The sequence below is a fragment of the Lithobates pipiens genome, unplaced genomic scaffold, assembly GCF_037356315.1.
Source record: "Lithobates pipiens isolate NorthernLeopardFrog02 unplaced genomic scaffold, aLitPip1_a1.2 Scaffold_23, whole genome shotgun sequence".
In the NCBI taxonomy this organism is placed as follows: Eukaryota; Metazoa; Chordata; class Amphibia; order Anura; family Ranidae; genus Lithobates; species Lithobates pipiens.
In genome coordinates, this window is record NW_027507785.1 from 64,970,432 (window position 1) to 65,114,610 (window position 144,179).

General features: G+C 45.6%; 1 protein-coding gene across 1 annotated transcript; it reads left to right on the plus strand.

Moving 5' to 3' along the window:
* Positions 1-23,763: 23,763 nt before the first annotated feature.
* On the plus strand, positions 23,764-72,968 carry LOC143927607 (uncharacterized). The gene is made up of 7 exons (XM_077451770.1): positions 23,764-23,923; positions 29,256-29,303; positions 31,803-31,853; positions 36,686-37,897; positions 46,953-47,128; positions 56,348-56,721; positions 72,692-72,968. The coding sequence occupies exons 1-7, from the start codon at positions 23,854-23,856 to the stop codon at positions 72,951-72,953; spliced, it is 2,193 nt and encodes a 730-aa protein (XP_077307896.1). The 5' UTR covers positions 23,764-23,853; the 3' UTR covers positions 72,954-72,968.
* The last annotated feature ends 71,211 nt before the right edge of the window (positions 72,969-144,179 follow it).

Here is a 144,179-nt window from a genome sequence, read left to right on the forward strand (position 1 = left end):
GAATAAAAATAACAAACTTATTAACCAAAAAAATAGCACACTTACAGTTAAGATTCTTGTAGATCAGCGTGGGAAGTAGAGGGCACCAGAATGGAAACATAACAAGGCTGTACTGAAGTGGTGACGGATCCTGATTTTCTGGCCGGCATCACAGGTACCCACTCTGGAAACTGTCAGAAGTTTGCCAATAGACAGCGTCCTCCGCCCCTGCCTGCTGCCTTGTGGTAACTTCTAGGTGGAAAGGGGGTCATAACATGTTTTGAAGTACAACCCTTCTTTCTCAAGCCCTGACCCTATGGATGACAGAAGGCTTTAAAAAGGATCAGATTGGCTGGGGGAGTTTATTCGATATTGTGTATGGTCAGCAATCTCATTTAACGGAACAGCAATAGCTAGATACAGTCTACATCACCAGACAAGATAAACATTAATGGTAATCACCCCAGTGGGGGGCAGAAATTGATTTAAATCTTTATGCTGGCTCAGAATTAGAAGAGGGGAGATGGAACCGCAACTTCTATAGAAGAGGAAAAAAGAATCCCAATAATCGCAGAAAATTCTCAGTCACCACATCCCAAATAGATAGAAATTGTTTTTTCTCCTTTCTGTACAATTTCTATAGAATTAACCCCTTATGTGCTATGGATCTATCTGTGCACTAGCAGCAGTAAAGTGCATATATACATACATGAATAAAGAATTATATTAAAAAATTATCATGCAAGCCATCAAATTCAGAAGTGAATTTGAATTAAAGTAGTGCATTTTGAAATATCCCTATAGTGATTCATATTTCTTAATCTGATCGAAACACAAACTATATTTTCTCATGATGTCTATTTTAGCCTATTGTATAATTATATTGACAAGTAAAAATAATTGACTCAATAAAAAAGCAATAAAAACAGTAAATCCATAACAAAGATTTAAAGAATTTAAAAAAACTGATCCACTATACAATTTAAAAAGAGACTCCAAAAGGACTTGTATAAAACAAAATATATCCTATAGTATTGTGGATACTATGTAACATATTCATTATCATGTGTTTGTTACAATGTAATATTAACCCAAAACGGGCTATAAGGATAGGGGCTATACACAGCTGTTGTCCACTGGGGACATAGTTAGAGGATAGTAGCATGGACCTCTACTTCCTCATTTAACCCCTTGGGGGGAAGGGTATCCAGAGCGAAGATTCAGAATAGCTCTCTATGACATAATTTCTGGACCCTGCCTTTGGCCAATTATGGCTCTGTTTACTTACGGCGCATGCGGGTCATAGTGCATGCTTGGCCAATCATTGGCCAGCAAAGCACTTTGATGATGCAATGCATTATGGACCCTGACACGCCACTCAAATTTAACGCGAGCGGCCCAAAATGTTCTTTGTTGAACGATGGAACAGACAATGTTCGAGTCGAACTCATGTTTGACTCAAACAGTCAGCCCATCCCTAGCTGTTAAGAACCACTGGCTTAGACCATTTTCAGATAACTCAAAAGCCTCTATGGCTACACATTCTCACTGTAACCACATATCTGAGATTAATATACAGGTCAGATCAGAGATAGGATGGGTTTGATATACAGTATATTGTAGAGGGGTAATAACATTGGAGGAATAGATTTTATTATCGTTAGCACTGTTACTGGATTGCACTGGTACTTACTAGTGTCTCATTTACAAGCCAGTAAATGAGACATGGCTGCTAACAGTAGCCTTTGTTTGCATTCAGTGATACTATGGTTGGGCAAAGTTACCATGTAGTACAGAGCCATTGTCATTGGCCCTGCACCTTTTACTGTGTCCAGCGCGATCACAGAACTGTTTGCAAAAAGATGTGCAGTTCTCAGATAACGTATCAGTATGAAGGGCCAACATCAGGGGATGATGGCCCATGCACACATAAGGGGCCAAGCCATCCCGAAAAGGACTGTTTCACAATATGTATACAAGGCTTCTATTTTATGGAAGGATTTATAACTAGCAATGAAATGGATTAAGGATCATTAAATTGTAAAGGTTGGGCAACAACAGTGCAATGACGTTATCATGCCCGAAGGTCCATTTGTCCAAAGTGGCTCAATGAATTAGAAAATGCACAAATCATCACAGCACACTACAAGTCTCAGCTTTCAATATCCAATAGCAATGGCACCAATAAGTTCCAATCGGGCCATAAGAGAAAACAAAGGAGTAGTAAGATCCTGCAGCTTCCAGAGAGGGATCCTGGATAACCCAATGCAGCTCAAAAGACAAGAAGACCGGAGTGCAGGATTCACATCAGAATAAAAGTAACCAACTTATTAACCAAAAAAATAGCACACTTACAGTTAAGATTCTTGTAGATCAGGATGGGAAGTAGATCTAAGTCTGCTAATAGACAGCGTCCTCTGCCCCTGCCTGATGGATAGGGGAGGTGACACCTGTGTGCCCTCTATGGACGTTCCACCACTGTTTTTTTATCATAGATTTTATGCCTACAGGCCTCAGTGATAAAAATACAGCCTTGTTGATGACAATTTGATCTGTATTTTTAATACATGCTAAGAACATAATTGAGGCATGAGAAATTATTTATCACTGTTTATTCCGAGAGTCTTGATCTTCTGTGTTCCCTGCAGGGCTCAGTGGTTCCTCCTGGAGACCTCCTTATCACCACACTGTCCTGTAATGATGTGGAGGTCAACAGGAAGAACAAGTGAGAGCTGTGGGGGACAATCAACACTCCCTGAATCTCCCAACAGACTTTGGGGGCATTCAGTGGCATTTAGGGTATGGTGACCAGACATCCCCGGTTTCCGGGAACAGTCCCTGGATTGAGGACACTGTCCCCGGACAAAGTCTGTCCCCAGTTTTGTCCCTGGATTGTATTTGAACAGGGGCTGGGGCAATTTCAATAACAGTCGGTGCAGAATAAATAAAAAAAATCTGAATTACACAACCCTGCTCCACCACTCCTACTAGCTTGGGGGGTGTATTTTTTCCATGACATTTGTATTGTCTGACACTTCTACCCTTCCATATCTCCAAACCCTTCCCCCCCATTAACCAGACCAGACTGAGTTTGGAGTAAATGGCCAACGGCCTTGATTTATTAACCAAAATGTATAAATAACAAATATATAAACTTTTATAAATAACTTTTAATAATAACACCTTGTAAACTTTCCCTTTAACACTGGAACATGGGTCCTTAGCATATCAAGGACCCTACTGGTCACTGCACCATCTATTTTACCTCTTGACCTCCAGACGGTATCCCCTGTCTCGGAGGCTAAACCCAAACCAAGCAGTGACCCACCCCTTTTCTCCTCCGGTTACCCCCTTGTAACCAGGAAGTACATCAACCACCATCCCCATCCCCCTGGATGGGTACAACCTAATTACCACTAAACTGACCCCCCAAACAACCAGCACACCCCTACACCAACCTCCTACCAAACCCCAGGGGAGGGTGGGTGGGAATCGCTTCCTCCTCCGCTCCACGAGTGGCCTAGCTTCCGCTCGGCTTCCCGCTGTACGCCTAGGCTCCGCCCCCTGCTGCCCCGCCTCCCGACTTCTTAAAGCGGCCCCTTGTAATATGTTAAAAGCGGCGACAGTGCATGCAAACGAAATGTCATGCTGTCCCTCCGCTTAGCAGCCTACGGCTGCTGCTCCGTGCCTCTCTTGACATTTGTATTGTCTGACACTTCTACCCTTCCATATCTCCAAACCCTTCCCCCCCATTAACCAGACCAGACTGAGTTTGGAGTAAATGGCCAACGGCCTTGATTTATTAACCAAAATGTATAAATAACAAATATATAAACTTTTATAAATAACTTTTAATAATAACACCTTGTAAACTTTCCCTTTAACACTGGAACATGGGTCCTTAGCATATCAAGGACCCTACTGGTCACTGCACCATCTATTTTACCTCTTGACCTCCAGACGGTATCCCCTGTCTCGGAGGCTAAACCCAAACCAAGCAGTGACCCACCCCTTTTCTCCTCCGGTTACCCCCTTGTAACCAGGAAGTACATCAACCACCATCCCCATCCCCCTGGATGGGTACAACCTAATTACCACTAAACTGACCCCCCAAACAACCAGCCACAGCTCGAAAGGTGGTAAAGCCTTACCCTTTCGAGCACCGCCACACACACAGTCCCCTCTGAATCCCCTCCTGCAGGCCCAACGCCCACAAGTCCGTCCCCACCTCATTTAAATGAACCCCGTCACTTCTCAAGTATCGCCAGGTCTCACACTCCAACTCCCGATGCCTGATGGCCAACCCCCCGGTCCTGCCGAAAAACCTGCTGACCTCTTTGTTGACCTTGACCCGGGCCCTATCCACCTTCTTGTCTGACTGCGCCCACCTCCATGACATCCTGCCCACCATGTCCGACCATATCAAGACCATGCCTGGGTAGGCAGCCTTCAACCGAAGGCTGTCGCACTTGATATCCCGTATGAGGTCCCTCATGGACCTGACCCCCATGTCATTGCCCCCCACATGGAGGATCAACACGTCAGGCGGCCGGTCCAAGCGGGCAAACCTGTGGACTTCCCCCAGCACCCTGTTCCATCGCATACCAGGGACCCCAATCCATCGAACCTGGGCTTCTTGTCTGGGAATCCCAAGCTGTCTCCCGTTAGGACGAACATCAGCTCTCTTCGCTCCCCAGAACACATATGAATGTCCCAGAATCCAGACCAAAGCCACCTCCGATCCTGTAAATAAAACCCAGTAAATACATAACAACCAACAACAGATGTGCTATGTCGAGTATGTCCCCCCCTGTTCCACCCCCCCCCCCCGCCTGATCCGGCCTAAACCAACAGCTGTGGCCGAACATACAGCCTAAACCTCCCAGATTCCCACCGTCCTATTCTCTTCACCGCCTCCGCACTGAGCCCGGCCCTGGCCGCCTCCGTAGCCGCCCCTATTCGAAAAGAGTGCGACGAAAAACGGCCCCGGTCAAACCCCGCTGCCGTGACGCACTTCTGCAATATGGCATTAAACTGAAACTTGGACAAAAAGGTACCATCCGCATGTATAAAAAAGGGGCCCGCCACCCGTGGCCGGACGCCCAGGAAAGCCGCCACCGTCCCCACCGGACATATGTCCCTCTCCGCAATGGGGGCCACTTCCACCAGTACCCCACTCCCCTCCTGATCCGTCTTTGACTTGCGCAACCAAATTCTGACCCCCTCCTGACCCCATTCCACATCGCACGCCTCCAACCCCCCGACCCGATACTTGGCCGGGCAGAACAGCTCCCCTATCCTGAAAGCCCCAAAAAACATCAAAGAAAAAGCCACCCTAAAGAGGCACTGTTCGTAATAGGACCCGCACACCGCCTCCACCACCTTGCACAGACCCCGAAGCATCTGAAAGGAAACCGGGCACCGCCCGTCCCTCCGTCTATGCTCCCTTCGATACCCCTTTACCGCCTGTCGCAGCCAAAACTCCTTAGTAAAATCCGGACTCCCTTCCCATTTAAACAAGAAGGCCAACCCAGCCAGCTTCCTGTCTATGGATGCCGCCGAAACCCCCCTGTCCATATCCCTGCAAAGAAAGTAAAATACAGCTTGAGCCATGCCCGCCTCACCCGGGGCCATGCCGATCGCCGCAAGACATTCCAACCACTCCTGCCAAACCTTTGAATATGCCCTCCATGTTGCCTTACACACCGACCTCTCAATCAACCGCGCTGCAATTCCACTGCTATGTTCCACATCCAAGCCGGGCATGCGACCCCGTGACGCTCTGCCTCCGGTGCCAGCCCCCGAAACCTGTCCCACTGAAAACGAGACAGAGCGTCAGCCAAATTGTTCTCCACTCCCGGCAGATGCACAGCATAGATGAACGCATTAACCTGCAAACAACGCAAAACCAAGTGGCGTACTAGCCTGACCACCGGCCCAGAGGCCGCCGTCAGCCGATTAACCACATGCACCACCCCCAAGTTGTCGCAATTGAAGCGTACCTTCAAATTCCGAAAAGACTCCCCCCAAATCTCCAAGGCCACCACAATGGGAAACAGTTCAAGCAACACCAGGTTCTTCAGGAGCCCGGCATCCGCCCACTCCGCAGGCCACGGTGCTGCACACCACTGGCCCTTAAAGTAAGCGCCGAAACCCGACGACCCCGCCGCGTCAGTGAACAACTCCAGATCCCAATTGCTGATGGGACCCGACATCCACATTGCACGCCCGTTGAAGGAGGCCAAGAAGGCCTGCCACACCCCAAGATCGTCCTTGTGCTCCTGTTTTAGAGTCACGAAATGAGTCGGTGACCGGACCCCCGCCGTGGCCGAGGCCAACCGGCGGCTGAAAACCCGCCCCATCGGAACAATCCGACACGCGAAGTTGAGCTTGCCCAATAAAGATTGCAACTGCCGTAATTGCAGCTTGCGAACCCCAATTGCCGCCCGCACTTCCTCCTGCAAAGCCTCCAGTTTGTCCCGCGGCAACCTGCATTCCATCCTGTCAGAGTCGATCACGATCCCTAAAAACGTAATGCAGGCCGTGGGCCCTTCCGTCTTCCCCGGCGCTAGAGGGACCCCAAAGCGGCCCGCCAAGTGTTGTAGCGTCCCCAAGAGGACGGCGCAAACGTTCGATCCGGCCGGGCCTATACACAAGAAATCATCCAAATAATGAATGACTGAGTTGATCCCCGACACGTCCCGCACGGACCACTCCAAGAAAGAACTGAACTGTGCAAACAATGCGCAGGAAATGGAGCAACCCATGGGCAGGCAACGGTCGACGTAGAACCCCCCCTTCCAACAGCACCCGAGAAGCCAAAAGCTATCCGGATGCACTGGCAAGAGCCGGAAGGCCGATTCGACATCCGCCTTAGCCATTAAGGCCCCCCGTCCGTACCTCCGCACCCAGGACACCGCCGCGTCGAAGGACGTGTACGTCACTGCACAGTCCTCCGGCGAGATGGCGTCGTTAACTGAGCCTCCTTTCGGAAAGGACAGGTGATGAATCAACCGGAACTTGTTGGGCTCTTTCTTGGGGACTACCCCCAGCGGTGATACCACCAACCGGGGGAGGGGCAAATCCGTAAACGGGCCGGCCATGCGGCCCAATGCCACCTCTTTGTTCAACTTGTCCGTCACCACCTCCGGGTGCTCCAGCGCGGACTTCAAATTATTGGCCACTGGAGGAGGGGCAGCCAACGAACTGGGGATCCTAAAACCGACCGTAAAACCCTCCTCTAGCACCCGTGCCCCCCCCCCGATCTGGATATCTATTGAGGAAAGGCCGCATCTTTTCCACCCGCACCGGGGTCGTCCCTCTTCGGGACAGCATCTCCCGCGCGTCCCTTCCCTTTTTTAAAACATCTGGTGAGGGGGTGGGACCCACCGCAACCCGAGCACGAATGCTTGAAGCGGCAGGTGGGTCCAAATTTGCAGGTGCCCTCGTTGAACTGCCAGCAGTAACCCCAGCGCTTCTCGGTCGGCTGTCCGGGGATAGCTGAACCTCCGACCCCGTGTTGAAAAAACGGGTTGGGAGCCCTCGCCGCCGTCATCAACTTCATCCACAGGCTGATGTCCTTGTGGTCCCAGCGAAGCGAGGGTCTGACCGCCATCCGTTGTCGGAACTGTTCGTCATACCTGAGCCATGCTACCCCACCGTACGTCCTATGCGCCTCACTGATAGCCTCCAGATACACGAACAACGCAGAGCAATGCTCCGGTGCCTTCTCTCCCACGACGCTCGCCAGAATGGCAAACGCCTGTAGCCAATTAGAAAATGTCCGCGGAATCAACCGATACCTCCGCTTCTCCTCGTCCTCCTTCTTCCGCTCCTCCGGCTTCAACCGGTCAAGGTTGAACTTTTCCAGAGGAAGCAGGGTAAAGATCTCGATGTACTCACCCTTCCAGATCTTCTCCTTCACCTCCTGCTTCAAGTGCGCCCCCAAGGGTCCCTCGAAGCAGACGTACACCTCGCTCTTAGCCGCGTCCGCCAACCTGACCCGGTCCGCGCTCTGATCCCCAGCCTTCGGCGAAACCCCTTCAGCGGCGGGGGCCGCCTGTGCTGCCCCCCCCGCTGCTGGGACCCCCAGAGCCACCGCCGGCGCGGACTCCGCGTCAGAAGAGACCGCCCCGGCGGTCGCCGAGGCGGCCGCCGGTGCCCACGCCTGGGCCGGCCCTCCCTCCAATCCCCCCTCAAATTTCTGAACCAGTGCCTTCAGGCCCGCCAACAACCCCCCTAGGCCCTCCTGCTGCCGTCCCGCTGCCGGCTCCCCGGGTTTTGACGCACCTGCCACTCTCGCAGACCCACTACCGGCCGCCGGCGCACCCCGTCCACCCCCCTGCCCCAACAAGTCAAGCAACAGTGTAGATATGGAAAAAGAAGAGTCACACTCACCGGGCTGCCCAGGACTGGGCCCTGCAGCCGCCGCTCCGGGACCCATCGCCGACTCCGCGTCACGGACCTCACCGCCATCGGACTCCGACAGTTCCCCTTCCGATCGGTCGCTGGCCACTGCCGTCTCCGGTCTGTAAGAAGGATACCCCGATGGGCCCGCTCCGCCATCCGGGGTTCTGCGATGCACTTCTCTAGGGGCCCGGCCCGCCCGACCGCCCGCTCCACCCACGGCGCTAGCTGAAGGGCTCCTGCAACGCACAGCTCGCCGGCTCCTCGTCCCCTGCCCCACGGCCAGGCTGCGTCCATCTTCCAGGCTGCCACCGGAAAGCCCTCCTTCTCCCCTGGGACTGGGGGCCGCCACGCCGGGCCGTACCCCCACCCGCTGTCCAGCCGAACGCTGGGGACCGACCTCTCTCTCCCCCCCGGCCTGGCCCATGCATCTACGTCGAGCAGGGGGCGCTGAATCCAGGGGCGATCCCCCTTGCCTCCCAGCCACGCTCCCCAGACCCCTCCTCCTGGCCCTGCTCCTGGCCGAGTACCTGCTGCTCCCTTCCCCCGATGGGGTGGAGGTCGCCGGCCCAGTCCTCCGCTGTGGATCCCGCTCGCCGCCATCCTCGTTCACTGCAGACGTGGGCACCCCCCGCGGGGGCCCCACGCGGCCCGCTCCGGGACTGTACCGCTCGGGCGGCCTGGAACGCCGCGCCCGGGGTGTCACTGGCGTCCCCCCGTCCGTCGCCGACTCCCGCTCTGCCGCCAAGGCCGCCACTTGCCCCTGTAGCCATGCGGCGCCCTCCTGTGCTATAGCAGCCCTGAGCTGGGCCATCAACTCCGCGGACGCCATCTTGGATTAGCTGAGGAGCGGCGAGGGTACGTCCAATCGCTTCCTCCTCCGCTCCACGAGTGGCCTAGCTTCCGCTCGGCTTCCCGCTGTACGCCTAGGCTCCGCCCCCTGCTGCCCCGCCTCCCGACTTCTTAAAGCGGCCCCTTGTAATATGTTAAAAGCGGCGACAGTGCATGCAAACGAAATGTCATGCTGTCCCTCCGCTTAGCAGCCTACGGCTGCTGCTCCGTGCCTCTCTTTATCTGTGCCCCTTTCTGATGACCATGTTCTGGTCGGAGTGGAGGGAATATTTCTTCAGTTTCAGGTGCATGCCCATTCAGCTCTACTCGCATGTTTTTCGGCCTTGGCTCAAGTCCCGGCCAGCCACCTGCCTGCTTATCTCCTGGCCTTCCCTGGCGGAGTGATCTACCTCCGCTCCCCACCCAGTAGTAGCCGGGGCCGGAGATGAGACTTGAGAGGCTGTGAGGCGGGTGGCAATGGGCAGAGAAAGGATGCTGAGCTCAGCTAACGGTGTCCAGCAGCAGGAATAGAGGGGAAGTGGATCTGAACATGGGGCTGCCAGTGCCTTCAAGGCTTCAACACATCTGCTTTGGGGGTGGAGTGCACAAGGGAATGATGAGTTGCTTTGAGCCACGAAAAAATAAAAATAACGAAGGGCAGGCATGACAAGGTGAACAAGGGGACAGGGTATGTAAAGAAATGAGAGGGCGTACCTGATTGGGGGGTGGCTCAAAAGAGAGAAGGGGCTATGTGCATTTAAGGAGAGGTGGTCCCACCCTGGCATCCAGAGGATCTCATCACACAGGTAGCAACCCATCCTTCCTGTTTTTCTTTAGGTCAGTTCTCTCAGTAGGATCTGTGGCTCTAGGATCTTGGGGCAGCTGGAAGATGTTGGTCTTTGCTGGAATAGGTTAATGGGTGCACTGCGGTTAGTGGGTTGTCTCCATTTATTGTCTGGTCTCCAGTAATGGGATTTAATGGTACAGGCTAGGATGGAGTATGGGGTTCTTTTGGACCCCTTTATTCCTCTCACGGCCACTGATGCAGAAGTATTTTTTCCTCCTACTGACACAAGTACAGCAGCACTTTTTTGCTCATGCTGATGCCAGGGCATTTCTTCCTTCACCACTGTAAGCCAGATATTTCCCACCACTATTAAATTATTCAATTCTCTGTCCTGTGCTACAACCACTGGCACTAGTTTGGAGCATGCCACAACCACTAAATATGTTTTGGTGCACTATGCTGGTTACTGCCAGGACTTTTTTTCAGGGAATAGGTGCAGGAATTCCTTTCACCTTTTGTCTCCACCCCATCTACCTCCCAGTACCGTCCCTTTTAGAGAGTACAGAACCAAGTGTCCTTTTATGGTGCTAAATAATTTGGAATAGAATGGAATTAGTTACTGATAACAAGAAAATCAGTAAAACAGATCCTCCCCAGCTGGAAACAATAGACCCCACTCCAGCAACAATAGATCCCCCACACAACAATAGACTCCCCCAGCAACAATGGACTCCACCCCCACAACAATAGATCACCTGAAGCAACAATAGACCCCACACAACAATAGACCCCACCCCAGCAACAATAAAACCCCCCACACAGCAATAATGGACTGCCCACAACAAAATACCACACCCAGCAACACAAAATATTTTCCAGCAAAATTAGACCTCTTCCCCAGCAGCAACAAAATATCTCCCAGCAGCCAGCAAAAATAGGCCTTGTCCTCTACATCAGATCCCTACCAGCAATATAAGACACCCCCAGCAAAAATATATCCCAACTAGCAACAATAGAACCTCACAAAAAACAGATCCTCCTCCAGTAACTATAGATCCCCCAGCAGCCAGCATGAATAGACCCTCCAGCACACCCCAGTACCCCTTGCTATTACATGCATTCAGTGCTGGAGGTACAGGAACTGCATTCCCCTGCGTACCCACTGAAAAAAAGCCCTGGTTACTACTATTCTCCCCACTACCTTTCCACCTTACTCCAGCCTCTGTCCCACCCTCATTCTCTGTCCCATTGATTTTCCAGGTATGGTGACCACCACCAATGAAGTACTGAAGTTTGGCGCCATTCCACGAGTGTGTAAAATTTTAAAGTGTGACATTTTAGGTATCTATTTACTTGACATAACATTATCTGTCATATTATAGGAAAAAAATGGAGCTAACATTACTGTTTTTTATTTATTTTTTAATTCATGAAACAGTTTCTTTAAAAAAAAAAAAGTTGGAAAAATCGTTGCGAAAATACCACGTGACATAAAAAGTTGCAACGACCGCCATTTTATTCCCTAGGGTATCTGCTAGAAAAACATAATGTTTGGGGTTCTGAGAAAATATTCTAGAAAAAAAATGATGCTTTTTACATGTAGGAGCGAAGTGACAGAATTGGCCCGGATGGGAAGTGGTTAAAACGCTGTTGTGATTTCAATGTTTTACCAACTTATCTAAATATGCACCTTTAAAAGAATACCTAGTGATCATACAATGAGTGTCCTTGTTCACACAACTCTGTTATAGAGTGCACCTCTAGTAGTAACTACAAACACCTATAGCAGCACATGTTGCACAGGCACGGTCTGCCAATGTCACTATCAGGAAGTCGGCCCAGAGTGCAGCAGTGAAGTGAGTGCACATTGAAAGAGGCTGGAGTTGCTTAGCAGTACTGAGATGCAAAACATTAAAGTGGGGTTCCACCCTAAAGTTGAACTTCTGCTGATCGGAACCCTCCCCCCCTCCGGTGTCACAATTGGCACCTTTCAGGGGGGAGGGGCGTGCAGATACCTGTCAAAGACAGGTATTTACACCCACTTCCGGGCATAGACTCCCGTGGGAGTCTATGTCTCTTCCTTTCCCTGCGCGCTGTCTGCTGGGACACACATGGGTCCCAGTGACAGCGCGGACCATTCCTATTGCGCGACTCGCGCATGCGCAGTAGGGAACCGGGAAGTGAAGCCGATTCGCTTCACTTCCTGATTCCCTCACCTAGAATGGTGGCGGCAGCAGCCGAGAGCCGAGCGATCGATCGGCCTCGGCATCGCTGGACCCCGGGACAGGTGAGTGTCCATTTATTAAAAGTCAGCAGCTGTAGTATTTATAGCTGCTGGCTTTTAATATTTTTTCCCCAGTTCTTTAATTATAATACACAAATCTTTAGTTAATTATATGTAATCCTTTTTAGGAAGGATTTGAATCTACGAATTTCTTAAAAATGTCTTACAGATTAAAAAAAAAATTTAACTTCAGTTTATGAAAATTTAGACTCACAGTAAATAAACAAAACTGAACATAAACTTTATAGCTTGTCTGTAAGGTGGAAACTTAAGCATCATTCTCCAGCCAAGATATTCAAAGTTCATTTTAAAAGCTGTCAAGATATTTGATTAGATTAAATTTCTATTTCCTTATTCAACCCAGAAAGCTAATAGTACGTCTTTGTATGTGTATCTGGTGTATGGACAGTTATTTAATTGAATGTTATAAGGCTTTGCATTAGCTTACAAAGGGTTCTAAAGTATTCTTAGGAAGACACTCATTTTTACAAACATTAAAAGCACACAGGTATGATGAAGTGATTAAAAACCCCACCTTGTTTTCCTTCCTTGGAAAAGAAGACCTAAATGCTGGTGGGAATTATATAACTGGACTATAATAATGGCTTAAAGAGGAAGTAAACCCTGATGGGTTTACTTCCTCTTTTTTTCCCTGCAAAGGTAAAGCATAATGGACTACTATGCATCGCATAGTAGCTCATTATGTGTCACTTACCTGACACAGGAGCCAGCGAAGTCGCCGCTGATCCCTGTAGTCCGCCGCGTCCATCTTGCTGGTGGCGTCTCGCAGCTCCGACCAATGACAGCGGCGAAGCCGCGATGACGTCACTCCCGCGCATGCGCACGGGAGTCGCGCCTCGCAGCTCCGCCGCTGTCATACGGCGAGGCCGCGATGACGTCACTCCCGCGCATGCGCACGGGAGTCGACAAATTTGGCAAATCCATTCTTGGACTTGCCGCATTTAGTGCGCATGCGCGCCGCTGTCTACGGCGCATGCGCCGTAGACAGCGGTGCCCATTTTCGGGCAAATATCTCCTAAACCATATAGGTTTAGGAGATATTACTTGGACCTACAGGTAAGCCTTAATCTAGGCTTACCTGTAGGTCAAAGTTGTTTGGAAGGGTTTACTTCCATTTTAACCACTTAAGGACCAGGCCTCTTTTTCAGACTTGGTGTTTTCATGTTTAAAACAGTTTATTTTGCTAGAAAATTACTTAGAACCCCCAAACATTTTATATTGGTTTTTTTTCTAACACCCTAGAGAATAAAATGGTGGTCATTGAAATACTTTTTTTCACACCGTATTTGCGCAGCGGTCTTACAAGCGCACTTTTTTTGGAAAAAATTCACTTTTTTGAATAAAAAAATAAGACAACAGTAAAATTAGCCCATTTTTTTTTTTTATATTGTGAAAGATAATGGTACGCCAAGTAAATTGATTCCCAACATGTCATGCTTCAAAATTGCGCCCGCTCGTGGAATGGCGTCAAACATTTAGCCTCAAAAATCTCCATAAGCGACATTTAAAAAATTCTACAGGTTGCATTTTTTGCGTTACAGAGGAGGTCTAGGGCTAGAATTATTGCTCTCGCTCTACCGATCGCGGCGATACCTCACATGTGTGGTTTGACCACCGATTTTCATATGCGGGCGCTACTCACGTATGCGCTCGCTTCTGTGCGCAAGCTCGTCGTGACGGGGTGTTTTAAAAAAAAAAAATTTTTTCTTATTTATTTTAATTGATTTTATTTTTACACTGTTTAAAAAAAATAATTAAAAAAAATGGATCACTTTTATTCCTATTACAAGGAATGTAAACATCCCTTGTAATAGAAAAAAGCATGACAGGTCCTCTTAAATATGAGATCTGGGGTCAAAAAGTCCTCAGATCTCATATTTGGGCTAAAATGCAAAAAAAACAAAACAAAACAAAACTGACATTTAAAAAAAATATACCTTTAAGAGGTATGGGCGGAAGTGACGTTTTGACGTCGCTTCCGCCCTCCTATGGTATAGAGACGAGTGGGGGCCATTTTAGCCTCACTTGTCTCTATGCCCAGCTAGGAAGAGGACCCGATCGCCTCCGCCGCTACCGACGACTCCGGTAAGTGGTGGAAGGTGCGGGAGGGCGGCGGGAGGGGGGTGGCACCTCTCCCGCCCCCGATAGCGGTGATCTCGCGGCGAATCCGCTGCAGAGACCACCGTTATCGTACAGCCAACCGCCGCCTGAAGAGATGGATATCTCGGTTGTGGCAGCAGCTGCTGCCGTTACCGAGATATCCCTCTTCAAAAATAGGACGTACATCGTCGTGCGGCGGTCGGCAAACAGATGGAAGAATCAGGATTACGCCAGGGTAAATCGGAAGGTTAGGATTAGGCTACTGGAGATGGTGACAAATGGATTAGGTTTTGGTAGCTAAAAGGGTAAGCAAGGTCAGATGGTAAATTATGATTGGGCTTGGACAGGTGGGTTAAAATTAGAACAGGACAGATATAAAGGTTAGGATTAGGTTAGAGCAGCTAGAAAGATTGGGATTAGACTAGAGTAGATAAAAGTTTAGGCTAGGGCAGATTGAAGGGTATAATTAGGTTTGTGTAAATGGAAAGTTAGGAATAGTCTAGGGGTAGATAGGAGGGTTAGGATTAGAATAGGGCAGGTGGCAGGGCTAGGATTACACTAGGACAGTTCTACCCTAAACTGATAGGTTAGGGTAGAATGGAAAGTCTAAGGAAGTTAGGTGGGTTAGGATTAACATAGAGCAAATGGGAGAGTAGCATTAGGCTAGGACAAAAAAGAGGGTAGGGTTTGGCTGGGGTAGATGGAAAGGTTATTGTTGTTGCATGGAGATTAGGGTTATATCTAGGGATGCACTTGACATCATGTACTCGCCGATACCAATTACCAATACCAAACGCCTACGAAGAGGGGTGGTTTTGGAGGTGGCGGGGGTTGTTGTTTGGGAGCCGGGTGATGGCAGGGTGGGAGGGGAGGGGTAAGTAAGGGCAAGGTAGTTGAGGGTGGGGTAAAATAGGGATTGTGGGCTGGGAGAGTTTAGATGGAAAAGGCTGTGATCGCTGGGGGGGGGGGGGGCATGGGGATAGGAGGGTTATTGGGAGACATGGGGGCAGAGGTGACAGCTGGTAGAGGGAAGGAGGAGACAACAGGCAAAAGTGACTGCTGGCATGGTACAGGAGACAGTCAAAGACTGCAGGCATGGTACAGGAGACAGTCAGGGACTAAAAGCATGGTATAGGAGACAGCTAGAGACTGCAGGCATCATGTAGCAAGTAAGCAATGCTTGTGGGCTGTTAGGATGGGCGGGCCTGCACCTAACGATGCCAATGGGAGGAGGAGGCGGGGAAGGTACTGTCCGGAGGGGAGGGCACTGTAAATGCCACTGAATGCCCCCAAAGTCTGTTGGGAGATTCAGGGAGTGTCACTCTTGTTTGTACCCCACAGCTCTCACTTGTTCTTCCTGTTGACCTCCACATCATTACAGGACAGTGTGGTGATAAGGAGGTCTCCAGGAGGAACCCCTGAACCCTGCAGGGAACACATAAGATCAAGACTCCCAGAATAAACAGTGATAAATAATTCCTCATGCCTCAATTATGTTCTTAGCATGTATTAAAAATACAGATCAAATTGTCATGAACAGGGCTGTATTTTTATCACTGAGGCCTGTAGGCATAAAATGTATGATAAAAACCAGTGGCGGCCCGCAGGCAGGGGCGGAGGACGCTGTCTATTGGCAGACTTAGATCTACTTCCCACGTTGATCTACAAGAATCTTAACTGTAAGTGTGCTATTTTTTGGTTAATAAGTTGGTTACATTTATTCTGATGTGAATCCTGCACTCCCGTCTTCTTGTCTTTTGCATTGGGTTATCCAGGATCCCTCTCTGGAAGCTGCAGGATCTTACTACTCCTTTGTTTTCTCTTATGGCCCGATTGGAACTTATTGGTGCCATTTCTATTGGATATTGAAAGCTGGGACGTGTAGTGTGCTGTGATGATTTGTGCATTTTCTAATTCATTAAGCCATTTTGGACAAATGGACCTTCGGGCATTATAATGTCATTGCCCAGTTGTTGCAATACCTTTACAACTTAATGATCCTTAATTCATTTCATTGCTAGTTATAAGTCCACCATTAAAATAGAAGCTTGTATATGAATGTAGGCAAGACACGCTTGTCTTTGCTTGTATACATATTGTGAAACAACCCTTTTCAGGATGGCTTGGCCCCTTACGTGTGTATGGGCCATCCTCCCCTGATGGTGGTCCTGCATACTAATACGTTATCTGAGAACTGCACATCATTTTGCAAACAGTTCTGTGATCGTGTTGGACACAGCAAAAGGTGCAGGGCCAATGACAATGGTTGACAATGGTTCTGTACTACATGCACTACACTAACTTTGCCCAACCATAGTATCACTGAATGTAAACAAAAGCTACTGTTAGCAGCCATGCCTCATTTACTGGTAATTGAGACACTAGTGAGTACCAGTGCAATCCAGTAACAGTGCCAACGATAATAAAATCTATCCCTCCATTGTTATTACCCCTCTACAGTATATTGTATATCGAAGCCATCCTATCTCTGATCTGACCTGTATATTAATCTCAGATATGTGGGTACAGTGAGAATGTGTAGCCCTAGAGGCTTTTGGGTGATCTGAGAATGGCCTAAACCAGTGGTTTTTAACCACTAGGGATGGGCTGACTGTTTGAGCCAAACATCAGTTCGACTCGAACATCGGCTGTTCGATCGCTCAACGAAAATCGAACATTATGGGCCGTTCGTATCAAATTTGAGCAGCGTGTCACGCCCCATAATGCACTGCGTCATCACAGTGCTTTGCTGGCCGATGATTGGCCAAGCATGCACTTTGACACGCATGCTTTGGCCACTCACAGCAAACAAAGCCATAATTGGCCAAAGGCAGGGTACCTTTGGCCAATTATGGCTCAGGGGGTTAAGTACATGCCCCCCACACTATATAAGGCCGCCTGCACGTCGGCCCTGTGTAGTGTGTTGCTGGCGTTATAGAGAGATAGAGAGAGAGAGTGTGTGTGATTTCATTTACTTTGAGCAGGCAGTTTATTCAGTTAGCTAGATCTCCTTGCAGACCGTTCCTGCTGTACTATTTCTAATCTACTTCAGACAGGCAGTTGATCCAGTTTAGCTAGATCTCACTGCAGACGGTTCCTGCTCTACTGTTTCTAATCTACTTCAGGCAGGCAGTTTATTCAGTTAGCTGCAGTGTATTTCATATATATATATATATATATATATATATATATATATATATATATATATATATATATATACAGTCAGACTGCTATATATACATTATCTTACAAAAGTGAGTACACCCCTCACATTTTTGAAAATATTTTATTATAGCTTTTCATGTGACAATACTGAAGAAATAACACTTTGCTACAATGTAAAGTAGTGAGTGTATAGCTTGAATAACAGTGTAAATTTGACCGAATGTGCAGAAACTGATTCAAATCCTTTAGATCCAGGATAGGTCTGAAATCTCCATTTGGTTTTGGAACAGTGAAGAGATTTGAGTAAAACCCTGAACCCTGTTCTTTTGGGTCCACTTCCACTATTACCCCCTGGGATAGTAAGTGATCTAAGGCCAAAAGTAGCGTTCTTCGCTTTGCTGGATCCTTGGGGACCCTTGACCTTAGGAAACGAGATGGTGGAATCTCCTGGAACTCTAGCTTGTAGCCCAGAGATATTGAGGAGGTTTCCCATTTGTCCTGAATCTCTTCCCGCCAGGCTTCTGCAAACTGCAGGAGCCTTCCCACCACTTGGCCGAGTGGGGGCACCCCTTCACAAGGAAGCTATCTGGCTCTGCTTGGCAGGCTTTTGCACCCAATTCTTTTTCTGCCCCTGGGCGTGAGCTTGGGCCTTTCCTCTAGAGGGAGGTTGGGAAGGCCGTCGCCACTGCTTCGAGCTTGATGCTCCGGGAGAAAGAGAACACCTAAATGATGGAGGTTTGTTCTTTTTGATTGGTAAGAGAGTAGATTTACCCCCTGTAATCTTTTGGGCAAATTTATCCAAGTCCTCCCCAAATAAGCGTTCCCCATTAAACGGGAACCCACTCAAATATTTTTTACACGACAGCTCAGCTGCCCAATTTTTGAGTCACAGGGACCTTCACATGTGTACCAACAGGAGAGACAAACGAGATGTTTGTTGGACAGAATCCAAAATCGTATCAATCATGAATCTGAGGAAGTTCTGCATAATTCTCCACTTCCTCACTGGGAAGGAGGCTAAGCATTTGCTTAACTTGTTCCTTGAGGAACTGACACAACACCACAGTTGCGACTGTAGGTTGCACTACAGCGCCAGCCTTGGAAAAGGAGGCTTTCAATAAAGTTTGCAGCTTCTTATCAGTTGGATCTTTAAATACCTGAGCATTATCCAAAGGACAGGTCAGGTTTTTATTCACACAAGAAACAGCCGATGGACAGCCAAGAAATGGGACCCCCCATTTCTTGGTGAAACTTTCCTCCAGAGGATAAAGCATTGAAAACCTTTTAGGAAGAGAAAACAGTTTATCGGGATGCCCCCAATCCTTGTACAACAATTTATCCATTAAGGGAGAAATTGGAACGGAAAAAGCAGTCTGTGGGATTCTCCTGACCCCCCAGGGATGAAACAGAGGATGTAGTGGCCTCAGCAGCGGGCATTCTGAAAGTGGTACACACCAATTCAGTGTAATATTGGACCTGCTTCTTGAGTGCCTGAGAGGAGGAGACTCTTTCCTCTTCCTCTGATTCATCCGACTGCTCTTGATCCCCATGCCATGATAGGGATCATTCCTCATTGTCAGAGGTGTCATCTGAAAGAGGAATTGCAGCAGAGGGAGGGGATCTATCACTTTTTTTGCTATCTTTTAGGGAAGCTGAAATAAAATTCATAATTCTCCCTTCAAAACCCTCCAATGTAGCCTTACAGGAGTCTTCTGTGACATACGCTGGGGCTGAAACATTAGGAGAGGCTGCAAAACCTGACAGGGGCACTGACTCATCCTGCGAGGCTGGCTCCAGTCTTGCAGGGGGAATGGTAACCTACAGGCATCTTTAGGACCCCTAGACCTAGGCGGTGATTTTCCAGTGCCCTTGTTACCTCCCCCTGAGACCCTCTTACGAGGAAACATAGTCCCAAGCTACAAAGCAGAGGTACTCTTACAAGGTGCAATCACTGTTGTGCTACAAGTCTCACCATATACCTATATGCTTAAACTGCACAACCTGATGCTGAGTAGATGTCTTAGGATTGCCTGGATGCTTACTGCCCACAGCTCTGTGTCCATCCAATTACAGATCCCTGGCACTCTGGGCTTTTTAAATTTGCCGCTTTGGCGCTTGCGCAGTGGAGCGCCGTGCACGGCCCTGCAACCACCCCCCCCCCCCGTTTTGCCTTAGGAGCGCACCCTTGTGCGTGCACGAGGACTATCAGCATCCAAGAGGAAGGAAGAGGACCACCTGATGAGCTGCGCGGGACCCCCCCAGACTACGTGGGACCTCTTTTTTAGCCCTTTTTGTGGCAGAGCCTGCAGCGGAGGATGTGAGCCGTCCGGAAATTGGATTCACTGAGCGTATATCCTGGAAAGGCATGTAAGTATACACCAGGCTGCTCTTTACTCCCTCTAGTGGCGGAAAACAGGTAAGACATACAACTACTCACATGAAGAAATCCATAATATACAATTTATATAGGATTAACTTCTTTTACCTGTCCCCGCCGCAGGAACTGCTGAAAACAGACAGTTTCCAATCTTCATCCATCATGGCGGGCAGAGTTGTGCCAACCTTCAGGGTTTTTTGGGTTCCTTCTCAGAGGAACATCTTACCTGGACCTTGTAAAAGACTCTGCCAGAAACTTTCGTGCCACTGTTTTAATAGTACACTAAGTCTGGTTTTCCCAGAGCCCAGTCTTCCAAAGGAGAGGACTTACAGGCAAAACCCTGTTTCTTCGGATGACGAAGCCCGGGTACCATATCATCTTGGGAGTCAAATATCGGCCCGTGATATGGATCCGGTTAGCATAGCCCTTAGACCCCTGCAGGGACCTGCATAGAGCTTTCTTCATAGCACATGTTTTACGTGACCAACCACCTTAGACACTGGCGAAAAAACTGAGGTGCCTCCCATATGGGAGGGGTTATATAGGGGAGGAATTCTCCTTAATTGGGGTTAGCCAGTGTCCAATCAAGGTGCCTATATAACCCACTATGTAATGAAGCTTCTGTGTCCCGTGATGTATGATCAAGAAATATATATACAGGCTTGTATATATATATATATATATATATATATATATATAGTCTAGCCAAGCCTATACCTGATACCTGACAGTGGGCCATTACTGACATACGAGTTCAAAGACACTTTTAGGCAGGTGACTCAGTGAGGTAGCTCATTAAATATATATCCACTGCATTGTAGTCCATCCAAGCCTATACATGACAGTGGGCCATTCTTGGAGTACTTGTTCACAGACACTTTCAGGCAGGTGACTCAGTGAGCTGCAGATCATTTAATATATATATATATATATATATATACAGGCTTGTGTATACAGTATATAGTCTATCCAAGCCTATACCTGACTATAGACAATTCCTGGTGTAATGTTTTTAGTTAACTTCAAGCTTTGTTTTGCTAATCTAATTGTACAGTAGGTCTGGAAGGCCACAAAGGAGGGCAGACACTCACAGGCCACTAAAAGAGGGCAAGCAGGCTCTGTGGCTACAGCCAACAGTGCTGGTCCTGGACACGGTGCATCCTCAGCACGTGGCCGTGGGCCACGCTTATCCTTTTTTTCAGCAGCTGGCCGTGTTGAGTCACAACATGCAGAAGAGTTGGTAGAGTGGATAACCAAGCCGTCCTCATCCTCCTCATCCTCTGTCACCCAGGCTCAGGGTACTTTGTCTGCCAATGCAGCTGCCAAAGCAGCCTCTTCCATCGGCTCAATGTCATCAGTCACTCCTTCCCTAGCCCCACCATCATGCCCTGAGGAGTCCCCCAAACTGTTCGACCACAGTGTAGGGTACATGCTGCAGGAGGATGCGCAGCGTTTTGAAGGCTCTGATGATGGTACCCAAGTTGAGGATGAAGGCATTATCGTGAGCCCAGAGAGAGAGGGTGCCCAAGAAGGACAAGAAACTGGCAGTTATGTTCCCCCATCTGCAGTATACTGGCAGGTTTGCTCCAGTGACAAGGAGGGAAGGGATGGTGAGGTCACTGACTCTACGTGGGTGCCAGATAGAAGAGAGGAGGAGGAGGAGGCACATCTCCAATGAGGCAGGATGCCCTCCAGGGGCCAGCTTAAGGGCAGGCAACTGACTCCGCATGTGCAGGGCGCTGCTGACTCCACACGTTTTTCCAAAAGTTCTTTGGTGTGGGCCTTTTATGAGACGTGTGCAGCAGATTGTCTGAAGCGTATCAAGCAAGGCCAAAACAGCAGCTGGGGCACCACATGCTTGATCAGACATATGCCGAGCTCCCATGCAGTCCGTTGGCAACAGTACTTAAAAGACCCACACCAAAGAACAAGGCAGACCTCCCCTTGCTCCTCATCAGCTGGGATCTCCAACCCCACTATAACTTCAGTCCTCTCAGAGACCTACACTGAGAGGAATGAAGGTGTAGAATTAGCTGTCCCAAGCACTTCCGGGCAATCTGCTAGTGGTACACCAACATGCAATTGTTGTAGGCAAATTTCCCTACCCCAGTTGCTAAACCGGCAAAAGAAAATCGGTCCCAGCCATTAACATGCTAAGTGACTGAATTCTAGTTTGGCTAAATTGCTAGCACTCCAACTGCTGCCTTTTCAGCTGGTAGACTCTGCCCCCTTTCAAGAATTTGTGGAATGTGCGGTACCTCAGTGGCAGGTTCATAAACGCCAATTTTTTTCTCGGAAGGCCATTCCGGCTCTCTACCGACATGTGGAAGGCAATGTCTTGGCCTCGTTGGACAGGGTGATCAGCGGTAAGGTGCATATTACCACTGACTCATGGTCCAGTAAGCATGGACAGGGACGTTACTCTTTCATGGTGCACTGGGTAACCCTGCTGGCAGCTGGGCAGGATGCAAGACAGGGTGCAGTATTGTTGGAGCTTGTTCCGCCACCACGCCTCCAAAATTTTGTAGTGCTGATTCTGCCACACCTCTCTCCTCCACCCCCCCATCTTCTTCTTCCTCTATGGCCTCTTCCTGCGCAGATTTGTCCTTGGAACCAGCGGTGCTCCATAGGCGTTCTAGGGGCTATGCAAGCACTCAGGTAAATAGATGACATGCAGTTCTTGAGTTGGTCTTCTTAGGGGATAGGAGCCACACTGGGGCAGAGATTCTGGCAGCTCTGCAGGGGCAGGTTCAGAGGTGGTTGGCGTCATGCCAGCTTCAGCCAGGAATGGTAGTTTGCGACAATGGCACCAACCTCCTCTCCGCCCTCTGACAGGGACACTTCACCCATGTTCCCTGTTTGGCTCAGGTCCTTAATTTGGTGGTGCAGCGGTCCTTGTGCAGGTACCCAGGCTTACAGGATCTCCTGAGGCAGGCCAAGAAAGTCTGTGGGCATTTCCGTCAGTCATATAATGCCAGTGCTTGGTTGGTTGTCCTCCAGAAGGAATGCAACCTGCCCAAGAACCGCCACATCTGTGACATGCCCACCAGGTGGAGCTCAACGTTGGCAATGCTCCAGTGGCTGCACAAGCAGCAGAGGGCCATCAATGTGTACCTGTGAGACTATGGCACCAGGACAGTGTCAGGGGAGCTTGGCTTTTTTTGCCATGCCAGTGGCTCATGATCAAGGATGAAGGATGATTGTGCATTTTCTAATTCATTAAGCCATTTTGGACAAATGGATCTTTGGGCATTATAATGTCATTGCACAGTTGTTGCCCAACCTTTACAACTTAATGATCCTTAATCCATTACATTGCTAGTTATAAGTCCACCATTAAAATAGAAGCTTGTATTGGGTCATCCAGGCGGCATTGGGTCATCCAGGATCCTCTCTGGAAGCTGCAGGATCTTACTACTCCATGACCTTTGGTTTCTCTTATGGCCGATTGGAACTTATTAGTGCCATTGATATTGAATATTGAAAGCTGGGACTTGTAGCGCGCTGTGGTGGTTTGTGCATTTTCTAATTCATTAAGCCATTTTGGACAAATGGACCTTCAGACATAATAACGTAATTGCACTGTTGTTGCCCAACCTTTACAGACAATTAATTCTACACAGGAGGCAGTGCTAAATAAATGTTTACTATTGAATTACTATTGGCAGGAACTTAATGATCCTTAATCCATTTCCTTGCTAGTTATAAACCTTCCCATAGAATATAAGCCTTGTATTCATATTGTGAAACACCCTAGCCAAAGCTTTTGGCCCTGGTACCTTATAAACTTTTTAACCACATCAATATTAATTACTGGGAATACATTTTTCCAGTGAAGGTGTTGTGCAATTGATAGCCCTTATATAAGTTGATGTTGAAGGCTTTGGCAGGCAAGTGGTCAAGATGAACAATTACTTTGGTTTCATGCTGCTCCTTTGCTGTGGATGGCATCTGTCTCTCGCAGCCACCACAAGTGAGTATAACTAGCAAAAGTATATTCATACGTTGAATAGGATAAATGTTAATTGGGGGGGGGGGGGGGGTTGCTACACTATGATAATCAGATGGGGTGTACAATGGTATCTAGACATAGTGTGAAAAAGGAAATGTAGCCACAGTGGGGAGATGGGTTGTGCAAGGGGGTGTAGGCACAGTAGTAGAGAATAAGAGGGGGTGTGCAGGCATGGTGGTGAGAAGGGATGTGCAAGCAGAGTGTTGACATGGGATATACAGGAGAGTGCAGGCATGGTGGTGGCATGGGATTTGCAGGGTGATGCAGGCGAGGGGGTAAGAGAGAGTGTGCAGGCATGGTGGTGACATAAAGTATGCAGGGGAAATGCAGATATGGCGATAACATGAGGTATGAAGGGAAAGGAAGGAGGGAGCTGGTATTGTGGTCACCAAACCTAAAAACCTTTTAAAAATCCATATATCATATATAAACGGTGTTCAAATCACATGTGAGGTATCACCGCGATCGTCAGAGTGAGAGCAATAATTATAGCCCTAGATCTCCTCTGTACCTCTAACCTGATAACCGGAATATTCGCCTATTGAGATTTTTAGGTACTGTGGTTTGTCGTCATTCCACAAGTGCATGCAATTATAAAGTGTTTGGTATCTATTTACTCGGCGTAACATTATCTTTCACATTATGCAAAAAAATTAGGCTAATTTTACTGTTTCGTTTTTTTTTAATTCATGAAAGTGTCCCTTTTCCCAAAAAGTTGCGTTCAAAACACCGCTGCACAAATACCGTGTGACATAAAATATTGCAACAATCGCCATTTTATTCTCTAGAATAGGGATGAGCTTCATGTTCGAGTCGAACATACGTTCGACTCGAACATCGGCTGTTCGTCCGTTCGGCGAAGTCCGAACATTTTGGTCCGTTCGCACCAAATTCGTGTGGCGCTCACGGCCCACAATGCACTGCGATGGCGCAGTGCATTGCTGGCTCATGATTGGCCAAGCATGTACTGTGACCCCGCATGCTTGGCCAATCACAGCGCAAGCAGCGAGGAGAGCCATGATTGGCCACAGGCAGGATGCCTGTGGCCAATCATAGCTCAGGCTGTGTAGTGCACGCCCCACACTATATAAGGCCGCCAGCGCAGCGGCCTTGTGTAGTGTGTTGGCGTCTGAAGCAGTGGGTGTTCTGTGTTCCTTCAACACAGTACACACCGATCGTTTTCAGCCGATTTTCGATCTTGCTGTTGTGTAGTGGTTGTTGTCTGCGTGCCCTGACCGCAGTATACACCGCTATATTCACCTCACCTATATAGCTAGTGATCTATCATTTATAATAGAGCTTGCAGTCAGTAGTGTTAGGAGCTTGTGCGTGCTGTCTGCGTGCTCTGTACCCAGTACATACCGCTATATCCACCTACATAGCTGTTCTCTATTTGAACCCACTTGCCATCTGAGTTATTGGAAGTTGTGTGTGCCTCCAGAACAGCACAGTATACATCTGTATATGTCCCTTTATCTCTGGTGTTCTATAATAAAGGCATCTGCAGGAGTTAGTGGGTGTTCTGTGTACCTTCAACACTGTACACACCGATCGTTTTCGGACGATTTTCGATCTTGCTGTTGTGTAGTGGTTGTTGTCTGCGTGCCCTGACCGCAGTATACACCGCTATATTCAACTCACCTATATAGCTAGTGTATTGCTCCGTCGAAATTTAGCTGTCCGAATTTCCGCCAGCCAAAAATTGATAGCAGGTTCTCAATTTTCCCAATGTAATAACTTTCTATCGGTTATTCTGATCGTGTGTATGCAATTCCGACATGCCAAAAATCACGCTTGCTCAGATTCAACTACGAGACAGAAGCTGTTGGCTACTGGCTATTGAACTTCCTTTTTCTAGTCACGTTGTATGTGTTGTACGTTGCAGGTTGCAGTGTCGTGGCACCAGCACCAGTGCCTAAAGCCCAATTTTTCTGCCCCTGTTTAACAGGGGCGTTTAATTACAATTTTTGATGCAATGCTTTGCAGCAGGGCTAATTCCTGCAATAAAACTAGAGTATATGGGAGAGGTTGCAGTGTGGTGGCACCAGCACCAGTGCCTAAGGCCCAATTTTTCTGCCCCTGTTTAACAGGGGCGTTTAATTACAATTTTTGATGCAATGCTTTGCAGCAGGGCTAATTCCTGCAATAAAACTAGAGTATATGGGAGAGGTTGCAGTGTCGTGGCACCAGTACCAGTGCCTAAGGCCCAATTTTTCTGCCCCTGTTTAACAGGGACATGTAATTACAATTCTTGATATAATATTTTACAGGAGGGCCCGTTCCTGTGCCCACCCAGAGCAACGGTGAGGACTTATAGTGTTGTGGCACCAGCACCACAACCACCAAAGGTCAATTTTTCTACCACTGTTCAACAATGGCATGTAATTACAATTCTTGATATAATCGTTCACAGCAGGGCGCTCCAGCGCCCACCAAGAGTCACTTTGAGGGCTTACAATGTTGTGGCAAAACCAACACCTTGTTCCGCCATTTCTGCAGAGCATATAGGGCAGGCCCCTACTTTCAAACATCCAACTTACAAACGTTTCCTACTTGCAAACGGAAGGAGACAACAGCAAGTGAGATGAAAAAAGATGGACGACAAAACAAATTATACAGGGGTGATAACCCTTCCCTATGTTTTCCAAAAAGCTTAAAAATAGTTTTTTTGACTGGAGCTACACTTTAAAAATGTACCAGTTGAAAATTACAAACAGATTCAACTTAACACAACAAACCTACACAGTCCCTGTCTTGTTTGCACCGCCTGTATACTGCTGTTCTGAGTATATAGGGCCTGGGGGCCACACGCATTTCCTTTTTTTAAATATGGGTACGGGGTTCCCCTTAATATGCGTACAAGACCCAAATAGGCTTGTAATGGGCAGGGCCATTTGCCATTTTTCTCAATGATTTTCAATCATATTGCAGGAACCAGATATAACATTAAAACCGCAAGCAGTTTTAAATGGTGTTATTTCCGTTTAATGTCATTTTGTGCAGGGACTGTTCTAAACACGGGAAACACGTGGCACTTCACAGGCATCCTACAGACACCCCCCAGGCACCATATTTAAAGGAATATTGCACTTTTTTTTTTCACTTTAATCGTCATTAAAATCAGTGCTCCCGCCAAAACGGCCATTTTCAAAAACATTTTAGGCATTGACCCATGTCCCCTGGGGCAGGAGCCAGGTCCCCAAACCCTTTTTAGGACAGTAACTTGCATATTAGCCGTTAAAATTAGCAGTTTTAATTTCGAACGTTCGAGTGCCATAGACTTCAATGGGGTTCTAACGTTCGTACGAATTTGGGGTCCATTCGAAAGTTCTGGTGCGAACCGAACCGGGGGGTGTTCGGCTCATCCCTACTCTAGAGTCTCTGCTAAAATATATATATATATATATATATATATATATATATATATATATATATATGTATATATATCATGTTTGGGGGTTCAAAGTAATTTTCTAGCAAAAAATATGTATTTTAACTTGTAAACACCAAATGCCAAAAATAGACTTAGTCATGAAAGGGTTAATATGACTGAAACTACACTAAACTTACTTAACAAGATATAAACAAAAAATATATAACACCTCTAACTACTTGTCTTCTCATGACATTCTATACCAAGATACCTTATATGTCATACTGAAATTGGCTACACAAGAAACATCCAGCTATATTTTACTGAACATTTGATCAAGGTCATTCATACACACTATATTTATTATGACTAATCATAAAACCAAATATGTTTTACAAGCTTGCTGTGAATATAATAGAACACCTATAAGTGCCAAATTATGAATTTGAAATAATATTCTAACACAGGTTCCAGGTTTTGACAGGTACCCGCTCCCCACTTCTGCTCGGAACGCTTAAAGGATCTGAGTGGATGTTCTCCTCCCTCTTCCATCCTGTAGTCTTCTGGGACATGTCACAGGTCCAGAAGACCACGGGACTATTCACAATGCGTAGCATGGCTCGCACATGCGCAGTGCCACAAGCTGTCACAGCTGGGTGCCCACAGTTAAGATGCTGATGCCGAGGACCAAAGAGGGATGGAGAAAATGGCTTGGGTGAGCACGGCGCTGGATCTTGGGGCAGGTGAATGTCTATTTATTAAAAGTCAGTAGCTACAAGAATGTCTGGAGGTCCTCTTCAACCACTTGCCTACTGGGCACTTTTATCCCATTCCTGCCAAGGGCAATTTTCACCTTACAGCGCTGTCACACTTTGATTGACAACTGCGCGGTCATGCAACACTATACCCAAAATACACTTTTATTATTTTTTTTCACACAAATAGAGCTTTGGTTTGGTGGTATTTAATCACCACTGGCTTTTTATTTTTTTGATAAATAAACCAAAAAATACAGAAATTTTGGAGAAAAAAAATGTTTTTCACTATTATAAAATTTAGCAAAAAGACAATTTTTCTGCTTCACTGATGTGCGCTGATGAGGCTGGACTTATGGGCATTGATAGCACCAATAGGCATCGCGGACGGGTACTTTTGGGACTGCACTGACACTGATAATCACACGTTTCTACGAGTGTGAAGTTATACACAAAAAACCTTTCTATGTTTGCCTGCCTTGGAAAATAAAGTCTGAGATATCACTAGAACCTTAAAGAGGAAGTAAACCCTGATGGGTTTACTTCTTCTTTCATTCCCTGCAAAGGTAAAGCATAATGGACTACTATGCATCGCATAGTAGTCCATTATGTGTCACTTACCTGACACAGGAGCCAGCGAAGTCACCGCTGTCTCCTGTAGTCCGGCGCATCCATCTTCTCGTGGGTCTCGCCGCCCCGCCGCTGCCATTTGGCGAAGCCGCAATGATTTCACGCCCGCGCATGCGCACGGGAGCCGCCACTCGTGGCATATCACCATTGACCGCGGTGCGCTCAGTGCGCCTGCTCGCCGCTGTCTACGGCGCATGCGCCATAGACAGCGGTGCCTGTCTTTTCGGCAAATATCTCCTAAACCGTGTAGGTTTAGGAGATATTTCCTGGACCTACAGGTAAGCCTTAATCTAGGCTTACCTGTAGGTCAAAGTGTGTTGTAAGGGTTTACAACCACTTTAATTGCCAAGGAACCAGAGATCTGAAGGAGTCCAGACAGCGCAGTCTATGATTGGAAGAAAGATCTAGAAGAGATTACGGCCTAGTCAAAGGGTGAGATCCAGTGTATTTTGGGGTTATCCTGATCTAGACCTCACCATTCTTCCCATATTACCATGTGCAATAAACTTGTTCTATATGTTGTCATTTATTACAGTGAATGATGTCAACGATGCTGAGCAAACAACTGCAACTGAGATGCCAAGTAAGTGAATCTGGTACATTTCTAATGTAGCTGAAGATCAATATTCATATGCAAATACTGAAGATCAGTTTAAAGTGATTGTAAAGTCTCTAATAAACATATCATACTTACCTGCTCTGTGTAATGGTTTTGCACAGAGTAGCCCTGATCTTCTTCTTCTTGGGTCCCTCTTTGGCACTCCTGGCCCCTCTCCCCTGTTAAGTGCTCCCACAGTAAACGGCTTTCTATTCAGCTTTCTATTCAGACACAGAGCTGTGGCCCAGCCCGCCCCCTCTCTCTCCTCATTGGCTCACTGAATTTGATTGACAGCAGTGGGAGCCAATGACCCTGCACTGCCATCTCAGCCAATAAGGAGGGAGAGCCAAGACACTCCTGCAACATTCCTCGATGGAGACGGGGCTCAACTAAGTATTTGGGGAGTTGGGGGGGGCTGCTGCACACCCTGTTAAGTGGGCAGGTCATTCTTGGGGAGGGAATGTCTTCCCTGGAGAGGAAGGGCCAGACTCAGCAGAGTGGTTGAGCAGAAAGGCAGGAGGATTGGTTGGCGTCCTGGAAATGGAAGGAAAACATATCCCATCTTTAGCCAGGAAATTATCCACAACCATGCTGACATTGGCTTCTTCTTCTTCAACACCTGCATTCTCATTGGGCTCATGATTGAGGTAGGAGTATCCCCACCACCAGGGCAGGACTTAGGGTGGTGGGGGCCCCTGGGCTTGAGTCACTTTTGGGCCCTACCTTCTATACATTACCATATTTATCGGCGTATAACACGCACCCCAAGTTTAGGAGGGAAATTTAAGGAAAAAACGTACATTTAAATGGCCATCAATGCTGCCTTATCAGTGTCCATTTGCACCCTTGCCCGTCCATCTGCAGCCTTGTCCAATGTCATTGCAGCCTTGCCCCAGTGTCATTTGCAGCCTTGTCATTGCAGTCTTGACGTTTAAAAATGTCACTGGCAAGATACAGAGTCCTGTGTATCTTGGCGGCTCACAGGTCCTCTCGGCATCTCATGGGTCCCGAGCGGAGCCCAGAGTAGCCGAGTGTACTCGGCTTGGGTCACAATCACGTCCAGTCTCTGTTATGTCCATCACAGGGGGGAACTGGGCATGACTGTGAGTGTAGCCGAGCCGAGTACACTCAGCTATGTATCTCGGCGGGGCCCATGGGCTTGAGCCCAGTCAAGCCCAATGGTAAGTCCGGCCCTGCCCACCACCCACAGAAATTCCATTAACCCCCTCCCCAGCCTGCATTTTTCTGGAGGTGGGGTCTATGGGGTCCCACACAAGGTTCCCCACAGCCCAGTGTGGCATGTGTGCAGACTGCTGATGTGTCCATCCACATTCCTGGCTCCTGAGCCTCTTCATGCTGGAGAGCAGCATCTGCCAGCCTGAGTGTCAGCTCTTCTGCCTCTACTCACACATTGCTGACCTGGCACATCTTATCCTCATTCCTTTATTATACTATCACTGCCTCAATCCCAAGACATTACCCAGGGCAGTTATATAATGAACTCTCATTGTGTGTGTGTGTGTGTGTATATATATATATATATATATATATATATATATATATATATATATATATATATATATATATATGCCATCTTGTAAAATTGGGCACACAGCCAGACTGGGCTTGGGATGGAGGAGGAGAACACGGTATGGAGCAGATGGGACTGGAGTAAGAGGAGGTCACAGGGTGGAGACAATGGGACTTGAGGAGGACATGGGATGAAGGAGATGAGACCGGAACAGGACATGGGATGGAGGAGATGGGATTGGAGGAGGACATGGGATGGAGGAGATGGGATTGGAGGAGGAGAAGGACATGAGATGGAGAAAGAGGACATAAGATGGGAGGAGGAGGATGTTGGGTGGAGGAGATAGGATTGGAGGAGGAAGAGGACATGGTATGGAGGAGGAGGAAATGGGATGGGGGAGATGGGACTGGAGAAGAAGGAGGAGAAGGAGGACATGGGATGGAAGAGATGGGACTGAAGGAGGAGGAGGACATAAGATGGAAGAGATGGTATTGGAGGAGGAGATGGGACTAGAGGAAGAGGACATGGGATGGAGGATATATTAAGTTGTAAGAGTGTTAAAATAAAAGTGGGTGCACTGAAGGACATGGTGGGATGGCCAGTGAGCGGATTCAGTGGGACAGTGGGACAACCAGTGGGTGGGCCCTAGAGAATGTTGGTGGTCAGGACCAGGGGGGCCCAGGCCAAGAAGTGAGGGCAATTCCCTTCATCAGACAAAAAAATAATTACCCTTTTCACCTCTATCCAAAACTGAACAAAAAGATTTGGCTGGAGTTGGGATTTTAGTATATGTTTACATGTTTGACATGTGGTCTTTATAAGAAGCTTTACAAAAAAAAGCTAACATTTTAGTAGAACTAAAATTTTAGAAAATTGTTTGCTTCTGTCGATGACTTAAATGCAGACTATAGAATGACATTAAACGTTTTTTTGTTTTGTTTTTATCTCTACAGATACAACTTTTTCACTTCCTGTTGAAACCCGGAGATGTATTTCCAGACCAGGTTCAGTATTTTCCATCTTACCATAATAACAATAAAAATTGAGGTTGTGATGGGTCAGCACTAGTACTGTAATAAGGAAATCAGTCAACTACATTATTTTAAAAGAAAAATAAAACTATAAAAACAGATTTCACAAAACATTTCACATCACCACTTCACATTTCCTGAGTCCTCTTATCACCATACCCAATTTTTCTAAAATAATAAAGCTATAGCCCTCATGTATAGTTGGGTAATAACTGCCCAGTGGCACCACAGAGTGAAGAAGCCTAAATGGGAACACGTAGCTGTTTTTCAATAAAAGGACTAAACACTAGTAGATTTTCCAACAAAGTTTTGCACAAACATTCATATGAAAATTATTACCAATACATTAGATGATGTGGCAAACAAAAAGTGAATACATGAGTGCAAGCAAAATATATTAACTAAAAATATTACACAGCAGCGCAAATTAAAAACACCAGTAACAAAAAGTTCAGCTATTGTGAAATATTTTTAGTGTATATATTTTGCTTGCACTAATTTATTCACTTTTTTTTGTTGTTTGAAAGTAGCAGCAGTTATTATATATATATATTTTTGCTAAATAATCTTTCATAGTGTGGTGTTTTTGAGTTAAGTTACATTTGATAATATGAAAATGCCACTGGAAAATACTTAAAAATTAGATTTTGGAATGAATAGACTTTCCCGAACTAACACTTTTCTCATCATTAAGGTCAAAAACAAATGTCAGTTTGACCCAGCTAACGATTAGAAGATATTTAAATGAATGTTCTTAAAGCGGAGTTCCACCCAAAAATGGAACTTACGCTTTTCGGATTCCTCTTACCCTCTCCGGTGTCACATTTGGCAGCTTTCATGGGGGAGGGGGGAGCAGATGCCTGTCTAATACAGGTATTTTGCTCCCACTTCCGGACATAGATACCCGAGCCACCTGCAGGTATCTACACCACTTCCGGCACCTTCTCCGTCCCCCTCGCTGTCTAGTGGGAGACACACAGGTCCCAGAAGACAGCAGGAACCAGTGGGATCGTACAGCGCGAGTCACGCATGCGCAGTAGGGAACCAGAACCTTCCGGATCGATCAGCTTCAGGGGGCTGACATCGCGGGCGCCCTGGACAGGTAAGTGTCCTTATTTTAAAAGTCAGCAGCTGCAGTATTTGTAGCTGCTGACTTAAAAAAAAAAAAAAAATCGGCCGAACTCTGCTTTAAAACAAACATTTTCCAACAGAATTCTACTTGTGTATGGCCAGCTCTAGGTGGATTATAATTGGCTAATGGCTAGCACAGATTGGCGGTAGAGACAACAGTTTCCAAAAGCGTGACACCACCACCATAATCTGGATATGCTCTTACCAGAAGCTGTAGACCTTCTAATTAAAGAGAGGTCAAATGCACATATGGCCACATACCCTGGCCAGGGTGAACACAGTGCTCTCCCACCACTTCGGATAATGTGTAGCTTGTATTCTTTATCTTGCCATTACTCTGTTAGAGCCGCAATCAATATGAGAAAAAGAAGCTCCATATGGTGTAATATTGTACTATATAGTTTAATAGTAAAAAAGAATTGCACTTACATTTAAAAGGAACATAATTTGCAGATAAAAAACAGCCCGCCGCCGCATCCCGCTTCTGCATACCTTGCTAAAAATGCAACAAAAATGCATTCCCTTTAAATCCTATAGGACTCTTCACACCACTGTTCTGTGGGTGTGGTGAGTTTTGAAAAGCTATTTTCAAAACCCCACCAAAAATGCAGCTGACCATTGAAGTGAATGGAAAAGCATGGCAAAGATGCATTTAAAGGAAGGATGTGCTGGATGGAGCTAGAAGGAAGTGTAGCGGTAACGCCGTAGGGGCTGCTTAGTGATGTGGCCCACCTGTCACTCTGCCCAGCCCGACATTCACTTCTCAGTCACTTTAGAGACAACAGTCCATATGTTTGTTTTTGTTGTTTTTATCGAGGGGATAAACTTGGATGGGTAAGGGATTATATGGGATGCCCCATAGGCGTGCACACAGGGTGTGCCAGGTGTGCCTGGGCACACCCTAATCACCCCGTGTGGTGCAGATTCCAGCTGTTTCGACCCTTGGTATTTCACCAAAGCCCCATAATGGGGCTCCTAAAAAAATAATAATAAAATAAATAAAATTGTAAAAAATAATAAAAAAATAAAATAATGAAAATAAAAACTACTGACACCAGCCACTGGCTTACTGACACCAATCTCTGACACTGTCCATTGCTCTACTGACACATGTATATGTACACACATGCACACACACACGCATATGTGTTTGAGCTTTGGGGTGCACACCAATAAAATAGGCTGTAAAAATAAAATAGGCTGCACACACCTATAGGATGCCCAGTGGAACAATAAACTGGCAGATTGTATAGCAATAAATTGGGACAAAACTATTTACACTCTTTGTACATATTTATTTTCTAGACTCCTCATGCACATCTCTTGCTTGCAGACTATTGATCTCTCTCTCTTCCTCCTGTACAACTCTTTACTACAGGTGCAGCTAGCACATGTTTAGGCCTCAGTAATTGCCCTTTACAGGCCGGGCCCCTATAGTGTAGCAGAAAATATGGAATGTCTCTTTAGTGCTAGCTGTTCTAGCAGGTGGACTACTGCTCCCAGTCAGCCCTCTTCAGGCTCTGCCAGCCCTCCTGGCTGCAGCTGCCTGACTTCACTGCCCGTAACATCACAATTCACACTGCTGGCTCTGCACCCATCCCAGACTGCACACTCCCAGTCCTCTCAGGCATGCCTCCCCAGTCCTCCTGACTGTGCATTTCACTCACCAGCCCTCTTGGTTCCCTCCTGAAGACTTGCCCGGCAGTACTAGCTCCTGCTGTCCTCTCTGACTCCTCCTGTGCCTCCTGCCATGATCCTTCATGCTTTCTTGAAAGGATCCGTCCTGCACCCAAGTCCCAGGCTCAAGGTCACCCCCCAGACTGGGGAGCTCCCTCAAAGGCTCCAACAGCCTAGTACTCCAGTTCCACCGACAACTCCTCCCCAGCTGGGCTAACTCTAGGTATTTAAGGAGGCCTGCCAATCCAGATTGGGGATTGGTCAGGGCTCCTTAGAATACCCCAGGCAGCTCTACCTCACCTCTCCTCCTCTCCTTATAGAATCCTCTATAAGGAAGAGGGAGGTCTAAGCGAACCTGCCTGTGAGTCACCAGCTGCTAAACTCTGAGCCATTCTGAGCCACTCTCAGCCCACACAAATCAAAACAAACAGGCTAACTTCCAGCCAGGGCTGTCTACATTTTTCTACACTTACAAAAAATCTAATCTAGCACTTACCTAATGTAGAGGGTGCTACAGAAGGATATGCTGGAGCTGGAGAGAGTACAAAGAAGGGCAACGAAACTAATAAGGGAACTGGACGCCCTACATTACGAGGAACGACTACAAGCACTAAATTTATTCTCGTTGGAGAAGAGACGCTTGAGAGGGGACATAATAGCGATCTACAAATACCTCAATGGTGATCCCAGCATAGAAAAATAACTATTCAGTCTCAGGGAGTGTACAAGGACACGGGGCCACACAATGAAATTGGGGGAGAAGCGGTTTAACTTTAAATTGCGCAGGGGGTTTTCAATGTCAGGGCAATAAGGATGTGGAATTTTCTTCCACAATCGGTGGTGGCAGTGGGGAGTATGGATATTTTTAAAAGACTCTTGGATGTGTGTCTTAAAAAGCACAACGCACAGGGATATGGGTAATAATTATAGACACTGACACATGTGCACCTACACACATTGAACTGGATGGACTATTGCCTTTATTCAACCTTGCCTACTATGTAACTATGTAAATGCACTTGCTTTTTTGGTGTGTTTTTTTGAGTCACATGTCCATATTTCACATGTGCAGGGCACCTGGAAAACACACTGGAAATGCACAGGAACACAAACGCAATATTCCCAGAGCACACGTTCCTGCAGAATGGCTGTAGATGTAGACGGGTAATGCAGCAACCACTGGCTGGAAACCGAAGACAATCAGAGTGACAGTATGTCACCAGCGCAGTATGAATATCCAGAACTGGTCCATAGCTTTATTCAGTGATCACATCATAACATCTGAAACAACATTTTGGAGCCATGAAGGACCCCCTCACATACCTGATGAAGGGTTCCTGTAGGCTCAGAAATGTTGCTTCAGATGTTATGATATGATTGCTAAATAAAGCTTTGGACCCGTTCTGGATATTAATGGTGTGCTGGTGAAATACTTTTGCTTGAAAACACATCAAACATTTGTCAAAAATGGATATAAATTTTTACTGTGTTTTTGCTCCAGAGCAATGTGAAAGCAGCCTAGAAGGCAAAGGCATAAAACACAGAGAAGCCAGCATGCTCAATAGCAGTGAAAATATCATTAAAGTCATGCAATAAAGTACTTGGAACTGTAGCAAAAAAATTTAGTTTTACTACTAAAATGCAAGTCTACTTTACACTTTCCTTTTGTGAAATCCTTATGATTTGGTAGCTCTTGATCTGGTCACACACATGGGAATTTTGAATCAATTTCAACCACTTTCCATTGACTTGTCAATTGTGAAGTCAAAACTGAGCTTCAATACACCTTATTATAAGATTGAATTGCAAATAGCGGCACTTTTTGTGAAAGCGGACCATCCAAAACAGTTATTTTATGTCTTTGATTGCTTTGTAATTTTGAAAAAAAAAATTTATTGAAAGTTCAGTTGTTCTATCACATTTTTACATGTAAAAGGAAAGGGTCCAGGTTAACACTGAACCAAAATTCTCTAATATTTTTTTTTCCTCTTTTTAAGGAAATGGGCAAAGGAAGTTTGTAGCCGTGTCTATGTACAGTTATCATTCAAATCAAATAGCTGATCTGTATATTGTCACATGCGATAAAGCTGCAACGGTAACAGTCACAATTCCTTATTCAAGTTTTAGCAAGACGGTGTATGTTTCAAGGAACAGCAGTGCTGGGGTGACGTTGAGCTCCTCTATTATGGTGAGCGAAGCATACGTGACTAACAAGGCTGTGCTGGTGACTTCAGATGTTGAAGTGTCCGTCTTTCTATATCTCCATGCTTCTGGCAATGGTGATGCCATGGCTCTTCTTCCATTAGAAGACCTGGGGACTGAATATTTCATACCGTGTTCATCAACATCTGGATCATATAAAGAGTTTGCAGTGGCCAACGGTCTTCAAGAGAATGTTCAGTTGACTATAACAGTTTCAGGACAAATCACATATAATGGAGCGTATTACTATACTGGTTATAACATCTCCGTGACGCTTGGAAGGCAGCAAGTTATCCAGTTTACGAGCTCCAGTGACCTTACTGGAACCAGAATCCTGTCTACTGCTCCAGTTGCTGTTTTTAGTGGTCATAGTCAGTTTTATGGTTCCTCTGGAAGTTATGAACCAATCTTTGAACAGCTCCATCCCGTGCGGGATTGGGGAACATTTTTTGCCATCTTCCCATTGTTTAACCACACTCAAGACATTGTAGATATAATAGCTGCAGATCCAGGTACTGTGGTGAATGTCACAGATCTAGGGAAGACGACTCAGCGCACTCTACAGAGAGGATCCCATGTTCAACTCACTTTAAAAAATGAGATCACAGTGAAGTCTTCCAAACCCATCATGATCTCTTATGTCTTCCAAGATTCAAAGTCAAGGAACTTTGTGTCAGCCTACGACCCTTTTTTGACCACTGTTCCTCCATCGTTACTGGGATTAAATTACTACCAATTTTATACAAAAAATATCTACTACAGCTTCCTCATGATCATATCCCAAACTTCCTCTGTCTCTGGGTTCTACCTGGACCAGAAGCCCCTCAGCTCATACAGTTATTGGGTGAAAGAGTCTGGCGGATTCTGGGCCTGGGAGATCTCTTTGGGTAAAAGTGACGGAAGACATGAAATATACCACAAGTACTTCACGTTTACAATCTATGTTTATGGTGTTGAAAGTTATATGTCTTATGGATATTCAATGGGCCAGGAGCCCCCCCATCCAGGTAAGATATTTTTTTCTTTCCAGACTTTTTTCCAGGGACAACTATCCTCATGCACACCCCCACATACCACAAAAAAACAAAATGATAATAACAGTAAGGCAATTGTCACACACAGCTACTGGGTAACTTTGTATTTTTACCTTTTTATTTAATATGTATAATATAATATCTGAAAATTTGAGAATGTAAAGACTTTAAAAAATAAAACAAAACAAAAAAAATATCTTGATGTAAATGATCCTATCAATGTGACGTACAGTCAGTGCATGTAGGAAGACATTTGTGCTCATTACATTTGCAGATTTTGCTTTCTACTTTGCAATGCTACCCAATATTTGCGTTTTACTGCTGCCTCTGATAGTGCAGGCCTATGCATTAGGTGATTTATCATAATAATTAAAACAATGTGATTTCTTTGTGGCTAATATATTTTCTTGATCATACATCACGGGACACAGGAGCTTCATTACATAGTGGGTTATATAGGCACCTCTGGTGATTGGACACTGGTTGACCCTAATTAAAGAGAATTCCTCCCCTATATAACCCCTCCCATCCGGGAGGCACCTCAGTTTTTTCGCCAGTGTCTGGTTGATGGTCACGTAAAACTTAGCTCTATGGAGGTCCCTGCGAGGGCCGAAGGGCTACAACAAACCGGATCCATACCTCGGGCCGATATTTGACTCCCATGATGGTATGGTACCCGGGTCTCGTCTGCCGAAGAAAGGAGGTTTTGCCTGTAAGTCCTCTCCATTGGAAGACTGGGCTCTGGGAAAACCAGACTTGGGGTACTGTTTACTCAGAGCGCCCGTAAGTTTCTGGCAGAGCTTTCTACATGGCCCAGGTGGGAGGATCTTTTCGTAAGAGCCCCAGATATACCTGATGGTTGGCTAACAATACCCGCCGTGATGGGTGAAGGCTGGAATTGGTCTGATATCAACAATTCCTGCGGCGGGGACAGGTAAGGGAAGTCATCCTATATATTTAAATATATTAATGGATTTCTTCATTGTGAGTAGTTGTATGTCTTACCTGGTTTCCACCACTAGAGGGAGTAAGAGCAGCCTGATGCATACTTACATGCCTTTCAATACAAACACGCTCAGTGAAAGCCTGGTTCTCCAGCTACTCACGTCTCCTTACAGTTCCTGCCACAGTTAAAGATAAAAAGGGGTCCCACGCAGGTCAGGGGTCCCACGTTGCTCCCTTTGGGTTCTCCTTCCCCCCCCCGGATTCCGCGGTCCTCGTGCACGCGCGCGGGCGCGTGCACGCGCGCCGGGCGCGCTCCCGGCCTAATGGAGGAGGGGGGGTGTGGTTGCGAGGCGTGCATGTTAGTGTGCACGGCGCTGTACTGCGCAGGCGCCAGGCGGCAGTTTTAAAAAGCCCAGAGCGTCAGGGGACTGTAACTGGAGACACAGGAGCTGTGGGCTGTAAGCATCCATGGGGATTGGATCCAGGCAAACTTTAAGACACCTACTCAGCATCAGGTTGTGCAGTTTAAGCATATATTGATTTATTGTGAGACTTTAAGCGCAACAGTGATCGCATTTGTACTAGTACCTCTGCTTTGTAGCTTAGTACTATGTCTCCTCGTAAGAGGGTCTCAGGGGGAGGTAATAAGAGCACTGGCAAGTCACCGCCTAGGTCCAGGGGTTCCAAAAGTGCCTGTAAATTACCATCCCCCTCTGCAAGACTGGAGCCTGCCTCTCAAGACGAGTCGGTGCCGCTTTCAGGCTTTGCAGCCTCTCCTAATGTCGCAGCCCCGGTCTATGTCACTGAGGACTCCCTTAGGGCTACATTGGAGGGTTTTGAAGGGAGGATCATGAATTTTATTTCTGCTTCCCTAAAAGATAGCAGGAAAAGGGTAGATCCCCTCCCTCTGCTGAAATCCCTCTCTCAGATAGTTGTTCTGAAAATGAGGAGGGATCCCTATCTTTGGATAGGGATCATGAGCAGTCGGATGAGTCAGAGGAAGGGGAGATAGTCCCCTCCTCCCAGGCACTCAGAAAGCAGGTGCAGTATTATACTGAATTGGTGCGTACCACATTCAGAATGCCGGCTGCTGAAGTCGCTACATCCTCTGTCTCTTCCCTGGGAGTCAGGAAAGCCCCACAGACTGCTTGTTCCTTCCCAATTCATCCTTTAATGGATAAATTGATGTATGAGGATTGGGGACATCCCGATAAACTGTTTACTCCTCCCAAAAGGTTTTCTATGCATTATCCTGTGGAGGAAAGTTTCACCAAGAAATGGGGGGTCCCATCTGTCGATGCGGCTGTTTCTTGTGTGAATAAAAACCTAACTTGTCCTTTGGATAATGCGCAGGTATTTAAGGATCCAGCTGACAAAAGGCTGGAAACCTTATTAAAAGCCTCCTTTTCCATGGCTGGCGCTGTGGTGCAACCTACAGTCGCAGCCGTGGGGTTGTGTCAGTTCCTCAAGGAACAGGTTAAACAGATGTTTGGACTCCTTCCCAGTGAGGAAGTAGAGAATTATGCAGAATTGCCTCACATCTTGTGTTTCATAATTGATGCGATTTTGGATTCTGTCCAACAAGCATCGCGTTTGTCCCTCATGTTGGTTCACATGCGAAGGACCCTATGGCTAAAAAATTGGGCTGCTGAGATGTCATGCAAAAAGCATTTGACTGGGTTCCCGTTTAAAGGGGAGCGTTTGTTTGGGGAAGAATTAGATAAATTCGTCCAAAATATTTCAGGAGGTAAGTCTACTCTCCTTCCAGTCAAAAAGAGCAAACGTCCTTCATTCAGGCGTACTCTCTCTCCCGAAGCATCAAGCTCTAAACAGCGGCGACGGCCTTCCCAGCCCTCCTCTGCTAGAAAGCCTCAGGGCCGAGCCCAGGGACAGAAAAAGACTTGGGGGCGAAAGCCTGCCAAGCAGACCCCCAAGACCTCCTTGTGAAGGGGCGCCCCCGCTCGGCAGAGTGGGGGGAAGGCTCCTGCAGTTTGCAGGCGCCTGGCGGGAAGAGATTCAGGACAAGTGGGTGATCTCTTCGGTATCTCTGGGCTACAGGCTAGAGTTTCAGGAGATTCCACCTTATCGTTTCCTAAGGTCAAGGATCCCCAAGGATCCAGTAAAGCAGAAGCCGCTATTCCTGGCCTTAGATCAGTTACTATCCCAGGGTGTGATAGTAGAAGTGAGCCCGAAAGAGCAGGGTTCAGGTTTTTATTCAAATCTCTTCACCGTTCCAAAGCCAAACGGAAGTGTCAGACCTATCCTGGATCTGAGAGACCTAAACCGGTTTTTACATATCCAGACCTTCCGGATGCAGTCAATGCGCACTGTGGTCTCCTCCCTGCAAGGGGGAGAATTCATGGCATCAATAGATATCAAAGACGCATATCTCCATGTGCCAATATTTCCCGCACACCAGAAGTTTCTAAGGTTCGCGGTAGAGCGGCGCCATTTTCAATTTGTGGCCTTGCCGTTCGGGCTGGCTACGGCCCCTCGAGTCTTCACGAAGATTCTGGACCCTCTCTTAGCAATCTTAAGAGTTCAGGGCATAGCCGTCAGGGCTTACCTAGACGACTTGCTTCTCGTAGAGAGAACTGCAGCGTGCCTAAGTCGCAGCGTCACCAAGACGCTAGAACATCTAGAGCGCCTAGGTTGGATTATAAACCTAGAAAAGTCATCCTTGCAACCGACCACCAGGTTGGATTACCTGGGTTTGATTATCGACACCGCTCAAGGCAGGGTGTTTCTTCCAAGGCCAAAGGCCTTGGCCATTGGAGATCTGGTGCGCCTGATTCTGGGCAGAAGATCTTCCTCCATTCGGTTATGTATGAGACTTTTTGGAAAGATGGTCGCCTCATTCGAGGCCGTCCCATTCGCCCAGTTCCACTCAAGGCCTCTGCAAAGATGCATCCTTGCGGTTTGGAACAGGAAGCCCCAATCCCTGGATCTTCCTATGCGTTTATCCCCCGGGACACGCAAAAGTCTTGTCTGGTGGTTACAAACCAGGAATTTGCTGAAAGGCAAAACTTTTCTTCCCCTCTCATGGAAGATTGTCACAACGGATGCCAGCCTGACAGGCTGGGGAGCCGTATTAGAGGGAACGTGCTCGCAGGGGAAATGGTCTGCGACCGAAAGTCTGCTGCCCATAAATATCTTGGAGATTCGGGCAGTTTACATGGCACTCATAGAGTGGTCTTACAGACTGCGAGGTTTCCCAGTTCGGATTCAGTCCGACAATGCCACCGCAGTGGCTTACATGAATCACCAGGGCGGTACCAGAAGTCTGGTGGCCCAAAAGGAGGTGAATCGCATACTTGTCTGGGCAGAAGAGCATGTTCCGTGTCTTTCTGCAGTCTTCATCCCAGGAGTGGAGAATTGGCAGGCGGATTTTCTCCGCCGCCAGCAGTTATGCCCAGGAGAATGGGCTCTGCACCCCGACGTGTTTCAGAACATATGTCACAAGTGGGGCACTCCAGACGTGGATCTGTTTGCGTCCAGATTCAACAGGAAACTGGACAGGTTTGTGTCAAGGACAAGAGATGCGCTTGCCCAGGGGTCAGATGCTCTGACGGTTCCCTGGGATCAGTACAATCTGATCTATGCCTTCCCCCCGAGCCCGCTGCTATCGCGGTTCCTGGGAAGGGTCAAGAGGGAGTCGAAGTCGGTCCTTTTTGGTGGCCTCAGCTTGGCCCAGGCGACCATGGTTTGCAGAAATCATGAAGTTGGCAGTGGGCAGGCCATGGACCCTCCCTCTCCGGCCAGATCTGCTCTCACAGGGTCCAATCTACCATCCTGCTTTACGCAGTCTGAATTTGACGGTCTGGCTGCTGAGACCCACATTCTGAGAGACCGTGGCCTTTCGGGGCCAGTCCTTTCTACTCTGGTCAATGCCAGAAAGCCGGCCTCCAGGCGTATTTATTACAAGATCTGGAGGACATATGTTTCCTGGTGTGAACTCAGGAGATGGCATCCTAGAAAGTATGTCATTAACAGAATCTTGGCCTTTCTCCAGTCAGGCCTAGAAATGAATTTGGCCATAAGCACCATCAAGGTGCAGATTTCGGCCCTGTCAGTATTTTTTCAAAAACCTCTTGCATCACACTCCCTAGTACGGGCTTTTATCCAGGGGGCTATGCGGATAAAACCGCCAGTTAAACCTCCGGTATGCCCATGGGATCTGAATTTGGTTCTCTCGGCCTTACAGGGCCAACCATTTGAACCTTTGCATCTGGCTTCTTTAGCTCTCTTGACTAAAAAGCTGGTCTTCTTAGTAGCCATATCCACGGCTAGAAGAGTATCAGAATTGGCAGCTCTTTCCAGTAAAGAGCCGTATTTAATTATCCACAAGGACCGGGTGGTTATGCGTCCCAGCGGGTCCTTTCTACCTAAGGTGGTTTCGGGTTTCCATCTGAATCAGGATATAATCCTACCATCCTTTTTTCCGAATCCTCAGTCCATAGAGGAAGAATCTTTACACACTTTAGATGTGGTTAGAGCAATCAGTCTTTATCTTCAAGCAACTGCTCAGATAAGGAAAACTGACTGTCTATTTATTCTGCCGGAAGGCCCTAGAAGGGGTCAGGCAGCGTCAAAGTCCACTCTCTCAAGGTGGATCAGACAAGTTATTTCTCAGGCCTATAGCTTAAAGGGGAAGATTCCTCCTTTTCAGGTGAAAGCGCACTCTACTAGGGCTGTCAGTGCCTCTTGGGCAGTGCATCACCAGGCCTCCCTGGCTCAGATCTGTAAGGCTGCGACTTGGTCATCAGTCCACACATTCACCAGATTCTATCAGGTGGATGTCAGAGGGCAAGAGGATATCGCCTTCGGGCGCAGTGTACTGCAGGCTGCAGTTTAGGTCCTCAGGTCCCTGGCGGTCTATTTTTATGATCTGTGTCTCCCTCCCCTCAACCTGAGCATTGCTATGGGACATCCCACTATGTAATGAAGCTCCTGTGTCCCGTGATGTATGATCAAGAAAATGGGATTTTTATATACAGCTTACCTGTAAAATCCTTTTCTTGAGAGTACATTACGGGACACAGGGCTCCCGCCCCTCTTGGGTTTTACGTGGTTTCTTATTGCTTTGCTACAAAACTGAGGTGCCTCCCGGATGGGAGGGGTTATATAGGGGAGGAATTCTCTTTAATTAGGGTCAACCAATGTCCAATCACCAGAGGTGCCTATATAACCCACTATGTAATGAAGCTCCTGTGTCCCGTGATGTACTCTCAAGAAAAGGATTTTACAGGTAAGCTGTATATAAAAATCCCATTATCTCACCAGCTATGAATCAGTCATTGTAGTGGATAATCAATCATGCCTTGTGGTTTGTTTACAACTTTCTATAGTTAAAGCCCAATCATGGGTTCTGACCACCACCCCCAATTGACCAACATCCCTCATGTATGTTACTTTTTTTATATACTTACATTCTACAGATGTCTTATGAATTGTTAAAGCGGTGTTCCAGCCGCAAATGTTTTTTAATTAAAAGTCAGCAGCTACAAACACTGTAGCTGCTGACTTTTAATAAAGGCACTTACCTGTCCAGGGAGCCTGCAATGTCGCCCTCCCCATCAGCTCGAGTGCAGACGCCACCACTGTAACTAAGGGAAACCGGCAGTGGAGCCTTCACCGTCGGTTTCCTACTGCGCATGCGCGAGTTGTGCGGCACTTTCTGAATGGCCCGTTGTCTTCTGGGACATACACAGATCGCAGAAGGCAGCGGGGTGAAGGAGAAAATGATGCCCTGGGCCGCGGCCCAGGTGGGACAGGAGTACACCCAGTACTTCACATAAGGTAAGTAAAAAAAAAATTCTTTATCCAAAAACTAGTGGTGGAGGGATCATCATTCCTTTAAGAACAAGTTGTAAAATCGGGTGGAACTCCGCTTTAAGTAACATGCAGGGTCTCTTTCCTTTTTATATTTTCAAAGGCACTATGTGGCCTCCAATGTGAAATAATGACGCCAGCGCCGTTTATTTTCCTTGCACGTGATTGGGTATTCTGTGGCGCTTTGTCTCATTTACTAAACTCTGGAACAACTACTCTTGCAGAGTGCAATTGCACTTTGCAAAGTGCACAGTCTATATGACTATTTGCCTTTAGTAAATCAACCCCTTAGTGTCCGATTTGTCTGCTGTTATGTCGCAGCCCTGCTGGAAATTGCTGATCGCTGCCATAAAAAAATCCCCTAGTTTGTAGACTTGATAACTTTTGCACAAACCAATTAATATATGCTTATTGGGATTTTGTTACCAAAAGTATGTAGCGGAATATATATTGGCCTAAACTGATGAATAAATGTGATTTTTTTATTTTATTTATTGGGTATGTTTTATAGCAAAAAATATTGTTATTTTCTTTTCAAAATTGTCTATTTTTGTTGATGGCGCAAAAAATAAAAACCGCAAAAGTGATCAAATACCACCAAAAGAAAGCAGTGTGTGTGGGAAAAAAAAAAAAAAAATTTTGTTTGGGTACACTGTCGCATGAACGCGCAATAGTCAGTTAAATTAACCCAGTGCCGTATTGCAAAAAATGGCCTGGTCCTGAATGGGGTAAAGCCTTCTGGGGTTGAAGTGGTTAATCACCTCTGGGTTTTTTATTTTTTGCTAAATAAACAAAAAATAGGTTTTCTTCCTTTCTGTTATAACATTTTGCAAATAAATAATCTTTTTCCATAAATTTAGGCCAAAATGTATTCTGCTAAATTCCTTCGGTGAATTATTTATTTATTTTTTAAATATTTCTTTTCTTTTTTTGTTTTATTTTTTTACATTTTTTTATTTTTTTACATACAGTGACCAGAGTAATACAGTGTTGCCATAGTAACACTGCACTAGTCTGGGGAATGCGATCAGGATTTTTTTAATATATTTTACACACTATGATTGCTTATAACTGACTTTTACAGTTGTAAGCAACCATTTTTTTCTGAATGAAAACTATTCATCCAGTGTTTACTATTGTTATTAGTAATTGGCCACAGCTAATCACATGGTACACATAGACATGTGCATTTCGTTTCGTTCCGAAACGAAATTCGGACAAATTTTCATTATTCGGACATTCGGATGCATCAGAATTAACTAATTACAACCGAATTCGGACGAAATTTGAATCAAATTCGAAAAATGAAATTTTGTGGCCCGAATTTGGGGCCACGTATCTTGGGGCCACTTATAGCTAAAAAACCCAAATTAGGTATGGAAACACAGTAGACCTAGCACTACAACATCTCCAAATTTGAGGTTTCTAGCACCAAGTGACCCCGAGATACATGGCCCTAAATTCGGGTCGCAAAATATTTTCAAATGTGGTTGAAATAATTTCGAATCATGTTGAAATCATTTCGAATCCGGTAGAAATATTTTCGAATTTGGTTGAAATATTTTCGAATGTGACCGGTTTTTTGAGTTCGGTAGAAAACTAAACGAAATCCCAAAACGAATTTAATGAATTTAACGAATATAACTAAACAAAATTAATTAATTAACTAATTAAAACTAAACGAAACACATTTTTTCCTTTTGCACATGTCTAGGTACACATGAATTTTGATTGGCCCGGTCTTGTGATGTGATCAATGGTATACAATGAAAGGCATGAATTTCATTGTGTACAATTCGATAAGGTTGGGCTGTAGTTAACATTATTCTGCCAATATCCCAGATATACTGGACAAAAACTACAGAAAAACACCCCTTTGGGACTTTATAGGCACACATCAAATAGAATATATATAAAAGGTGAATGACAATTTTTATTTGAAATAAGGCATAAAAAGGACCAAGGGTCCTGATAAAATAGTGACAAAATTCTACAAACATAATAGCATACTGTATTCCTATGAATGAAGAACTCCTGACTTCGAAGGAAAATTGCCTAGTGATGTTTGATTTTTGTCAGCATTCACACAAAACAAATGCACATGCAGTTTCACAAGATGGACAGCTTTGAGATTTTTTTTTATAATTATCCCCCATACTGTAGTTGCAAAAATACCTAGGTCTAAATGAACAGACTATTTTATCACAATGTATTGTAATGTATATATATATATATATTTTTTTCTTTCCAGCATCACTACAATGTCTCTCACGTGGAGCTGAGTACAGCCTCCCATATCATTTAATGGCTGCAGCCAACCTTAAAGTACTCGATATTCACCTGGAAGATCCTCAGTGCCAAGGAGACCTGGAAGGGAGTGCAGTACTTTTAAAAATACCATTTACTCAATGTGGATCCACTCTTCAGGTGAGAGTTTGAACCCCCGCAATAACTGAAATATGCGCATAGTGAGGGAAGCTAACGAAAGACACATCCGCGTCTATATGAGGCAGTGCAACCAGCGCCATTGCTAAACAAAAGCTGTGAGCAGATATCATATATGTCAGACTACATCAGTTGTGTATTGTATAGATGGAGTTCTCTATATGCTTTATCTTTACATGAGTCACATACATAGGGCATACTGCAAAGTGCACATACACAATATTATCAAAAGTATTGGGACACCTGTCTTTACATGCACATGAACTTTATTATCTATTTTTTTCATAAAAGTTTTATTAGGAATAAAAGAAGCACATATCTTTTAGAACCAATAGAAGCAGTACATAAATGAAAGCATATATTGTAACCTCTACATACGGTATTGAAGAGAACATAAGATCATAAAAGTATAGAACATTGTATGGTGAATCTTGTCAAGAATGAGCAGCAGGTCCATCGTTAGCTGGAAAGGCACATCAATTTAATCATATGGGGGAGTCATATCTCTCTCTTCTACCCTTCTGCTGCTCTGCTCCTGGTCCCTGGGCCCTCTTCTTCCAGTATCTTTGCTATGCACGTCGGGACCCTTCGAGGTAAGACCGCTCTATATTAAGATTCCTCTCAACTCATATAAGGGGTACACAGGTGATTGTAAGTATCTTTGGGAGATGGATGGGGATGAACTGTTTAGCGAGTGGATCCCATATTCCACAGCTTTGGGATGGCGATTTAGTATTATTTTAGAGAACCATGTCCATCAGTGGGTGAAATAAATTAGGATGTTGAGGAACTAATGGGTATACTTGCGTATTTACAAATAGAACTAGTTCCCCCACAAGCGGGGTTTTTAGGCAGCAAGAGACAGTAATAGAAGCCAATAGAAGTAGTATAAAAGGTATTTTAATAATAATAATTGGTAAAAACAAACATGAGCTTCACCTGAACACTTGAATAACAGACAAAATCATGTATATAAAGTACATATGATGTCACATGGAAGTAAAATAACAGACACAACTATGTTACACTGTATGAGTAGATAACAGTGAGAGCATAAGGCTAACGCGTTTCGACCCCAGAGGGGGTCTTCTTCAGAGACGGTGGTCTGTTAAAAGAAAAACAAGATTACACTGAATAAATAAATCCGGTGTTATACATATTAGGGATACCCAATATCAATTTAAAAATGGTTTACCCAATAATGTACTTCCAGGTAGGTAAGATGGATTGTAGTGCTTCAGAAAAAAGGTTCTCCCATAAGGCAATGTCTCAGTTTCCTTTACACATCTTGAGTGGTACTTGGTCCGTATGTATTGCCAAGGTGCCAGATGGAAGAAGAGGCAGCGTCACACACCCACTGGCGTGACTCACGGGAGGTCACACTAATGCCTTGCCCCCCAGAAGAGGAAACTCCGGGGGGGTAGGTGCGAGTGAGGGTACACCGAAGATATGGCGGGTCACACCTGCAGCAAAATCCCAACAATGGCAAAAGATTAATTAATTAAATAATTGAAAGCAAGGATTATTTAATGTTGGAGACATGGAGTGCATACATAATATGGGGATAATGATATCATATCCCCGTTATGTATGCCAAAGGTTGTGCACATGTACACATATACATATACACACTTGCACCCCCAATTGTCCAAATGTCCATATAACATGCTTTCTAAAACCCGGACAAAGAGAAAAAGAAGAGGGGGGAAAGGAACCACGCCTGGGAGTCCAAGGAGCCTAAGAAAGAGGGGAACGAAGGAAAAAATGGCCTGGGATGAGTGGGTGTGCAAATGTGTGTCAGTGTGTGAGCTCTAATACACAGAAAAAAGGGGGGACGGGAGAAAAAGAAAATAGGGAAGAAAAAGAGGAATAAAGGTGATGGGAAGTGGGCTGTGTGAAAGCGGTGTGAGTATGCGCTTAAACAGGGAAAGAAAAAGTGCGCAAAGGAATGGTGAAAAAGTGAAAACATGAGTAAATAATAATATATGCGGGTCATATAACAAACAAACAAAAAGACACCACATGTGAAAGTGTGCAAAAACAAGATGCGCTAAACTAGGTGACAGTGGTAAGGGACATGATCAATAAGAGTGTCAAGTGCATAATGATATATACATGTAAGAAAAGTGTGTAAATGTGGTGTGTGAGAAAATACCACACCGGTGTATTAGCATCATTGGAATAGCCAGGCAGGTGGTGAGGTTATTACCTGAATTGTAAGACCTAATAGGAAACTGTTCCAGAAGGTAAAGATGAGGGATGGCGACTTAGGCGTTAATCCACAAGTGGTAACTGGCGCAGTCCCTACAACGTATTTCCTGACGTCCGATCTGTAAATTAGTTTAGATCAGTCCTCATATTAAACAGCCAGTAAAAAGGGCTTGTTTTGGTACAGTATATCGCCAAATGTAGGTCAAGTACAAAGGGGAAATGAGTGCTCACCTAACCACGGGTACAGGTTTCTTTCCTCCTGGATGAATATACACCTCCTATGAATGAAGGTTCGTATATAAAGCCTGGAGATTGGCTGCAGGTGCAAACGCCCATCAATCAGTCGGCGTATCCAAACGTGTTGGCTGCCTGAATAGGATCAGCCTCGTGTGGCCGCCCCGGCGTCCTGGAAGGCCGGAAACCGGCCCCGAAATTTCGTCACTTCCGTCGCAAAAACGTGGCGTCACAACGTCGCGCACGTCCGTTCGATCGGACGGACGCGCGCGAAGTATATATCACGCACGTTCGCCCAAACGAGCGGACGCGCCCGAGGTATGCGCCCGGAAGTGTCCGAGGATGCCACCGGCAAGGGAATATATGTCCACCATCCCTCCACAAGGGGGGAGGGGGAACCAATGGAGAGGCCTGTCCGTAAATTACAGGCAGAAACCCCTCCTGCCCTTGCCGGGGAGTCAGAGCAGGGGGCAGACACATTAGCCCCCACTCCCCTCTGTAACTCGGCAAAGGACCGTTGGAGATTTCGAGGAAAGAGAGACATATTCTCACCGGAAGGAAAAAAGTTGTTATAAAATAAAAATAAAAATTAAGCGATGTCAAAAAGCCGAGACTAGCCAGGTACCCCCTAAGCACCCACCCGGGATCTTCAAAAGGATAGGGAAAAAAAAAAAAAAAAAAAAAAAAAAAGGAGGTTGTGCTCGTGAAGGGGAAGAAGATCCAAGGGTGGGGGAAAAAGAGAGGTAGATGGCAGGTCGGGGCATACCATCACAAAAAGCCAAGTGGAATTCACCAATCAAGTTGTATAATTCTATAATACTCTTCAAAGTTTAATGGCATCTATTGTCATGTAAATATAAGTCTCTATCAAGAGCCTGAGCGGAGCAAATATTAAGAACACAAATAAATCCAAGGACCTGTCTAAACCTAATGAACCAACTAAACAGGTGCAAAAATCACGGGGAAAGTTTAAAAGGAACCGTAGCAACAAAGATTCCCCTGAAGGTAACACTAAAAAACGCATTACCGATAACACCCCAACAGGGAGACCCGAGAACGGTCGGGATCTGCATACAGATGCACAGGAGGCATTTGCATTTGGGGAAGTTCCATGCAAATACCCCGACGATATAGGCACTTCCACATGTGACAATGGGTCACGCAGTGGGAGAGAAAGGGATGCCCCGATATTCCAAGGGGAACCTAATCGTAATATCGAGGCTATTTGTAACAATGGGACATCTAATGGACATGCTAGGGACATTGTAGCACCCAGCCTAGAACTATGTCAGAGCTCTTTAAACTCGAAACGGGGATTTCCCTCACCCCATCCAAACAAGGGAACAGGAAATTTGGACGCATTTGTCACACGGATTCAGGTGAATCACTCAGTGTGATTAATCTTTCGTCCTATGCACTATCTACGGTTGAAAGTGATGTTCTGGCACGCGGCCTGACATTTTGCCCACAGGCAAACCTAGACCCCTTTGGGGCTATTATTGATATCCAACTATTTGCACGCAGGCTCCTACTAAAAAGCCTACATGCAAAAAGTATCACCGACATCGATGTCACCGACTGGTCAAGGTTTAGTATGAGGGAATTTAAGGCCCTAAGGGACTTAACACTCCTATACGAAGAAAACAACACAGTGGACCTTATAGACCAAATAGACTTGGAAGCGCTACTCGAGAAAAAGCCTCCCTTGCTTTGCAGTGGGGGCCTCACCTCTCCCCTACCCGGGCCTCTCCTTTTTCCCCTCATCATTACATCTCAGGCTCTTTTTCTGTATCCGCCAACAGATTATTCTGGATTGTTTTGTATATGCAATGTATCCTTATATCAATAATTACCCAGAAAAACCATGTGTTTAACTGTCATGCGTTTCAATTGATGTATATTTTACTATAGTTTGCATATTTGCTCCGCTCAGGCTCTTGATAGAGACTTATATTTACATGACAATAGATGCCATTAAACTTTGAAGAGTATTATAGAATTATACAACTTGATTGGTGAATTCCACTTGGCTTTTTGTGATGGTATGCCCCGACCTGCCATCTACCTCTCTTTTTCCCCCACCCTTGGATCTTCTTCCCCTTCACGAGCACAACCTCCTTTTTTTTTTTTTTTCCCTATCCTTTTGAAGATCCCGGGTGGGTGCTTAGGGGGTACCTGGCTAGTCTCGGCTTTTTGACATCGCTTAATTTTTATTTTTATTTTATAACAACTTTTTTCCTTCCGGTGAGAATATGTCTCTCTTTCCTCGAAATCTCCAACGGTCCTTTGCCGAGTTACAGAGGGGAGTGGGGGCTAATGTGTCTGCCCCCTGCTCTGACTCCCCGGCAAGGGCAGGAGGGGTTTCTGCCTGTAATTTACGGACAGGCCTCTCCATTGGTTCCCCCTCCCCCCTTGTGGAGGGATGGTGGACATATATTCCCTTGCCGGTGGCATCCTCGGACACTTCCGGGCGCATACCTCGGGCGCGTCCGCTCGTTTGGGCGAACGTGCGTGATATATACTTTGCGCGCGTCCGTCCGATCGAACGGACGTGCGCGACGTTGTGACGCCACGTTTTTGCGACGGAAGTGACGAAATTTCGGGGCCGGTTTCCGGCCTTCCAGGACGCCGGGGCGGCCACACGAGGCTGATCCTATTCAGGCAGCCAACACGTTTGGATACGCCGACTGATTGATGGGCGTTTGCACCTGCAGCCAATCTCCAGGCTTTATATACGAACCTTCATTCATAGGAGGTGTATATTCATCCAGGAGGAAAGAAACCTGTACCCGTGGTTAGGTGAGCACTCATTTCCCCTTTGTACTTGACCTACATTTGGCGATATACTGTACCAAAACAAGCCCTTTTTACTGGCTGTTTAATATGAGGACTGATCTAAACTAATTTACAGATCGGACGTCAGGAAATACGTTGTAGGGACTGCGCCAGTTACCACTTGTGGATTAACGCCTAAGTCGCCATCCCTCATCTTTACCTTCTGGAACAGTTTCCTATTAGGTCTTACAATTCAGGTAATAACCTCACCACCTGCCTGGCTATTCCAATGATGCTAATACACCGGTGTGGTATTTTCTCACACACCACATTTACACACTTTTCTTACATGTATATATCATTATGCACTTGACACTCTTATTGATCATGTCCCTTACCACTGTCACCTAGTTTAGCGCATCTTGTTTTTGCACACTTTCACATGTGGTGTCTTTTTGTTTGTTTGTTATATGACCCGCATATATTATTATTTACTCATGTTTTCACTTTTTCACCATTCCTTTGCGCACTTTTTCTTTCCCTGTTTAAGCGCATACTCACACCGCTTTCACACAGCCCACTTCCCATCACCTTTATTCCTCTTTTTCTTCCCTATTTTCTTTTTCTCCCGTCCCCCCTTTTTTCTGTGTATTAGAGCTCACACACTGACACACATTTGCACACCCACTCATCCCAGGCCATTTTTTCCTTCGTTCCCCTCTTTCTTAGGCTCCTTGGACTCCCAGGCGTGGTTCCTTTCCCCCCTCTTCTTTTTCTCTTTGTCCGGGTTTTAGAAAGCATGTTATATGGACATTTGGACAATTGGGGGTGCAAGTGTGTATATGTATATGTGTACATGTGCACAACCTTTGGCATACATAACGGGGATATGATATCATTATCCCCATATTATGTATGCACTCCATGTCTCCAACATTAAATAATCCTTGCTTTCAATTATTTAATTAATTAATCTTTTGCCATTGTTGGGATTTTGCTGCAGGTGTGACCCGCCATATCTTCGGTGTACCCTCACTCGCACCTACCCCCCCCGGAGTTTCCTCTTCTGGGGGGCAAGGCATTAGTGTGACCTCCCGTGAGTCACGCCAGTGGGTGTGTGACGCTGCCTCTTCTTCCATCTGGCACCTTGGCAATACATACGGACCAAGTACCACTCAAGATGTGTAAAGGAAACTGAGACATTGCCTTATGGGAGAACCTTTTTTCTGAAGCACTACAATCCATCTTACCTACCTGGAAGTACATTATTGGGTAAACCATTTTTAAATTGATATTGGGTATCCCTAATATGTATAACACCGGATTTATTTATTCAGTGTAATCTTGTTTTTCTTTTAACAGACCACCGTCTCTGAAGAAGACCCCCTCTGGGGTCGAAACGCGTTAGCCTTATGCTCTCACTGTTATCTACTCATACAGTGTAACATAGTTGTGTCTGTTATTTTACTTCCATGTGACATCATATGTACTTTATATACATGATTTTGTCTGTTATTCAAGTGTTCAGGTGAAGCTCATGTTTGTTTTTACCAATTATTATTATTAAAATACCTTTTATACTACTTCTATTGGCTTCTATTACTGTCTCTTGCTGCCTAAAAACCCCGCTTGTGGGGGAACTAGTTCTATTTGTATCTACTTGGGGTGAGCAGCACCCTCCTAGCTTCTTATAGCACTGTGTTCTCATTTGATTACTTGCGTATTTATGGTGAGCGAGTTGATGCTGAGATTTAGGGCGGGGTTGGCGTAGGCCAAAAGGAGTAGGGGAACCTGAAATGTGGTAAAAAAAAGAACCGGTATGCATTCATATAACGTAATGTAGTCAGTATTAAAAGTGAGGTCCAGAGGCGGCTCTCTAATTAGGCAAATAAGGCGGTCGCCTAAGGCCTCGCACTCACAGGGGCCTCGTGACAGCCTGATTGAAGAGCTCTGCTGACAACAATGCCACTGTGGCATTAAGCTCAGACCAGCAACGGTTTAACATTGTCTGTGAGATAGAGAGCAGAGACACCAGTACTGAGATAGAGAGCACTGACACCAGCACCGAGAGTACTGACACCAGCACCGAGAGCACTGACACTAGCATTTTAAAGCTCTTAATATATGTAATTTATACAAATTTTTTTTTTTTTTATCGCTTGAATTATTTTTCCCATTATGGGCATGAGTGGGGCCTCATGTCTAGGTTTTGCCTAAGGCCTCAAAAAGCCTAGAGCCGCCTCTGGTGAGGTCATTGTATGTCAGAGGGGATATTTGATAGACAAGAGATAGAGAGAGAATGGGGAGGTGGGGAAGAGGTTATAGTGGGAAAGGTAGGAGGAAAGGGAAGGGGTGAGGGGCCATCTCTCACTCCCTCCAATGAATTACATGGGGAGAGAGGCTGCTGGTTGTCTCTATTTTAGGCAGTGGAAGTGATAGGTTAGGCGTTTATAGGAAATGGAGATCTTTAAACCATAGGAGCCATATAGGTATTTATTGACTTCAGATCACTATGAGGTCCCATTAAGGGCTTGGGGTGGCGGATTGCTTAGTTTGCTTAATTCTGCAGTGGTTTGGAAGTGGATCCAACAGGCCCATTTGGTAGAAAATTTGGTGGGGGTGTCTCGGGCTATGCTAATCAAGCGTTCCATCTCCGTTATTTTATTTATCTTTGCTAACTATTCTTTGATTGAGGGAGGTTGGGGGGAGCCCCAATGAAATGGAACACATTGTTTTGTGGCATTGACCATGTGCATTGCTAGTGATTTTAAATATATGCTATGTGGGAGAGTGGAGTGATGTAGGAGGAATTGGGCTGGGAAATAGTCTAGATTCTAGGTAGTTACTTGGGTAATGATGCGATGTACTTCTGACCAGAAGTTTTGCATAAGTGGGCATGACCACCAGATATGTAGCAGTGTCCCACGATCAGATTGACATCTCCAGCAAGTGTCTGGGGGGTATGGGCAGAATTTGGGTTATACACCACCGCGCTTGGATTTTATAGCCATTTTCTTGGGTGGAGAAATTTATAGAGCCCTTGTGGATGTTTAGATGTATTTGTTCCCAGTCTTTTGTTGATAGAGATATGGAAAGGTCCCTTTCCCAAGCTGCACAGGCTAATCTGTGGTTAGAGGGGGTATCTTCGAATAGGAGGGCATGTGTTGTTGAAATCAGGTGGTGTTGAGGGCTTCTCATCAGACAAAGAGTTTCAAAGGATGTGAGTGCTCTTGAGACAGAAAATTTTCTGTCTAAGGAGGGGATTTAATGAGATAAAAGCATATAGGTCCGGGTGGGGGGGGGGGGGGGGTAGTGGAGGGTTCATCCCTGTTGGAAAGTAGGTTTTCGTGAGATAAAAACATACCTTACAAAAAGAAATGGTCCATTAAGACATTGTCGTGGGGACAGTTTTCCTTTAAGAAGTGGGAGTGCATGCCTGGGGGGGGGTTCAAGTTAAGACGGTGAGGGGTTAGGGGACCAGGAATAGATAAAACGGTAGTGGATTTGCACACTGTATGCTGCTAAAACAACGTATGGTGGGTTCAATTACAGGGTGTGTGTGGATTTAGGTGGGGGTGCGAAAGGTTTATTGTATTGTACAGAGTAATGGCTAATAGTTTTAGCTGGTACTGAAATTCCAAGTTATACTATGTCAGTAGTATCCAAAATATCCACTGTATCCCAGCCAGTGTTCAGTCTATAACAAAATAAAAAGTGGAATTTTTAGGTCCATTATTTTTCCATTTCAGATTATATTATTTAGGAATATGGAACTGTTTATATGTTTTACATTTATTTTAAATTGGTCTATTGTAGTCTTACAAAACTCTCTTATGTCAAGGGGCATTTTACAGTTGGATTAATCTCATATTGTAGTAGACCAATGCTTTATAAATCGACCACTTAGTCAGTCTAAAGTGTACACCCAATAAGTTGTTTTGTTTATTTTTCATTCTTTCTTCTTTTTCTTTTTTTTTACAGCACGATGAGAATGGGAAGTCATACTATAAAAACACCATTTATGGAACCATCCCCAACACCAACGTTCATCGTATTGAGGTCCCAGTGAAGTGCGAATTGGACAGCAACCAGACCATCAACTTCAACCTGTTGCCGCAAATTGCTAGTTCTGTTTCTAGAGGAGGCCACTTCAACGTCTCACTGAAACTCTACAAGAGCGACAGCTTCACTGATCCAATTACAGAGTTCCCAGTTGAAGTTGACCTTCACAGTATCCTTTATGTGGAGTTGGTGGTTGAGTCACATGACAAGGATCTGCAGATACTTGCTGAACATGTCCGATCATCTCCATTATTAAATGGGACAGAGAAATCCTACAACATCATCCAGCATGGGTGAGAAATACATACTATTTAAGATAGGAAAGGTACAGGTTACAGCCTAGTTTAAGGACTGGGGTACCTGGGGCCCAAATGAGGAAACTAAATTGAGGGCCCACTCTGGGGAAGTTGGTGTGGTTAGTAAAAGGTTGGTACGGTTAATAGGTATAGGTTGTCAACAGATTTATTCTTAACATTCTGCAATAAAATAAGGACAGTTAAAAAAAAAAAAAAGTCATCAGTAAGGTTGTGTATCAGTCTTCCAACAGCCGAACCTACCCTATTACTGTGGCTACTTCCAAAAGACTGCTATGGCGCAAGATGTAAATGACAAAACGATGGCCAGACAGTCATCTTAGTAGTCCATATGAATTTATTGTTGATACAATTGCGACACGCTGAAGAATAATGTACCCAACACATTTTGGGGGTCAGAAACTACCTTTTCATCAGGACTGAAACCAGATCTATCAATAATCACTATAAATATGAAAAAAGTCCATCATGGTCATAAATAGCTGAAAGAAGAGTATTACCACTCAGAAAATCCAGAAACTGCAGTGCTAAAAAGGAAAAATCAATAATCAAGATAGATAAGAAAAAAATCATTATGGTCCTAAATAGTCAAAAAAAAAAAAAGAGTATTACTACTCATAAAATCCATCACAAATACAGAATAAATTAGTACCCTTACAGTTGCCAGTATAGGTACATTTAGTTTGGCTCCCATGAAGACAGAGGAGCATGGGTTAATTGAGTTTAGGAGAGAGACTATGCAGTGCTTCACGAGCTGTGGTTCTGTTACCCCCCCCCCCCCTGTCTTCTAGAACTCACTGGAAACTTCCAGAACATAGTCGGCGGCAGGACTGAGGCCGCAGTCTAACTATATATGCAGTTTCCACCAATCCCTGGGAGGCAGACCTAGAAGATGGGGAAGCAGCCCATAAATATTCTGAAGTCTGGCAGTCTGAGAGCAGGGTCCTGGGTCCAGCCGTCTGGTGGTGACCCCTGTGCTGGGATTAGGAGTGAGAGAAGAGGAAAGAGAGAGAGAGAGAAGAAGCTCCAGGACATCACTTGATAGAGAAAACCCAGAACTCAAGGGTTTCCAATAACATGTTTACTGCTGAACCACATTAAAAAAGATGTATTTAATATTCAAGCCTATAGTTTTAGCCATAGGCAGGGGAGCAAACAAATATATTACATGGTTATACGTTCAAAATAATTGCTCTGCCCAAGCTGAGAGCCTCATAGTACAATTTATACATTCTGAAGGGGGTAGCATCTTACATGGGACTCTTTGGTGATATTCATTGATAAACATATGGTCATTTAACATATACATGCAGGGGCGGACTGACAACTCATGGGACCCACGGGCAATAGGAGATTATGGGACTCCCAGGCAATCAGATATTATGGGGGCCACACAGTATACACACACACAGTATACAATCACACAGTATACACATACATGTACACGCAGTATACACAGACATGTTTCTATTGGCTGAGAAGGTACTGGAGAGGGGGGGCAGCTATAATCTCAGGATTTTTAGACCAAAAGGATGTCGGTAAGGCACATTTCAGAGACAGATGTAAAAAAAAAAAACACAGATTTTTACATACTGTCCCTGGTTTTACTGAGGCTGGCAATCCTGATGGGGCCCCCTAGTGGCCTGGGGCCCTCGGGCAGTGCCCGAGTGGCCAAATGGTCAGTCCGCCCCTGTATACATGTGACTTCCCCAGCTCCGTGGGCAAGCCAGAGATAGACATTATCACAGCTGAAGGCGTGAATGTCATTTGACCACAACCAAAACAGCTGTTACGTAATATGACTGTTGATATATTTGTACCAAGTATATCTGCTTAGTCAGAAACACATGTTTTGATACTTATAACTAAATATATAACGAAATATTTGATAAATAAATGGCTAATTCATTTACCCTATCACACTCATCTACAGCCTCAGCTAGGCTTAGCTGCAGACTTCAAGCTAGAAGCAGCCTGTTGTCAGCGGTTTAGACATTAATGGCTGTGTGTTGAGTTATTTTGAGGGGACATCAAATTTACACTGTTATACAAGCTGTACACTCACTACTTTACATTATAGCAAAGTGTCATTTACAAAAATGGGAGGGGTGTACTCACTTTTGTGAGATACTGTGCATATATAAAACCACTTGCTGACTGACCTATAGTACTTGTACTGCTACAGAGAGGCAGCTGTGGGCAGAGTCATGTAAATATACATGTGATTCTGCATTTCCACAGGGGCACACTGCTGGTGGGCTGCTTCTGCTGTTTTTTTTTTTGTTTTTTTGTTTTTTTTATAAAAAACACGTAGCAGAATACATATTGGCTAAAAAATTGATAAAGAAATTAGACTTTGTTACCTTTTTTTTATTGGATTTGATTTATAGCAGAAAGTAAAAAATATATACAGTGGTGTGAAAAAGTCTTTGCCCCCTTCCTCATTTCCTGTTCCTTTCCATGTTTGTCACACTTAAGTGTTTCGGAACATCAAACCAATTTAAACAATAGTCAAGGACAACACAAGTAAACACAAAATGCAATTTGTAAATGAAGGTGTTTATTATTAAAGGTGAAAAAAAATCCAAACCATCATGGCCCTGTGTGAAAAAGTGATTGCCCCCTAAACCTAATAACTGGTTGGGCCACCTTTAGCAGCAACAACTGCAACCAAGCGTTTGCGATAACGTGCAATGAGGCTTTTACAGCGTCCTGGAGGAATTTTGGCCCACTCATCTTTGCAGAATTGTCCTAATTCAGTTACATTAGAGGGTTTTCGAGCATGAACAGCCTTTTTACGGTCATACCACAACATCTCAATAGGATTCAGGTCAGGACTTTGGCTAGGCCACTCCAAAGTCTTCATTTTGTTTTTCTTCAGCCATTCGGTGGTGGACTTGCTGGTGTGTTTAGGATCATTGTCCTGCTACAGAACCCAAGTTGGTTTCAGCTTGAGTACACGAACAGATGGTCGGACATTCTCCTTCAGGATCTCTTGGTAGACAGCAGAATTCATAGTTCCTTTTATCACGGCAAGTCTTCCAGGTCCTGAAGCAGCAAAACAGCCCCAGACCATCACACTACCACCACCATATTTTACTGTTGGTATAATGTTCTTTTTATGAAATGCAGTGTTCCTTCTACGCCAGATATACTTGGACACACACCTTCCAAAGAGTTCCACTTTTGTCTCATCGGTAGTGATGGACGAACTTCCGACGGGACGTTTCGCGAACGCGAAACGCGAACGGACACAAACGTTCGCGAAAACGACCGTTCGCCGCGGGCTCCATTGACTTCAATGGGAGGCGAATTTCGCAAACCTTTAGGTCGAATTTGCGGCCACGGGGTAATTATTAGGGGGTAGCACGTAGTCCCACCACCTGGACAATAGCATAATACATGTATGAGGTGAATTTGGGATCGATAACTACAAGCATTTTTTTTTTATTTGGGAAATTGTTCTGACAATTCAGGACTATGGAGCTAATGAAGGCAATGGAGGAGAGGGAAGGTCAGGGACCAGGGTAGGCAAACAAGAGGGTGCAGGAGATACAGAGCACTGACAGCAGCACCGTAATACAGAGCACTGACATCAGCACCGTGACATACAGCGCTGACAGCAGCTCCGTGACATACAGCGCTGACAGCAGCTCCGTGACATACAGCGCTGACAGCAGCTCCGTGACATACAGCGCTGACAGCAGCTCCGTGACATACAGCGCTGACAGCAGCTCCGTGACATACAGCGCTGACAGCAGCACCGTGACATACAGCGCTGACAGCAGCTCCGTGACATACAGCGCTGACAGCAGCTCCGTGACATACAGCGCTGACAGCAGCTCCGTGACATACAGCACTGACAGCAGCTCCGTGACATACAGCGCTGACAGCAGCTCCGTGACATACAGCGCTGACAGCAGCACCGTGACATACAGCGCTGACAGCAGCTCCGTGACATACAGCGCTGACAGCAGCTCCGTGACATACAGCGCTGACAGCAGCTCCGTGACATACAGCGCTGACAGCAGCTCCGTGACATACAGCGCTGACAGCAGCTCCGTGACATACAGCGCTGACAGCAGCTCCGTGACATACAGCGCTGACAGCAGCTCCGTGACATACAGCGCTGACAGCAGCTCCGTGACATACAGCGCTGACAGCAGCTCCGTGACATACAGCGCTGACAGCAGCTCCGTGACATACAGCGCTGACAGCAGCTCCGTGACATACAGCGCTGACAGCAGCACCGTAAGCAGCCCCAGGAGGAAGTCAGCACAGCACAGGGATGGTGTGATCCCCTCATAATAAGAACCCCCAGGAGGAAGTCAGCACAGCACAGGGATGGTGGGAGCCCCTCATAATAAGAACACCCAGGAGGAAGTCAGCACAGCACAGGGATGGTGGGAACCCCTCATAATAAGCAGCCCCAGTAGAAATATGACACCGCTCAACCTCTTCAAAGAGGAGGGTAGGGGCATATAGTACGGTGTGCTTTTTTGGGTCAGGGAAGTGAGCCAAATGAATTAAGAAGGTCTGTGTGCTTGATTCCAAAAATTGTTTATAGACATATACATGGTCTACTGATCACATGTGTTGAATTCCTCCGAGATCCATGCCTCATTCATTTTTAGAAATGTGAGGTAGTTAACACTGTGGTGAGCTAGGCGAGTACGCTTATCGGTCACAATCCCCCCTGCTGCGCTGAACGTCCTTTCGGACAGGACACTGGATGAGGGGCAAGCCAACAGTTCGATTGCAAATTGGGCAAGCTCTGGCCAGAGGTCAAGCCTGCCCACCCAGTAGTCTAGGGGTTCATCACTCCTCAGAGCGTCCACATCGGCCGTTAACCCAATGTAGTCGGACACCTGACGGTCTAGGCGTTCCCTGATGCTGGATCCGGATGACACCTGTCGATGGGTCGGCTGAAAGAATGACCTCATATCCGAAGTCACCAACACATCTTCAAACCGGCCTCTTCTTGCAGGCGCTGTTGGATTGGTACCCGCAAATCCTTCTCTGGGAGTGGGAATTGCTCCTCTGCCAGCGCACGCAAAAGCAGAATGCAGCATTTCTCGAAGCAAGGCCTGGAAGTGCTGCATTCTGACAGCCCTCTGCGACGGCGGTAACATTTCCGCCATTTTGTGTTTGTACCGGGGGTCTAAGTACGTTGCCACCCAGTACTGGTCCTTGACCCTCATGCTTTTTATACGGGGGTCCCTATTAAAACACTGGAGCATGAAGGCCCCCATTTGCACTAAAGTGGAAGCGGTGTGGTGGCCTGGCTCCTGCTCATCATCCAGGATAATGTCGTCCTCTTCATTCTCCTCTCCCCATCCTCGCACAACAGGGATCCCAGAAAGGTTTAAAGCATGCTCTTCTTGCTCCTGCTCATCCGCCCCGGCACCATCCTCCTCTGACTCCTCATCAGACTCCTGTTGTTGACTTGTCTCAGATAGAGTAGCCCCCCCTGGGAATTCATCCAGCATTGCGACTTCCTCATCTTCCCGCTCCTGCTCCTCCACAGCCTGATCAATGACACGACGCAATGCACGCTCCAGAAAGAAGGCATAAGGTACCATGTCACTGATGGCGCCATGGCTGCGACTGACCAGTTTGGTGATCTCCTCAAATGGCCGCAGAAGTCTGCATGTGTCGCGCATGAGCAGCCACTGGCGCGGTGAAAAAAAACCCAGCTCCCCAGAACCGTTTCTTTCGCAGAGTTCATACAGGTAGACGTTAACTGCACGTTTCTGCTGGAGCAGCCTATCAAGCATATAGAAGGTTGAGTTCCATCGCGTCGGGCAATCGCAAATAAGACGTCTGACCGGCAGATGGTGTCGCCGCTGAATGTCAGCAAGGCGAGCCATGGCCGTGTAAGATCTTCTGAAATGGGCCGAGATTTTCCTTGCCTGCCGCAAGATGTCCTGGACCCCAGGGTATTTGACAAGGAATCGCTGCACGACCAAGTTTAAGACGTGTGCCATGCACGGCACGTGCGTGATTTTGCCCTGTTTCAATGCGCTAAGCAGATTGGCACCGTTGTCACACACCACTTTACCAACTGTCAAATTGAGCGGTGTTAGCCACTCATCTGCCTGTGAACGCAAAGCTGAAAGGAGTGCCGGGCCAGTGTGGCTCTTTGCTTCCAGGCACAACAGACGCAGCACGGCATGGCAACGTCTCACCTGGCATGTGGAATAGGTTCTGGGGAGCTTGGGCGGTGCAGTGGAAGAGACGCTAGCAGCGGAAAAGGAGGAGGCAGCTGAGGAGGAGAGGGAGGAGGATGGAGTAGGAGGAGGAGAAGAAGAGTCAGGCCTGCATGCAATCCGTGGCGGTAAAACCAAATCTACACGGGTGCCACGGGTTACATGCTTGACGGCCGTCAGAAGGTTCACCCAGTGGGCAGTAAAACTGATATACCTTCCCTGCCCGTGTTTGCTAGACCACGTGTCTGTGGTCAGATGTATCTTGGCACCGACACTGTGTGCCAGAGATACATTCACTTGCCGCTGAACATGGCCATATAGCTCTGGGATGCCCTTCTCTGAGAAATACTTCCTTCCTGGGACCTTCCATTGTGGTGTTCCAATGGCCACAAATTTGCGAAAGGCCTCCGAGTCCACCAGTTTATATGGCAGTAGTTGGCGGGCTATGAGTTCTGACAAGCCAGCCGCCAACCGTTGGGCAAGAGGGTTATCCGGCGTCATCATTTTTTTACGCTCAAACATTAGGCCCACGGAAGCCTGCCTTTTTGCAGAAAAATGTGAGCTTGGCGTGATGGAAGGTGGAGTGGAGGACAATTGTGAGGAGAGAGGAGAAGGAGAAGTAGAAGACGAGGCTGGACGGTGAGAGCCTGCAGTGTGGCTTTGTGTGTTCCGTTGCTCCCACTGGGCTCGGTGATGGCTGCTCATGTGCCTTCTTAAGGCGGTCGTCCCTAGGTGAGTATTGGGCTTACCGCGACTAACGCGTTGACTGCAAAGATTGCAGATGGCAACGCTATTGTCAGCAGCGGACACGTTAAAAAAAGCCCACACTGCGGAGCCATGTGCCGGTGTCCTGGGAGCGCCAGATGTGACCGTACATGGTCGATGACTCGCTCCTGATACATTTGCAGTCTGCTTTGTCCCTGCTGTGCAATGTAAGTCATTGCTGCTTCTCCTCCCTATCTGCTGGTCCATATCTCCCTCTGAACTCCCCTCCTCTTCCTCTCTTGTGGGCACCCACGTGACATCACTAGACACGTCATCATCAACGTCACCTTCCCCACCGCTATAAGTAGAGTAGGCAGCAACACCGGGGACCAACCTCCTCCTTGGGCTGATCTGGGTACTGGCGTCAGACTGCTGAGTAGCGCTTGTTGCTACCTCCTCTTCCTGATCCAATACCAAGAGTGGCTGCGCATCAGAAATGTCCTCTTGATATGGATCGGAAAATAATTCCAGTGACTCAAGCGGAAGGTATGTGGTGGTGGTGGTGGTGGTCGTGTTGTTGGTGGTAGTGTCTTTGGGGGTGCACATAGCAGAGAGTGAAGAAGAGGGTGCAGATCGAGAGGATGAGGAGGGTGCAGAAGAGTAAGGCTGAGCGAGCCACTCAACCAAGTCTGGTGCATCCTTTAAAGTAATTGAACGCACCTTCTGCAACTTCCCACTTTGGCTCAAGCCTGTTGCTCCTGCCCTACCCCTACCACCCCTGCGGAAGGGCCTGCCTCTTCCTCTGCATGTCATTTTTTAAATGACCCTGTGACAAAACTCTTAGTCCCTATACCGCTGAAGGACTGCTGCAGTATAGGTGAGCGGTCAGCAGTGGTGCACGTCAACCCTATCTATTGTGGACCTATAGCGGTCCTTACAGAACAGCAGACTGTACCGCACTCAAGCCTATGTACCGTAGCACCCTATACCAAGTTACCAGTCCTTATAAGAACTTTTGTGGACCAAGCAGGTTGTGTATTAGTGTTTAGCAGACTGTACGTCAGTCCCTATACCGCTGAAGGACTGCTGCAGTATAGGGCAGCGGTCAGCAGTGGTGCACGTCAACCCTATCTATTGTGGACCGATAGCGGTCCTTACAGAACAGCAGACTGTACCGCACTCAAGCCTATGTACCGTAGCACCCTATACCAAGTTACCAGTCCTTATAAGAACTTTTGTGGACCAAGCAGGTTGTGTATTAGTGTTTAGCAGACTGTACGTCAGTCCCTATACCGCTGAAGGACTGCTGCAGTATAGGGCAGCGGTCAGCAGTGGTGCACGTCAACCCTATCTATTGTGGACCGATAGCGGTCCTTACAGAACAGCAGACTGTACCGCACTCAAGCCTATGTACCGTAGCACCCTATACCAAGTTACCAGTCCTTATAAGAACTTTTGTGGAACAAGCAGGTTGTGTGTTAGTGATTAGCAGACTGTACGTCAGTCCCTATACCGCTGAAGGACTGCTGCAGTATAGGTGAGCGGTCAGCAGTGGTGCACGTCAACCCTATCTATTGTGGACCGATAGCGGTCCTTACAGAACAGCAGACTGTACCGCACTCAAGCCTATGTACCGTAGCACCCTATACCAAGTTACCAGTCCTTATAAGAACTTTTGTGGAACAAGCAGGTTGTGTGTTAGTGATTAGCAGACTGTACGTCAGTCCCTATACCGCTGAAGGACTGCTGCAGTATAGGTGAGCGGTCAGCAGTGGTGCACGTCAACCCTATCTATTGTGGACCGATAGCGGTCCTTACAGAACAGCAGACTGTACCGCACTCAAGCCTATGTACCGTAGCACCCTATACCAAGTTACCAGTCCTTATAAGAACTTTTGTGGACCAAGCAGGTTGTGTATTAGTGTTTAGCAGACTGTACGTCAGTCCCTATACCGCTGAAGGACTGCTGCAGTATAGGGCAGCGGTCAGCAGTGGTGCACGTCAACCCTATCTATTGTGGACCGATAGCGGTCCTTACAGAACAGCAGACTGTACCGCACTCAAGCCTATGTACCGTAGCACCCTATACCAAGTTACCAGTCCTTATAAGAACTTTTGTGGAACAAGCAGGTTGTGTGTTAGTGATTAGCAGACTGTACGTCAGTCCCTATACCGCTGAAGGACTGCTGCAGTATAGGGCAGCGGTCAGCAGTGGTGCACGTCAACCCTATCTATTGTGGACCGATAGCGGTCCTTACAGAACAGCAGACTGTACCGCACTCAAGCCTATGTACCGTAGCACCCTATACCAAGTTACCAGTCCTTATAAGAACTTTTGTGGAACAAGCAGGTTGTGTGTTAGTGATTAGCAGACTGTACGTCAGTCCCTATACCGCTGAAGGACTGCTGCAGTATAGGTGAGCGGTCAGCAGTGGTGCACGTCAACCCTATCTATTGTGGACCGATAGCGGTCCTTACAGAACAGCAGACTGTACCGCACTCAAGCCTATGTACCGTAGCACCCTATACCAAGTTACCAGTCCTTATAAGAACTTTTGTGGACCAAGCAGGTTGTGTATTAGTGTTTAGCAGACTGTACGTCAGTCCCTATACCGCTGAAGGACTGCTGCAGTATAGGGCAGCGGTCAGCAGTGGTGCACGTCAACCCTATCTATTGTGGACCGATAGCGGTCCTTACAGAACAGCAGACTGTACCGCACTCAAGCCTATGTACCGTAGCACCCTATACCAAGTTACCAGTCCTTATAAGAACTTTTGTGGACCAAGCAGGTTGTGTATTAGTGTTTAGCAGACTGTACGTCAGTCCCTATACCGCTGAAGGACTGCTGCAGTATAGGGCAGCGGTCAGCAGTGGTGCACGTCAACCCTATCTATTGTGGACCGATAGCGGTCCTTACAGAACAGCAGACTGTACCGCACTCAAGCCTATGTACCGTAGCACCCTATACCAAGTTACCAGTCCTTATAAGAACTTTTGTGGACCAAGCAGGTTGTGTATTAGTGTTTAGCAGACTGTACGTCAGTCCCTATACCGCTGAAGGACTGCTGCAGTATAGGGCAGCGGTCAGCAGTGGTGCACGTCAACCCTATCTATTGTGGACCGATAGCGGTCCTTACAGAACAGCAGACTGTACCGCACTCAAGCCTATGTACCGTAGCACCCTATACCAAGTTACCAGTCCTTATAAGAACTTTTGTGGAACAAGCAGGTTGTGTGTTAGTGATTAGCAGACTGTACGTCAGTCCCTATACCGCTGAAGGACTGCTGCAGTATAGGTGAGCGGTCAGCAGTGGTGCACGTCAACCCTATCTATTGTGGACCGATAGCGGTCCTTACAGAACAGCAGACTGTACCGCACTCAAGCCTATGTACCGTAGCACCCTATACCAAGTTACCAGTCCTTATAAGAACTTTTGTGGACCAAGCAGGTTGTGTATTAGTGTTTAGCAGACTGTACGTCAGTCCCTATACCGCTGAAGGACTGCTGCAGTATAGGGCAGCGGTCAGCAGTGGTGCACGTCAACCCTATCTATTGTGGACCGATAGCGGTCCTTACAGAACAGCAGACTGTACCGCACTCAAGCCTATGTACCGTAGCACCCTATACCAAGTTACCAGTCCTTATAAGAACTTTTGTGGACCAAGCAGGTTGTGTGTTAGTGTTTAGCAGACTGTACGTCAGTCCCTATACCGCTGAAGGACTGCTGCAGTATAGGGCAGCGGTCAGCAGTGGTGCACGTCAACCCTATCTATTTTGGACCGATAGCGGTCCTTACAGAACAGCAGACTGTACCGCACTCAAGCCTATGTACCGTAGCACCCTATACCAAGTTACCAGTCCTTATAAGAACTTTTGTGGAACAAGCAGGTTGTGTGTTAGTGATTAGCAGACTGTACGTCAGTCCCTATACCGCTGAAGGACTGCTGCAGTATAGGTGAGCGGTCAGCAGTGGTGCACGTCAACCCTATCTATTGTGGACCGATAGCGGTCCTTACAGAACAGCAGACTGTACCGCACTCAAGCCTATGTACCGTAGCACCCTATACCAAGTTACCAGTCCTTATAAGAACTTTTGTGGACCAAGCAGGTTGTGTATTAGTGTTTAGCAGACTGTACGTCAGTCCCTATACCGCTGAAGGACTGCTGCAGTATAGGGCAGCGGTCAGCAGTGGTGCACGTCAACCCTATCTATTGTGGACCGATAGCGGTCCTTACAGAACAGCAGACTGTACCGCACTCAAGCCTATGTACCGTAGCACCCTATACCAAGTTACCAGTCCTTATAAGAACTTTTGTGGACCAAGCAGGTTGTGTATTAGTGTTTAGCAGACTGTACGTCAGTCCCTATACCGCTGAAGGACTGCTGCAGTATAGGGCAGCGGTCAGCAGTGGTGCACGTCAACCCTATCTATTGTGGACCGATAGCGGTCCTTACAGAACAGCAGACTGTACCGCACTCAAGCCTATGTACCGTAGCACCCTATACCAAGTTACCAGTCCTTATAAGAACTTTTGTGGAACAAGCAGGTTGTGTGTTAGTGATTAGCAGACTGTACGTCAGTCCCTATACCGCTGAAGGACTGCTGCAGTATAGGGCAGCGGTCAGCAGTGGTGCACGTCAACCCTATCTATTGTGGACCGATAGCGGTCCTTACAGAACAGCAGACTGTACCGCACTCAAGCCTATGTACCGTAGCACCCTATACCAAGTTACCAGTCCTTATAAGAACTTTTGTGGAACAAGTGAGTTGTGAATGTTTAGCAGACTGCAGCAGAAGGGCAGCAGTCAAGTATAATATCCTTTCTATATTTGGAAGAAAGAATATTATACATGTACAAGCCTATTACTGTACCACTGATACCAGTCCTGAAAAGAACCTTTGTGGAACTAATAATAACAGCAAGTCTTTAAAATTACCCTCACTGCCTGACAACACTGCTTCCTTCCTGTCCCTATACAAATTGGCAAAAAAAGAGAACGATTAGTGGTTACTGGAACAGCTCTTTTGTGGACCTTGATAGTAACAGCTAATGATGATGATGATGATGATGATGATGAAAGACTAATCTGGCTGTCCCTGTAGCATACACCGTCCTTTCCCTTTCTCTAAACTAACAAAAGACACTCAGGCTGCTGCAAGAATCAGCAGCACAGCAAACCTATCAACACCTAACACCTATACCAGTCCTGAAAAGAACTTTTGTGTACCAAATAGCTAGTGGTTTATCTCTCCCTACTCCACACAGGAACCTGTCCCTATCTTAACAGAAGAAAGAATGTAAAATGGCCACCGGATCGGGTGTATTTATAGGTTAGGGGGAATGTACAAGTGTCCATGTGCTGTCATGTCTCAATTGGCTGTCCTGTATCACATGATAAACGTGTCACCAAAGGTTAAAGTTCTTGTATACATTAAACACGTAAGTCCGCCGCGGCGAACGACGGAAAAAGGCGTTCGAACGTGCGGACCGCGAATGTCGGAAATTCGCCGCGAAACGACCGCCGGGCGAACCGTTCGGCCATCACTACTCATCGGTCCACAGAATGTTGTCCCAAAAGTCTTGGGGATCATCAAGATGTGTTGTGGAGAAATTGAGACGAGCTTTGATGTTCTTTTTGCTCAGCAGTGGTTTTCTCCTTGGAACTCTGCCATGCAGGCCATTTTTGCCTAGTCTTTTCCTGATGGTGGAGGCATGAACGCTGACCTTAACTGAGGCAAGTGAGGCCTGCAGTTCCTTGGACGTTATGGGGTCTTTTGTGACCTCTTGGATGAGTCGTCGCTGCGCTCTTGGGGTAATTTTGGGCGGCTCACCACTGTTCCATGTCTTCGCCATTTGTGGATAATGGCTCTCACTGTGGTTCGCTGGATTCCCAAAGCTTTGGAAATGGCTTTATAACCCTTTCCAGACTGATAGATCTCAATTACTTTCTTTCTCAATTGTTCCTGAATTTCTTTGGGTCTTGGCATGATGTGTAGCTTTTAAGGATCTTCTGGTGGACCTTACTGTGTCAAGCAGCTCCTATTTAAGTGATGCCTTGATTGTGTGGCAATAATCAGGCCTGGGTGTGGCTAGAGAAATTGAACTCAGGTGTGGACAACCACAGTTATAGTATGTTTTAACAAGGGGGGCAATCACTTTTTCACACAGGGCCATGATGGTTTGGATTTTTTTTCACCTTTAATAATAAACACCTTCATTTACAAATTGCATTTTGAGTTTACTTGTGTTGTCCTTGACTATTGTTTAAATTGGTTTGATGTTCCGAAACACTTAAGTGTGACAAACATGCAAAGGAACAGGAAATGAGGAAGGGGGCAAACACTTTTTCACACCACTGTATATATTTTTTTCAAAATTGTTGATCTTTTTTTGTTTATAGCACCAAAAATAAAAACAGAGAGGTAATAAAATACTACTAAAAGAAAACTCTATCTGTGGGGAAAAAAAATTACATCAATCTTATTTGGGTACAGAGTCTCACAACCACACAGTTGTCAGTTAAAGTAACTCAGTGCCGTATTGCAAAAAATGTCCGGGTCATGAACAATGGGTAAATCTTCTGGAGGTCAAGTATATATACAGTGCCTTGCGAAAGTATTCGGCCCCCTTGAACTTTTCAACCTTTTGCCACATTTCAGGCTTCAAACATAAAGATATACATTTTTTTTTTTTTTGTGAAGAATCACCAACAAGTGGGACACAATTGTGAAGTGGAACGAAATCCATTGGATTTTTGAAACTTTTTTAACTAATAAAAAAATGAAAAGTGGGGCGTGGAAAATTATTCGGCCCCCTTGCGTTAATACTTTGTAGAGTCACCTTTTGCTGCGATTACAGCTGCAAGTCGCTTGGGGTATGTCTCTATCAGTTTTGCACATCGAGAGACTGAAATTCTTGCCCATTCTTCCTTGCAAAACAGCTCGAGCTCAGTGAGGTTGGATGGAGAGCGTTTGTGAACAGCAGTTTTCAGCTCTTTCCACAGATTCTCGATTGGATTCAGGTCTGGACTTGGCCATTCTAACACCTGGATACTTTTATTTGTGAACCATTCCTTTATAGATTTTGCTGTATGTTTAGGATCATTGTCTTGTTGGAAGATAAATCTCCGTCCCAGTTTCAGGTCTTTTGCAGACTCCAACAGGTTTTCATCCAGAATGGTCCTGTATTTGGCTGCATCCATCTTCCCCTCTATTTTACCCATCTTCCCTGTCCCTGCTGAAGAAAAGCAGGCCCAAACCATGATGCTGCCACCACCATGTTTGACAGTGGGGATGGTGTGTTGAGGGTGATGAGCTGTGTTGCTTTTACGCCAAACATATCGTTTTGCATTGTGGGAAAAAAGTTCGATTTTGGTTTCATCTGACCAGAGCACCTTCTTCCACATGTTTGGTGTGTCTCCCAGGTGGCTTGTGGCAAACTTTAGACGAGACTTTTTATGGATATCTTTGAGAAATGGCTTTCTTCTTGCCACTCTTCCATAAAGGCCAGATTTGTGCAGTGTACGACTGATTGTTGTCCTATGGACAGACTCTCCCACCTCAGCTGTAGTTCTCTGCAGTTCATCCAGAGTGATCATGGGCCTCTTGGCTGCATCTCTGATCAGTCTTCTCCTTGTCTGAGCTGAAAGTTTAGAGGGACGGCCAGGTCTTGGTAGATTTTCAGTTGTCTGATACTCCTTCCATTTCAAAATGATCGCTTGCACAGTGCTCCTTGGGATGTTTAAAGCCTGCACTGCCTGGTGTGTTCCTTGGTCTTCATGATGCTCTCTGCGCTTTCAACAGAACCCTGAGACTATCACAGAGCAGGTGCATCTATACAGTGACTTGATTACACACAGGTGGATTCTATTTATCACCATCAGTCATTTAGGACAACATTGGATCATTCAGAGATCCTCGCTGAACTTCTGGAGTGAGTTTGCTGCACTGAAAGTAAAGGGGCCGAATAATTTTGCACACACCACTTTTCAGTTTATAATTTGCTAAAAAAAAGTTTAAAATATCCAATAGATTTTGTTCTACTTCACAATTGTGTCCCACTTGTTGGTGATTCTTCACAAAAAATAAAAATGTTATATCTTTATGTTTGAAGCCTGAAATGTGGCAAAATGTTGAAAAGTTCAAGGGGGCCGAATACTTTCGCAAGGCACTGTATATATATATTTCTTTTTTCGGTGAAAGGGTTAGATACTCTGTTGGATTTTATGTGCTGTCTATGACTCTCCGGGGCAGAATGTCTCTTCCTTTTTATCCATGTTAATCCAAGATAAGAGATTGGGGGAACTGGTATCACCAAGACAGATAGCCTTTGTACACACGGTCAGAGATTCTGACAGAATGTGTCCGATCGGACCGGTTTGTCGGATATTCCGACTGTGTGTGGTCTACATCGGACTGTTTCCGTCGGAGTATCCGACGGACCAAGTTTTCCAACTTGTTGGTAAAATTTTCAGACAAAATGCTCCGATCGGACATACTCCGATCATGTGTAGAGAATTCCGATCGAACAAAGTGCCACGCATGCTCAGATCAAATTCCTACACCAAAGCTATTGGCTACTAGCGTGAACGTAGTCCCGTCGTAATGAAATAACATAATCACGTCTGGATTTGGTTGTCGGCATCTCCGACCGTGTGTACAAGGGCAAAGAATGAAGAAGGAAAATAATCTGGGCTCAAACCAAAGGCCACCATGCACAGCCATTATGGCCCAAAAGGAAAGCAAAATGCAGTACAGCAAACAGTGATCTCTGCACTCCGAGAGGAAAAGTCTTGTATATGAATGGATAGACACATTTAAAGATGCTTTACTATTCTTAATCTTAGCCAACACATTCAGGTTTTTTAGCCGTCGCCTACAGCTATGAGTAAAACTTATTTTAAGTTCCTTTTTGAGCCAGTGCTCCTTTCCCAACGTCTATTTTCTTGGTTTGTTACCATTTTTCCATCTAAAATTTTATGAAAAGCCAAAAAATAATACATTTATATTTTCGTGATTTTTTTTTTTTCAGGTGTCTCCAGGATTCCACCTTGCAGACCTATCCGACTACAGACAGGCGATTGCAGAGATTCAGCTTCCACGTGTTCAAGTATAAAGATGTCCCGGGAGTTTATCTCTCCTGCGATGTTGTCATCTGCCACAATCGAACTTCTGCAAACCGCTGTGCTCAAGGCTGCCTTTCCTCAAGACAAAAGCGTCATATTCACAACTCAGATTCAGCCAGAGTGGCTGCGGGTCCCATCCTCCTCAGTAAGTTAAATCGATTTTCCTAATTCCTCTCCATATCTTTATTCTGTGTTGCCATAAAGCTGAACTCCTGTTGTGATTTTTTATTGCTTAGTTACATTGGTCCAGCTTGGACCCAGGGGTCAAGTCCTGGGGAAAAAAAGTGTGGGAAGTCACCCAAGATCCCCCCCACCTCAAAAATAAAAAGTGTGTGTATATATGTATGTATGTATGTGTATATATTAGGGGTTTAACGGATCGTCACCGATCCATGATCCGAATGGGTCACCCCGCTCGGAACGGCACGCGCCGCAATCTGTGGAGTGCTCCGCAGTCTCGGCCTTAGGAAATGACGGAGCGATCACTTGTAAACAAACCGGAGTTATGTCATGACACCGGTTCCTCTCTCTCCTCTCTGTACTGATCTGTACAGTGGACGGGGAGAAATCGGATGGAAGCAGCGCTGTGGGCACTACAGATCTACGGTTCTGTGACAGCCATCCCTCCATACCCTGCCAATACTCTGCAATACCCTGCCAATAGTCTGCAATGCCCTGCCAATATACCCTGCCATTCCCTGTCAATACCATGCCATACTCTGTCATACCCTGCCAATACCCTGCCAAACCCCGCCAATACCCTGCCAAACCATACCCAGCCGTACTCTGTAATACTCTGCGATACCCAGCTATACTCTGTAATACTCTGCGATACCCAGCCATGCTCTGCGATACCCAGCCATACTCTGTAATACTCTGCGATACCCAGCCATACTCTGTAATACCCAGCCATACTCTATAATACTCTTCGATACCCAGCAATACTCTGCGATACCCAGCCATGCTCAACCATACCCAGTCATACTCAGCCAATATTACAGTGGGGGAGATTGTGGATATTACAGTGGGGACTATATGGTGGTGGAATTTTCACAGATTTTTGCAAATTCAATTATTATTTGCTGATCCGAAAAATGATCCGATCCGTGACTCTGATCCAAGGAACGATCCGATCTGTGAGTTTTTTGATCCATTGCACCCATAGTATATATATATATATATATATATATATATATATATATATATATATATATATATATATATATATATATATATATATATATATATATATATATAGTATATAGTATATATAATCCACATTTTAGCAGAGACCCTAGAGAATAAAATGGCAATTGTTGCAATATTTTATGTCAGACAATATTTGCGCAGCGGTCTTTCAAACGCAATTTTTGGGAAATGAAGTTTTTCATGAATTAAAAAAACAAAAAAACAGTAAAGTTAGCCCAATTTTTTTGTATAATGTCAAAGATGATGTTACGTCGAGTAAATAGATACCTAACATGTCACACTTTGAAATTGCGCCCACTCGTGGAATGGCGACAATCTACGTTACCTAAAAATCTCCATAGGCGACGCTTTAAAAAAAATTAACAGTTACCAGGTTAGAGTTACAGAGGAGGTCTTTTGCTAGAATTATTGCTCTTGCTCTGCTGATCGCGGCGATACCTCACACGTGGGATTTGCATATGTGGGCGTAACTTATGCATGCGGTTTCTTTGCTGTGCGAGCTCGCGGGGACAGGGCCGCTTTAAAAAAAATAATACTTTTTTCTTATTTATTTTATTTTTATTTTTTACATGTCACTTAAAAAACTTTTACTGCTGTCACAAGGAATGTATACATCCTTTGTGACAGTAATAGGTAGTACTCTTTATGGAGGGGCCGGGGGTCTAAAAGACCCCAAATCCCTCCTTTTGCACTTTAAAGTATTTAGATCACAAAAAACGGTGATTCTGAATACTTTAATCCTTCTAAAATCAGGCGCCATTGTCAGCAGAGTAAACCGGAAGTGATGAAGTGACGTCGCTTCCGTGTTTTTACATAGGAGACTGGAACAAAACCATTTCCGGCTTTGTTCCAGTCTCAGCCTAGCCGGCGGAAGTGCCGGATCCTGGACCGGGTCTCCTGGTGGGATGTGAGGCCAGGGAGGAGCGGCAGGAAGGGGGGGGGACGTCTTCTCCCGCTCCTTTAGGATAACAGCCTAGCGGCTTTTAGCCGCAACGGTTGTTATCCCTAAAGAGCCGACCGCCAGCTCTAAAAAACTGTATCGGGGTGATGCCTGCAGATGCAGATATAACCCCTTAAATCCGAGGCCGCAAATGTGATTACGGTCAGTGCTAAGGGGATAAGAACCCAAATGTGGACAGCAATAAAAACCCTTTAACCCTTCACCCTTCACCCTGCTAAAGAATAAAATTGTTGGATTTACACCTTAAATTTATAATGTTCTCTCTTTCTGCAGGTAAAAGTAAGCCCCGTCAAGGAGTGCCACCCTCCATTTTCGTGGCCGCGGTCTGTGTCGTCGGGGTCATGGCAGTGATGGGCCTCGTGGTACAGAGACGTTACTATAAGAAGCAGCAATACATAAAGTTACACAACTGCTATGAGTGACCGGGCCCTGAAGGGGTCACTAAATCCTGGGATGGGACAAGGACTGCGCAGGAAGGGCAATGGGCAATGTGCCAATGTATGCATTTGCTTTTGTGTCTTCAGTGTCTTTTATAATTTGTTTGGAATTAATTATTTTCTGATCAGAATTTATTTATGAATTTTTCTCATTTCTAAGAGAATTTATTATTGCATTTGTCTAATCACAAACATGGACAATATATTCAAAATGGGACATTATGTGATTAAAGATTATGGACATAAAGATTTAAAAAAAAATAATACTAAAAATGTTGCTCTTTACAAATGGACTCTTATGATTTGCAACTGCCAAAATGTACCCTAGTTTGTTTACATTTTGTTTTTAGTCTATTGTTATCTCCAGCAGTATGAGACCCTGCAGTACCAGCAAGTGATCACTAGGAGGCTTACCGCCATCGGGATAATGGTCATGGTCAACATTTCACTTATAATTTTGTAAAAAAATCAAAGCATCATTGTAAGTTGATCATGCATCAGTAGATTGTAGTTATAAATGTAATGCAATTAAATGAAATTTAAATAAAAATAAATCATAAGCATGAAAATAACTTGTTGTCTGTGTACTAATAAATTATTACTAATAATATAGACCTTTTATAAACCTGATTCTGTGTGTCATTTAAAGGTTAACAGTATATAGTTTGGAGTTAATTTTATTCAGTTTAGTTTCAGATCAATGTTTTATATTATTTTACTTGTGTTTTGTTTTTTGGGTATTTTTATTTTTCCATCATTTGTCATACACCTAATTACACTCTTGGGGAGTATTCATAAAAATAATAGATTTAGGAAAAAATTTGCTGTTCATGCATCAAAACTGCATGTAAATTCACTCTGCAAAATGGGTCAAAATTGAATGCTCTAAAGCTCCATACACACTATTAGATTTTCTGCAGATTTTTGTCTTCAGATTTACCAAAACCATATAATATGAGGTCAAACCTTAAGATTTTCAATTTGTATACAATCAGGCCGGCCCTTGCACTATATGATTTTGGTAAATTTGAAGACAAAAATCTGCAGAAAATATGCCCCTTAAGGACAAATCCATGGAATTTTGTGTGAAGGGCGTTGGCTGTGAACTTGGTATGCATACAGATGGCTGAGCTTTTTCAGCTAACATACATGAAACAATGTGGTTTTTCAGCTCTTTAGTGCTAACCTTTGGGCAACTTCTGCTAATGTTGTGCTATGGTTAGCATTGATTCGGAGCATGCGTGTTTGTACTTTGGATTTTTTTCCAACTGACTTGTGTACACAGGATCGGATAATCCGACAGCACACATTTGTTGTGGGAAAATTCGAAAGCATACTATAAAACATTTCTTGTGGGAAATTCTGACAACAATTGTCCAATGGAGTGTGCAAACATTCGGATTTTCCAACAAAACACTGCCATCACACCTTTTGTTGTCGGAAAATCCGAGTGTGTGTACGAGGCTTAAGGCTAACTTTCTGAAGATCAAATGTGTGACTGAGGAAAATGTAGCAGTATAGCCACTAGATGGAGATGAGGAGCATACTTACCCACTTGACCTCCGGAAGGTTTCCTGACCAGGCCATTTTGTGCAATACGGCACTGCGTTACTTCAACTGACAACTGTGCAGTCATGCGATGCTGTACCCAAATAAAATACCTGCTCTTTTTTTCCCACAAATAGAGCTTTCTTTTGATGTTATTTGATTACCTCTGCATTTTTTTTTGCATTATAAACAAAAAGAAAATGACAGTTTAAAAAAAAAATATATATATATATATATATATATATATATATATATATATATATATATATATATATATATATATATATATATATATATATATATATATTATTATTATTTTTTATTTTTTTTTACTTCCTGCTCTAAAACCTATCCAATAAAAAAAATAAAAAAATCTAATTTATTCATCAATTTAGGTCAAAGTAAATTCCGCTACATATTTTTGGTAAAGAAAATTCCAACAAGCATATATTTATTTGGTTTGTGCAAAAGTTATAGCGTCTACAAACTATGGGATATATTTATGCATTTTTATTTATTTATTTTACTAGTTATGGCAGCAATCAGCAACTTATAGCGGGACTGCGATATTGCGGCAGACAAATCGAACACTAACTGCCAGTTTTTTGGTAACAAGTGACACCAACACAGCGATCAGTGCTAAAAATATGCACCGTCATTGTACTAATGAAACCGGCTGGGAAGGGGGTTAATATCAGGGGCGATCAAAGGGTTAACTGTGTGCCTAGACTGTCTTTCAGTGTAGTGGGGGAGGTGCTTTTACTAGGGGAAGGCATAGATCAATGTCACTGCTTTACAGAAACACAGGATCCATGCTTTCTGTACTGACAGAATGGTAATCTTCCTTGTTTACATAGGCAGACTACCATTCTGGCTGTGTCCCGAACAATCAGCGGGTGCCAACGAACATCGGGTCTGTGGGTCCCGCTGTGATTCGACACAGCAGGACCCATAGACCCGATGTCTGCCAACACAGGTGCCCGATACCTGGAAGTGCAGGATCACCAGGAGAGGCTCGTCCGTTAAAGGTGTGGGGGTACCGACCCCCCACCCATGCATCGGGCCCCCCCCCCCACCCATGCGCCGGGCCCCCATGTAGGACGCCGGATGTATGAATTCTAATTGGGGGGGGGGGGTTTGTGAAGCACGTGATTAGAGCCAGAGGATCTAATACACTTCAAAAAAGGGTGGGTTTGGGTCACAGTGCACTGCAAACCAAGCCCACCCAGTTGTGTGACAATAGCAAATGAATGTTCACTATTTTCACACTGATTCACACTGATTATCCTCCCGGCCAATCGGGAAGTGGGTCTGAGACCTGTTTCCAGATTGGCCGAAAAGAGAAGCGTTCCGGTTGGCCACTGAGGAGGGAGGAGGAGGGATGAGACAGAAGCCACTGTGATGCCCACGGAGTAGAGAAGGGGAAGCCGCTCTTGATGCCCGCTGCCTGTGATGTCGTTCAGGTGAAGCACTGCCTGCCATAGATGGGGTAAGTGCTCCGGACCCGATCGGCCGGACAGGGGGGCTGTAGGTGCAATGTTTGCCACTCCCCCCCAAAACAAATTATCACCAGCCACCACTTATGATCACGCATATATATACGTGATCCTGCGCAACACGGCCACCCTGTAGCAGTAAATTTTCTATAGGGTGGTCGGCAAGCGGTTCATTATGATGATAGTCAATGCCATCCAGTGCCCATAATGCAGTATTTTCTGCATTCATACATTCGATCTGCACACAATATAGCCTGAGAACATTTAATTTTGCCCTGTTTGCATAGAACTAGTTTAAATGGATGTACAGATATGTAAATTTTATATAAGTACATCCTTGGTGTTTAGAGGACTTCTTTCCGCTATGCTGTAACCTTGTCATGTACATCGCTGGTGGAGACCTCAAATGGCTATGCCAACACATATAATTGGCATAGCCCACCTTTGTCACTAGCAGCATATGTCCCAACTTTATAAGATGAGAAAGAGGGACAACTTTCTTCCGCAAAGTATGAAGGCTAAATGCATACCCCTGCCAAACCCTCATTTAGGCAGAGCCTCAAGATTTAATAAGTAAAACTGATTGGTTAAACCCAATTGATTTTCCATCACTAGTTGTCCTTTGCAAAGTCTTTCCAAAGAAAAGATGCAATCATTTTGAGCTTGGATAAAAATATACTATAACACATGTGGCTGTTAAATATCGAATTTTCAATGGAGTTCTAAAAATCAGACCAAAAATAGCCGGAACTAAGGAAAGTGGGGCAGAGAGATTTGGTTCCAAAAGAGGGACAGTCACTCAAACGAGAGACAGCTAGGTCCAGCTCAATGCTTTGCAGCCAAAACTGGAGCAAATGCATATAGCAACACTGAGATGCAAAAAAAATATATAAAAATAATATTTTATGAAAAAAAAAATGGTCAGTGTTTTAGCAATTTATATGTCATCCAACTAGGGTTTAGATCTACTTTAATATAGGGTTAATAGTAATAATGGTATTGTGAGTTTTCTAAAGAGTGAACAAACCAGAAGCTGTTTGCTTTCAGACTGTCTTTCTAAGACTGAAACTTACTATAGCCAATTCTTATAAACCTGCTGCTAATCTGCAACCGAAAATAAGGATTCATGGAAAAAAAACAGATGCTCAAGAATGAAGCCAATCTGGACTAGAACATGGGTATGATTACTGTCCCAACACTTAAAATTGCCATTGTTTTTTTAGAAATCCCACGGTACCACACAGCCTATCTAGCATCCACCCCCCCCCCCCCCCCAGTCACACAGAGGAGATAAATTAGGTGTCATGCTCAGCAGGCCATAGCAAATTGTGTGTGTGGAAACATGCAGAGTGCAGAGGTCAATAGTATGTAGCGCAGAGGTCAGAGATATGTAACACAGAGTGCAGGTTTCAAGGTTACAGAATGCAGATTGTAGGGGCCAAGTATATGGAACACACAGCGCACAAGGCTAAGTGAGCATAGCCACATATTTTCTATATTGTGACAGCAGGCGCATGGAAGAGATCCTGGGCCTGCTGTCACAGAAAGCACTCGGGGGGAGGGGGGGGTGGGTTGGGGCAGCTGTAACATGTTATAAAAGGTGAACTTATCCTTTAAACTACACCCAATATTCTGTCTAATGTACTCTGGTCCACTTTTTGCTGTCGCATACATAGTGTACCACAGACCATCCTCTTCACTTGAGTGCTCCTCATTCTCAAATTCTAAAGTTGGAAGGTATGCATATTCCTAACCCTTTCATCTGCCCTTGCCTAATCTTTACTCTCCCATCAACCCTAGCCTAATCCTAACCTTTCATCTACTTAAAATGAATCCTACCATCCCATCTGCCCTAGTTTTAATCATATTCCTAATCCAGCCTAATCCCCTAATTTTAATCCTAGCCTAACCATAAACTTCAACCTGCTCTAGTCTAATCCTAACCATTACAGCTACCGCTAAACAACCTAACGCTCCTGTCTTCCCCTATGTGAATCCAAACTTTTCTACCTGCCCTAGCCTAATCCTAAATGTACCACCTTACCTAACCTTTCATCTAATAAAGCCTAATCCTTCCCTTCCATCTGCATAAATCTAATACTAAATTTCCCTTTACCTAATTCTCCCATCTACCCTAACCTAATCCTAACCTTCTATCTACCCAAATCAAATTCTACCCTCCCATCTATCCTAGCTTAATCATACTCCTAGCCATTCCATCTATCCCAGCCTAATCCTAAACATTCATCTGCTAAATGGTTAACTTAATCCTAACCTTCTCATCTGCTCTAGCATAATCCTAATCTTCTATTTATCCAAAAACAATCTCACTCTCCTATCTGCCATAGTCCAACTTGTATCTACTCTAGCCTAATCCTAACCTTTCTGTCTGTGCTGGTTTAATCCCAACCATCCCATCTATCTCAGCCTAAATCTAACCTTCCCATTTGCCTTAATCTAATTCCAACCTTCTCATCTGGCCAGCCTATCTTTTCATCTGCCGAAATCTAAAGCCGCGTACACACGGGCGGACTGTATGGCCAACTTAGTCCGTCAGACAATCCGACGGACAGTCCGTCCTACTTTCGAATGAACGGACTTGACCACACACGGATGAACAACAGTCCGTCGAAAGCTTGCGCGATGACGTGTACAGCACGTACGACGGGACTAGAAATAGGAAGTCCAATACACAGCAATGCACCCTTTCGCCGTGTAAATCCTTTCTGAGCATGCGCCATACTTAGTCCGTCGAACTAGCCTACTCACGAGCGGACTGTCCGCTGACACCAAAGTTGGACGGACAATATTACGGAAATTCCGAAAGACTTAGCCCACCAGACTGCACGCTGAAAAAGTCCGCTGAAGCCCACACACGAGCGGACTGTCCGCTGAAATGTGTTTCGACGGACTAAGTTGGCCAGACAGTCCGCCCGTGTGTACGCGGCTTAATTCACCATCCAATCAACACTAGTCCAATCTTAGCTACCCTATCATTCCAAGTCTAATCCAAACCTTCTCATCTGCCTTAGCCTAATCCTAGGCTTTCATCTACCAAAACCTAATCCTATGATCAGATCTGCACTAGTCTAATCTATATATTTCCATTTACCCAAGCTTAACCCTGAACCTTCCATCTGCTTCAGCCTTATTGTGGCCCTAAAACCCACATGTGGCTCTTCTTTTCCAAGGAAAGAACAACATTTACATACAAGGTAGGATTTTGATCACTCCATCATACGCTAAGTGCCATATATGTAAATATTAGTCTCTGCCAAAGAATACTTCAGAACTCTTTATAAACGTATACAAAATATTTTTAATATTCAATCACATAATTGTTCATTTAGTAAATACACATACAAAGGCATGCGGAAATTGTGCTATTAGCTTTCTAGGTTGAATAAGGAAATAACACAATTTAACCTGATCAAATATCTAAAGAGCTTTAAAAAAAAATGAACTTTGAAATGTCTTATTGAGAGAAAAATGCAACAATGTCTATTGAAGGAATTTATTTTACAGGCATATAATAAAGTTTTGGTCCCTTTCATTTAATTATTTTTTTTTTTTTGAAATTAATATTTTCATAAACTGAAATTTGTCTTCTTCAATCCCTTAGGATAGGGTTCTCCAAACTTTCTAAACAAAGGGGCGGCTTATTGTCTTTCAGACTTTACTGGGGCCAGATGGTAGCCAGCGGGAGTGGAAATATTCCTGGCATCAGTAGAAATAAACATTACAACATTTGATTTGGTGTTAGGGCGAGGAGTAGTGCTTTAATTGTTGGTATCTACGGGAGGAATAGCGCCTCATTATTGTTGTCAGTGGGAGAAATGGTGCCCGTTGGCAGAATATTGTTTTGTATCAGTTGGAGGGGTGGTAAAATTCTATAGTTTAAATGTATTTTGCCACCCCCCCAACCACTGGTCGGAGGTCTCAAGGGTAACCCGCCCATGCTCCAAGGTGGGCCCATGTGGCCTCCCTTTCCTGTCACATACTGTTTTACACTTGGACGGGGGCAGGGGCATATACAGGAACTGATCCTCTCCATTTTCCTCTTTCAACCACTAAAAGTTGGCTTCTCCTCCTCTCCCTTCCACCAACATTCAGTGGCTGCAGGAGGAAAATGTTCATTATGCTATTCAAAATAAAATAAAAAAATTAAGTTCTGAATCATTTCATTGTGGCCCTTGACTGTTTACCAAATCACTTAAGTGGTCTTAGCTCTTCAAAGAGATGAGCACCCCTGGCTTAGATAATGTAGGTTGTTTGAAGGATCCGTAGGGGGCGGTGAAGGGGTTAAATGTGTTCCCTGGGAGGTGATTCTAACTGAAGGGGGAGAGACTAACCACAGGAAGTGACAGGTCATGGTTTCTAGCTAATAGGAACACATGATCTGTCACTCCTGTCAGAAACAGAACAGGGAAGTGTGTGTTTACACACGCTTGTCCCTGTTCTGTGTCTCCTGGTCACGATTGCTCTTGGCCGGCTGCCATCACGACCGCTGGTAACGAGTACTGGCACCCCCGCTATGCAGCGGGAGTGCGCTCGCGTCTGCTATCCGGACCCTGCGAGACCACGTACAGTAACGTGGTTTCGCGCAGGGGAGCCAACCTGCCGCAGTGAAATTGCGGCGGCTGGTCCGGAAGCGGTTAATAACTTGATCTGGTGTCTATTGCAAGGAATACACTGCTTGCAGAGTCAAGATTTTATTGAGTTTTGTGGCAGTGCCAGGCCTAGTACTGACCTAATCATATTGTAGACCAGCAACCAAAAGTGAACCTTTAGACAGCCCCCATACGTGAATAAATGTTCCAGGCAAGGTACACCTCCTAAAACAATTGGACCCATGTTAGGGAGAGAAAACTTTGGAGATTATGAAAGTTACAAGGTACCAACAGAACAAAAGTTTGTATTTGGCCTCATCAGATGAATTAGCGGGACTTTTTTAGACTGCCATCCATATGAACAATATTGTTAATTCTTGAGAGAGTATGGCAGCCTAATTGAAGCTTGGTGATCTATTCTTTATGTCTTCAGGTACTATTGTTTTTCAGTTTTTTCTGGTAGGAACGCCTTAGAATCATCAGGCCTGTCAACGACAATGTTCCTATTATGCCAACCAGAGCTATGAGCACATAGGTCAAGACTTTATGAGCAGAATGGCTTTTCCAGAGAGGGTCCCCTGTGGAAGAAGATAAGAAGTCATTTTAAATGTCTTTGTATCAATGACCATGGTCGTTTGGGGACCTTCTAATTTTAAAGTAATACAAAACAGGCTTGGCGAAAAACTGTACTGCTCTTCAAATGCATTAAGGTGCATTAAGGTGAAAACCCTCCTGTGATGCAGCACCCTCCCCCAGCCCCCCTTTTTACTTACCTGAACCCAGTCTTTCCAGCGATGGGACGAGCACACCAGCTCCAGCCGGTGCCTCGGTCCTGATTGGATAGATTGACAGCAGCGGGAGCCAATGTCAACCAAATCTAATGACTTGGGAGTTGGGGATGGGTCGGAGTCCTGTGCTGTCTGTGTCAATAGGCGCAGCAGCAGGAGAAGCGAGCGTGCCCACACAAGTGCCCTGAGGGAGAGCGGCTCTCCAACGGGGCAGGAGTGCCACTGAGGGACCCCAGAAGAGGATGATCAGGTCCAACTGCACAGAGGAGGTAAGTATGACATGTTTGTTTTTTTAAAAACAATATATCCTTTAATCCCCCCCCCACCCCCTTTACACTGTTTGAATCCAAAATTAAACGGGCATTGCAGCAGACACATTTTCTCAATGCAGGTGCCCAATCTCCAATAAAACCCACTAACTAGGCTGCAGGGTATTTCAGCAACAGCTACTGTGTCCTATGTGCTACACATAACTTTTAAAGAGCCGTTTCATCCAGATAAGAAAGAGCTACTGCAGAAACTGCCCCCCCATGGTCACTAAATCCTAGGATGCAGGATGCGGCTAACAGTATAAAGTACTATAAGTTGTTATGTTGCTCTCTGTGTGTAAAAGCATTGTTGTTTCAGTGCTGTTGGATACAACTGTAGCACTACCCCTGAAGGAGTGGCTTGGTAATTTTGGGTTCTCTGTTCTGTGCCTCGACTCCAAGAACAACCTAAACCGTTCTGACATGCTTGGTTGAATAAAAGTCACTGCAAGCACATATAAAGACACAAGTATGAATACCTTTAACCGGACTGTGGGTCACTACCAAAAAATAGACAAACACCGTTTTAGTGTTAGATGCATTTAATCTATTAATATAAGTTATAATAAATGGTGGTTTGAACATGAATAAATAGAGTTGGGCCAAACACCCCTCCGGTTCGGTTCATGCCAGAACTCTCAAACATCGCAAACGTTTGGACCCTAACAGCAAACCCTATTAAAGACTATGGGACCCGAACTTGAAAAGTCAAAAGTGCCCATTTTGAAGGCTTATAGGCAAGTTATTGGCCATAAAAAGGGTATGGGGGCCCGGCTACTGTCCTGGGGGACATGTATCAAAGCAAAAGATTTTTTTTTAAAAGATTGTTTTTACAGGAGCAGTGATTTTAATGATGCTTTAAGTGCAACAATAAAAAATTAAAATTCCTTTAAATATAGTGCCTTAGTCTGCCTGTAAAGTGGCAAATCTGTACCATGTATAGAACCTCTTGCAGCAAAACTGACATTTATAAAGAAATAAAATGACATTTAAATTGCTGGTAAAACAGTACTGTTGCCTGAAATACAAACATTTCAAGAAACGGCGTGCCCCCCCCCAATCCATACCAGGCGCTTTGGGTCTGATATGGATTTTAAGGGGAACCCCATGACAAAATTAAAAACAAAAATGGTGTGGGGTGGGGCCTCCCAAAATTCATACCAGATCCTTATCCGAGCATGCAGCCTGGCAGGTCAGAAAAAGGGAAGGGCAAGCGAGTGCCCCCTTCCTCCTGAACCATACCAGGCCATATACCCTCAAAAGTGCACTCCCAGCCCAAAGCACCTTGTTGATGGGAACAAGGGCCTCTTCCCGACAACCCTGGGCGGTGGTTGTGGGGGTCTGCAGGCAGGGGGCTTGTTGGATTCTGAAAACCCCCTCTAACAAGGGGGCTCCCAGATCCCTAAGTGAATGAGTAGTAGTGGTACGTTTTACCCCTACTCATTTACCAAAAAAAAAAGTGTCAAAAATAAAGACAAGAGGCAGTTTCTGACAATTCCTTTATGAAAAAAATCAAAAAACAATGTCCCCTGATGTAGATCCATCATCAATCATGACGCCCGCCACACCATCGGACCCCCAAAAAATAAATAAATAAACGCAGCGCCCACAACAAAGGCTAACCGCCGAATGCCTGCTCCGCCATTTGACAGCTCTTAAATAGGTAAAGCATGGGGCCACCTGGTGCTGTCACCTGGTGGCATCGTCCCCTTTGTAATGTCACTGACCGATGCATGATGGGTCGACTGGAAACAACATGCAAATCGGCACATCAGCAATAAAGGGTGCAAATAAACGTTAACTGTAATATGAATAACAATACTACACTAGATTAGAGTGCACTCTAACGGATTGGCTAGGGTATAGGGTAGTGTCTCTTGAGAGGTACCTCTTCTACTAAGCAAAAAGGGCAAAGGTCTCTGCATAGCAACTGTTAAGGGCAGTCTTTAGCCCTGACTCTTCAGCCGGCTAAACATTGGGGCCCAATAACCATTGGTGCACTTGGAAACCGTCAACAAGACTTGCAGGCAGTAACAGAGCTACTGTATAAATGGCTGTTTAAGTAGCTCTTTAAATGGTTTTAACCCCACTTGGTAATTTTCAGGCACTCACCTGTCTTCCTTAATGCTAAGTGGCCTCTGTATGTGTTTTATTTTTAAAAAATTATGTTCTATACCTTATAACCTAACACTGCTTGGCGCTCAGGTGACCGCTTGCCTTCCCTCTCTCATTCTGACAGCTACAGCGGACGGGGCTGAGAATCCCCCGCTGACATCAGTGGGGAGGAGGGGAGGAGAGGAATGGCGCTCTGAAATATAATATAGAACAGCATTTTTTAAATAAAACACATACACAGGGCACTTAGTATTAAGGAAGACAGGTAAGTGCCTGAAAATTACCAAGTTATTTCTGCAGAAGGGGAGGGGTGGGCACTGACACAGCTGACAGGCAGGGAGGGAGGGGAAGAGGAGGACAGAGGAGAGCTGCGGATGCTGGAGGCACGTAAACAGACCACGGTTTCAGGGCTCAACAGCCATGATAAACCATTGTCAGTTTACAGGGGGGAGTGGAGAACCAGGCAGGATCAGCCACGTATTTCAGGTGATACAAGGGGCCACATTATACAGCACAAGCGGTGTGCTATTATGCATACTTTAAAGGAAAAGGATCCATTTTTTTTTAAGGGTAAAAAACGCTCTAAGGGCTCAGTCTCTAGTGGCAGCAACAAGTAATGGCTGCAAGACACTCACCCCAGGCTCAGCGATATGGCAGCAGCAGTTTCTAGACTAGATGTCTGCTCACCCTGGTTTTCTGGGGCAACTCCGATCTGTATCACAGCAAAGTCTGTATCCTGGCAGTGGCTTCGTCTCTCCGTACTCAGGTCACAGTTCTGCCTCTGGTTCCCCAACCATGCGGTAATCTCTTAACAGTGGCTTAGTCTCTCTCTATTTAGAAAAGTCCCCACAGCATGGTCCCGTCAGCTTCTCTTTTTCTTTACGCAGCATTCCTCCAGACCTACATATCCTAGTGTCCACCACACAGCTGCATCATCAAGGGAAGTGGAGAAGGTGCACCTGCGCTCCAGTCCTCCTCTCTTTCTATGAGACTCTGCTGACTGCACTTCTCCCTCTATCACGGCACAATTGTGCCAATCGCCAGTGTAGCAACTGGCCAACTGCACATAAATGGGGGGGGGGGGGGGGCAGTTCAGCTGGCAGCTTACAGTGGAGGGGGGGGGGGTCTAGGAATCCTTACAGTTGGCTGGCACCCTTCTACACGGCTGGCCTGCTGTGTTCCTTATTGAATTAGATGAAAATATGTGCTGTATTATCCACCTATGCATGAGCAGCAAGGCATATGCAAGGGTTGCTCAGACTAGTGCAATGTGCACAGCACTGGTTTACTGGCTCCTACTGTTCACATTTATGCATGATGTCTGCTACACATTTATTCTGGCTGAATGAGCATTACTGCAGTGATGTGATGGCTCCACCATACACCTTCCACAGGCCAGTGCAGAGCAACATGAAAAGACCAAAGATGTAATCTCTTTTTTTCTCTGCATTTCATGGGCTTATTCACACTAGCCTACAAGATAAAATGTGTATGCACTGGTGTGCGTTGTGTAGAGGCAGAGATAGTGTGATGCATTGTAGCAACACATTGCAATATCTGTTTAATTTTTTTAACTTCATGTATTTTTTTATGCAAATCCTTATGGTGCCATGACATGTAGTTGTAGCACCCTCTACCTTAGGTAGATGCCAGATATTGCTTTTTTTGTAGAGCAGGTAAATTTAAGCAATTTAAGCAGGCCTAACCCTGCTTGTTTTGATCTGTGGGGCTGGGAGTGGCCTAGAGTAGGCTCACAGGCAGCATTAACTTCTTGGTTACCTCCTTCTGGCCTCAAGAAGATTCTAGAAGCAGAGGAGGGGAAGAGAGGTGGCATTGCCTGAGGTGTTTCAGAGAGCCCTGACCAATCCCCAACTAGGATTGGCAAGGGGCCGGCCTCTTTGGAATATCCAGGGTCAGCCTCGCTGGGAAGGAGTCGTTCGGGTGGAAGAACTGGAGATGGAGTGTTAGGCTGCTGGGGCCTTGCAGGAAGCCCCCCAGTCTGGGGAGGGGGAGGGAGTGGTGACCTTGGGCCAGGGGCTCAGAGCTGTGAAGGAACCACACACAATCCAAGGGGTGAACAGGAGCAGGAGAGGACAGCGGGGAACACTGCTGGGCAAGTCTACAAGAGGGATCCATCAGGTGTTGGTGAGTGACAGGCACAGTCGGGAGAGCTGGGAGAGGCATGCCGGAGCGGACTGGGCAGCAGTTTGCTGTGACTGTGATGTTGCTGGCATAGAAGTCGGGCAGCTGCAGCCAGGAGGGTTGTCAGGGCCTGCACAAGACTGACTGGGATCAGTAGTCCAACCTAATACAACTAGTACTAAAGACTTTCCTTTCACCATTGGTTGCTACACCAATGGGGCCCACAGTCCCTGTCAGCAAATGGCGGTTTCTAAGGTCTGACTGTGTTAGAATTGGGCCTACCATTTCCTAGCTGTGCCAGGAACCAAGTATTGTACAGGAGAGAAAGAGAAATAGTCTGCAAATAAGTGTTTTGCTGGAGGAGGCTGGAGCTATAGAAGATATAAAAAGAGGTCCCAACTGATCACTATATTGATTTCTGCTATTGATTTCGGGCCGCCATTAAGTCGTTTAATACAAGTTCTAAACCCTCAATAAAATAAAAAATAAAAAAACAAAGCTGATGGACTGTTCATTGCCTGGAGAGTGGCTGGAAGTGAATGCCAGGCTGGGCAGGGTGACAGGTGGAACTACTACATCCTGCAGGCCCCTACGGGGGGACCGGCTACATAGTGTTGTGAGTTGCACTGTTAAAAATGCAGCACATCTACATTTTTATGCAATGCACTGCAACCAATCTCAATGCAGTGTTGTGGTGCAGATGAACACATCTCAATGGAGATAGCATGAACAAGCCCTAAAGGTAGAAAATCTCAGATAAATGATAAAATAAGAAAGACAAAAAAATCTTACCGGAAGTAATAATAATGGGTCCTTGGGATAATCTAGCTGATTCCAGGTGCTCTGTAGAAGCGTGAACATCACGCCTGTGTCTTCCTCGGAGGCAGCCTTCAGTACATCAGTTTGGGGAAGTGCCAGTGTGACAGATGATGGTGTTACAGGACAGATACACTTCCATCAGGTTGTAAAATTGAAATACATGAAAACTGAATCGCTGGAACCTCTGGTCAGAGACGGGATGTTCCTGCAAGGTAGTGTCCTCGGGACATCTAGGAAGGTATTGGAGAAAATGGTAGATGAGTCTCCTTTCTGCAAAACATTTGATATCATTTGATAAATAGTATCACTGTTAAATGTGAAATGATTAAAGTGGGTCTAAAGGCAGAAGGTTTTTTAATTTAATGCATTCTATGCATTAAGATAAAAAACCTACTGTGTGCAGCTCCTACCCACGCCCTCAGCTTCTCTAATACTTACCTGAGCCCCATCTTGATCCAGCGATGTTGCACAAGAGCCTCGGCTGTCCAGACACTCTCCCTCATTGGCTGAGACACAGCAGTGGGCGCCATTGGCACCCGCTGCTGTAAATCGAAGTCAGTGAGTCAAGGAGGAGAGAGATGGGACAGGGCCGAGCCGCAGCTCCATGAATGGATACGCAGAGCTGCTTGCTGTGGGCGCACTCAACAGGAGGGAGGGGCCAGGAGTTCTGGCGAGGGACCGGAGAACAGGAGGATCAGACTGCTCTGTGCAAAAACATTACACAGAGCAGGTGTGTATAACATATTTGTTTTTTTTTTTTGTTTTTTTTTAAAGAGACTAATATCACTTTATAGCTGAATTCTAGTTGAATTAAAACAATCTATAGCCCAGAACATGTAAAAATAAGAAAGCAGATTTTATACTTACCATCTTTGCAGCATATTAAAGTTGTACTCTAGGTAGATATAAAATACACACGTTAATGAAGCTCTGTGTTTATTAACCGGTTACCAACCGGCGCACGCCGATGTAAGTCGGCAGAATGGCACGGACAGGCAAATGGGCGTACAGGTACGTCCCTTTAAATTTGCCGCCGTGCCATCGCTGGCCGGGACCTTCGTGAGTCGGGTCGCGGGTCCCATGGACTCGATCGCCGCAGGGATACCCGTGATCGTCTCATGGGGAGAAAGAACGGGGAAATGCTAATGTAAACAAGCATCTCCCCATTCTGCCTAGTGACAGTGTCACTGATCTCTGTTCCCTGTGATTGGGAGCAGAGATCAGTGATGTGTCACATGTAGCCACGCCCTCCCCCCACGCCCCAGGACACACTTAACCCTTACCCTGTCCCCGAGTGGTTAACCCCTTCACTGCCATTGTCATTTACACAGGAATCAATGCATTTGTATAGCACTGATTGCTTTATAAATGACAATGGTCCCAAAAATGTATCAAAAATGTCATACGTGTCCGCCATAATGTCCCAGTCATGATAAAAATCGCAGATCGCCGCCATTACTAGTAAAAAAAAAAAATTATTAATAAAAATGCCATAAAACTATGCTCTATTTTGTAAGCGCTATAAAATTTGCGCAAACCAATCAATAAACGCTTGTTGTGATTTTTTTTTTACCAAAAATATATAGAAGAATGCGTATCGGCCTAAACTGAGGAAAAAAATTTTTTTTATATATTTTTGGGGTATATTTATTATAGCAAAATGTAAAAAATAATGCGTTTTCTTCAAAATATTCGCTTTTTTTTTGTTTATAGCACAAAAAATAAAAACCGCAGGGGTGATCACATACCACCAAAAGAAAGCTCTATTTGTGGGAAAGAAAGGACGTCAATTTTGTTTGGGAGAGTCACGTCGCACGACTGTGCAATTGTCAGTTAAAGCAACGCAGTGCCGAATCGCAAAAAGTGCTCTGGTCAAGAAGGGGGTAAAATCTTCTGGGGCTGAAGTGGTAAATACGTCCTTAAATGTGTTTTCTTAAACACTGAGTTTAACCTGATATCCTCCTTTTTCAGTCTCTGTAGCGCAGAGCACAGATTAGGGGAGGGAGAAGCAGCACAAGGAGCGAGTCAGTTGTGCTGCAGTACGTGCATGCTAACAAGGAATATGCTGCTTTAACTACTGCAAAACTATGTGGGATAGATTTATTGGTGCACACAGAATCTAGCGCAGCTGTGCATGGTAGCCAATCAGTTTCTATCTTCAGACTGGTTTCTGTGCAGACTTGCACCAGACTTTGCATTCAATGAGAAAAAATGCAAGGCGTTCTATGGAAGGCGCTTATTCTGAGAGAGTGACCCCCTGTGGTTACTATGCAGAAGGGCAGCCTCTTGGCCCCACAGGTAGGACATATGCATAGTTACATTGGTTCAAACTGGACCAATGTAACTTAGCAAAAAAATCCACACCTGGAGTTCCGCTTTAAATTAATGGTCACGTTTTCATATTTTTCTAGAGGTATAAACAAACTATATTATCATGAACAAAAAATGTAGATAAAGTATGAGAGCACACTTACCCTTCTCGGATCACATTGTAATTCTCATCTGTTTCCTCCAATGATGGAGCAGCTTGGCAATTCTCTACAAATATCTGAACATCTTCACCCTCAGACTCCACTTGGAACTCCACATATATCCTGCTATGAAGGTCAACCTCGCAAGGAAATATCGTAATAGAGTCCGTGAAAGCTTCATTCTTATAGAACTGCAGGGAGACGTTATAGTCAAGCAAGAAAACCATGTCTGTTACTTGAGGGCAAAGGTTCCACCCAAGTGTCTTGTTGCTTTCCATTTCACACTTTAGCGGGAACTTAATACGATGTACTCCAGTTCTTGGAACTGTTCCATAGACAGTATTTATATAAACCGTCTTCCCATTTTCATTCTGTGTGTGCAAAGAACTAAAATAATAACCAAAAACCAAGTGGCACATGTGCAAAATATATATGAAGCATGGGTGTAGGGGGGTTCCCAACATAAGTTAGGCAAAAGTTGCTGTAATCAGTCTTTGCTTTGTTATATCAGGGTTCCCCAATTCAGAAATAATGATCTGATGATTGGTGGAAAAATAATCAAGCAGCGGGAGAGGTGGAGGCAACAGAGGTTATAAATTGGAAGAGGCAGAGAGATTCTTGCACGTCTGTTCCTCAGGTACAGCTTTCTCTCCAGCAAGGAGAACAATGAGTAGCACAGTAATGACATCACCAAATCTCACATCAAGTCTTAAAGGTAGCTGTGCCCTAAATGATCTAACAGGTCTAGGTGTAGCCAGGGGCTTGGCTACAAGAATATGGAGAACAAGTCAAGACATCAGCAGGAGTTGCAGCTGCAGCTGCTTTCACTTTTACTGCTATGCTGGATGTTGTGTTGCACTATTCCGTCCAGTCAGCAGGGGAAAAGCTATAGCCAGTGTTTCATCAGATTAGGCGACCCGTAAGAAGTGACGTTTCATCGCTGCTACACCCCGCACTCCTTCACAGTAAAGATACACTGAGAAGGGGGCAAGCAGTAAACTGAGTTAACAGTAAACTGAGTTTATATAGTGAAATACAGTATTTAGAACTCAGTTTGAGTGTTTAGATGTGGAATTTTAAAAACAGGCAAACTTCTGTTTGATTAGTAAACCTGTGAGATCAGAAGGTTTGCTTCTAAAATGCTTTTAAAATTCAACATCTATACATTCAGACAGAGTATTAAGTACTGTATTTTACTACATAAACTCAGTTTAAAGGGGAGGACCAGCTGAATTTTTTTTTAATAAGCGCTCTTACCTGTCCAGGGTGCCCGAGATGTCGGCCGCCCGAGGCCAACCCATCCTTCGACTTTCGGCTCTCGGGTCCCATTCTATCTAAGGGAAACAGGCAGTGGAGCCTTGCATTTTCTACTGTGCATGCGTGAGTCGCGAGAGCTTTGTGAATGGGGCGCGCTGTGTTCTGGGACACACACAGTTCCCAGAACACACCGCGCCCCATTACCCGGAAGACAATGCGAGGAGGAGAAGGCTGAAGATCACCGTAGAGTAGGAAGAGTAGGAAGAGGCAGATTAGCAACAGGCATTCCTGGTAAATTAAAAAAAAAATGTTTACATTTTTTTTAATCATATTTTTTGGAACATTTAACTTTAAGTGTTAAAAAAAGTGTAAAAATGCAAAACTCCGGGGGGTGGGTGTAACAAGATGTCCACTTGCCATCTTCTCAGTGTATCTTTACTGTGGAGGAGTGTAGCAAGATGGCGATGATGAAACGTCACTTCCGTTACACATTCTGACGGGTCGCCTAATCTGACAGAATACCAGGAAAGCCTATTGACTTCTAAGTAAGAGTGCTCTTTGTCAGTTCTGTGATGACTACAAAGCAACTAGAGAGTAATCACAAGGTAAGACAATACCAAAACTTATTGTTTCAAACAAGTTATCATTTGACGCAAAAACACAAGTGGTGCAACACATACAACTCTATATAACTTACCAGAACTTTGGATCCACATCTATTGAAAGGTACGTTAATTACCACAAATTGTCCTTTCTGAGTTCCTTGGCATGTGGGGTCCTCAAGGTGGACATCAGCCATGTTTAATTTGGCCTTCGCCATTAAGATGAGAGGCAGATGGAATTCAGCTCTATGTGAGTAACAGTTGAAAACTGCGTATAAGAGTATAAAATATCAGCATTATCTTTGCATCAAGAGCTGAAATATATTTGCCTATTTTATAACTCAGACTCCTTTTGCCATCCAATGTAACATCATTTTTCACTGTAAAGATAATTTTTGGACATTTCCCACCAAAAGACTAGTCACCACTATTACTTGTGTTCTCCCTGCAGCTAATATTTTCCCTATGGATGAATTATGCTTTGTTATGCACTGTGTCTGTGTGGAAGTCGCCATCGTGGTAGAGACAGGGCTTTTCTTACTCATTTCAGAGCTGCCCCCTTGATAATTTGTGATCTGATGGCTAATGGGGAAATATTGAGGGAGTGGTAGGATTAGGTAGAGAAAACACAGATCCATGGAATAAATATAGCAGAAGCAGGGAAATCCTTGTATTGCAGCTCCTCAGGTACAGCTTTGTCTCCAGCTAGGAGAACAGCAAGCGAAACAGTAATAACAACATTACATTTTGCAGCAAATCTGGTGAGACTAGCAGTCAGAGGCAAGCGTGGTTTACAAACATGATCTCACACTGAAGGTATATCGGTATGTACAGGAGTGCCTAGGCACAGGAAGTACTCTTTTTAATGAGGAATTAAAGAAATAAGGTAGATTTTCAGGGTACAACTTAGGCGCAATAAACATTTGCAGAAAAAAATATACTACACAGCATATTTAACCTCTTGCTTACTGGGCACTAAAACCCCCCTCCTGCCCAGACCAATTTTCAGCTTTCAGCTCTATCACACTTTGAATGACAATTGCGCGGTCATACTACATTGTACTCAAATAAAATTTTTATCATTTTTTTCACACAAATTAAGCTTTCTTTTGGGGGTATTTAATTACCATTTGGGTTTTTATTTTTTGCTAAACAAACAAGAAAAGACAGAAATTTTTGAAAAAAAAACAAAAACCTTTCATAGTTTGTTATAAGATTTTGCAAACGAGTAATTTTTCTCCTTCATTGATATTCGCTGATGAGGCTGCACTGATAGGCACTGATGGGCTGCACTGATGGGCATAGATAAGGCGACACTGATAGGCACATATAAAACAACACTGATGGCACTGATAAGATGGCACTGATGGGCACTGATAAGATGGCACTGATGGGCCTTGATGGGTGGCGCTGATGGGTGGCACTGATGAGTGGCACTGATGGGTGGCACTGATAGATGGCACTGATGGGCACTGGTAGGTGGCACTGATGGGCACTGGTAGGTGATATTGATAGGCAGCACTGCTAATGACGCACTGATTGGTGATTTGTAGACGGCACTGTGGGCACTGATAGGCAGCACTGTGGGCACTGATAGGTGGCAATGAGGGCACTGATAGGTGGTACTGAGGGCACTAATAGATGACACTGTGGGCACTGATGGGTGGTACTGTGGGCACTGATAGGGGGCGCTGGTGGGCACTGGTAGGTGATGCTCGTGAAACATCCACTATTGGGACCGAAGCCCCTCTCGCAGCTGCCGGTGATCAGCTTTTTTTTCCTTCTCACGCTATCAGTGGCTGACAGCTGATTACGTGGTAAGGGGTCGGGATTGACCCCTTTCTCTGATCGGTGACCAGGTGAGTCTCATAGATTCGCTGATCACAGAGTGCGCCGCAAGCCGCTTGAGCATACTTAGGGGAGCTTAGCCAATCCCCAGGCAGTGGCCCTGGCATGGGGCTGAGCAAGCCCTTAAATATGGATGAGTCTTGCTGGCAGAGGAGTTAGTGGAAGATGGAGTGCTGAGGAGATTGTCGGTGGCATAGGAGGGGTCTCTTAGGTCTAGGGGAGACCCCAGCTCCAGGCTGGGCTTGGCCTGGCTCAAAGGGACCCATTCAGCATAGCGATTTGACATGGAATTCTGCCTAAAATGCAGTGGGAGCAAGGAGAACAGTGTGAGTACATCAGCACACCCAGGGACATTCATGGCGAGAGACTGCCACATGTAGAAAGCTTTGTAAAAGGACAGCATTGTGCTTAACCTTTTTATTACTTTGCCCTGGGAGTTTTCAAGAGCAGCCAGGAGGGCTGGTAGTGCCTGCAAGCAGTGCAGCTGGGATCAATTTTACACAAGGAGAGTATACACCCCTGCATGCAGTTTGCCAAAAGTTTTATGCTACTTCCAAGAGGGCTGGGAACTCCTAGTCTGTAATGGACTTTTCCTTCTAAATCCACTAAGAACTGTGTGTGTATACAGGAGAGAAAACAGATATGGGATATTTTTTGTACAGATGAAGGATGTTGTCCCCTGTTGTTCTTGATTCACGTTGGGTGTTAAGGACCGCAGGAGATGAGTCTGACTTAGTGGAAGGGGACAGCTCTTACGGCTCTGGTTCCGGTCACACTGAAGTGGAAACAGGGAGACCGGAGCACAGCGGGGTAGGAGAGTCCAGCCAGGTGCAGCAGCAGGCACAGGATAGAAGAGGATCCTCTGGAGCAGGAACTTGTAGTAGCAGGAAGGCAACTTGAAGAAGACTGCAGACTGAGGAAACAGGGTGGCTGGATCTTCAGGGTACAAGGTACTGGTACAGGAACAAACGGAGACTGGCAGAAACGTCAGGGTACAGGCAGAGGTTCGGCAACAGGCAGGCAATCCAAGAGAGGTCAAACAGGCCGGGGTCAGAGCAGGAGAGGTCAACAAAGGTCAGACAGAGCCGGGTCAGGTATCAGGTAGGTAGTAACAAACAAGCAGGTTTCTTCAGGCACAAGCTGCAGACGAACAGCACGGTACGACCGTAACCGTGCCTTTAAAAAGGGCCACTGGCGCCAATAGCGCTAACGCGCACACGTACGTGTATACGCAGCGCGCACACCCGAACGGCGTGCACCCGCTCGTGCCTGACGACGCGCGTACCCACGACGACCTGCGGCACGAACGCGCATGCGCGAACGGACACCCGATCGCGCAGAACGAGCGGATTCCTGACATTGCCCCCCCACAAGGGGCAACCTCCGGGTGCCCCTAACAACTCTCTTCTCAGGATGTGCAGTAAAGAAGGCCCTAATTAGTCTATCTGCATGTAGATTGGCAGCAGGTTCCCAGGAATTATTTTCTGGACCATAACCTTTCCATTTAATTAGGAACTGACCTTGTCCATGACGTCTTCTAAAGTCCAGAATAGCTTCCACTTCGTATTCCTCATTGCCATCGATCAACACTGGATCAGGAGGGCCTGTACCTCTACCAGGAAAAGGATCAGGTACAGCAGGCTTAAGCAGAGCTACATGGAAGACCGGGTGAATTTTCATAGAAACGGGTAAAGACAGTTCATAAGAGACTTCATTGATCCTCCTTTTAACTGGAAATGGACCCAAAAACTTGGGTGCCAACTTCTTAGAGGGGCAGGCTAATTTCAAGTTAGAAGAGGAAAGCCATACCTGGTCACCGACTTGGAGGATCAGTTCTCCCCGTCTTCCCCGATCGAAGTTCCTTTTACTGTCCGCCTGGGCCTTGGTTATGGTTTCCTGGAGGACTTGGTTGTTCCGTTGTAGAAAAGACACGGTGTCCTGTACCGCTGGAACGTGGGACTCTGAAAGAATATCAGGAAGAAAAGACAGGTTAAAGCCAAAATTAGCAAAAAATGGGGATTGGCCGGTGGTAGCATGGCTGGCATTGTTGTAGGCGAATTCCGCCAAAGGTAAGAGGGAAACCCAATCGTCCTGAGCAAAGGATGAAAAGCACCTAATGTATTGTTCCAGGGTTTGATTGGTGCGTTCCGTTTGCCCGTTGGTCTGCGGGTGGTAGGCGGAGGACAGGGCCAGTTCTATTTTCAGGGCCTCACATAAGGCTCTCCAGAAACGAGAGGTGAATTGCACCCCTCTATCAGAAACAATGTTGGAAGGTACCCCGTGGAGCCTGACTACTTCCTTGATGAAAATGTGTGCTGTCTCAGATGCGGTGGGTGTCCCCTTTAGGGGTAGGAAGTGAGCCATCTTAGACAACCGGTCACAGATCACAAAGATGGCTGTACAGTTCTCGGAAGGGGGGAGTTCCACGATAAAATCCATCGTAATCATCCGCCAGGGGCGGTCGGGTACAGGAAGTGGTTTGAGCAGACCCCAGGCCCGGTTTCTGGGGACTTTATTCCGACTACATACAGGACAGGAATTTACATATTTCTTGCAATACTCCCTCATACCTGGCCACCAGAAGGAGCGCTGAACCAGCTCCAAGGTCTTACGGACCCCGAAGTGCCCAGCGAGGGGGTGATCGTGGAGGAGGCCCAAGACCCTTATTCGGACTTCTTCTGGAACAAAGATTTGGTTGTTCCTCCAAAGCAAACCTTCTCTGGAATTAAGCGTAACTCCTGGGGGATTAGTGGACACGAGGGAAGCTCTCTTTAACAGAGACAGGAGGTCCGGCTGTACAAGCAGAAAGGAGTTGGCAGGGAGGATGGTATCAGGGGGTGCAATGTCCTTGGAGCTGTCGAACATGCGGGAAAGTGCGTCTGGTTTTATATTTCTTGACCCGGGGCGGTAGGTGATATGGAAACTGAAACGGGAAAAGAAGAGGGCCCAGCGGGCCTGCCGGGGTTTTAGACGTTTTGCGGTACGGAGGTATTCGAGGTTTTTATGGTCTGTGTAAATAAGCACGGGATGCACCGCCCCCTCCAGGAGGTATCTCCACTCCTCTAAAGCAGATTTGATAGCGAGAAGCTCTCGATCCCCCACGTCGTAATTCCTTTCTGCAGGGGAAAGTTTGCGAGAAAAGAACCCCACGGGGTGCATCAGGTCATCTTTTCCTTGTCGTTGGGAGACCACCGCCCCTACAGCTACTTCAGAGGCATCTACCTCCAGGATAAAGGGTCTTGAAGGATCCGGGTGTCTGAGAATGGGGGCAGAAGTGAACAGATTCTTGAGTTTTTGGAAAGCAGCCTGCGCTTCGGGTCCCCAATGAAAGCGTACGTTTTGTTTAGTGATCTGAGTGATAGGGGCGATAATGGCCGAAAATCCCTTTATGAACCTCCTATAGAAGTTAGCAAATCCTACAAAGCGCTGGATTCCCTTCTTATCCGTGGGAGCTGGCCAATCGAGGACAGCGGAAACCTTTTGCGGGTCCATCTTGATGCCTGCTGGGGAAATTACTAGGCCGAGAAACTGGATACACTGCTGTTCAAATTTGCATTTTTCGGCCTTAGCGTAAAGTCCGTGTTGCCGGAGCCGGAGCAGTACCCTGCTGACGTGTCCACGATGCTGTTCTAGGGACCCGGAAAAGACTAAGATATCGTCCAGGTACACAATGACGAAGATGTCTAGAAAGTCTCGGAAAACATCATTAATTAGATGCTGGAAGGTGGCCGGGGCATTGCAAAGTCCGAAGGGCATTACCAGGTACTCGTAGTGCCCAAAACGAGACCGAAACGCTGTCTTCCACTCGTCCCCTGCTCGTATTCTGACCAAATTGTATGCTCCCCTCAAGTCTAGTTTAGTGAATATAGTGGCTGACCTTAATTTCTGAAAAAGTTCCGGGATTAGTGGTAAGGGGTAACGATTCTTAATCGTGATCCGATTTAACTCCCGGTAGTCCACACAGGGCCGAGGGGTCTGGTCCTTCTTTGTGACAAAAAATATTCCGGCCCCGGCAGGGGAAGTGGAATGGCGGATGAATCCCTTCTCAAGGTTTTCAGTAATGTAGACTTTTAGGGCTTCCTGCTCCTTCTCGGACAAGGGAAAGACACGCCCGAATGGGATCTCTGCCCCAGGAAGGAGCTCGATGGGGCAATCGTAGGGGCGATGTGGAGGAAGAGAGTCAGCCCCCCGCTTGCTAAAAACATCCAGGAACTCTTGGTAGGGTTCTGGAACTAACTGGCATAAGTCCTGGTCTGGATCCAGACAGAGGAGCGTTCTGGGTTGTACTGAAGCTCTGGGTAGGCAGTGGTCCTGACAGTAGGAGGAGAGGAAGCTCACTTCCCCCGAAGACCAGTTGATAGAGGGGTTATGGGCCTGAAGCCACGGAATGCCCAGGATCACGGGGAACAGGGGTGATGATATAACGTCCAAGGTTAGCAGTTCGGTATGTTGGCAGGATGTGGTAGTGGGTAGCGGAAAAGTCTCCTGGGTGACTCGGCCAGATTTAATTTGCGAACCGTCGGCCAGGAAGATAGAAAGTTCATGGGATTTCTTTCGCAGGGGGATGGAGTGCAGACTGGTGAATGCAGCATCGATGAAGCATCCGCAGGCTCCTGAATCAAGGATTGCGCTGACGTGAATCATTCCTCCCTGCAGCTGAAAAGAGAGCAGAAGAGCAACATGGAACGAGTTGGAAGGTAGAGTCACCGGTTTGTGAGACACAGAAGAAAGGAACTTACGAGTCTTGGCCGGGCAGTTAATCACGTAGTGTCCAGGGCCGCCGCAGTATAAACACAAGTTCAATTGTCGGCGGCGAGCTCGCTCTTCAGGGGACAGGGTAGGCCGGAGTAATCCGAGCTGCATTGGTTCCTCAGATGCTTGGGTGGCACTGGCTGGTCTCCCTTGAGAGGATGGGATGAAGAAGGGTGCTGAGGAAGGAGTTCTGGCGGACATCCAAGCTGGTCTTTGTGATTGGGTGGAGCGTTCTGCCCTACGCTCACGGAGCCTCCTGTCAATTCGAATGGCTGAATTGATTAGATCCTCCAAGGAATCTGGAGTTCCAACACGGGCCAGTTCGTCTTTAAGAGCCTCAGACAGGCCCAAGCGGAATTGATGTCTCAGGGCTGATTCATTCCATTGGGTATCTGCGCTCCAGCGTCTAAAGTCCGATACATAGTCCTCTGCCGATCTTCGGCCCTGCTGGAGCGCAGTTAGTGCAGATTCTGCGGTAGCGGACCGCTGGGGGTCCTCGTAGAGCTGGGCCATTCCCTCGAGAAAGGTAGCGAGGGTCTGGGTGAGAGGACTGTCGTTCTCCAGGAGGTGATGGGCCCAGGACTGGGGCTCTCCTTGCAGCAGGGAGATGACGAATCCCACTTTGGTAGCCTCCAGAGAAAAAGTCCTAGGCTGTAGGGCAAAGTAAAGCTGGCAGGCATTACGGAAGGCCCGGAACTTAGAGCGGTCCCCGGAAAACCTCTCCGGAATGGGAACCCTGGGTTCAGGAGGAAGCATCACCACGGCTGGTTGAATGGCAGACTGAACAGGAGGAGGCTGAGGAACAGTGGTTGGAGGACCGGAGATAGACAGGTGTTGCACGCGTTCCTCCAGCCTGGAGTAACCATCCTGAAGGGACTTCACCGCTTGGGTCAGGGCCGCAAGATGCGAGCAGATCTCCTTCATGGCGGAGGCCCCTTCCGCAGACTCAGACATAATGGCTGTTCGTACTGTTAAGGACCGCAGGAGATGAGTCTGACTTAGTGGAAGGGGACAGCTCTTACGGCTCTGGTTCCGGTCACACTGAAGTGGAAACAGGGAGACCGGAGCACAGCGGGGTAGGAGAGTCCAGCCAGGTGCAGCAGCAGGCACAGGATAGAAGAGGATCCTCTGGAGCAGGAACTTGTAGTAGCAGGAAGGCAACTTGAAGAAGACTGCAGACTGAGGAAACAGGGTGGCTGGATCTTCAGGGTACAAGGTACTGGTACAGGAACAAACGGAGACTGGCAGAAACGTCAGGGTACAGGCAGAGGTTCGGCAACAGGCAGGCAATCCAAGAGAGGTCAAACAGGCCGGGGTCAGAGCAGGAGAGGTCAACAAAGGTCAGACAGAGCCGGGTCAGGTATCAGGTAGGTAGTAACAAACAAGCAGGTTTCTTCAGGCACAAGCTGCAGACGAACAGCACGGTACGACCGTAACCGTGCCTTTAAAAAGGGCCACTGGCGCCAATAGCGCTAACGCGCACACGTACGTGTATACGCAGCGCGCACACCCGAACGGCGTGCACCCGCTCGTGCCTGACGACGCGCGTACCCACGACGACCTGCGGCACGAACGCGCATGCGCGAACGGACACCCGATCGCGCAGAACGAGCGGATTCCTGACATTGGGCATCCCATAAAGCCCTTCACTTATTGAAGTCGTTACCCCTAATAAAACATGAAAAAAACAAAAAGGGACAAAAAAGAGTTTGCATGCAAGCGGAGAAGCCTAGCTGTGCAGGAGTAGGAGAGCCAGTTACCAGCAGCCCCTCGTGGATAGTGCTACACTTATACTAGTAAAGAATAAACAATTGCACTAATAAGGCTACAATCACATGAAGTAAAGAATGTGCAATTTATTACCTGGATTCTTGGGTTGCAGCCCACTTGTTGTATATCCATAGGACATTTTTATATTCAAATCCATAAACATATATGCTGAATGGCAAGCTTTTGTGAAATATTTCATGTACTCCATGAACTTTGCCTAAAGAGACTTCCCAAATTCTGAATCCATTCATCTCTTTGGTGAAGAAGCTGTAATGACTCAAAGGCTTTTGGTCCAGGAAAAACTCTGCGGGTGAAGATGCCTGAGACACAATCATGAAATAATTGTCAAAGAAAGAGTGTGTTACAAATTTGTAGTGCTGACTTGTCATTTGGAGTGGTAGAACAGTTGTAAGAAACGGGTCATTTATGTCTTGAGAGAGATATGAAACCCAAACAGGTTTTGATGAATTTAGAAGAATGCTTTTGTCTACTGTAAGCTGGATGTGAGAACCTGGCTGAAGAGTGTACTCTTTCTGATTTACTTTCACTGTAGTATCTGTATACGCTGCCATTATATCGATGATATCTTTGGTGTGATTAGCGAGTGGAACCACAATAAAGGATTTCCCCCAGTCACTCACAGGATATAGCTGCTGAAACAGGACATCACACGCTGTACCTGGACCAGTATAACAGACATGGCCAGTGAAAACAGCCACTGGTGCTGAGGTCACGATTCTGGTGCCAGTTAAATCGGTGGAACTTTGAAACTGGATGACTTGATGGGGTGCAAGAGAAAAGGAAAAAGTGTCTCCAGTACTGTAGGACTTTCCGTTGTATGTGAGAGATCCTGAGACTGTAACATTTACCCATTCTATTCTGTTCACACCTGTGGCTACAGCAAACTGCTTTTTATCTCCTGATCCAGGGGTGAATATGAAATATTCTGTGCCCAGGTCTTCTACAGGGAGAATGGAACTGGCATCAGCAGTTAAGTTAGCAAAGTTGAACCCAAATACAGATATGTCAACATCTGATTTAACTGTCACAACTTTACCAGTTGCCAATCCATTACCAGTGACCATGTATTGGTTGTTCAAGGACAACATGGCGGAGTTATTACTTCCAACATATACTGTGTGATGGAATTTTGAGTTTTCGATAGTGACATCGATTTTGGCTGCTTCACTGTAAGCAACAAGATGGAGCTGAAATGTTGAAGCAGATTCTGGGAAATAATTTTCCATAAATACCACAATGAAGGTTTTCTGAGCTCCACCTGTAAAATGTATAAGACAGTTCCATAATAGATAGATTCCAGAAAATGATCTCTCATTATTTTATGAAAAATAAGTCAAATAAAAATTACCTCTCATTATTTTATGTAAAATAAGTAAAATAAAAAGTTTAAACCAACAGTACACAGATAAGATCCACTCAAAAGAAAAGAAAAAAATATATAAATTCCAAGAAAACGAAATAAGCTATACTAAACTACCCAAGTAGACCACCTACACTCCTCAAAAAAAAAAAACATATCCCACTAAACAAAAAGAAGATTTTTGTTCAAGGGCATTTCATAGTTGCATAATTACATATTTAGTCAGGTTGAAATAAGACACATAAGTCCATCTGGTTGAACCAATACAAAATAAATAAATCATATTATCCCATATACACAATCCTTCACCCACAGTTGATCCAGAAGAAGCCAAAAAAAACCCAGCAAAGCATGATCCAATTTGCTACTGTATGGAAGAAATTTCCTTCCTGATCCCCCGAGAGGCAATTCCATGGATCAACTTTACCTATAAATGTCAGTACCCAGTTATATCATATACATTTAGGAAAGAATCAAGGCCTTTCTTAAAGCAATCTACTGAGCTGGCCAGGACCAACTCTGGGGGGAGGCTATTCCACATTTTCACAGCTCTTACTGTGAAGAAACTTTTCGGTATTTGGAGATTAAATCTATTTTCACCTAGATGTAAAGAGTGCCCCCTTGTCCTCTGTGATGACCTTAAAGTGAATAACTCAACAACAAGTTCACTATATGGACCCTGTGACGGGAGGGCACATGGAACCCAGAATCCCTTGGAAAGGTTGGGAAACCCATGTTTCAGCTCCCCATACAACCAGGGCCGCTGATAAGCCAGTACAACTGACCCTGTTGTACCGGGCCCGGCTAGCAGGGGGGCCTGAACAATCTTAACAGCATTTAGAATAATAAAAGAAAAACTGCACAGGGCTGACCAAGGGAGGAGGAGAGCATCACCCCAGGAGCCTGGATATCACCAACGCTCAGATAACACGGGTCTATGGATAAGAGAAGAGCTGACATGTATTCCTATCAGCACCCGAGCCTCCCTCCCCCCTCCTCGGGAAGGACAGAACACCGGGAGCTCTCTTTAAGGCAAGATAACAGGTGACAGATTGCATTCTTCTCCTGTGATCAACATTGTTCTGCCTCTGTACAAATCTGTGCTGTAAACTTGCCCTGTACCTCAGCAGGACAGGTCTGGTGGAAGTGAAAGCTAAATTCATGAATATGTTAGGAAAATAATGGGACTTTTCAGGGACTACACACAGATGCATTTCACAAAATCATTCTTTTAATATATGTGTATGTTGAATATATTTATATAGCACCTGAAAAGTCCCATTATATAACTAACATATTCATAAAGTTGAGTATTAACAGCAAAGAAAGTGTATACATATATATAATACAGCCCATCTCCAGGAAATTAAATAAAGTCCAATCTTGCTGTGTGTGTGTGTGGGGGGGGGGGGGGGGGGAATAGACTCTTTCACTTACCTGTTTCCATGCTCCAGCCAGCTGCAGAGCCCTCTTCCTCCACCAAACCTCATCACATCGCAAGGGGGCTGAAGTGTGAGCAACTGAGCATAGTCAGTAAAACATACACAAGCGCTGTAGGGAACCATTCAACGCTGGAAGAAGCCAGCCAAAGCAAGAAATTGGGTAAAGCTGGGTACACACACATCAAAATTCAGTTTAGCAGTAATCGGCCAAATTTTGATCTATGTGTAGCCCTCCCTGTTAGAAGCCAATCATTATATCACCTTAGTATATTCATATGCCATCCCACATACTGACCCCTACCACCTTTGATCACTTCAAATCACTGAAGTGGTCATTGTGGTAAGAGTGTTCCTTTAATATCTCTCAGAGTTAACCTCTGTATACTGATTCCATTTCATTTGATCATCCTCTAGTTGTGTTAAATTTGTGGGGGGGGGGGGTGCTGTCTGTATACCCTAGCCTCTCGGTATAGGGGCGGGGCCAGGGATGGGGCTAAAGGGGGCCCCGTCGGGTAGGCTGTATGGGGCCCCATGATTTCTATCAGCAGCCCTGCATACAACTCTTATGTCTAAGTCACCCTGTGCCATCCTGGTACTGGGTGAGTGAGAAAATATATCTTGGATTACTTAAAATGTAAGTAAGTAATATTTATCCACAGTATCTCCCAGGATATATGTAAAGACTATTCTTAGGTTGTTAATTATGAACAATACACAATCCTTGAAAGAGCTGATTACATTGACCTCCGGAGACAGACTGTCTGGTCACCTAGGCTGCCTTAAGTGCTGGGGTAATTAACATGTTAATTATGTAATTGTATTTTAAAGCGGGAGTCCGCCGGGAGTTCCGCCATTTTTTATTTTTTTTTAAAAGCCAGCAGCTACAAATACTGCAGCTGCTCACTTACCCGCCCAGCGCGCCCGCGATGTCGGCACCCGAAGCCGATCTCTCGATTGTCTCTCGGGTGCTGCCGCCGCCATTTTGGGTATGGGAATCAGGAAGTGGAGCCTTTCGGCTTCATTTCCCTGGTTCCCTACTGCGCATGCGCGAGTCGCGCTGCGCAATAAGGATGGTCCCCACTGTCTCTGGGATCCGTGTGTTTCTTTCGGAAAGGGGCGTAGATTCTGCGGAAAGGGGCGTACCTTCTGCAGAATCTACGCCGGAAGTGGGTGCAGATACCTGTACTGTACAGGTATCTGCACCCCCCTCCCCCCTGAAAGGTGCCAATTGTGGCGCTGGAGGGGGGGAGGATTTCAATGAGCGGAAGGTCCACTTTAGGGTGGACCTCCGCTTTAAGTTGTTGCTATAGGGGAGAGGGGAGTATCCATGAGCAGCCCTCCTCATTATCTAACCCCTTGTGTTAAAAGTGTATAAAAAGGCTTATTCTGTCCAATAAAGGATTTAAGATTCTACAAGCTATTTTCGGCTAGACTTGTATTCAGCACAGCTATGAGAATATATCTCTCTGATAGTCAGATTGGAGGAAGCGGGATATGCTGACGGAAGCACTCAATCGGAGTGTGGGATCGGATCCGTCACAGACCCCTTATGTATTTATACATGTTGAGCATATCCCCCATTATTCTCCTCTTCTCAAGAGAGAATAAATTCATTTCCTCTAATCTTTCCTCATAGCAGCTTAAAAGTGTGAATCTCTGTTTCAGCAAAGTAGTGATATTGATCATCTCTCAGGAGAAATACATTTCACCAACATCACTTCCTACTCAGCCCAAAGGGCACCTTATTACAACCTATCTGTAACATGTTAAAGTAAAGTATACTGTATATTTATGTGAATTTATTTTTAAAATAGCTACTATAATAATAATTACTCTGCTTAAAATGGAGTTTCATCCAAAAGTGGAAGTTCCGCTTTAAGGACTCCTCAACCCCTTACATGCCACATTTGGCATGTCATTTTTTTTTTGGGGGGGGGGGGGTACCTAGGCGACTCGAGTGAAAGTTCTCCTCCCCCCCTCCCTCTCTGCAAAAGTCTGGGACATGTCAAAGGGCCCAGAAGATTGCCTGGCAATTGAGGAAGCACAGCGCGACTTGCACATGCGCAATGAGCACCACCCGGCTGTGAAGCCGCAAGCTGTCACAGCCAGGTGCCCGGGGAGAGGCCAGGAAGAGAGCCTAGGGTTCAGGAGGCCGCATCACTGGACTATAGGACAGGTGAGTGTGTGTTTATTAAAAGTGAGCAGCTCCACTTTTTGTAGCTACTGACTTTTAATAAACACAAAAATGAGTGGCACTCCGCTTTAACTGTCAACCCACTGTGTTCTTTTTCCATCTGTCTACCTCTTTGCAGGAGCTTGTAGAGCTCCTGTTCATGTCAGCTGCTGGTCTCATTCCAGCATCATGGTTTTGGCTATGATGCTTTCTGCCTGCCTGTCTGTCCACCTGCAAAATTTTTGATGTGGACAGTATTGGGGTGAGACCAAACCTGATTTAAACAAGCCAAGTCTTATGCTTGTGATAGCGTGTGTGATAGCTCTAGCTCCCTGTTTGCATGCCCTGTTCCTATGCCTGCTAGCTTGGATTCTCTTGCTGATGGGCACAAGTGGCTGCATTTGACGGCATAAGTGGCTGCATATGATGGGCACACGTGGCTGCAATTTTGATGGGCACACATGACTGCATTTGATGGGCACAAGTGGCTGCATATGATGGGCACAAGTGGATGTATATGATAGGCACAAGTGGCTGCATATGATGGGCACAAGTGGCTGCATTTTTGACAAATACAAGTGGCAGCATATGATGGGCACAAGTGAGTGCATTTGATGGAGCACAAGTGGTGGCATTTGATGGGGCACAAGTGGCTGCATATGACGGGCACAAGTGGCTGCATATAATGGGCAAAATTGGCTGTATATGATGGGCACAAGTGGCTGCATATGATGAGCACAAGTGGCTGAATTTGACAGGCACAAGTGGCTGCATTTGATGGGCACAAGTGGCTGCATATGATGGGCACAAGTGGCAGCATTTAATGGGGCACAAGTGGCGACATTTGATGGGGCACAAGTGGCTGCATATGATGGGTACAAGTGGCTGCATTTGATGGGCACAAGTGGCTTCATATGATGCACACAAATGGCTGCATTTGATGGGCACAAGTGGCTGCATTTGATGGGGCACAAGTGGCTGCATATGATGGGCACAAGTGGCTGCATATAATGGGCACAAGTGGCTGCATTTGACAGCCACAAGTGATGGGCACAAGTGGCGGGGATGAGGCACAATTGGTGCCATTTGATGGGGCACAAGTAGTTGCATATAATGGGTACAAATGGCTGAATTTGATGGGCATAAGTGGCTGCATTTGATGAGCACAAGTGGCTTCATATGATGGACACAAGTGGCTGCATAATATGGGCACAAGTGGCTGCATTTGATGGGCACAAGTGGCAGCATTTAATGGGGCACAAGTGGCGACATTTGATGGGGCACAAGTGGCTGCATATGATGGGTACAAGTGACTGCATTTGATGGGCACAAGTGGCTTCATATGATGGGCACAAATGGCTGCATTTGATGGGCACAAGTGGCTGCAAATGATGAGCACAAGTGGCTGCAGATTATGAGCACAAGTGGAAGCATTTGATGGGGCACAAGTGGCAACATTTCATGGAGCACAAGTGGCTGCATATGATGGGCACAAGTGGCTGCATTTGATGGAGCACAAGTGGCTGCATATGATGGGCACAAGTGGCTGCATTTGATGGGCACAAGTGGCTTCATATGATGGGCACAAATGGCTACATTTGATGGGCACAAGTGGCTGCAGATGATGAGCACAAGTGGCTGCAGATGATGAGCACAAGTGGAAGCATTTGATGGGGCACAAGTGGCTGCATATGATGGGCACAAGTGGCTGCATTTGATGGAGCACAAGTGGCTGCATATGATGGGCACAAGTGGCTGCATTTGATGGAGCACAAGTGGCTGCATATGATGGGCACAAGTGGCTGCATTTGATGGAGCACAAGTGGCTGCATATGATGGGCACAAGTGGCTGCATTTGATGGGGCACAGGTGGCTGCATATGATGGGCACAAGTAGCTGCATATAATGGGCACAAGTGGCTGCATTTGACAGGCACAAATGATGGGCACAAGTGGCGGTGATGAGGCACAATTGGCGCCATTTGATGGGGCACAAGTGGGGGCATTTGATGGGGCACAAGTGGGGGCATTTGATGGGGCACAAGTGGCTGCAGATGATGAGCACAAGTGGCTGCAGATGATGCGCACAAGTGGTAGCATTTGATGGGGCACAAGTGGCAGCATTTGATGGAGCACAAGTGGCTGCATATGATGGGCACAAGTGGCTGCATTTGATGGAGCACAAGTGGCTGCATATGATGGGCACAAGTGGCTGCATTTGATGGAGCACAAGTGGCTGCATATGATGGGCACAAGTGGCTGCATTTGATGGGGCACAGGTGGCTGCATATGATGGGCAAAAGTAGCTGCATATAATGGGCACAAGTGGCTGCATTTGACAGGCACAAATGAAGGGCACAAGTGGTGGTGATGAGGCACAATTGGTGCCATTTAATGGGGCACAAGTGGGGGCATTTGATGGGGCATAAGTGGTTGCATATGATGGGTACAAATGGCTGCATTTGATGGGCATAAGTGGCTGCATTTGATGGGCACAAGTGGCTTCACATGATGGACACAAGTGGCTGCATTTGATGGGGCACACGTAGCTGCATACGATGAGCACAAGTGACTTTACTGTTAAGTGAAGGGAAGTGAAGGAAAATCTGTTACATGGGGACACATTGCAAAAAAAAAAAACCGACAGAGGTTTTGAGACTTTCCAGCTCCATCCAAAGTTTAAAAATGTAAGTTTTGACTATGCAGTCCATTCTGTTCTATTAATAAGAGAATAGATCTGTGCAACTCTTATCTGACTGACACCCAACTTCTAAACATTAATAACACTAATTATAAATGTAATAGTAATAGACATGTGCAGAGTAAAATATTTCGTTTCGGAATTTCGTTTTCGTCTGAAAACTTAATTTATTTAGTTACTCCCGAAATTCGTTTTTATTTATTTCGTTTTTCGTTCAAAAATTGCATTCGTCCGAAAATCCACATGAATCACGGTCGAATCTGTCTTTGAAGGCTTATGGTGTCTGTCGAATGTATAAAGAAGATTCGACGGAGCTAGTATATAGCATACTTTAGAACCCTATTAAAGTCTATGGGACTCCAACGTTCAAAATCTAAAGTGCTCATTTTAAAGGCTAATTTGCAAGTTACTGTCCTAAAAAGTGTTTGGGGACCCGGGTCCTGCCCCAGGGGACATGGATCAATGCAAAAAAAAGTTTTAAAAACGGCAGTTTTTTCGGGAGCAGTGATTTTAATAATGATTAAAGTGAAACAATAAAAGTGTAATATTCCTTTAAATTTCGTAGGGGGGGGGTTGTCTATAGTATGCCTGTGAAGGGGCGCATGTTTCCCGTGCTTAGAATTGTCCCTGCACAAAGTGTCATTTATGCAGGAAAAAAAGTCCTTTAAAATCACTCGCAGCTATTATGAATTGTCGGCTCCGTAATACAGAGAACACTCATTGAAAGTCATTGATAAAAAAATAAATAAATAAATAAATAAAAAAGCGTGGGGGTCCCCCAAATTCAATTACCAGGCCCTTCAGGTCTGGTATGGATATTAAGGGGAACCCTGCCTCAAATTTAAGAAAAAATTTGACGTGGGGTTCCCCCTAAATATCCATAACCAGACCCTTCAGGTCTGGTATGGATATTAAGGGGAACCCCGCGTCAAATTAAAAAAAAAATTGACGTGGGGTTCCCCCTAAAAATCCATACCAGACCCTTTATCCGAGCACGCAACCTGGCAGGCCGCAGGAAAAGAGGGGGGGACGAGAGAGCGGCCCCCCCTCCCTCCTGAACCGTACCAGGCCACATGCCCTCAACATTGGGAGGATGCTTTGGGGGTCTGTGACCCCTCAAAGCACCTTGTCCCCATGTTGATGAGGACAAGGGCCTCATCCCCACAACCCTGGCCGGTGGTTGTGGAGGTCTGCGGGCGGGGGGCTTATCAGAATCTGAAAGCCCCCTTTAACAAGGGGACCCCCAGATCCCGGCCCCCCCCTGTTTGAAATGGTAAGGGGGTACAAAAGTACCCCTACCATTTCACAAAGAAAGTGTAAAAAATGTTTAAATAAAACAAACACACTTTTGAAAAATTCCTTTATTAAAAATAAAAAAAAGATTCCAGCGGCGGTAATCCACTCTTCCTATCCAGCGACGGACGGTCATATCTCCAGCGATGTCTCATGTCATCCAGCGCAGCTCAGCATCCTTCTTCTGTCTCCGTGTAGGAGACATTGCAGGCATTCCGGCGGCTGACGTTTGTTATATACGGAGGGCGGGGCCACCCGTCACCTGACCCCGCCCCCCTCTGACGCAAGGGGAAACCCGGGGTTCCCCGTGACGTATAGGTGACCCCGCCCCCCTCTGATGTAACGGAAACCTGCCTGTGTTACATCAGAGGAGTGCGGGTCACCCCTACGTCACAGGGAACCCCGGGTTTCCCCTTGCGTCAGAGGGGGGCGGGGTCAGGTGACGGGTGGCCCCGCCCTCCGTATATAACAAACGTCAGCCGCCGGAATGCCTGCAATGTCTCCTACACGTAGACAGAAGAAGGATGCTGAGCTGCGCTGGATGACATGAGACATCGCTGGAGATATGACCGTCCGTCGCTGGATAGGAAGAGTGGATTACCGCCGCTGGAATCTTTTTTTTAGTTTTTTATTTTTAATAAAGGAATTTTTCAAAAGTGTGTTTGTTTTATTTAAACATTTTTTACACTTTCTTTGTGAAATGGTAGGGGTATTTTTGTACCCCCTTACCATTTCAAACAGGGGGGGGGCCGGGATCTGGGGGTCCCCTTGTTAAAGGGGGCTTCCAGATTCTGATAAGCCCCCCGCCCGCAGACCTCCACAACCACCGGCCAGGGTTGTGGGGATGAGGCCCTTGTCCTCATCAACATGGGGACAAGGTGCTTTGAGGGGTCACAGACCCCCAAAGCATCCTCCCAATGTTGAGGGCATGTGGCCTGGTACGGTTCAGGAGGGAGGGGGGGCCGCTCTCTCGTCCCCCCCTCTTTTCCTGCGGCCTGCCAGGTTGCGTGCTCGGATAAAGGGTCTGGTATGGATTTTTAGGGGGAACCCCACGTCAATTTTTTTTTAAATTTGATGCGGGGTTCCCCTTAATATCCATACCAGACCTGAAGGGTCTGGTTATGGATATTTAGGGGGAACCCCACGTCAAATTTTTTCTTAAATTTGAGGCAGGGTTCCCCTTAATATCCATACCAGACCTGAAGGGCCTGGTAATTGAATTTGGGGGACCCCCACGCTTTTTTTTTTTTTATTTATTTATTTATTTTTTTATCAATGACTTTCAATGAGTGTTCTCTGTATTACGGAGCCGACAATTCATTATAGCTGCGAGTGATTTTAAAGGACTTTTTTTCCTGCATAAATGACACTTTGTGCAGGGACAATTCTAAGCACGGGAAACATGCGCCCCTTCACAGGCATACTATAGACAACCCCCCCCTACGAAATTTAAAGGAATATTACACTTTTATTGTTTCACTTTAATCATTATTAAAATCACTGCTCCCGAGAAAACGGCCGTTTTTAAAACTTTTTTTTGCATTGATCCATGTCCCCTGGGGCAGGACCCGGGTCCCCAAACACTTTTTAGGACAGTATCTTGCAGAATCTTTTCTCTCTGTCAAATCTTTTTTCTCTGTCGAATATTTTCTCTATATAATCTTGGACTAATAGAGGTAAGGTTAGGCACATTCGAACACAGGTTCTATAGACACAGATTGTTGTCAGAGTCATGTCGAATCTCCTATTCTATATCGAACTGTTGTAACAATGAAAACGAAAATAAAGCATTTATTTATGTCGGATCTTTCGTTTTTCGGATTTTGTGCTTTCGTTATCGTTTGTCAAAACGAAAATAGCTGAAATTCGGACGAAAATGCATTCGGACGAAAACGAATGCACATGTCTAAATAGTAATACTCACCTGTGGGCAAACTCCATCCATAGCACAGAAGTAGTGCAAGCCTGAAGTGGATGCTCATCTTGTCTGTTGGTCTGTAATGCTGCTGAAGTCTTCAGGGCCTGCTTATATTATAGTGCCAGATCAATAAAAAATTTCTATGGAAGTAGGGCTTTCCATGGAACAGCAAAGTATTATATTCTCCAAGGTTTTATGCAATCCTTCTTATTAAAAAATTCAGGAAAGCAACATTGCCAGAGCTGGTTTTCTACATGCCAGCTGACATTTATGTGTTACGTTATGCACTTACATTTGTGCAGGGCTTTTTGGGGGGGGGGGGGGCATTTTATATGTTTGGGTGTTATTGTTTTAACATTCATTGAAATTTTTTGTTATTACATTTTTTTGTAGCACATAGGGGATGAATTTTTGGTGACATGTTCCCCATAAAGGCAGTCCGAGGTTCTAAAAGGCCCCCGATGCCTCACCTGTCCTCCAATTAACCTAACGTAGTGCAGATTGCACTGCATTCGATTCTTCCCTGGCCAGCATGGCCAGAGAAAGTGAAAGGGGGACCCAGATGTGGTGTCATACGTCAGCAAGGAGAAGGAGAGAGGAGACATGTCCACTTGGTTCCTACCCCTCTAACTGACAGCACCTGCCATGCCAGTCCTGGGCCCGCAGATAGGCAAGCAGAGCCTGTGATACATAGTGGTGATGCATGGGGGGGCATCCTTTACCATGGGGTTTGGAAGCGATCAGGTAGCTGCTGCTGGACCACTTCCATCTGACAGCTAATAGTCGTCTTGTCAGATATACACACAATCCCAGTGGTTGCAGTCTATGTAAAGGTGATCCAATGAGGCGGGAGTTGCAGTATTTGAGGCGAGAGATAGCCAGGGAGTAAATTTGAAGCTTTGTGGTATCATTGGTTAAGAAGGCAATATTTTGGAGAGGTTGTGGTGGTAGAGGCTACAAGATTTAGAAAGTGTTTCAATGTGGGGCCAAAAGGAGAGTTCAGAGTCCAGGAATACACCTAGCACCCTGGCATGTGGGAATGGGCTGATAGTTATTTAGCTAAAAACAAACCCAGAGAGTTCTCAAACTTAAGTCCTGTTAGAGCGGAGAAGATGCGTTCCCGTCTGTTTCCAAGGGGCAGTCCTGAAATTAACCAGTTAATAATTTATAATTAAGTAATTATGCTTGCAATCCAAGCCAAACCAAGGTAATCCAATGTATTACTGTATGGACAGACCTTAGGTGGTGTTGTTTCATCCCCAGTTATCCAGAAGGAAAAGCCCCTGGTTTCGGTCACACTTTCTTGGGCTGAGTCGTCCATTGAGATACAGGCTCTAATCGACTCTGGGGCTGTTCATCGATGCTGCATTTTTTTTCGCAGCACTCGATTCCGTTGCAGCTGCGTGACACTCCACTTGCCATTGAGGCTCTTGATGGGAGACCTTTACAGCCTGCCCATGTGACTCATGAGACGATTCCGTTGTCCATGGCCGTAGGGGCTCTTCACCATGAGATAATCCAATTCCAAGTTATTTCCTCACCCAGGTTTCCGCTGGTTATTGGTTATCCTTGGTTACAGAGGCTCTGTGCTGAGGTTCTCTCCTGGTCACCACAATGCAGTGAGACATGCTTTCTGAAGGTATCCAAGGTCCTGTGCACCTCTTCACTCCCCTCCCTGCCGGAGGAGTACCGCGATTTTAGCGATGTCTTTGATAAAGTTCAAGCCGGTAGTTTGCCTCCACACTGGTCTTATGATTGCGCAATTGACCTTCAACCTGGTGCCCTACCTCCTCATGGCCGGGTTTACCCTTTGTCAGTCTTGGAGGATAAGGCCATGGAGGAGTATGTTGCTGAAGCACTTTCTTGAGGTTTCATCCGCAAATCCTCATCTCCTGCTGGTGCTGGTTTCTTCTTTGTGAAGAAGAAGAGCAGTGAACTGAGAACTTGTATAAATTATAGGGGTCTCAATCGTGTCACAATTAAGTATGCCTACCCGATTCCATTGATTACAGAGTTATTTGACCGCCTCAAGGGGGCAACGGTTTTCACAAAGCTTGACTTGAGAGGGGCATACAATCTCGTGCGCATTAAGGAGGGAGACGAGTGGAAAACTGCGTTTAATAACAGAACAGGCCATTATGAATACCTGGTAATGCCTTTTGGCCTTTGTAACGCCCTGGCAGTTTTCCAGGAATTTATTAACAATGTCCTCCAAGATTTGTTGCAGTTATGTGTGGTGGTTTATCTCGATGATATCCTCATATTTTCCAAGTCCCTGGAGAGCCACCACACAGATGTCTGTCATGTGCTTCAGAAACTAAGAGAGAACAATCTCTATTGTAAACTGGAGAAGTGCGAGTTCCATCGTGAACAGGTTACATTCCTGGGCTATGTCATTTCCACTGCTGGTTTTGCGATGGACCCAGAGAAACTGTCGGCAGTCCTACAGTGGCCTCGACCCGTGGATTTACGTCCTCTGCAGCGTTTCCTGGGTTTTGCCAACTACTATCGGAAGTTTATTTGTAACTTCTCGTCTCTGGTCAAGCCCCTGACTGTTATGACCAGAAAGGACGGTAACCCACAGAGTTGGTCTCTAGAGTCCATTAAGGCCTTTGAGACTCTCAAGGCTGCCTTTGTTTCTGCTCCTGTGTTGGCACATCCTGATCCTAAGTGCCTTTTATCCTAGAAGTTGATGCTTCTGAGACTGGAGTTGGCGCCCTTCTGTCTCAACGTCCTAACTCTGAGAGCGCTATGCATTTGTGTGGCTACTTTTCCAAGAAATTGTCACATGCTGAGTGCAATTATGAGATTGGTGACAGAGAGCTGTTGGCGATAATTTTAGCCCTGAAAGAATGGAGACATCTCCTTGAAGGTACCACTGTGCCTGTTCTTATTCTTACTGACCATAAGAATCTTACATTCTTGTCTGAGGCTAAGCGACTCTCTCCCAGAAGGGTGCGATGGGCTCTTTTCTTGTTGAGCTTTAATTACATTGTCTCATTCTTTTTCAATTTTCCTCCACTTCCAAGTCAGAGTCGGTTCCGGTTCCTATGATTCCTCCTGATCATATCTTGGCTACGGTTTGCACCAGTCTTACTTCTACTTTGGGTGACAAAATTCTTGCTGCTCAGGTCCATGCTCCTCCTGAGAAAGCTTGTGACCGCTGCTTTGTCCCAGAGAGTCTCCATACTGCTGTGCTCACTGCCTTCGTAGCTGCCTGTCCCATGTGTGCTCAGAGTAAGACTCCGACACCTTCCAGTGGGCCTCCTACAACCCATACCCAATGGAGAGAGGCCCTGGACTCACCTGTCAATGGATTTCATTGTGGAGTTGCCCAACTCCCAAGGCAACACTGTTATCCTTATGGTGGTTGACCGGTTCTCAAAGATGTGTCATTGTATTCCACTTAAGAAGTTGCCTACCTCTAAGGAACTGGCTTCCATTTTTGCTCAGGAGATCTTTCGCTTACATGGGCTACCCAAGGTGATTGTCTCGGACAGGGGGAGTCAGTTTATCTCCCGGTTCTGGCGAGCCTTTTGTGCACAGTTGGGAATCCAGCTTGTGTTCTCTTCTGCGTATCACCCGCAGTCTAATGGGGCCACAGAGCGAGCCAATCAGTCCTTGGAGCAATTCCTACGTTGCTATATTTCTGAACACCATAACAACTGGTCAGACCTATTACCATGGGCAGAGTTTGCTTACAACAGTGCCTTGAATTCTGCCTCCCAATTGTCTCCATTTATGGCGAATTATGGTTTCCAATCTTCCATGTTGCCTGACTTGTTTGTTCCGCAGAGTATTCCTGCGTTAAAGGAGCATCTCCATGTCTTCGTTCCACTTGGGTACAAGTCCAGGAGGCTTTACGTCATGCTAATGATAGGTACAGACTCCATGCTGACCGCAGACGCCTGCCTGCGCATTCCTACCAGGTTGGGGACAGGGTCTGGCTGTCATCTCGCAACCTCCGGCTTCATGTTCCCTCACTGAAGTTTGCACCTCGGTTTATTGGCCTTTCCGTATCCTTCGCAGGATTAACCCAGTGGCTTATGCGTTGGACCTTCCTCCTAGTATGCGCATCTCAAATGTGTTTCATGTCTCCTTATTGAAACCGTTGGTCTGTAACCGATTTACCTTCTCGGTGCCACGCCCTCACCCTATTCAGGTTAAGAACCATGAGGAGTATGAGGTACAATCCATTGTTGACTCCCATAGGTTCCGTGGGCGCATACAGTACCTGGTGCATTGGAAGGGGTACGGTCCGGAGGAACTCTCCTGGGTTTCATCCTCGAACGTACATGCCCCTGTCCTCCTCCGCGAGTTCCATAGACGGTTTCCCCTCCAGCCCGGTGGTCCTCCAAGGGTGAGGGGTCATTGAGGAGGGGGTACTGTCAGGGCTGGCTTAGCCCTTCCTTCTCTGGGCTGGCTGCACAGCTGTCGGCTAATTGCCAGCTCTCATCTCTCTATACAGTTACCAGCTGTTCCTGATCATGCTCGTCTGGCCTGAAGTCCAGCTCCCTTCACCTCTGCCTTCGCCTTGGGCACATCACAAGAAACCATCTCCTGCGGTTCTGTTTAAAGACTGGCTTGCTGACATCCCTTCTGGCTCCTTATCCTGCTTGCTGTTGCTCTACTTGGATACCTGACTTCTGGCCTGGCTGATTACCCGATCTGGTTATTGAACTCTGGCCTGGCTGACTACTCTATCCGGTTACTGGACTCTGGCTATGCTTTGACTACGCTTTTTCTATTTACCTTTTTATTTTTATTTAATAAACAAGTGTGATTTAATTGTACTTCTGTCTCGATCTGATTCATGGTTTCTGACAATATGGAAAGATCAATTCTTCTATATGCAGCGGCCCTGCCTCTCTCCTATCCGGGAGCATGGCCTGGCACTCACTTTCTCTTGGCCAGGCAGCATAAGAAGATCAGATTCATTGAAGCTCCTTTCCCTTCACAGTCATGGGGCTGCACTGCTGGGTAGTTTCTGTCCCTGACTGCTGAACTGAATTGGTGGTCGGGTCATGGGTGAGCGGCGCGGACTGAAGGAGCAACCCAGCTACCTAAGCAGCTGTGTGCCTTATGGCTACCGGCGTCCCGTACGTCTTGCTGAGATTGCACCTGGAGTCGGATACTGGCACCTAGAGGTCTTGGCCGTCCCGCTCTCTGCACTTGCTGCCACCAGACCGGGATGCTCCATGATTTGCACAGGGGGCCCTTAGGCAGTGCCCGATTGTTCAGTCCATCTCGGCGGTGGGGGGGAGGTGGAGCCACCAGCACCGACATTACTATTGATCACAGGCAAATTAGGAGGCCACAAGGCCCCTGTGAGTGTGAGGCCTTAGGCGGCCACCTAATTTGCCTGATTAGAGAGCCACCTCTGGGACTAGCACACAGACGAATGGTTTTCACAATAGAAATTTGAGTCCGTCGGACAGATTTGAAACATGTTTTATTTCTAGGTCCGTCTGAGTTTTGGGGTAAAAAAGTCTGCTGGAGCCCATACACGATCGTAATATCTGACGGATTGATTCCGTCGGACCTAGTCTGCCGGAAAATCGTGTGTACATGTCATTAGAGTCTGTAAAAGACTTGAGACTGGGGCGGAGGTTCACCTCCCAGCAGGACAATGACCCAAAACATACAGCCAGAGCTACAATGGAATGGTTTAGATCAAAGCATATTCATTTGTTAGAATGGCCCAATCAAAGTCCAGACCTAAATCCACTTGAGAATATGTGGAAAGACTTGAAAAGTGCTGTTCACAGATTCTCTCTATTCAATCTGACAGAGCTTGAGCTATTTTGCAAAGATGAATGAGCAAAAATGTCACTCTCTAGTTGAGCAAAGCTGGTAGAGACATCTCCAAAAAGACTTGCAGCTGTAATTGCAGTGAAAGGTGGTTCTACAAAGTATTGACTCAGGGGGGCTCTATATACATGCACACCACACTTTTCACATATTTAATATTGTAAAAAAATGTGAAAACCATTTATCATTTTAATTCCACTTCACAATTATGTGCCACTTTGGGGATTATTTACGAAAGGCAAATCCACTTTGCACTACAAGTGCAAACTACAAGTGCAAAGTGCACTTGAAATTGCACTTGGAAGTGCAGTCGCTGTAAATCTGAGCGGTAGATCTGAAATGAGGGGAAGCCCTGCTGATTTTATTATCCAATCATGTGCAATCTAAAATGCTGTTTTTTATTTTCCTTACATGTCCCCCTTGGATCTACAGCAACTGCACTTCCAAGTGCACTTTCAGTGCAATTTCACTTTGCACTTGTAGTTTGCACTTGTAGTGCAAAGTGGATACATTTATGCTTCTGTTGTAACATGACAAAATGCGGAAAACTTCAAGGGGTATGAATACGTTTTCAAGGCACTGTATGAGTTTCCGTTTTTTAATTGAATTGCTGAAATAAATTAACTTTTTGATGATATTCAAATGTTTTGAGGTGCACCTGTATGTCTACAGGAGAGGAATAAAAGAAATATCTCTCCTATGCAACATGGATGGCAAAAAATAAAAAATAAATGTGAAAGGGTTTTAACCATTCTCTACTCTATCCAAAATTGTAAAAAAAAAATAAAAAAAGTTTTGGCTATAAAATCTATTCTGTCTCATAAACAGATGGAACTCATATCTGATATCCAAACATTAATTACACAAATCATTACATAATTATTGTATCACTCGCTTGTGTTGGCTAACTTGGACAGATGCCATAGCAGTGCAATTCCAATGTAGCTTCTTATTTTGTTTTTTGGTCTTGACGTGGCCCAGGTCTTTGGCACCATTGTGCCAGAACAAATAAGTTTTTCTCTGGAAATAGGACCATCCATGGAAGAGCACAGTATTATCTTCTCCAGGGGTTTTCCCAATCACTGTAATTGAGCAATTTAGGAATACAACAGTGCAAAATTTCCTTTACATTTTTTTACTGAACAGCTTCCAATGTGATAGGGGTTGATATATTTCATATTTTATAATTCTCTGCACAGTTTTTTTACAGCATGATTCAGCATTTTTATCTTTTAATCCTGTTTACAATCCTCTGACATCCTTAACCACTTTAATACTGGGCACTTATACCCCCTTCCTGCCCAGACCAATTTTCAGCTTTCAGCGCTCTCACTTTTTGAATTGTGCGGTCATGCGACGCTGTACCCAAACACATTTTTTATCATTTTTTTTCCCCTCTCAAATAAAGCTTTTTTTTGGTGGTTTGATCACCTCTGGGGTTTTTATTTTATTGCGCTACAAATAAAAGAAACAAAAGTTTTGAAAAGAAACGTTTTTCTTCGTTTCTGTTACAAAACTTTATAAATAGGTACATTTCTCCTTCACTCATGGGCACCGATGAGGCTGCACTGACGGGCACTGATGAGGCAGTACTGATTGGCACTGATGAGGTGGCACTGATGAGGAGGCACTTATATGCAGCACTGATAGGCACTGGTAGGCGGCACTGATGGGCACTGATAGGTGGCACCGATATACAGCACTGATGGGCACAGATAGGTGGCTCCGATAGGTGACACTGATGGGCACTGAGGGACACTGATGGCACTGATGGGCACTCATAGGAGGCACTGATAGGTGGCACCGGAGGGCACATATAGGCAGCACTGATGGGCATTGGTGGGCACTGATAGGCAGCACTGAGCAGAGGCGCTAGCAGGCATCACTGATGGGCACAGAGTGCCATCCCTAATGGGCATTGATTGACATCTCTGGTGGGCTCTATTGGGCTTACCTGGTGGTCATGGGTGGGCATCCTTGCTGTCCATGGGTGGGCACTCCTTGTAGCCATGGGTGGGCATCCCTGGTGGTCCTGGGTGGGCATCATCAGGGGGGCTGCACTGATAATCAATCAGTGCAGCCCCCCCGTCAGGAGAGCAGCCAATCGGCTCTCCACTACTTGCATCTGTCAGTGTAAGTAGAGGAAAAAGCCGATACACAGCTTTTCCTGTTTACCCACAGTTCTCAGTACTAATAGCCCTCAGTACTTACAAAGCCCACTTTTTTTTTTTAAACTTTATATCTTTATTGAAGTATTTTCCATTATAAAACTCATCATTCATTTCCCCAATCCCGCATTACCCTCCCGCTCTGCTCATCTCTTTTGTATAAAACAAAGAAAAAAAAATTCATACTGTACATATATAAAATTAATAAAGGAGGGAGGGAAAGGTCCCCCTCTCTTAGCTAGTTTCCTTCAAGCCCTGTAAGCCACTTCCTTCCCTATCCTAATCAAACACCAGCAAGCCAACACAATATCACTTCTACTACTTGTATTCACCGTTTTCCCAGCACCTGCCTTTCCTTGGATCACCACTTGTCTTTTATACAGGTGAAAATCAAAAATTTAGATTATCGTGCAAACGTTCATTTATTTCACTAATGCAACTTAAAAGGTGAAACTAATATATGAGATAGACTCATTATATGCAAAGCAAGATAGTCCAAGCCGTGATTTGTCATAATTGTGATGATTATGGCTTACAGCTCATGAAAACCCCAAATCCACAATCTCAGTAAATTAGAATATTACATGCAATCAATAAAACAATGATTGTACATAGAACAACATCAGACCTCTGAAAAGTATAAGCATGCAAATGTATTCAGTACTTGGTTTGGGGCCCTTTTGCAGCAATTACTGCCTCAATTAGGCGTGACATGGAAGCTATCAGCCTGTGGCACTGCTGAGGTGTTATGGAAGACCAGTATGCTTCAATATCGGCCTTCAGCTCTTCTGCATTGTTCGGTCTCGTGTCTCTCATCTTTCTCTTGGCAATGCCCCATAGATTCTCTATGGGGTTCAAGTCAGGCGAGTTTGCTGGCCAATCAAGCACAGTAATCCCACGGTCGTTGAACCAGGTTTTGGTGCTTTTGGCAGTGTGGGCAGGTGCCAAGTCCTGCTGGAAAATGAAGTCAGCATCCCCCATAGAGCTCGTCTGTGAAAGGAAGCATGAAGTGCTCCAAAATCTCTTGGTAGACGGCTGCGTTGACATTGGACTTAATGAAGTACAGTGGACCAACACCAGCAGATGACATGGCTCCCCAAATCAACACAGGCTGTGGAAAGTTCACACTGGACTTCAAGCATCTTGCAGTGTGTGCCTCTCCATTCTTCCTCCATATTCTGGGTCCTTGGTTTCCAAATGAGATGCAAAATGTACTGTAATGTAATTGGAAAAGAGGACTTTGGATCACTGAGCAACAGACCAGGTCTGTTTTTCTTTAGTCCAGGTAAGACGCTTCTCACGTTGTTTGTTGTTCAGGAATTGCTTGACAAGAGGAATACGACATGTCCAGGATCCATCTGTGTGTGGTGGCTCTTGATGCACTGACTCCAGCCTCAGTCCACTCCATGTGAAAGTCCCCAACACTTTTGAATGGCCTTTTCCTGACAATCCTCTCCAGGCTGCGGTCATCCCTGCTGCTTGTGCACCTTTTTCTTCCACACTTTTCCCTTCCACATAACTTTCTATTAATGTGCTTTAATACAGCACTTTGGGAACATCCAACTTGAACTCAGGTTGAACTGGATGGACTGGTGTCTTTATTCAACCTTACTAACTATGTAACTATGTAACTATGTAACTTCTTTCTTTTTGGGTGTCAATGATGGTTTTCTGAACGCAAACTGAAAAATTTAAGATCTATGCAAACAGGAGATGGTGAAGTAGGATGAGGATTAGTGTGATAGGGAAGAGAGAGGGGAAGTAAAGTGGGAGATTAAAAGCATAGCTCCCAACTGTCCCTGATTTTGAGCAATGTCCCTCATTCCTCCTCATTTGTCCCTCATTTTGGTCTGATCTATGTATATGTATATAAAATACACTTTTTATCTTTCAAAAAGTGTTTTCCAGTGCTAAACCTTCCATCCAATTTCTAAATTGCTGTATTTGTAAATATATAAAAGCCAATATAAAAGGAAAAAAAGTTCCTTGTGGATTCAATTAACATTTTTTTTGGCTAATTCTCCTTTAAGGGGATGTGGCAGGGGGACTGTCCTATGACTTCATACATTCTCTAGTAGGTGTCCCTCATTCCCATCTCAAAATGTTGGGAGATATGTACTACCCTTTCCAACGTGGCTGCCCTAGTTACACACTGCCCCTCCCAACGGGGCTGCCCTAGTTACACACTGCCCTTCCCAACATGGCTGCTCTAGTTACACACTGCCCCTCCCAGCATGGCTGCTCTAGTTACATGCTGTCCCTCTCCACATGGCTGACCTAGTTACACACTGCCCTTCCCAACATGGCTGCCCTCCTTACACACTGCCCTTCCCAACATGGGTGCCCTAGTTACACACTGCCCCTCCCAACATGGCTACACTAGTTCCAAACTGCACCTCCCAACATGGCTGCCCTAGTTACACACTGCCCCTCCTAACATGGCTGCCCTAGTTACACCATGCCCTTCCCAACATGGCTGCCCTAGTTACACACTGCCCCTCCCAACATGGGTGCCCTAGTTACACACTGCCCCTCCCAACATGGCTACACTAGTTCCAAACTGCACCTCCCAACATGGCTGCCCTAGTTACACACTGCCCCTCCTAACATGGCTGCCCTAGTTACACACTGCTCCTCCCAACATGGCTGCCCTAGTTACACACTGCCCCTCCTAACATGGCTGCCCTAGTTACACACTGCCCCTCCCAACATGGCTACACTAGTTCCAAACTGCACCTCCCAACATGGCTGCCCTAGTTACACACTGCCGCTCCCAACATAGCTGCCCTAGTTACCCACTGCCCCTCCCAACATGGCTGCCCTAGTTACACACTGCCCATCCCAATAAGGCTGCCCTAGTTACACACTGCCCTTCCCAACATGGCCACACAAGAAGTGTTAAAGGGCCACAGGTTGGGCACCGGAGGTCTATAAGGGAGAAATTACTAATTAAATTCATTGTGTGAATGCCTCGAGCATTGGAACATCCCGGCATTGTGACTAATATCTTAAATTCCTATGATCGTCAGCTCCATTTAAAGAGGAAGTAAACCCTGATGGGTTTACTTCTTCTTTGTTTCCCTGCAAAGGTAAAGTATAATGGGCTACTATGCATCGCACTTACCTGACATAGGAGCCAGCGATGTCACCGCTGTCCCCTGTAGTACGGAGTGTCCATCTTCTTCCGGGTATCGCTGCTCCGGCCACTCACAGCGCTGGAGCAGCGATGACGTCACTGCGCATGGGAGCCGCCACTAACAGCATATCGCCATTAGCAGCGGCATGCTGCTAGCGGGGATAGTGCGCCTGCGCGCCGCTGTCTACGGCGCATGCACCGTAGACAGCAGTGACTGTCTTTTAGTAAATACCTCCTAAACCGTTTAGGTTTGGGAGATATTTCTTGGACCTACAGGTAAGCCTTAATCTAGGCTTACCTGTAGGTCAAAGAAGTTTGTAAGGGTTTACAACCACTTTAATGGCCATAATAGTCATTTCATAGTTGAAGTATTTCATTTTGGCCACTAGATGGAGCTGATGTTCATTTAATTTTTATTTCATTTCAATTCAATTTTTTCCCTAAAATGTCATGACAGTATCTGCATGGATGTTTGCACGAATTTCCACCCCTAACAGAAGGCCAGAGCAGCTGCACAGTACCACTTCTCTTGTCCTGTATGTTGGGTGTAATTCTCAGTATCTTTCCTTATTCTATGGACTCTGCACAGTACCACTTCTCTTGTCCTTTATGCTGGGTGTAATTCTCAGTATCTTTCCTTATTCTATATGTATGGGCTCTGCATAGTACCACTTCACTTGTCCTGTATGCAGTGGCATAGCGTGGGTTGGCAGCGCCCGGGGCAAGGCAAGTAATCTGCGTCCCCTAAAGCCCCGTACACACAGGCCGAATGCCCCTGTGTACTGCAGCCAGTACGTCAGAAGACGAACGTTCAGCCGGCTTCTGTTGAAGAGGCATGACTGAAAAAGATCTGCCAACTGGCTCTGGATCAGAGCTCATAGCCAATGGCTGAGAACGCTGACTGGAGTGTTATGGCGGAGGGCGTGGGGGGGGGGTGTCCTCCTGTCAGAACACAGTAATGTCAGCCCTGAGGGATGGTGTGTCCCCCAGGAGGTTCAGGAAGAAAATGGCAGGATAAAAGAGACTCAGGAGTGGACATACCCTTATGCACATGATCACACATCGTCCACTTGAAGGCCTCGGCACTGTTCTTGAAGGTGCACACACTGCAGTTCCAGTAGTCTTCTTCTGACTAGGGCTTTGGTTGCCACTTCAGTCTGTGGGGAAGAAGACACACAGAGCATTGTGGTGGGTAGCCTCTTCTGGTCTGGTGGCTTCTCCACCACACCGCTGATTGCCTGGCCCCCCTCCCCGGGTGGTCCAGGGTGGTGGAGCAGCTGACAAAGGAGGGGAGGCTGCCCACCACAATGCTATGTGTCTGCTGGTGTGGCGGCAGACAGCTGGCTGTGGGTGATGGCGATAGGGCTTTTTGTCTCCCATGCTGTGACGGACGTCAGACAAATAGATAGGAGACCCAGGGGTCGGTTGGTGGGGCATGGACAGTGAGGCAGTGGGAGCCGAGCAAGCGGCTGCCTGGCCTGACTGTGATTACCCAGCCAGTTGTCTGCCGCGGCACCGTCAGACACACCCAGCATTGGGGTGGACGGCTGTGGGTCAGCCACAGTGGACCTGTGCCAGCCTCTCTCAACATCCAACCAGCCTCCATCTCTACCACATGCCGCCAACCAACCCCCCCCTGACAGAGCCTTGAGGTGGGTGGCTCAGCTGTGTGGGAAAGCAACAGTGGACCTGGGCCAGCCTTTCCTCATCTTCAGTGCTCCACATCCATCCATCCATCTCCACCACATGCTGCCAACCACCCCCCCCCCACCCCCACAGAGCATTGTGGTGGGCTGTAGGTGGCTGTGGGCCAGCCTCTCCTCATCTACAGTGCTCCATTCATCCAGGCATCTTCCATCCATGATCCATTCCACCACTTGAATCCCCCCAGAGCATGCGCTTGCGGCTGTGGTGGGCCTCTCCTTGTCTGCAGTGCTGTGTGTTCCTGCTCCAGTCCATCCAGACAGCAGGCACCATCCATCATGATCCAGTCCACATGCCCTCCTCCCGGACCGCTGGCACCCAGTCCACTCTCTCCAGACTGCCACATGACTTTCACCTGCTTTTCCTGTCTTCCATTGATCTGCGCTGCCACAACTGGGAAATTATTGAAGATTCGGACCAGAGGAGGAGAAGACGGCGGCAGCGACGTATCTCAGACTGACAGCGAGGCAGAGGCGCGACTCAAGGAGCATGCTTTGCACATGTGCCACTCGCGATCACGGACAGGCCAGCACATGACCCCATTTACCCAATCACAGCACGCCAGCTGGCCATTGTTGAGACTGAACATTGTTGAGACTGAAGGTGGTAACACAGTGAATACAAATAGTTATTAGAATGACACACACTGCCATGGTATTCACCCCCCTAAATGTTGTGCCCGGGGCCACGGCCCCCTCCGCACCCCCCATGTTATGCCACTGCCTGTATGGCGGGTGTAATTCTCGGTATCTGTTCTTATTCTGTATGTGTAGACTCTGCATAGTACTACTTTTCTTGTCCTGTATTCTCAGTATTTGTTCTTGTTCTATATTTATGGACACTGCACAGTACCACTTCTCTTGTCCTGTTTGCTGGCATAGTTGCCAACCATCCCGATTTTCCGGTGTTATGTAAAATTCGTAAAATCAAAAATTCATAAATTCAAAAATCAGAAATTTGTAAGTTCAAAAATTTGAAATCCAGAAATAATGGCACTTCACCGCCAATGCCTGGGCGCTACCAGTGTGAAAGGGCTCTTAAATTCTAGGTATTGGAATTTCCTTTCAAATTTGGCTGTTAGTGAATGTAACAAATACAAATTTATCCAAAAATAATGAATGTTGCCTCTAAACAAATGGAATGAATTAATAATTAATAATAATCCAACTTTTTTTATTATTATTGTTTTCGTATTCGTTGCGTTCACTAACAGCCAAATCTGAAAGGAAATTCCAATACCTGTGATTTAATAGTTAAGTTATTATTAGTCAGTTATTATTTCCGATTTTCAAATTTTCTGATTTTCAAACTTTCAAATTTAAAAATTTCGTATTTTTGGATTTCCAAATCTTCAAAGTTTCCAAGTTTCAGATTTTCGGATTTTTGAATTTTTGAATTTCTGAATTTTCAAATTTAGGATTTCCGAATTCAAAATCAGAAAATTCTGAATTTTCGAATATTCTAATTTACGAATGTTCGGAAAAAATTGTTAAATGGGTTTTCGTTAATTTGAATCTCTCCGATTTTATGAATTTCTTGAAATTCATTAAAAAACTAATTCGGAATTGCACATGTCTATTACCAAGCAATTGAACAGGTGTACCTAATAAAGTGGCCTGTGAGTGTATATAAAACATATTCTTATAAACTGTTTAAACGTCAAAGACTTTTATCGTTAAACAAATAGAAAAGTCTCCAACCAGATGGCACAATGACAGTTGTTTGCAGAATTCTGAACATTATTACACAAGAAGTCCATTTTCCGGCTCGCTAGATAATAGAGTTATAGCTGTCATTTGCAGTTTATAGTTTCTTTTCAACAATGAGGTAATTTGTGAATGATTTTAGTACATTCATACACCCACACCCAAATCCTGAGTGACCTGTCCAAGAGACCAGTGCCAAGATGTATCCTGGAGAAGTTGCAAAAAGGAAGTTTGTATTGTCTCATTAATTTATACTCTGTCCAGAAGACATGGAGGAAACGAGAGCAAGCTTCTTTCTTAAAGTGTACCTGTGGTTAGTATAAAGATACTTAACTATTAACTGGACTAAAAAACTGCCACCTAGAATTACCTTTAAATATCCACATCCCAAGAACATCAGACCCTTAATCTATCCAATCCATTGTACAAATCTAGACTTTAACTACAGTCAAACTTTAGCAGGCTCCATAGTGCACCTCTCTGTTAGGGATAACATTGAGGAACCAATAAAAATTAATAGAAAGCTGGAGTCAAATGCAGATTTGCTTTTTGGTTTTTGGAATTGCTTGTAAAGGATAAAAAATAAATGATGATAATGATGCACTCAATGAGATAAAGTTTTGCCGCGTACACACGAGCGAATTGTCCTTCGTACTTAGTCCGGCAAACAATCCGGCGGATAGTCCGGCGGACTTTCTACCGAACGGACTTGGCCACACACGGACACACAGAAAGTCTGGCGTTTGCTAGCGCGATGACGTACAGCACGTACGACGGGACTAGAAAAAGGAAGTTCAATAGCCAGTAGCCAATAGCTTACTTTTTCGTACTTCTGAGCATGCGTCATTCTTAGTCCGCCGGACTAGCATACTCACAAGCGTATTGTCCGCTGAAAAACAAGTCCAACGGAAAGATTGGAGTGCAAAACTACTTTCTAAGTTCGCCGGACTTTACGCTGGAAAAGTCCGCTGAATCCCACACACGATCGAATTGTCCGCTGAAATGTGTTTTGGCGGACTAAGTACGCCGGACAATTCGCTCGTGTGTACGCGGCATTAGTTAAACAAACCAATATTTAAAGGATGCTGTTCATAAGGATATCTAAAGCTACATGTGGTCATCTGAAGGTTAGTGACTTCTAGTCTTGTTAGCAGGATAGTACAGGTCCACTTTAAAGTGAAAGTTCAAATTATGAAAAACACTTTCTTAAATTTCCATAGCACATATCTTTTTTATTTTTTTTTTAAATATACTGATATACTTACAATTTTCTTCCATCTGGTCATTGTGTGGGCAGTGTATTCCTTCCCCATAGGAAAAAGGGAATCCCCTATGCCTGGGTTTCACTTACATTATTTGCCATGGATCACTGAAATTTTACTTCTAAAAGCGTGTGCGTATCTCGAAGAGCGCCTTGAGTGAAAGGTCATAAACAGTTTTTGTTAGAAAAATCAAACACTGAGGCTCTGTTGCAAATGAAAGAACCTGTTTCAGTCCCCAAAGAGGTTCCATGGCAAACATCTCATATAGTTGCTAAGAACCCTGAAGAATTTGGAGTCCTTTAACTAATCACCAGAAAAGTTTGGAACCAAATTTATTGTCCATGTGGTTTTATTTTTCGATTTAAAGCACTGCTGAGTGAACACACAAAGGTTTCCAGTCTGAGGAACCAGAACCCTGTCTGGTAGCTCCGGGAGATGGGAAGCCTAGGAACCTCACAAGGTCCCAGCCACCATTCATCAGACAGCCCCAAAGATCAAGCCCTGAATCTCAAAAATGGAATCTTATCCAGCGCTACCACATTCCCATTGGACTTCTAAAAGGATCTACAATCCTTATGTGTTCACTTCTGTGATTTGTGAACATATACTCCCAAGTTACACTTAGCCCCTCACTTAATGACCTCTGGTCACCTAGTGAGCTAACTAATGGACATCCCGTATTAATATAAGCCTAAATATGGGCAATTACATAACTGATGATATAGTGCACCCTTTAAGACATGGGCTGCACCATCTTAATAAATACAAGTGACACAATAGTTTGTACACTTGTTAGTCACCAAGTGAGTAACCAAGACTTCCATGCTTTGGGCTTACTAAAAATGGTGACCAGTATGGGGACACTTGAGAACCACTTTATTAGTTGAGTAATATGCAAACCAGCTGAGATTATGAATTCCTTGAAAACTTGAGAAGATCAATTTGCTTATCCCCATTTCCCATGGGGAAAGGGGTTAAAGGGCAGTTAAAGGGTCATAAAAATTTGTAAAAAAAAAAAAAGATTGAAAAGATGGATAATTAAAAAATAGCTAAGAAAAAGAAGATAAAAGATAAAATACACAAAGGTTTCCAGTCTGAGGAGCCAGAACCCTGCCTGGTAGCTCCAGGAGATGGGCAGCCTAGGAACCTCCCAAGGTCCCCTTCCACCATTCATCAGACAGCCCCAAAGATCAAGCCCTGAATCTCGAAAATGGAATCTTATCCAGCACTGCCACATTCCCATTGGACTTCTAAAAGGATCTACAATCCTTATGTGTTCACTTCTGTGATTTGTGAACATATACTCCCAAGTTACACTCACTTAATGACCTCTGGTCACCTAGTGAGCTAACTAATGGACATCCTGTATTAATATAAGCCTAAATATGGGCAATTACATAACTGATGATATAGTGCACCCTTTAAGCCATGGGCTGCATAAATACAGATGACACAAAAGTTTGTACACTTGTTAGTCACCAAGTCAGTAACCAAGACTTCCATGCTTTGGGCTCACTAAAAATGGTGACCAGTAGGTTTTCACTTTGCTCATATGGGGACACTTGAGAACCACCTTATTAGTTGAGTAATATGCAAACCAGCTGAGATTATGAATTCCTAGTAAAACTTGAGAAGATCAGTTTGATTATCCCCATTTCCCATTGTGCAGTTAAAGGGCCATAAAAATTTGTAAAAAAAAAAAAAAGATTGAAAAGATGGATAATTAAAAATTTGCTAAGAAAAATAAGATAAAAGAGAAAATAAGTAGAACATAGCATAACTGGCTCTTTAAGAGCTTGGCTATCATCTGCGAATTCATCCACCTGGCAAACTAATTTTGCACATGTATCATTTTCCCGGACGAGGGAGACGTAAATTCCAGTTTTTCTTTCACATTAGTGGCAAAATAATTATGAAGCAAAACAACAATTTATTACTCTCCAGCCTTGGTCCATATGGAATTATTTAGATAGAATAATGAGTCTTTGTAACTGAAAACTAATGACAGAGTGCTAGTGATCGGATTGCTGGTCTCGTCGCGCCCAATGCGGGGTTTAGTGCAGCGCTCTGAGGTTTGTACTTGGATTACCAGCCCCTCTCTGAAGATCAAATGCTGGTATTAGAGTGAATTCTTATTCTAATAAATCCCATCCATTCCCTTCTTCCTTCTCAAAATACAGCAGCAGAGTCCTCCAAACCCTAATGCTATTTATTTTACCCGGTGGTGTCTCAATGCTATGAGCTGTGATACATGGAGGAAGTCTGATTCAACCAACCATGGTTTACCTAATTCTGGTTTGGTAAAATTTTTACAAATAGTTGCAGAGTAAAAAGCTTAGAGGTCACAAATCATGATGGTCAAGTACTTGGTCCCCACCCCATTCAGTAGAAATTAAAGTTCTAAATTATGCACTGCCAGGTTGACAAAATCAAACTTGGTTATTAAGATTATTTTAAATACTTCTTCAAAGCTAATAAAGTATATCTAATCCCCAAACCAAAAAAATAATATATTGCAGCTTACTAGTCCTGAGAAATGGTGGGTGCATCCATTTTCTTTCCTCAAGCGTTTCCCTTTATTTTTGCCTAGTGATCCTGCCAGTAACAAATTTCATGTCTCTGGGTGGCCACACTCACGTCTGTCCTGTATTATTATACGAGGTGGTATCAAAAAATTTTAAAACTAGTTTTGTAACACGCCAACAGATGGCAGCACAATCACAATCACAGTCACAAAGATCATTGACCTTCATAAGTCAATGTGCCAAAAGATATTGTCCTGTGTACACCAGGAGCTGTGCAACTGGTGCTGTTCTGACCATGTCTGCTATTTCAGCATTGACAGCAAGTTAGAACAAAGTGCAAACGTGAAATTCTGCGTGAAACTGCCACAGAGATGTTTGACATAATTTCGGTAAGTTTACGAAAATGCTGCAATGGGTCATTTGAGGTGTTTTGGTGGCATGCATGCTTCAAGAGCAGAAAAACATCACTGGAAAATGATGAGAGACCAGGAAGACCTTCAATGAGCTCAAACCCTGAAATAACAGATGTGGTAACGCACGTGGTCAGAATAGCACCAGTTGCAGGAAGGGGGGGGGGGGGGCAGGGCTAAACTGGTGTCATCCTCGCCTAGTTGACTAGTCGAGGTTTGAGGAAGTGGGAGTGAGTACCTGTCAAAGGTATCTGCTCCCCAAACAAAGAAAAAAACACTGAGAATTTCAGGTGGGGGGAAGTGGAGGAGGAGAAAGATGAGCGGTACGTTCATTTTAAGGCAAGGGTGGGCTTTAAGGGGTTCCAATGCCCCCCCCCCCCCTCCCCCTCATCAGGGTTTGGATTTTAAAAAGGGGTTGATTCTGGAGAATTTGTGATAATTATTTTAGGAAGAAACTTTTGTTGATAACAGGGGGTTGCTTCCAATTTTCAGTTGAAAGTAGACCACTGGATATATTGATATTATTTCAGAATTACACAGATTGGAGAGCTCTGGTCTTAACTCAATAGGGGGCATGGCAGACCACTGTTTCCACACACAAAGCAAAGGGTCCTTCTTTTCAGCATGCTGGCAGGGGAAAGGCTTTTCTACTTTTCTATTGTGACTTCTTTACAAAAAAAAAAAAGAACCCATAAGGCCTCTTTCACACGGGGCGGATCAGTAATGATCCGCCCCGCGATGATCCGCTCGCTCAGCGGGGATCGCTCCGTTGTCCCCGCTGAGCCGGCTGCGGACAGGGCGGTCTCCGCACACTGTGCGGGGACCGCCCTGTCAGCTCTCCGCTCTCCTCTATGGGGATCGGATGAGCACGGACCGTGTGTCCGTGTTCATCCGATCCGCTCTGCAGACGGATAGAAAAATAGGATTTTCCTCCGTCTGCAGAATCGGACTGTTGCGGAGGCAGAGGAAATCGGGTGTCTGCGGATCATCCGCAGACACCCGCTATCCCATAGGGATGAATGTATGCCCGTATTTCATCCGCAAACGGATGGATGAAATACGGACATATCATCCGCATGTGTGAAAGGGGCCTAAGACTTTGCACACCCTTTGTTTTGATGCACTCGTTCATCTGATTCAAACTGAACGTTTTGGGCTTCTGTTTTTTGTTTCTAGATGTGTATAATCAAAGTTGTGATGTTTACAATAGGGACACATCAATATCATTTTTTATTAGCGAGTACGAGTACCGATACTTTCGATACTGCCCCCCCAGGTTCAAAGAATGATTTATTTTTAAATAAATGATAACATGACTAAAATTTTTTAACTTCTTAAAGTTAAGAAATGTTAGCCCTTGTACACACGGTCGGAGATTCCGACAACCAAATCCGCCGGATTTTGTCTGTCGGATTTTGTCCGAAACTATTGTATACACACGGTCGGACAAAGTTGTCGGAAAATCCGACGTGATGACGTTATTTCGTTACGACGGGGCTACGTTCACGCTAGTAGCCAATAGCTTTGGTGTAGGAATTTGATCTGAGCATGCGTGGCACTTTGTCCGATCGGAATTCTTTACACATGATCGGAGTATGTCCAATCGGAGCATTTTGTTGGAAAATTTTACCAACAAGTTGGAAAACTTGGTCCGTCGGATACTCCGACGGAAACAGTCCGATGTAGACCACACACAGTCGGAATATCCGACAAAACGGTCCGATCGGACGCATTCCATCGGAATCTCCGACCGTGTGTACAAGGGCTTAGTCATATTATCATTTATTTTAAAAAAAATACTATGTGGTGCGCCGGACTAATAGCTGTCTATTAGCTCTGTCCATTTGTAACAAGCACATGGTTAGAGCCTGAGACTCTAATTGGCTCATTATACGTTGTCCTCGGGGTGCAGAGCACTGCACCCTGAGGCCTCCCACTTTTGCTTTTGGCGAATAAAAATATGTCACTTCTGGTTTCCGGCGGCCAATGAGGAGGCTGAGGATTTGGAATACGGAAGCCGCTGGGTACCAGGGGAGCCGTGAACAGTCCAGGCTGGAGGCTCCAATTGCAGGTAAGGACCTGGAGGGGTTTGCGCCCCCCCCCCCAAAAAAAAAATTCACAAGCCGCCATTGCTTATAGTCAAGTACTCACAAATACAGAGTGCAGATACCTTTGCGGTGCGATTTGAGCCGATACAAAATGAATGGGCTCAAATAGCACTGCAAAGAATCACAAGCAATTTGAACAGGAATGCCGTGTCCTATGCAAAACCACAGCTGTAACAAACAGATAAATAAACTCAGTGTTGCTCATCCCAAATAAAGAGGTAATTGCAGGCTCTAGATATGCAGTTACACTCTTCAAGGTAAAACATAAAATGGGCGATAAAACTGGTGCACAATAAATAATCGTTTTTACAGAGGCACGGTGACCAGTATAATTGCCTGAAATTTTTTCCCTTCTTTTATAGAGTTGCCTTTTAATGGTTTTGTGTAGGTGACAGGTAGTGTTTGAAGATAAAAGATACATGAAATGAAAAATGCATTAGCATAATAAAGAAAACTATCCTCGCATGTTGCAAGTATTATGAAAAACATCTGTGAATAATAAAAAAGAAAATTCAAGTACGACGACATACAATTCAGTTTACAGTACATTTTTGAAAAGATTTGTCCTTTTCTGCGAGACAAATGGAAAAGCCGTGGCTGCTAATTAACTGATAGGTTATTAGAGTCATTAGGAGAGCTGGGAGAATGTAGGATCTTATCAATGTGACAATGTATTATTTAAGTGACATTGTGCAAACATGCAAATAATAGAGGGCCCATCACTGCAAGTAAAAAAAAAAAAAAAAAGCATTGCGTTTTGTAACCTTATAACATGGCTAATTAAAGGGCAGCTGTCTGACTAATGTATTTATTAGGCAAGATATAAAATGTTACAAAATGTCACAGTAATATGTAAAGTGTATTTTTTTTTCCCGATTTTAGAGTTAGAAAAAGTTAAGTCTCGTACACACGGTTAGATTTTCGGAAGGAGATTGTCTTTTGACAGACTATTGTCCGAAATTCTAATGCCGCGTACACACAACCAGACTTTCCGGCACACTAGGTCCGAGGGTCTTCCTGCGGAGTTCCGGTGTCTTGTCAAATAACATCCTCCATCGGATAGTGTCCGCTGCGTACTGCGCATGCGCAGTACACAGCAACACAGATTCCGAAAATTGCCGAGGATGAACGGCGCCTGCGCCGTGAGTCCAGGTTCTATCCCCACTATCCAAGTGGACATAGAGTAGGAATAAAAAAGAGCCGAGCGCAGCGAGGGACCCTCTAAAATTCACAACCCTATGTCCGCTTGGATGGTGGGTCTACCACCTCCACTCACGGCGCAGGCGCCGTTCAGCTTCGGAGATTTTCCGAAGCTTCGTCTGCTCCGTACTGCGCATGCGCAGTACGGAGCGGACACTATTTCATGGCCGGACACTATACGGCAGAACACCGGCAGACTTTCCAAACGAACGGACTTGGCCACACACGAACGGACTTAAGTCCGTTGGAAAGTCTGTTCGTTTTGAACGTGATGAGTGATAACGTACGACGGGACTAAAAAAGGAAGTTCAATAGCCAATAGCTTCCCTTGCGTCGTATTTGGTCCGACGGGCCAGCATACAGACGCACATTTTTCCTGATAGGAATTGAGTGCGTCAGACAGATTTTGAAACACGTTCTATTTCTAGGTCCGATCGGATTAGCCCACACACGATCGGATTGTCCGATGGACTGATTCCGTCAGACCTAGTCTACTGGAAAGTCCGGTCGTGTGTATACGCAGCATTACCGTTAGTACGCTCCTTTTGACAACTGTTTTCCAATTTTGGGCAGGTAAGAATGGGCCAATAGGATCAGCTGTTTTCCAATTTTGGGCAGGTAGGAATGGGCCAATAGGATCAGCTGGAAGCTGGAATTTAACCCCTTGATCACCACTAGTGTTAACCCCTTCCGTGCCAGTGTCATTTATACAGTAATCAGTGCATTTTTATAGCACTGATCGCTGTATAAATGACAATGGTCCCAAAAAAGTGTCAGAAGTGTCCAATCTGTCCGCCACATTGTCGCAGTCCCACTAAAAATCACTGATCACCACCATTACTACTAAAAAAATAATAATAATAAAAATGCCATACATCTATCTCCTATTCTGTAGACGCTATAACTTTTGTGCAAACCAATCAATATACGCTTATTGCGATTTTTTTTTTTTTACCATATGTAGAAGTATACATATCGGCCTAAACTGAGAAAGACATTTTTTTTTTTATATATAATTTTTTGGGGATATTTATTATAGCAAAAAATAAAATATATTGTGTTTTCTTTTTTCTTCAAAATTGTCAGTGTTTTTTTGTTTATAGCGCAAAAAATAAAAACTGCAGAGGTGATCAAATACCTCCCAAAAAAAGCTCTATTTGTGGGGAAAAAAAAGGACGTCAACTTTGTTTGGGTGCAGCGTTACACGACTGCGGAATTGTCAGTTAAAGCGGCGCAGTGCCGTATCGCAAAAAATGGCCTGGTCATTAAGGGGGAAAGTCTCCCGGTCCTTAAGTGGTTAAAGTCACACATAGCAGTGCAGACTATGTGACCTAATCCAAAAGTAGGTCCATTCATTCCAAGAATGATAATCAGTATAGTAGTCGGAAGACTAGAGGCGGTTGCAGCTTAGATGGACTTCCAACCCTCTCTGGGTTTCCTCCACTCTTGTCAGAAGGACTGTGATAAGCAGAAGTACTTTCCTGCAGATATTTCACGCCGGTTGGTTTCTGAAAGTGATTTTATAAGTGTAGAGCGTGTGTAGAGGGGACCTCTTGAGGACAGAAATTATAAATAGATGTCTGTATTTGTATTGTATTTATAGGAATATAATGCTAATTACTACATTCATTTTTCCACACATATTTCTGGCAGAAATGAAATTTAGCAATAGCACTGGAATAACAATACATCTAAATATAGCCAGACAGGGAGAGGTACAGCAAATAAACCACAAAGCTATCATTAATGTGAACTAGTCATGTGAAAAATATTTCGGATATCACTGCTGACCCCTCCTTCTGAAAATGCTACTTGCCTGGATGTGAGGAGGACACTTCAATATTTTGAGTCCCTCTAGCTAGAAAATAGGGAAATGTAAACAGATTTGTAAAATTTGCTTTTCGGTGCAAGAAATGCAAGTTTATTAACTGTCCTGCAACACTCCTGGGAGAGAGGGTTAGGGCACAGGACACCAATGGTCCTGGCAGACTTCAGTTGAGTGACAAAAAGTAAATACAGCCGTCACAGCAGTGGCGGCCGCTCATAGGGGGCGCAGGGGAGCCACCCCCTAATCCATGCACCCAGCCCTTAATCTACATGCTGGACGCATAGATTTCAATGGGTTCTCTTTTTTGAAGCACATGATTAAAGTCTGAGGCTCTAATTGGCTTCATAAAGGGTGGGCTCGGGAAACAGCACTGCGCCCTGAGCCCACCCAGTTGTGTGACATTAGCGATTTAATATTTGCTAATGCCTTTCTGTTTCTCCTATCGGGACTTAGGCCTGATTGGCCAGGAGTCCTAAGACCCGATTAGTCGCGAGTTCTACGTTTTGATTGACCGGGTGGAGAAGCGATCACCGGGACTCGGGAGGAGATGCAGGGGGTAGCCGCCAAAGCCACAACCTGGATGGGGTAAGTGCGGGGCTGACAGGGGGCCTGATGGGCGACGGACGAGCGCAGTGGTGATTGATTGTTCGAGCGACGGTGGGATCAGCGATCGATTGAGTGCCGGGGGTGGGAGTAAGCTGTGATCAATCGATCCAGCACTTGGGGTGGGGGGTGGTTGGATGGCCCCAAGAAAATTGAGCATCAGTCGCCACTGATTCAGAAATAGAGGACTTTGAAGCCACCCTGGAATTCTATAGAATCCTCATTGCAAGGCATGTCATTTCAGCTAAAGGCTATTTTGTAAGAGGCCACCCCACTTCAATTGGGGAACAAGTTTCACCCAGCTTCTCAGGTTCCCTAATTAGGTTGAAGTTCCTTCATGCTTTTTCTATTCCCTTATTCAATATTCTAGGCCTCCAATCCAGGCTTCTATCCAGGCACATGTCAAGCCTCCTCAGGAAACAGGCCTGAGAGAATCCTGCAGCCATCTAGATCCCAGGCAGGATCCTTGAAGACCACCCCTGAATATTTATACCCTCAGCCTACACCACTGTGGTTGGCCAGGGAGGTATAAATATTCCAAACTCTGCTACGTTTAGCCTCTCATACTCTTGCCAGGGAAACTCCCCAGCAGTAGGCAGAAACGAACAATAACCAGAGCCCAGGGGAGACTCAAGAAAACGTAACTATTAATCTAGCTCAGGCTGACTACAGCCTGGCAAATACTATATTTAAATAGAGACACTTAAAGTGGTTGTAAACCCTTACAACACACTTTGACCTACATGTAAGCCTAGATTAAGGCTTACCTGTAGGTCCAAGAAATATCTCCTAAACCTATACGGTTTAGGAGATATTTGCCCGAAGACAGGCACCGCTGTCTGCGGCGCATGCGCCGTAGACAGCGGCGCGCAGGTGCACTGAGCGCGGCATTATCAACGACGAAGATGCCACGCGTGTCGGCTCCCGTGCGCATACGCGGGAGTGACGTCATAGCGGCTTCGCCGAATGACAGCGGTGGAGCTGTGAGACCCCACCGAGAAGATGGATGCGCCAGACTACAGGGGACAGCGGTGACTTCGCTGGCTCCTGTGTCCGGTAAGTGACACATAATGGACTACTATGCGATGCATAGTAGTCCATTATGCTTTGCCTTTGCAGGGAATGAAAGAGGAAGTAAACCAATCAGGGTTTATTCCTCTTTAAGGCAGGATTGCCACACTTTCTAAATTCCATTTGGTTAATATGTGCAACATTACCACACACAGTAAGCTGTTCCTTTAGGAGGTCTAAAATAACCATCACTGGTGACAAACCTGTTACTTTGGTTACACAGCCCAACCAATAAAGATACCATGACAATCAACACACAATCAAACCTACAGTGCCCTGTAATTGAAGATGTATGATAATTGTCTCTCTGGTGGCCCGTGTCTCCTACCTCCCCTCTGTTCAAGCATTGCAGTCCTTATCAGTGTCTTTGTCATTAGATAATTCCAGGAGTATCGAATTAATGTTTCCCCTTTTGTGTGCTGTGTTTCAGTTCACTAACTCCAACATTATTGCTGCGTCCTGTAGTGGCATAGTGGTCAGAGGAAGGAACACAGTACACAAAGACTTCCAACACTCCTGAACTAATGAATGCCAAAGATACTGACAGAGGTTGTAATGCTTGAACAGAAGGGATGTAGGTGGCACAGGCCACCAGAAAGGTCAATTTAATTTCCCTTCTCTTCAGGGTGTAAGTGGAGGTTAGTTTCTTTTAGGGTGGTTTCTTCCTTGGTGCCAGGCAGTCTGGGCTGGACTTCTTTATCTTGAGTGTAAAAAAAGTGAGAAGAAGCTGCTAGGTAATGGTTTATAGCAGGCATGTCCAAAGTTCGATCGCGGCCCGCGTTCCGGTTTCGGACAACCCATCTGGTAATGTTCACATATATATCTTTTGTGGCCCCCAACGACTCCCCGATCGCCGGGGTCCACAAAAGATAGACATGCTGGCTGTCATGGAGGGGGCGGGACGAGTGCCGTGGATACAGGACGGAGTATTTCCTGTTTACACAGCGTCCTGTGTAAAAGGAAGTCCCATCCTGCGCTGCCATTGGACAACTGTTTTGTCCATTACAGGAGGCGGGACTTTCAATTAAAGAGGCCGTCGATAGAAACAGGAGTTTCTCCTGTATGTCTGTCGGCGCTCATCCCGCCCTCCTCCCTGTCTCCTCCAAGGCTGCAGAGGACATGAATCAGGCTGCACCGATGGCAATGGTGAGTCTGCATTCATGGCAATGTGGGGGTTGCATTCATGGCAATGTGTTGTGGGCTGCATTCATGGCAATGTGTTGTGGGCTGCATTCATGGCAATGTGTTGTGGGCTGCATTCATGGCAATGTGTGGGCTGCATTCATGGCAATGTGTTGTGGGTTGCATTTATGGCAATACGGTGGAGGCTGCATTCATGGCAATACGGTGGAGGCTGCAGATGGGCACTGGCGCTTATTTTGCTTCACATGTCTATTTAAAATGTAAGATTTTTTTTTTTTTTTCCTGAGACTTCCTTTTTAAAGTTAAGGTGCGTGGTATAAGCCGATTAAATATGGTATATCCAAATAACACACCCGAGCTCATCTATTCACCACACACAGCACAAAGGCAAGAGAATTCTTGTTGGGCCGTGTATTAGCGCTAGGATAAACACACTTAGCCCTTGTACACACGGTCGGAGATTCCGACGGAATGTGTCCTATCAGACAGTTTTGTCGGATAATCTGACTGTGTGTGGTATGCATCAGACTGTTTCCGTCGGAATATCCATCGGACCCAATTTTCCAACTTGTTGGAAATATTTTCCGACAAACTGGTCCAATCGGACATACTCCGATCATGTGTAGAGAATTCCGATCGGACAAAGTGCCATGCATGCTCAGATCAAATTCCTACACCGAAGCTATTGGCTACTAGCCTGAACGTAGTCCCGTCGTAACGAAATAACGTCATCACGTTCTGAACGATCGGATTTTCCGACAACTTGGTCCGACCATGTGTATGCAACAGTTTCGGACACAATCCGTCGGACAAAATCCGTCGGACAAAATCCAACGGATTTGGTTGGCAGAATGTCCGACCGTGTGTACAAGGGCTTAGACCGAATTTTAATGGTTTAAAGAATGTCAGACAAAATGGTCGGCCCTCAAGCATGTTCACTTCATCAAATCTGGCCCTTTTTGAAAAAAGTTTGGACACCCCTGGTTTATAGGAAGAGCAGAACCATGGAGAGCTCCATTTGGTGGTGGTAAGAGAGCCATATGCTTCACCTTAGCAGGTCCCAGGTTGGGTCTGGTTCAATCAACTGGGTAATTGGAAAAGGCTGTGATAGTAGCTGGTGTCCAGAACTCAGAACACTGACAGCTAAATATCTCAGTGAAGGGCAATATGTTCATATGGAGAGAGCTGTTATGACCAGCCACAATGGGGCACTACAAGGAAAGTGTTGATTTGATTTTAAAGACTGTTAAAGTAATCCTTCTGTATTCATCCGAGTAAGCGTGGCCTATATGGCTCTAGACATTCATGAAAAGCACCTGTCATGGATGATGGGGGGTCCAAGGACAAAAAGTAGATTACACAAAGAAAAGAGTGTTTGCTAGATGCCAATAAAACAAGGTAAGCCTCATTGAATAACTGAGCTATAGTTTTAATTGGGAACTGAGCTATAGTTTTAGTTGGGAACTGAGCTATAGTTTAAGCCAAGACGACCCCCTAAGGTTATGTGGAACATAATAAGACCTTGAAAATTAAGGTTGAGTGTGAGATCATTGACTCAAAAACAGTTTCTGTCCTCAAAAGAACCTTTAGAAGGAAACATTTATGGTGACATTTTTTAACAGTGTGACAATAATATATTTACTGTGGTACCAGTGGGGATCTACTAGAGGAATTTACCATGGCATCAACATACATATTATATGGTGAAAATGATGGGGCATGTTTTCTGCAGCGTATCCACCGAGGACATGCGTGTGCACAATCCAGTTGGGTGGGGCCTTACACACTGACGTCGCGCTGCAGCTTCTGGTTTCTGGGTCGGCGGCCATCTTAGTAAGACCAGACACATTTTATTTTGTTTGTTTCCACATGGAATCTATATAATGGGTTACATGGCTCATTTTAAAAAATGTAATACTGCACTATATACTTTATCTTTTGGCTCCATGTGGTGAGCGTTTTCTACACAGGGCCCCGTTGTGGACGGAAACGATCTGGAGTAGGGATTTGGGAGTGGATAGCATGTGCTTGTATGATGGCTGATATTATATGCAAATGCACAATAACTGTCTGGTAAGTGCACAAGGGTGAACAATCACAGCGCTTTGGTTGCACAGTGAATGAATTACGACACTGGGAGTCACTATCACTGAAGGTCTTGATTAATCATTTCCTTAAATGATTTTGAGACTTTTGGATATTGGAAGAGCACTAAGGCTGCTTTCACACTGGGGCGGGAGCAGCGTCGGCGGTAAAGCGCCGCTATTTTTAGCGGCGTTTTAGCGGCGGTGTGCGGGCGCTAGCGGGGTGGTTTTAACCCCCGCTAGCGGCCGAAAAGGGGTTAAACCCGCCCGCAAAGCGCCGCTACAGCGGCGCTTTGCCGGCGGTATTGCCGCGGTGTCCCATTGATTTCAATGGGTAGGAGCGGTATAGGAGCGGTGAATACACCGCTCCTTCACCGCTGCAAAGATGCGGCTAGCAGGACTTTTTTCACCGTCCTGCCAGCGCATCGCTCCAGTGTGAAAGCCCTCCGGCTTTCACACTGGAGTTAAAGGGGCCGTTTTTTTTCAGGCGTTACACAGGCGCTATTTTTAGCGCTGTAACGCCTGAATACCGCCCCAGTGTGAAAGCAGCCTAACACTTTATGATTTCTTTTATTGCGCATAATACGTTTCCTGTATATTGTTATATACAGGCATATACTGATGCACTTTAGAGCCGGTTCACACAGCGGGCGATGCGAGGCGACACGACTCGCCTCGCCTCGCTCTCGCAAGTCGCCCCCGTTCTGTACAATGGAACCGTTCTGAGAGGAGCGACTCGAGTCGCTCCGACTCAGAAAAAAGGTTCCTGTACTACTTTTGGGCGACCTCGGGGCGACTTGCATTGACTTCTATACAGAAGTCATTTGCAAGTCGCCGCTGAGGCCGCGGCAGGTCGCGGCGAGGCAAGTCGGAGTCGCCTCGCCTCGCCTGCAGTGTGAACCGGCCCTTAATGTTTATGCATTGATATTTTATGCACTTTATTATTCTATTTATATCATAATTTTAATGCCCTTTATGTTGAAGCACTTTGCTTTTTTTGGTTCATGTTTTCTGCATCAGTGATTTTGGTATCAGGGTCAAGATCTGAATCCACAACCTTTGCTGCATCTGGCAGCAGATCTTCTTGCTGAGCCACCTGAAATGCTGGACAGTGCCTTGCCTGATTACTTGGACAAACCTAAATTTAGTCTGGTTTCTGTTTGAACCTTAAACTCTTCCCTTGAACTCCAGATTTGAGCCATGCCTTTTGCACTTGTTTGCCACATTATTGTACACTCTTCAGCAAATATCTCGCTCTTGTCACTCCTGCTGCCATCCATATCTTCGCTGCCACTCGTTACCAACCTTTGGCTTGTTCTTCGACTATGCTTCTGCTTGATCCCAGCCTCCAACCACTTGTTACAAACCTGTGTTTGCTTACTGACTACGCTTCTGCTTGATTCCTACCCACTATATTTGCTACTCACTTCGGTTTGCTCACCTCCTGGTGGGGCATTTCTGAGGACCGCATCCTGGTTACAACACACAGCAGAACCTGTCTCCACCATCAGCCCAGATAGCAAGCAATGGAGCTGCAAGCTTGAAAATGACTTGCTAAACTATTACTAGACTTGCCAGGCTTCACAAGTTTGTTGTACAATTGCAGCAAGTCCCCATTGAATGACTCCAGTTAAACTTTCTTGGCAAACATTCTGCAAGTCTGCTGCAAATTCTGGTTCTGTTATGTTGTGCAATAGTCGTCCCTCCACAAGGGTCACTGTGACTTGCAGTGCTCTCGCTGTAGACTCACCACTGCAACTTTGCTCTTGCTAGAGACTCACCATGCAAATTTGCTACACATTGGAAAAGTCAACTAGAACTTGTGCTCTGAGTGCTCTGCAAGTGTACAACTTGTCAGTGAAAATGTTCAGCAAGTTAACAAGACTTACAATTCAACACTGCCACAAATTTGTGGCAAGTTAACCATGCTATCTGGTAGGAGTTATGGTGCTTAGACTCTGCATCTTGGATGAGCCCACATCATCTGTCGGGGCAGGGGCGGACTGACAACTCATGGGGCCCCCGGGCAATAGGAGATTATGGGGCCCCCGGGCAATAGGAGATTATGGGGCCCCCAGGCAATCAGACATTATGGGGCCACACAGTATACACAAACACACACACACAGTATACAATCACACAGTATACACAGACATGTTTCTATTGGCTGAGAAGGTACTGGAGAGGTGGGGCAGCTATAATCTCAGGATTTTTAGACCAAAAGGATGTTGGTAAGGGACATTTCAGAGACAGATGTAAAAAAAAAAAACACAGATTTTTACATACTTTCCCTGGTTTTACTGAGGCTGGCAACCCTAATGGGGCCCCTTAGTGGCACGGGGCCCTCGGGCAGTGCCCGAGTGGCCCAATGGTCAGTCCGCCCCTGTATCAGGGTGACCTGCCCATGTACTTTTCCTGCTGGTCCCTCTACTGCTATAGCTATTGGTTTCCTGATCGTGACACTGGGCATCTTCATCAGGTCACTAATCTACAATACATTGGGCTGTAATTGTCACTTTACTGGCAAAATGTATGTTTATGAGAGATACTATAAGAATTCCTGAAGATCCTTGGAAAATGTTCTGGAGATTTACG

Bases quoted from the DNA above. Each gene is read 5' to 3' on its own strand.
- LOC143927607 (XM_077451770.1), top strand. From the start codon at position 23,854: ATGAACAATTACTTTGGTTTCATGCTGCTCCTTTGCTGTGGATGGCAT. The intron at 29,304-31,802 runs GTAAGTGAATCT...TTATCTCTACAG, and splicing joins AACTGCAACTGAGATGCCAA to ATACAACTTTTTCACTTCCT. The intron at 56,722-72,691 runs GTGAGAAATACA...TTTTTTTTTCAG, and splicing joins TACAACATCATCCAGCATGG to GTGTCTCCAGGATTCCACCT.